Source organism: Tenrec ecaudatus, chromosome 1, assembly GCF_050624435.1.
Source record: "Tenrec ecaudatus isolate mTenEca1 chromosome 1, mTenEca1.hap1, whole genome shotgun sequence".
In the NCBI taxonomy this organism is placed as follows: domain Eukaryota; kingdom Metazoa; phylum Chordata; class Mammalia; order Afrosoricida; family Tenrecidae; genus Tenrec; species Tenrec ecaudatus.
Genome location: NC_134530.1, coordinates 145,636,871 through 145,781,049, shown reverse-complemented (window position 1 = coordinate 145,781,049; position 144,179 = coordinate 145,636,871). Strand labels below are relative to the sequence as shown.

At 43.2% G+C, this 144,179-nt stretch overlaps 3 protein-coding genes and 2 pseudogenes across 6 annotated transcripts; 4 read left to right on the top strand and 1 right to left on the bottom strand.

Moving 5' to 3' along the window:
• Nucleotides 1-9,430: 9,430 nt before the first annotated feature.
• On the top strand, nucleotides 9,431-11,184 carry LOC142436986 (serine/threonine-protein kinase VRK3 pseudogene; annotated as a pseudogene).
• Nucleotides 11,185-28,874: 17,690 nt separating this feature from the next.
• DENND2D (DENN domain containing 2D) lies at nucleotides 28,875-46,912 on the top strand. Of its 2 annotated transcripts, none has more exons than XM_075540304.1 (12): nucleotides 28,875-28,977; nucleotides 33,635-33,810; nucleotides 34,654-34,766; nucleotides 35,710-35,779; nucleotides 36,409-36,486; nucleotides 37,708-37,848; nucleotides 38,936-39,084; nucleotides 41,894-42,071; nucleotides 45,353-45,394; nucleotides 45,730-45,814; nucleotides 46,146-46,385; nucleotides 46,836-46,912. In XM_075540304.1, exons 1-12 carry the CDS (start codon nucleotides 28,920-28,922, stop codon nucleotides 46,910-46,912), a joined length of 1,407 nt encoding a protein of 468 aa, XP_075396419.1. In that variant the 5' UTR covers nucleotides 28,875-28,919. The 2 variants fall into 2 exon arrangements, with proteins under 2 accessions (XP_075396419.1, XP_075396418.1); XM_075540303.1 differs by lacking the exon at nucleotides 28,875-28,977 and adding an exon at nucleotides 32,957-33,041.
• Nucleotides 46,913-57,349: 10,437 nt separating this feature from the next.
• CEPT1 (choline/ethanolamine phosphotransferase 1) lies at nucleotides 57,350-106,648 on the bottom strand. Of its 3 annotated transcripts, none has more exons than XM_075559293.1 (9): nucleotides 106,550-106,648; nucleotides 99,341-99,748; nucleotides 87,460-87,607; nucleotides 85,959-86,100; nucleotides 73,037-73,121; nucleotides 60,218-60,349; nucleotides 59,324-59,482; nucleotides 58,699-58,824; nucleotides 57,350-58,236 (listed from the first exon to the last, which is right to left on the bottom strand). In XM_075559293.1, exons 2-9 carry the CDS (start codon nucleotides 99,674-99,676, stop codon nucleotides 58,117-58,119), a joined length of 1,248 nt encoding a protein of 415 aa, XP_075415408.1. In that variant the 5' UTR covers nucleotides 99,677-99,748; nucleotides 106,550-106,648; the 3' UTR covers nucleotides 57,350-58,116. The 3 variants fall into 3 exon arrangements, with proteins under 3 accessions (XP_075415408.1, XP_075415403.1, XP_075415414.1); XM_075559288.1 differs by lacking the exon at nucleotides 106,550-106,648 and adding an exon at nucleotides 106,168-106,314; XM_075559299.1 differs by lacking the exon at nucleotides 106,550-106,648 and adding an exon at nucleotides 104,483-104,546.
• Nucleotides 90,245-90,767, top strand: LOC142436983 (adenosine 5'-monophosphoramidase HINT1 pseudogene; annotated as a pseudogene).
• On the top strand, nucleotides 106,299-140,489 carry DRAM2 (DNA damage regulated autophagy modulator 2). The gene is made up of 9 exons (XM_075559311.1): nucleotides 106,299-106,421; nucleotides 108,468-108,527; nucleotides 116,311-116,470; nucleotides 123,763-123,830; nucleotides 125,836-125,975; nucleotides 132,992-133,169; nucleotides 135,242-135,324; nucleotides 138,697-138,789; nucleotides 139,285-140,489. Exons 3-9 carry the CDS (start codon nucleotides 116,340-116,342, stop codon nucleotides 139,390-139,392), a joined length of 801 nt encoding a protein of 266 aa, XP_075415426.1. The 5' UTR covers nucleotides 106,299-106,421; nucleotides 108,468-108,527; nucleotides 116,311-116,339; the 3' UTR covers nucleotides 139,393-140,489.
• The last annotated feature ends 3,690 nt before the right edge of the window (nucleotides 140,490-144,179 follow it).

Sequence of the window (144,179 nt, the reverse complement as noted above, 5' to 3'; positions counted from 1 at the left end):
AAAACAAAACAAAAAGAATAATTTCGGGAAGACACGAGAAACTAGATGAAAGACCAAAAAAGTAATGCACAGCCAAGACGCTGGTTTAAACTTATAGACCCTAGAACTATTTTTAAAAATCTGTTCTTTAAAGACATCCAGTGGGATTTGTGTTATGGAAGCACTAAGAAACCAAGAGAGGCAACTACCTGAGGCTCCAATAATTCCAAGAGGGCAAACTCCCTGAGGGTACTGAGCTTGCTGTGCCTCTACCCTGTGGTAGTCATTTTATAGCCGGGTGTTAATTTGAGATCTATTATTACATAGACATGCAAGCATCTCTGTGAATGTTTCTATGTACATAAACACATCTATGTGCCTCCATACAGGACACATGAAACAAAACAATATTCTCTGCAGAAGCCAAAGGGGAAGAAAGGGAGAACAGATCCTGAGACCCAGGTAGGGGCGTGGGTGTGAGGATGGTGCCAATCCTGCCTCCAGCCTCTCTACCAACCACCTGTCGCTCTTCTTTTTAGAGTCCTGCCCACGGAGACCCAGGCCCTTTCTTCACACGTCCTTCTCCTGCATGTCCTGGTCTCTTAGTAGACAGTGCTTCTGTGTAACAAAATTGTTCGGCACTGTTCGTGCCTGAGCTGGGCAGAGTTGGGAAGGAAGAAAGGCACGGGGGCTGTACCTCCTTGGACTTCGTTATCACAGTGTGCGTGGCAGCGTGAGTAGAGACTGATCTCTGGCACGAGCCCCATGCTGAGTGCTCACTACTCTCTCTGCACGTGAAGCAGAACATCAGCAACAAAACCAGGAATAAATAAATAAATAAGTGAAGATTTAGCTCTCAGCTAGATCTCTTTTTTCATAGATGAAATTGTGCTTCCCCACATGTATGTGTTGGAATCTCAACTTCCATACCTGTAATCTCATTTGAGAATCATTTTTCCTTGCTGTTGTTGTGAAAGGACTCTTTCGGTGTCATGTGTACCTTCACCTAATCCCTTCTGGGTTATACAGAAAACACCCCAGACACAGACACCAGCGAGCACACATAGGGACAGACGCTATGTGAGAATTATCACGGAACCAAGGAACGTAGGGCCTCCAGGAGCTGAGACAAGGTTCTTTCCCCCAAATGGACAGAGATCCTTTTGTAGAATCAGTTCACTGAATTCCATCTTCTAGACTCCTGAACTCCCGAAATAAATTACTGTTTGTTCAAGCCACCCACTTGCATTGCGATTGCCGTGGCACTAGGAAATTAATACAGTTTCCTCAGACTGGCCAGAGGGGTTAAAAAGCCGTCTCCAGGATTCTGACTCTGTGCTTCTTGACCAGCAGGCTTTAAGTTCTCCAGGTGCTAATTTCTCCACATGTAAATGCTTCTCTGACTGACCTTTGGACTTGAAGTTCTACAATTTTACTCTCCGCCAGTAAATGACCGAGAAGGATGATTAACAAGATGGATCAGATGCAGTGATACCAAGATGATGCAGAAGATCAGCAGGCAGCAAACAGAGTTCATTGCAATTGAGGTAAGAAGAGAATTCCCATTTGAAACAGTTGATTCGAATTCTGGCATGAAGATGAAAATTAATTGATTAAAATTCTTGTAGGTGTTATCTTGGTTAAAGTGCTATTAAAAGGTACTGCTTCCAAAATCAAAACAGTAATAGAGGATTCACTAGATGGCAAAAAATAATGTGGGACTGAGTTGCCTTCTTACTGTAAGAGGATCCAACTTATTCATGTACAGCTCATCTAGAATGATCCTGGAATGGATGTGCTAGACTGTGCTTCCCTCGTGAGCCACAGACCAAACCTCAGTTCTGAAATTTCTGTTATTGAAGTCACAGGACTGAATAATTTTGGATGAGAAAAAATGTGCAGCTCTGAAAAACAGCACACATACACACAGAGACGTAATGTAGACATGAATACAGGATTAGAATTTGGGGGGGAAATGTGTTCATTAGCTGACTTGGCTATGCTTTGTCTGCTCAGTACATTTAGAAGCTTAGCTAACAGGTTTGATTAGTAAGCTTTGTTTATAGGCTTACAGAGATTTTACTCGTTAACTTTATAGATCTTCCCTATAAATCAGGTGCTTTAAATTTCTAACTGAAGGTAAAAAAATACCTGCCAATCTTTGATGAACTGCAAAGCCCTGCACGACCTGTGCCCTCCTCTTCTCCCCCGGCAGCGATGAGTCATGGAGTCATGTGCTCAGCCCTTTCTTCCAGAAAGACCTCTCATTTTCAACATTAAGGTATTATTGTCTCCATGACATGCGGGGAGTTGTCGCTATCTCTGAGAACGTACACTGTTGGGACACTACCATAATGAATCTCCGCCCGTGGAGGAAGAGTAGAGAGAAAATCCACTTCTAGGAATTGCTCAGCTTAGAACAAAGTGGGAAACACACAGATTGCGTTGATATTTGGGGAGCAGCACGCATCCTCCACCAGGAGCCCTGGTGACACAGCATTAAGCGCTCATCTGATAATAGAAAGGCCAGCCACTCTTGGGGTTTCTGAGACTGTGACTGTTTACGAGAGTAGGAAGCCCAGTCTTTCTCCCTGGGAACAACTGGTGGTTTCAAACCACTGACCATGAGGATTGCAGCCCATCATATAAGCACTACACCAACATGGCTCCTTTTAGGATTCCAGTCTGCTCTAAACCTCAGAGGGCAGTTCTACTCTGTTCTACGGGGTTGCTACAAGTTGGCATCAATTCAATGATAAGGTTTCTGGCTTGGGTACAGATCACCCTGACAATAAACCAAACCCACAGTCACCAACTTGTGACTCAGAGCGGGTTTCCAAAACTATAATCTTTAAGGGAGAAGACAGCCTTGTCTTCCTCAACCACAGAGCATCGCTATGCAGGCATCATGAAAAACTGTGCGCAGTAGAAGGTTTCTCAGTTCTGTGGAAGATGCCACAGCAAGTGCAGGTGGACTCATGTGGAGGGATCTAGAGATAAGGCTCCCACCTGAGTATGAATTAGTAATAAGATACCAGCCTGAGAACTCCCTGGGCGACACAAACAGGTTGCACTCAACTACTGACCTAAAACGTGATGGCTTTAGCCCGTACACAGCCCTGTGGAAGAAAAGGCAGTGAACTGTTTTCACCAAGTTTACAGACAATAAATGCCAATGGGGCACTTCTACCCTAAAAGGAGTGGGATCGTCACAAGTCAGAATCCACTCACTGGCAAGGGGTTTTGTTTGGTTGTCACCAGCCTAAGGCACGAGAACAATACCAATTAATAGCAAGTTAGCAGTAATAGCAAGGTATTCTTTCCAGTTAGCTGGTGTCTAACTTTGGGAACGTTTCTTAATATCTCTACACCTGTTCTTCAACTATTAAGCAATATCTAGTGGTAGTAATATCTAGTTCAAAGGATTACTGCTGATGCTGATCTGAATTAGTTCTTGTAGAACACTTAGCATAATATCTGACACAGAGAAAATGCTCAATAAACAAAAGCTGTTCCTATTAAATGGATGACCATGGAGACTAGGAACTCCCTCAGTACAATTAAGGTGTGAAGACAATCGTTAAGTTCCATGAAGACATACTGACAGCTTCTCAAGCTGGTGCTGTAGAGCTTGTCTTGGGGATTCATTCTTTCATGCATGAATTCATTTGTTCAACAGCTATTTATTAAGCAGATTCTTGCCAAGGAAATTGGCATTCCTATTGGTTGGCCAAGACATCTCTTGGTGGCACACATAGTAAAAAGCACTCAGTTATAAACTAGGAGGTTGGTAGTTCAAATCTACCTACAGCACCTTGGAAGACAAGACTGATGAGCTGCTTCTGAATGACCACCACCATTGAAAACCCTATGAAACCTATGCCGATCAAAATGGACTCAACAGCAAGTGGTTGATTGGTTGGTCAGAACCCTAAGTAATGCTGAGAAGACATTTAAAAATTTTTATTTAAAAAATTTTGCTTATTGTCATTTTCTTATGAGTGTAGCCTATATATTTTTCAAGATTAGGTATGGTTTTTACATTTAATTTTATATCCTAGTCCTGCCTCCTGGAAATTGGACTTCCTTCCTCAGGCTGGAATGCATATTTCTTCGTGTTCTTAGACACTCCTGTGCTTATCTGAATCCCAGTGCCTCCATATTTACAGTGAGCCCTGCAAAAACTGGAACCTGCACACGCAGAAACTTTTCAGAAAAGGGAAACAAAAATATTTTTCTCTAACAGCATGGTATATACCCTACTGAAGGTAGAAAACTTGGAAGACTGGATAAATAAGGCAATCCCATCAAACTGCAGTCCCCATGGGTTTCACTATGATATTTTCCCCAAAGATGCAAACTCTGAGAGGACAGACCTGCCTCATTCATCTTTAAGGAATAAGGCCAATCTTCTGTCCAGAAACTCTTAATGACTTCCCATTCCAAGAGTTTTACCCACATTTACTCATTTGGTTCTGAAACCAACTTTATGAGATATATCCACCATGCTTACCCCATGCAACAAGAGGAAACTAGTCACAGAGAAGTGAGTAAACTTTTCCAGGGTAGAATAGCTGGTACCTTTGCACTGTGGTACTTGTGAGCGATTCTGAAAGTGGCACGGCTGCTGGAAGAACAAACAAATCTGTCTTGGGACAAGTACAGCCAGATGCTCCTTGGAAATGAGGACGGTGAGCCTTTGTCTCACGTACTTTGGACCTGTCACCAGGAGAGATCAGTGCCTGGGAAGGCACATCATACTTAATAAAGTAAAAGAGCATCAAAAAAGAGGAAGACCCTTGATGCCATGGACTGCCACAGTGACGAGATAGCAATTGGCATGGCAAGGATGGGCGTGGTGTTCTGCTGTTCTTCGGGGCACCATGAGTCAGAACTGACACCAGGGCGCCTAGCAACAACACACAGCTGGTACTTGGCACATGTGAGATAGTGACTCTGGCGTCTGAAGAAAAAGTACCAGGGAACTCCAGAGTAAAATTTAAAATGCTCGGTAACAGCCCCGGTGTGATTCCATCTCGTGTGGCTATCTTCAGTAGCAGTGGTGGTTTATCTCCAGTCTCCATTTCTCTCACGAAAGTACGTGTCATCACCTCATGGAAGATTTGATGGGAATGGACATGAGGCCCCTGAGCCCCAAAACGATCTTTTTGGTTGTGAACTAAAAGCTGGGAAAGATTACTATAGGGTGGATGATGATGCAATTGAGCACCTGTTATTTTAAGAACGGTCGATTTAGGCACAGTTGTTGAAGCAGAGGCAGTGAATTGTGAAGGCATCCAAATTAAAGGCCCTTTCAAAAAGTCTGTACGGGCAACAGCCCCCTTGGAGGCTCTGAATTCACACCCCCAGTGGCCGTGCTTGAAGTGTGGCTCTGGGGCTGTGCAGACGAGTGGGCAGAATTTACAGCGGTGGAGGAAGATTCAGGGTCTGATGATGAAGAGGATGTTAAACTTTTAAGTGCATCAGGAAATTGATCTGCGCCTACAAGTGATAACAAGTTTCCACAGGGGGAAAAAAAATCAAACTTGCTGCTGCTGAAGATGATGATGATTGTGACCACAAAGATTTTGAGGAGGATGAAACTGAAGAAAAACTGATGAAAGTGAGGAGTTCTATGTGGGAAACGCCAGCCCAAAGTGCACAAGAATCAAACCAGAATGAAAAAAAAACTCAAAACGATCAACCATCAATACCAAGATCCAAAGATCAAGAATTCCTTAAAAAGACAAACCTCTGAAAGGACCTAGCTCTGCAAAAGACATCAAAGCAAAAAATGTAAGCAAGGATAGAAAAGGCATACCGAACAGTCCTGGGCACTACTGGTAAATTAAGACCAAATATGGGGAAAGGAAAAGGAGACAGGAATGTAGTCCACCCTGAGTATCATCACACTGAGTACCAGACTGAAGTCTTCCATTATAATCCCTATCCCTTTTAGCCCATACCCCTGGCAGGCAGGCTGGAAGCAATCCCACTCTGATTTCCTAAAGCACTTTCCTGTGACTCAGTGCAGTGAACTCAGATCTCTTGTGTGTTTACCTTACCTTTCTGACATTATTTTATAACCTTTGTTTCTCCCTGGTTCAATAAATATTTGAATAAACAACAACAATAGATTTGATAATAGAGGTACATATGGTTACATATGTTATCTTGTAATAACAAGAATCTATGAGTACAAGCATGGATAAACATGCAGACTGAACAGATGCATGAGCGAGAATGGGGTTACACCCACAAATATCATGGGATATTTGCACATGGATATTTACCTTTGTTGCAAAAGTGTCCGTGAATGTGGTGGAACATACAGAGGACAGTTAGGAAAACTTCTTAGACACAGCCAAATATTGAAGGAGTGAGTCCCTGGGCCTGGGAGCTCAAGACTATAGTCTCAGGAGTCACCAAGGGCAGTTGGCACGAGCTAGTCCACAAAGACAATGTTCTACATCCTACTTTGGGGAGTAATAACTGGGGCCTTAAAGCGTGCAATCTGATAACAAAGGTGCAACTATTTGTCTGGAGGAAACAAGAGTGATGAAAATTGAAGACACCAATTAGTCTTAAGGACCAATGGACCATGCAAACATCAGTCTCCATGATCCTGAAACCAGAAGACCTAGGTGGTGCCTGGCTGAAGAGGCCAGGCTTCCTGGTCCAATAGAGACTGGTGGAACCTCCCAACAACAGCCTTCATTCACCTTTCAGCTCTGGAACTAAACACAGTTTTCAGCCAAATAATAGGTCTACAAGAGAAACAATAAATATGTGAGGTATGCACACATTAGGATAATCAACCACTTAAGAACAAAAGGACCGCATTTACTCAAAGTTCAGGATGGTTAGGGAAGAAGGAGCGTTAGAAACAGGAAACAGAGGAGGAAGTGAAATCAGTGACATGACATGGAGGGGAGGGCAAAGAATGAGCTGAAACAAAAGTGTATGAATTGTTGAATGTAAAATGTAAATGTAAAATGGATTAGATAACCCTTTATCTAATTCTTTTTTAAATGTTAATTTTATTTTATTTGTAAATTGTTTAGGTTGATGAAATCATTTTAAGACACCTTGCCCAGAATATACATTTAATGCATTAATAAGATGGACCATCAGTTTTCTGCCAGTTTGTCATACTGTGGTAGCTAGTATGTGGCTGTGATACTGGAAGCTATGTGCCTGGTGCGTCACATGCCAGCAGGGCCACCCAAAATGACCAGGTTTTAGTAGAGCTTCCAGACTAAGAAGAGACTACAAAGTCAGGATCAGCTGTCCTACCAACTTCATATGGAAGGGGGAGAAAAACCCAGAATTAGCAGAGAATTCAAGAGAAGGACACAGTGGGAGGGCTTGCTTTGCCTAACTTTAGCACCTACTATACAGCCACAGTGGTCAAAACTGCGTGGTACTGGCATAATGACAGATATTCAGACTCATGGAAAAGAACTGAAAACCCAGATATGAAATCATCAGCATACAGACAACTGATCTTTGATAAGTGCCCCCAAAATATCAAACGGGAAGTGGATGCTCACTTCAACAAATGGTGCTGGAAAAAAAAATCTACCAACAGAAAAATAAAGCAAGACCCTTACCTCACTCCGTGCACAAGAATAAACTTAAGGTGGATCACAGACCTTGAACTAACCCCCAAAATTAGTAGAACCATTAAAGAGGGAATTGGGTCCAACCTAAGAACTTTGGCACAGGGAATATATCGGCTATCGGCAATAGGAAAGGACACAAATAGAGAAAAAGCCTAAATTGACAAGTGGAATATAATTAAGATAAAACACCTGTGTACACCAAAAGAATTTGCCAAGAGAGTCACAGACTGGGAAAACATCTTTAGCAATAACATCAGATAAAGACCATATTACTAAAATCTACAATACTCTTCTAGCCTACAACAAGAAAAAATAAATAACCCATTGAGGAGGTGAGCAAAAGACCTGAACAGAAGTTTCACAAGAGCAAAAATCCAAATGGCCTACAAACAGAAAATGTTCCCGACCATTAGCCATAAGGGAAATGCTAATTAAAACAACTATGAGACACCACTTAACATCCTCAAAGATAGCCCAATCCAAAAAATCAGAAAGCAACAAGTGTTGGAGGGCTTATGGTGAGATAGGAATTTTCAATCACCACTGGTGATCCTGTAGATATGTGTAGCCATTAAGGACATTGATATGGTGATATCTAAGACAAATGGAAATTGAGCTACCATATGACCCAGCAATCCTCCTACTGGGCATATACCCAGAAGACGTAAGAAAAACAGACCATGGCCACACATCTGTGCTCCAATGTTCATCGCAGCACAGTTCACAATTGCAAAGAATTGGAAACAGCCTAAATGTCCATCCACCCATGAATACTGCCACGAAGCAGCAAACTAACAGAGAGGTCTGTGGGGCCAGCTCCAATCCCAGCTACGTTGACCCCTCCCCAGAAGAATGCACTACAGAGGACAGCACTGAAGATACGGCCCGGAGAGAGGGGTGGGTCTGCCCAGACCACGCAGGTGCAAACAGAGAGAGAGAGAGAGAGAGAGAGAGAGAGAGAGAGAGAGAGAGAGAGAGAGAGAGAGAGAGAACCGAATCCTGGCCCACCAAACCTCGAGTACAACATTCCTGCTCAGCGCAGCAGTGTACAGAGAGGACCATGGGCTGGCCCCACCATGAGATATGATGCACCCTCACTGACCCACAGTGCTATGGGGGACAGTACCAGAGACACAGTGTGGGGATTGTGCCCAGTTTGAACCCCCCAACACCAGAGCAAAACAGGAAGGAAGCACAACAGGGCAGCAAGGGGGATCAAAGCAAATAAGTACGGGAGATATCCCGAAAATAGTCTTTGGAATTGGTGGGGAAGATGTGGCACTTCACCAGATCTGATAGGAAGACATTCAGAAGGGTCAGCAGACAGACCTGCAACTTTTTATGGGCTTTTTTTTTCTTTTTTCATGTCTATCCATATAAGACAGGCAGGATAACCAATCCCATGGAGAAAACAGGGCATGGAAGAGGAGGAGATGGGAGAAAGGGAGGCAGGAGCCACTAAACCCAGGGACAAGGGAACAATAAGAGATCTAAAATTGATGGTGAGGAGGGTGTAGAATGCCTGATGGGGTTTGATCAAGTGCAATATAGACGAAAGAAAGTGCTGAGAATCAAAAGTACTGAGGTCGAACATAATAGGGGGACAGGAAGAAAATAAAAAGAAATAGAGGAAAGAATTAGGAGACAAAAGACCTTTATAGAGATATAAATATAGACATGCACATATGTAAATATATTAATATATAATGAGAGGGGAGTCAGTGAGCCAGCAGCGCCTGCGCGGGCGTCGTCCGGCTTCAGGGCCCAGGATGCGCGCGCAGTGCTCCTCGCCCGGGCGGAAGTTCCCGCGGGGCAACTGAGCGGGGCGGCGGGCTGCCAACCTCTGGACGCCTGACCCTGACCGCGTCCGCAGGGCGCCGTGGAGGTGGACTGTCCAGCCCAGTGACTCTAAGGGCCAGTTACCCCACAAAGCATGATCACCTTCTGTCCCGAGTGTGGCCAAAATATTGAGTCAACGTTCAAATTCTGCCCCTACTGCCGGAAATGCTTGCCTACCGAGGAGCAAGGGAGGTCCCCGACCACTGTCAGACCACCGCTGCCATCCTGCCGAGGCGCCAGGAAAGACCCGAGCTCCAGCCCTGAAAGCCCTTGCAAGAAAGTGAAATGGTCCAGCACTGTCACCTCTCCCCCGTCATCCCTCTGCTCTGACAGTGACAGCTCCGGGTCTAAGGAGCTACTGAGGAAATCTCAGCGGCCCAGAGGCTCCAAGTCCCTTTCGGCCTCGCTCTCTGGACTGGGTGTCTCTCATAGACAGGAACCAGGGCCCTGGAACAAACTTCCGACCCCCCAAACCAGCCCGCAGGCAACCCGGCAAAGCCCCCAGAACCTGAAGCGGAGCCGGGTAACCGCCTCTCTGGAGGCCCTGCCCCTGGGTACCGTGCTGACGGACAAGAACAGACAGCACTGGAAACTGAGCTGCCTGCAGACCAGGGACGACCAGGGCATTCTCTACGAAGCTGAGCTCCTCTCCGACGCCTCAAGGTCTCAGAAGCAAAGCTATTCTCTCAAACTAGATGCCAAGGACGGACGTCTGTTCAACGAACAGAGCTTTTTCCAGCGAGCCGCCAAGCCTCAGCAAGTCAACAAGTGGAAGAAGCTGTATTGCACCCCGCTCCTGGCCATCCCCACCTGCTTCGGTTTCGGCGTGCATGCAGACAAGTACAGGTTCATGGTGTTCCCCAAGCTGGGGAGGAGCCTCCAGTCGACTCTGGACTGCCACCCGAAGCGCATCATTCCCGAGAGGTCGGTGTTCCAGCTGGCCTGTCGCCTGCTGGACGCGCTGCAGTACCTCCATGAAAATGAGTACGTGCACGGGAACGTGACCGCTGACAATATCTTCGTGAATCCAGAAGACACGAGCCAAGTGACCCTGGCGGGCTACGGCTTCACCTTCCGCTACTGCCCAGAGGGCCGGCACGTGGCCTATGTCGAAGGCAGCAGGACCCCCCATGACGGGGACCTGGAGTTCATCAGCATGGATCTGCACAGAGGATGCGGACCTTCCCGCCGGAGTGACCTGCAGACCTTGGGCTACTGCCTGCTCAAGTGGCTGTACGGGTGCTTGCCGTGGACAAACTGCCTCCCCAACACCGACAGCATCATGATGCTGAAGGAGAAGTTCCTAGGCAACCCCAAGTCCCTCGTGGAGGAGTGCACCAGGTGGAGCAGGCCTTCAGAGACCCTCCAGGAATATCTGAGAGTAGTGATGGCCCTCCAGTATGACGAGAAGCCACCCTACGCCACCCTGAAGAACAATCTGGAAGCTCTGCTGCAGGACCTGTGGGTGTCGGCTTACGACCCTGTGAACCTACACATGGTGCCCTAGGGGGTGTCCAGCTGGGAAGTGACCGAACTTTCCAGAAGCCGCAGTTTGACATGGCCAAGAGGAGGAGAAGAAATGTGATTCACGGCCTGCTGTTTCATCACAGACCAGCTTCTACAGAGAATCCTTCAATGTGCAGACCTGCCGCTCCCCAGCCAGGGGCTTGGCAGCACCAGTTAGCATCAGGGAACCCCTAGAGACCCCCAGCGCCCCACCCCGAAGCTGTGACTTTCCCCCTTCTGGCTGTCCCGTCCCCCACCGTCCAGCAAGCTGTTGGGGACATGGACGGAGGAGACTCCTGACCCGTGGTGGGGGCGAGGCCGGCCCCTCAGCAGGGCCCTGCCGATCATTTCCGTCGCTGCGCTTTGGGAATAAATGCTTTGATTTGAGCGGAAAAAAAAATGAGAGGGATATAAGTCTATGTAAATATATTTAAATGTTAAGTATTAAGGTAACAGACAGACATTGGGTCTCTACTCAAGCACTCCCTCAATGCAAGAACAATGTTTTCTAACAATGTGGCATTCTGTGATGCTCACCATCCCAACACGATCAATGAAGTAAAAATGGGTGCATAAACAAATGTGGTTAAGAAAGCAGATGGTGCCGGCTATTAAAAGATATAGCATCTGGGATCTTAAAGGTTTGAAGTTAAACAAGCGGCCATCTAGCAGGGACACAATTCAGCATGGAAGAAGCACACCATCCTGTGTGGTCACAAGGTGTTGACAAGATCAGGTATCAAGCATTAGAAGACCCCAAACAAACAAATGTATCAATGCAAACAATGGAGGTCTGAGTGGAGACCCAAAACCCATCTGTAGACAATTAGATATTCCCTCACAAAAGGGTCACAAGGAAAGAATGAGACAGCCAGGGTGCAGCATAGCACCCAGGGAACACACAACATTCCTCTAGTTCAGTGGTTCTCAACCTTCCTAATACCGTGGCCCTTTAATACAGTTCCTCATATTGTGGTGATTCCCCCAACCATAAATTATTTTCGTTGCTACTTCAGAACTGTAATTTTGCCACTGTTATGAATCGGGTCACCTCTGTGAAAGGGTCATTTGAACCCCTAAAGGGGTCATGAACCACAGATTGAGAACCTCTGCTCTAGTTCTTTAATGCTTCCTCTTACTCGTCCCCCCCATCCCCAATCATGGTGCTTGTTCTACCTTACAAGTATGGCTAGACTGGAGCATGAACACTGGTACAGGTTAGAGCTCTCGACACATGGTGTCCAGGACACATAAACCCCTCAGGAACAGTAATGGAAATAGTAATACAATGAGGGTGGGGGAAGGTGGAGAAAGAGAGGAAAAAACAGGGAACTGAGTACACTGATTGACATATAACACCCCCTCCCCACTGGGGTACGAACAACAGAAACATGGGCAAAGGGAGACAGTGGACAGTGCTGGATATAATAATAATTTTTGGAAATAATAATTTATAATTTATCAGAGGTCCAAAGGGTGGGAAGATGGGGGAGGGAGGGAAAAAAGAGGAGCTAATACCAAGGGCTCAAATAGAAAGAAAATGTTTTGGAAATGATAATGGCAACATATGTACAAATGTCCTTGATACAATGGATGTATGGATTGTTGTAAGAACCCTCAATAAAATGATGTATTAATTGAAAAGAATACACAGTCGCTGTATAAAAAGAACTAGTTAGCATTCTAGCATTTCAGGAGGTAGTATATGAGCAAGAACCTATGGTGCTGAAGAAGTCCAAGCTGAAACATCAGCCGAAACCAAGGCTCCCGGAATTGATGGAATAGCAACTGAAATATTTCAACAAGCCGATGAAACCCTAGAAGCATTCACATATGTCAGGAAATTTGGAAGACAGCTACTTGGCCAACAGACTGAGCGAGATCCATATTTGTATCCAAAGAAAGGTGACCCAACAGACTTCTCATATTATAGAATAATATCATGAATACCACCTGCAAAGAAAAGTGTTTTGAAGATCACTCACTAATGCAGCAGTCCATTGACAGGGAGCTGCCAGAGCTTCAGGCTGGATTCAGAAGAGGACATGGAACAGGGATATCATTGCTGATTTCAAATGGATATTTTCTGAAAGTGGAGAATACCAGAGAGATGTTTGTTTGTGTTTTATTGACTATGTCAAGGTATTTGACTATACAGATCATAACAAAGCTCTGAAAAGAATGGGAAATTCAGAATATCTCATTGTGCTCATGAGGAACCTGTTCATGGTTCAAGAATTGTGTGAACAGACCAAGGGAGTATTGCATAGTTTAAAATCAGGAATGGTGCATGTAATGGTTGTATCCTCTCACCATACTTATTCAATCAGATCGAATATTTAGAGAAGTTGCATTATATGCAGAATAATGTCGATTCTGGATTAAAGAAAGGCTTATTAACAACCTGTTATATGCAGATGACATAACTTTGCTTGCTGAAAGTGAAGGGAGACATGGGACAGGGCAAGGTATGACAAAACAATAATTTATAAACTATCAAGGGTTCATGAGGGCGGGGGAAGCAGGGAGGGAAGGGGAAAAATGAGGAGCTGATGCCAGGGACTTAAGTGGAGAGCAAATGTTTTGAGAATGATGAGGGCAATGAATGTACAAGTGTGCTTTACACAATTGATGTATGTATGGATTGTGATAAGAGTTCTATGAGCCCCTAATAAAAGCATTAAAAAACCTTGTTAAACATAAATAAAAAACACACAAATTTTTTAAAAGAGTAAATTAGGTTCTTACAGGGGCTATAGTAATTTTTGCATGCAATTAAATGCATGATTCATTTTTAAAAAACAGATGGTTGTTGTTAGGTGCTGTTGATTGGCTGTGGCTCATAGCGACCCTGTGCACAGCAGAAGGAAGCAACATCTGGTCCTGCACCATTACTGTAACGACTGTGGCAATCCACCTCGCCAAGGGCCTTCCTCTCTGTGGCCGCCCCTGCACTTCACCAAGCATGAGGTCCTTCTCCAGGGGCTGGTCTCTCCTGACAACATGTCCAAAGTACGTGAGATGAAGTCTCACTAGTCTTGCCTCTAAGGACTATTCTAGTCGTATTTCTTCCCAGACAGATATTCCAGATTAGGTACAAAAGGAAACAGAAACTTGGAGAATGCCCACACTCTCTGAAGAGGACAGGTGCGGACTGGTTTACCAGCCTAGCAACTTCAAGGTGTCTAGAAGGAAGTTGAGACAATAATTTTCACCCAGAGTGACAGACAGAGCTTTCTTCTAGAGTGTTGTTTTTCAACCATCCCCTGTGCATTCCTGGAACGATCCAGAGGGACTGCAAAAACAGATATCTGCACTTTGTCCTGGATTACCAGCTATAGCACAAAAGTGCTCAATTGCCTGGGGGAAGATGAATAATGTTTTTCTGAAAAGGGGACATTTTTAATGAGTTTGGGAACCTATGTTGTAGACCAGGGATTGGCAAGCTGCAACTCTCGGGCGAGCCGTGTGCGACTCTTTCAGTAGGTATATGTGGCTCTAAGGGAAAACTGAAAAAAATTAAAGATATTATTCAGCTAATGATAATTTCATTTGTTTGTAAAAAATATAGTCATGACACTCAAACAATTTTTAAATTTTTGTGAGGTACAGGATTGGATCTTCTGTCTCAAAAGTTTGCCAACCCTTGTTGTAGATCACAGGTTCCCAAGCTCATTTCTAGACTGCTTATTTTAAAGAGGCCGCACCCTCAATTCAGACCAAGTTCCTAAAGTAAGAAAATACTGACTTGCTTGTTTTAGTCTCCCGTTTGTGGTATTTATCTTGTAGCAACACTAGCAAATAAAACCTGCATCATAAAACGCAGAATGTGATTACCGTTATCAGCTTCGAATTACCCAATATACCTTGGAGCAAGGACTGCTAACAGGGATGAAATGCGACATAAAATTAGAAACCAACGTGTTTACTCTGAGTAGATCCCAGTACAATTCCAAGTTTCAAGTAGCTCTGTTTCCTTAGAGGTGGAAACCTAAGGCAGCCCCTCTCGATCTCTTCACTCCCCAAAGCTTTGCTCTTCCCCTGCTGTGTGCCTGACACCGTACTAGGTCGTGAGATAGCTAAAAACTCTCAAATCTCTTCCATATGGTCAATTCTGACTGATAGTAACCCTGCGAGATAGGGAAGAACTAGCCCTGTTGGTTTCTAAGACTTTACAGGAATACAAAGCCTCATCTTTCTCCTGCAGAGCAGCTGGTGATTTTGAACTGCTGCCTTTGTGCTTAGCTGCCCAAGAAACCCAAGTTATGCTTCACAGGAATGACTGTGGGAGAGGAGAGTAGTCAAACAAATACTTTCTGAAATACATGTATGATTCCTGTTAAGTGAAATAAAAATGGGGTCATGTGGCTGACAAAATGGTTTTGGTGGTTATGTGGACAACACCTCTAAGACTTATATTTATTGAAATTTAACCTTGTTTTTCTGTAAATCAGAACATCATCATTGACCCATGAGATCATGGTAGTAGTCCAATACTAAATTGTATAAGCAGATCAGAAACTACGGTTCTTTTGCTTCTGAATCTTTTCAATAATAGCCCATCACTGCTGGTGCTTGGTAGAGGTACCTTTCCACTTTCAGTTGGGCACTACCAGATTTTTTAATCTTTTTTGACAAATAAACCTCATTCAATAGATTAATTTCATTATTGATTCATTCTCTTAACATTACAAACTGTGATGTGCTCATAAGAAAAGAAAGGAAAGGTGGGATTTGAGGTTATAACCGGAATATCTTGTTTCATTTGGTCGGAAGAGGGAGTTAAAAGAAGGCTTTTCTGAGAAAGGTGATTTAAACAAAAGATATGAAGAATGACCAGAAGTCAGTGGAATGAAGAGTAAAGTAAAATAGTCCAAGCATGTGCAAAAGTCATAATTGATAAAAATTGCCAAATTCTTTACACTGTAGGAGGCAGGAAAAAAAAGAAGATAGTAAGAAAGATAACGGCAGCAGATAGCTGCAGAGAGGTAAGTGACAGACATCTCTCACTGGAACTTCATCCAAGGAAGGCCGCTCATTGAACGCGGTTGTCCAAATACAGCAGGGATCCACTTCTCACAATTCAAATGCTAGTCAGTCAGTAGAATCCCAACAGAATTCCAAGATATACTTCAAACATTTATTCTCTTCTCTATAATGGGTTTTTTATATATAAATCATTTTATTGGGGGATCTTACAGCTCTTATACAATTCATACATCAATTGTATCAAGCACATTTGTACATATGTTGCCATAATTTTCAAAACATTTTCTTTCTACCTGAGCCTTTGGTATAAGCACCCCTTTTCCCCCTCCACCCTCCCCTTCCCAACTTCATGAACCCTTGAAAAATTATAAATTATTATTTTTTTATATCTTACACCATCCTCTGTCTCCCTTCACCCATGTTTCTGTTCACTCCCCTCAGGTGGGGCAAGGCCGGGGTGGGTTAAACGTTGATCATTGCAATCAATTCCCCCTCTCTCCGCCTTCTTCCTCCACCTTTACCCAACCCTTATTGTATCACTACTCCCATTACTGTTCCTGAAGGGTTTATTTGTTCTGGATTCCGTGTGTTGAGAGCTCTTATCTGTGCCAGTGTACATGTTCCAGTCTAGTAGGATTTGTAAGGTAGAACTGGGGTCATGATAGTGGGGTGGGGAGCTTTAAAGAACCAGAGGAATGGTGAGTATTTCATTGGTGCTGTACTGCACCTGGATGGGTCATCCCTTCCTTGTGACCCTGCTGTGAGGGGATGTCCAATTGTCTCCAGATGGGCTTTGGGTCTCCACTCCTACCCACCTTCATTCACATTGATATGATTGTTTGGTTTTGGTCTTCTGATGCCTGATACCTGATCCTGTCAACACCCTGTGCTTACACAGAGTGATGTGCTTCTTCCACGTGGACTTTGTTACTTCCCTACTAGATGGTCGCTTGTTTAACTTCAATCCTCAATACCCCAGACAATATATTTTCTGATAGCCAGGTACCATAAGCTTTCTTCACATTTACTTTTGCACTCATTTTGTCTTCAGCAATTGTGTCAGGAAGGTGAGCATCATGGAATGTCAGGGTACTGGAACAAAGTGTTCTTGCATTGAAGGAGGATTTGAGTAGAGGCCCAATGTCCACCTTAATGCCTAACCTATAAATATATGTACATAGACCTATATCCCTATCATTACATATTAATATATTTACATATATACATGCCTATATGTATACCTCTATAAATGTGTTTTACCTCCCAGTTCTTTCCTCTATTTCCTTTTACTGTCCCTGTCCCATTATCATGTTCATTTGGCTCTCGGTAATTCCTCTTGACTACATTGCACTTGATCAAACCCTACCAGGCATTCTATACTCTCCTTATCCTCAATTTTAGATCTCTTGTTGTTCCCTTGTCCCTGGGTTTGTTGGGTTTGTCCCACCCAAAGTAACACCAGAAAAAGGATCTCAGCCCCTGAAAACCCTAACATAATTAGTCCCCAAGCTTCATACTCAGCACCCCACCCCCGTCTCCTTCTTCCCTGCGTTGTTCTCCAGTGCCCTGCACCCACATGTACTCCCTTTCCCACTGTAGCACACATGTTCACACAGTAACACCACTAAAGGATAGGAATTCCCAAACACAAGGAAGTTTTACTTTATTCTTTATTCTCTTCGGGTTTCGTTCCCCCCCCCCTCAGATGTTATCTCTCACTTACATTTCTGGGGTCCTCTTCAAAAGCAACCCCACCTTCTTGAGAATATACTTGCCCCGAGGCCAAAACAGGCAGGCCTGTAGATTCTGGCACATCCACCAAAACAAGAGCACCCCCACCTTCCCCTCTGAGGGCACAGACACACCCACATTTGGACTGCCATAGCAACAGAACGTCCAAACCCACGCCCACATCACACCCAAGTCTTTTGTCTCTTTCCTCTCTTGTCCCGCCTTTCCCCGACACATCTATCCATGAACTCTTTCTATTTTCTCCCTATTTCCTTGTGAAGTATATTTCCACGAAATTTATTAACTCTGATTACCCCTCTTAAACACATTTTCCCATTATTTTTACAAATCTGTTGTTGTATCGAGACAGTCACTTACTCTTAGCATCATTACTTGTATTTTCTCTTCTGCCCCTCACTATGCCATTTCTCTCTTTTTCTCCTTTAACTACCTTATGTTTTCCAGCTCCTACTAAGCTTCTCTCGTGTCACTGGAAAGAGCCAACTACCTCTACAGGAGTTCATACACCACTATAACTACACCACGATGCTGAAGAAACAGATGCTAATCCCAGTAAACAAAAAAAAACAAAATTTAAGAAAAACGAACACAAACAACTGAAAATCACTAACCACAGTGGAGTACTATGAAGAGGAGGCCTTTTAACTTTCAGAAACAGGGCTCAAAAGAGTGATGCTGAGGTCCTTTCAAGAGATGCGGGCAACAGTCATGAAAACAAGAGAAGAAATTGAAAAACTAAAGTTATTAAACCAAAATAAATTCCAGAAGATAAACAATGGGATAGCAGAATTAGGTAACATAGTAAAAGACCCAAGGAATAGAATGGAAGAAAATAAAAATTGAATCTGTGAGCTCGAAAACAATCATTCTGACGATGACTGACAAAAGAAATAATCAACAACAACAACAAAAGTTGAAAGAATCAAAAGAAAGTTTGAGAATGATGTAGGACACTATCAAGAGAAACAATCAGCATCTCACTGGGATCCCAGAACAACAACAAACAGATACATATAAGGAGGAACAAAGGCACCAATAAAACCACACAAACACACACAAGGGTGGGGGGAAGGAAAAAACCAAACACAAATACAGCAAAATGTCAGCAATAAATATATATTAATCATGACACTGAATATCACTGGAGCAAATTCACCAATCAAAAAACAGGAGTAACAGATTGGATTAAAAAACACAGCTCCTGCTTTCTTTTCAATTGAGGTTTTTAATGTTTTACTTTGCTAAGGTTGTTAGTTTTGTTTTGTATTTTTCAATGTCTTTTCTGTCTAGGATAGTTAAAATAAATCTAGGATAGTTATAGCAAATCTAAAGAGACAGTAACTGGATTGATGGTTGCTGTGGGGTATGGTAGTAAGGAGGTTAGCGGGAACGGGGAGCTAATAACGGAACATACAGAAATGGAGAAAATGTTCTAAAATGGATTGTGGTGATGATTGTACAATTCCTCTTGAACAGACTGAACTATTCAGCTGTATGATATGTGAATTATATGCAAACAGAACTGGTGAAAAGGAAAACAAGACCCGTCTCTATGCTACCAACAAGAGACACACTATAGACATACAAGTGACTAAAACTCAATGGTGAAAAATCTACCAAGTCAATGGCCACCATAAAAAGGCAAAGGTAGCAATATTAATCTCTGATAAAATAGACTTCAAGAAAAATAACATAATGAGGGACAAGAATGGACACGACATAATGGTTAAAGGAACATACATCCAGAACATATCATCTTAGTAAATATATATGCACCCAAGTAAAGGCTCTAAAAATACATCAATTAAATACAGAGTTGAAAATTAATAGTAGATGACCACTTCAACACACCACTCTCAAAAAGGGCAGATAATCAGAAAAGAAATTCAATAAAGAAATGAGCTAAACAACACAATAAACCAGCTCAATCTCCTACACATATACAGAGCAGTCCACTCAACAACAATGCAGTATACATTCTTCTCCAGTGCACGCAGTACATACTTTAAATAGATCACAAGTTGGTCCCCCCGGGAAGCACCAACTATTTGAAAAATATTGACATCTTACAACCCCTGTTCTCTGATCATAATGCTATAAAATTGGAAATCAAGATCTATCTTGAAATCTAATGGTTGTGTTTCATTCTGCTGCCCATAACTATTGGAGAAGCTCAATTGAACATATCCCCAAAGAAAACCATCATGGGCATATACTCAATGGCACCTAACAACAACAGGCAAGTGATTTTAGACAAGATAAAAAATTATTAAATAGAAAAGGGACGTTCACTTCAACATGTGGTGCTGGAAAATTTAGATCTCCATCTGCCAAAGAATGAAGCAGGGCCCTTCCCTTGACCATGCACAAAAATTAACCCAAGATTAATTAGAGACCTAATTGTAAACCACAGAATTATAAGGGTCATCAATGAGAAAAACGGGACAAACTTAACAGCCCTATTGCAGAGTGTAAGAGACTACCCAGTAAAAGTGGAAGATAGAATAGATGACTGAGACCTCTTAATGCATATCAAACACACACACACTGCCATTGAGTCACTTCTGACTCATGGTGACTATATTAGTCTCTATAGACTAGAGAAACAAATTCATAGGCACTCAGATGTGTATGAGAAAGAGCTTTATATAAAGGAGCAGGTATATATTGAGAAAACATCCCAGCCCAGTCCAGATCAAGTCCATGAGTTTGATATTAGCCCATATGTCTGATAACAATCTATAAATTCCTTTTCAGGTTCACTCAACACGTGGAATGATGCTGAATATCATAGGCCAGTGGGTGGAAAGTCTTGTGGACCCAGTGGTAGTGGAAGCATCTCAGCTCTGGTGTGGGTCTCCACGTGACTTCTCCAGCTCCTCTGGCTCTATCAGCATAGCTCCAAGTGGCTTGTCATCAGGAAGATGAAGCAAAGAGAATGTGTGTCCCACCTTCAGGGAGGAAGATAAGAGTACCCAGAATCCTCAGGAAAAGGCCATACCTACACAGAGGACTCATTGTCTATGACCTGATTGACAGGTTAGACTCCACCCCTTCACAAGTTGATGGGAGATTAGGTAGCTGCTACCGTGACCCTGTAGGGAAGGGGAGTACTATGGTACTGTGTGTTTCCAAGGTTTTACTCTTTACAGGAGAAGAAGCCTCATTTTTCTCCCAATGCACATCAAATGAATTCATCAAAAGAGTAAAATGAGTACCCACAGATTGGAAAAATATCATTAGCAATGACACAAGGTACAAAGGACTAATTATTAACATCTATAGAATTCTGAAATATTTCAATAAGGGAAATAAAAACAAAGAATCCAATTTAAAGGTGGGCAAAGGACATGAATAGACAATTCACAAAGGTTGGAACTCAACTGACTAATGAACACATGAGATACTCACGATCACTAGCCATCCAGGTGATACAAATCAAACCAACAATGAGATATAGCACCTTACACCCACAATGGTAGCCCAAGTCAAGAGAGAGAGAGAACAATAAATTCTGTAGAGTGCTGAGGAATTATAATTCTTATACATTGCTGGTGGGCTTCTAAATATGTGCAACCGTTGTGGAAAACAAGAGGGTGCTACTTAAAACAACTGGTAATATAAATGCCAAATGACATAGAATAGTTTTGCTGGGCATATACCTCAAAGAAATGAGGGACAAAATATGAACAAATGCTCTCCCGTGTTCATTGCAGCACAGTTCACAATAGCAAAAACCTGGAAACAGTCCAAGTGGCCATCAGTAGAAAAATGGATAAAGAAATGAATCTGTTTAAAAGACACCCATGACACCATGAAGCACTCCATGACATCAAAGGACCTAGACACCATTATGAAGTTAGTGAATCACAAAAAGACAAATACTGTATAAGTCCATTACCATCAGGATAAAAAGCAGGCTTCTCACACCAGCCTGTGCGATCACGAGGTGCCGAAGGGATCAGTTATCAGGCATCAAAGAACAAAAAAAATCATATCATTGTGTGCTCACCTCCTCGATACGATTGCTAAAGACAAATGGGTGCATAAGCAAATGTGGTATAGAAAGCTGATGGTGCCTGAAGGGATCAAGGATCAGGTATCAAAGAACAAAACATCGAATCATTGTGAATAAGAAGGAGTGCAGATTGGGGACCCAAGATCCATCAGTAGGCAACTGGACATCCCCTTACAGAAGGGTCACGGGGAGGAGACAGCCAGTCAGGGTGCAGTGTAGCAACAATGTGACATACAACTTTCCTCTAGTTCCTAAATGCTTACTACCCCCCCCCACCCCACTATTGTGATCCCAATTCTACCTTACAAATCAGGCTAGACCAGAGGATGTACACTGGTACGGTTAGGAACTGGAAACACAGGGAATCCAAGACAGATGATCCCTTCAGGACCAGTGGTATGAGTGCCGATACCAGGAGGGTGGAGGGAGGGTGGGGTGGAAAGGGGGAACTGATTACAAGGATCTACATATAACCTCCTCCCTGGGGGATGGACAACAGAAAAGTGGGTGAAGGCAGACATCAGACAGTGTAAGATATGAAAAAATAATAACAGTTTATAAATTATCAAGGGTTCATGAGGAAGAGGGGAGTGGGGAGGGAGGGAGAAAAATCAGGAGCTGATACCAAGGGCTCAAGTAGGAAGCAAATGTTTTGAGAATGATGAGAGCAACAGATGTTCAAATGTGTTCTCCACAATTGATGTATGTATGGATTGTGATAAGAGTTGTATAATCCCCCAATAAAATGATTTTTTAAAAAGAGAGCTGTACAATCCCCAATAAAACGTGTGATAAGAGTTGTATGATCCCCCAATAAAATGATTTTTTTTTTAAAAAAAGAGTTGTACAATCCCTAATAAAATCCCCAGGCTTCTATTCTCAGGTCATGTAATCTAATCTGGTCTCCCAACCAAGGAGGTTTATGGGCCTGTGTAGTTCTCATAAACCACCTAACACCTCCTTTAAATGCACATCTTAAAACTACTTTGACTGAGGATACCTCACCTCGGCTGGAGTCAGTTTTTCAAGCCGAGGAGAGAGGAAGAAGGTGATTCAGTTGCTGCCATACAACTCTGTGTTAAGGTCACCCCCAAACAACAGACAAGAGTAATAAGCAAACCCTAATGGAAATTAGAGTCAAGATGGGGGAAGGGAGCCCGTATGACTCTGAGAAAGTGGTTTACATTACTGTTGGTTGGTAAACTGGAAGGAGCAATCTCCTGTGGGGTGGGGTGGGGAGGGGCGGGAATGCATAACAATACTTATATGGAACCCAGTGGGAGAATGGGGCCGGCGGGCCGGCAGGATGTCCCTAAAGGAGCACCTTTGACTAGTTTCTAATCAGCCCTTGGTGACTCATGCCATCTGCTATAGACTACTGGGACTTTAGACTGTCATTTCAAGGCATACAATATCCTTCACAGGCCACACTAGAAGAATTTGATGCGGAAATCCCACTAACTAAACTGGGCTGTACATCAAACTCACCTGTAGCAGGTTGAAAGACTCAACATACTCTTGAAATGAAGGCTGAAATGGCCTAATGTAAGAAGGGGCAGAAGCCTGCGAGCCCAAGGTTATGCAATTGGTGGTCAATGGACTTTGGTTCAGATCTCTTGCTTTGAGGACTACCATTTATTTACTATTTCAATGGCCCTCTTGCTTTCTTCAGACACATATTAATCTTGTAGGCATGGTTCTGCCTTAGTTAATGGATGTTATTGAGCGTTTTGCCCTGTCCTCAACACCCATTGCTTATGTAAATAGTGTTCAGTGACTTACGAGTTCCACCTGGACAAGTTCACATTTCAAGTATTGCTGCCTGAAGCTGACTCATACTTGTATAATTTCATTCCTCAGCGATGTTTTAAACTCTAACATTGGCTAAATTAATGACAATATCAATAGAATTACCTTATTATGGGGACCAGCCTCCACAACCACGTGGATCCGAAGGGGCAGTTGTGTAATTGAAGGGTGAATTAAAGAAACATCAGATAAGATGGGGCAGGCGGCAGGAGGGAGAGGACATTGTGGGGAATTACTTTTAGTCAGGAGAATGTGACTGGGATTCGCCTCCAACTCACGAATGTGATAGCCTCCCTCCACCAGAGTCTGCCTCCCAGGCTTTTAATTATGAGCATAGAGAATTTGTCTGCATACACCCTCTTCCTGGTTCTCAGTTTCTCACACCTTATTCCCCAGGGAATGATTTACAACGTTCTTTAACATAAAATGACAATGACGTCTCTGAAGACAATCAGAAACATATAAACCATAGATATACTCATGGATTTGGGGCTTACACTTAATTCTAGCCTGAATCTAAGAACAATTATTTCTTATGGCATGGTCCTACTGGGTGCTCACCCTCATGAAGAGATCACTGAAGATATGGGTGCTATAGGAAAATGTGGTGAAGAAATCAGATGGTGCCTGGCTAGCAGAAAGAACAGTGTCTGGGATCTTAAAGGCTGGTCTTAAAACAAAGTACCTAAGTGAAGCATCAACTAAGTTCACATGGAAGAAGCACACCAGCCTGTGTGATCCAAGGATTGTAAATAATAAAATCTAAATCCTAAAGAGGGAATGGTATCAGTGCTTAAATTGTGAACACCCAGTTGGCAGAAGACTATATGCATCACAGGGGAAGTCCAAAATCAATTTATAGGGTCCCCACCTGGATTAAGCCTCTAGTGACTTCCTTCTGCCATAGTCAAGGGATGTGGCTAGCCTTGCTGTCAGACAGAGCATTGTAAAATCGAGTATGGCAGATGCAGTTAAAGTTTAGTACCTTACTATTTGATCTTCCCTTGACTCATTTTCAATTTGCTCCAATTTTTAATATTTTCCACCTTCCATTTGATTTAGGATTTTCTAGATTCTAGTCATTGCTGTTGGTATTGTTTGATGCATGCTTGTGTTTTGTATATTTTCTGTACATACGATACAGGATAGGTAGATCTATAGAGACAATAACTGCATTGATAATTGCCTTGGGGCATGGCAGAGGAGTTTGGAGAGGAATGGGGAGCTGGTAGCACTGAGTACAATAAGAAAATGTTCTGAAATTGACTATGGTGATGATTGCACAAATCATCTTAATATTATTGAATGGATAAATTGTATGATATTTAAATTATGTGCCAATAAACCTATTTTTAAAAATAAATAAAAATGAATCACATATAAGGGGGATTTAATTGTATATGCAAACTGATTTGATTTGATGAGATGGGCTGAGCAATTACATAGACTATATTTTTGTATTATATTCTACAAACAAAAAGAAAAAAATATATATTATATATTATATATATAAATAAAAACAACCAAAATACTTTTTTTTTTAAGAGAGAAGATTCATGGCCTTAAACGGGCCCCCCGGATCCCTAGTCCGTCAGTTGTAACCATTGATCTGAGCGGTTATGAAAGGAGGAAAAGGAAGACTGAAACGGACTTGGATTTTGTAACGTACAAGTTTGTTTCAAACAAAAACAGAAAGAAAGGAAAAAGAAATTGGACGTTTTTGCCGGAGCTCTAGACACTGTCATTTTCCCAGTCATTCCTTCCTCCTCTTCCTTAAGGGTGAACCCATCCTCACGTCTCAGCACACTTTCATTTGTCTGTGTTTCATTTCATTGTGGGGAGAACCTTACTCACAGTATATACTTTTTGTGTGTCTGACTTCTTTTGCTCACAATTATGTTTATGCCACGTGACCATCTTATTGTGGGTGCTGTTGGTGGGCTAGCTGCCATCAAGCTGGTTCTGACAGTGACCCGATATATGACAGAAAAAAACACTGCCAGGTCCAGTTCCATCTTTAAAGCTGTTCTTCTATTTGAGCCCATTTTTGCAACCACTGTGCCAACCCATTTCCTTGAGCGTCTTCCTCTTTTTTGCTGACACGCTACTTTCCCCAGTATGATCAAGAACTTGACTTTCCTAAAGTACATGAAACAAAGTCCACCATCCTTGTTTCTCAGGAGCGTTCTGACATTACCTCTTCCAGGCCAGCTTTTCTTTGTTCTTCTAGCAGTCGATGGTACTTTCGTTGCCAACACCACAATTTGAACGCATCGGTTCATTTCTAGATCTCCTTATTCATTTTTCAGCTTTCACGTGTATATGAGGCTATAGAAAATACCAAGGCTTGGGTCAAGTACACCTTAGTTCTCAAAGTGACATCTTTACTCAATACTTTAAAGAAATATTTTACTGCAGTCTTGTTCAACACAATACACAACCTGATTTCCTTGACTGGAATCCTTGACAACTTCAACCTTCTCTCTGTTGATCACGATGTCATTGGTCCAGTTGTGAGGATTTTTGCTTCTTTACATTGACTTGTACTCCATACTGACGTTGCCATATTTGATCTTCATCAGCAAGAATGCCAAGGTCTACTCACTTTCAGCAAGCAAGGTTATGTCATCCGCATATTGTAGGTTGTTATTAAGCCTTCCTTCAGTCCTGATTCTACATTATTCATGTAGTTCAGCTTGCTGGATTATTTGCTCAGCATATAGATTTATTAATATGCTGAAATGATGCAACGTTGACACACAACTTTCTTCATTTTAAACAATGCAGTGCTTCATTTTTCTGTATGACTGCCTCTTGTTTCTGTATGTTTTGCATAGAACATAAAAGTCAACATTTTTCCAGTATTCTCTGCTTTCAGCGATGATCCGCCTGATGTTAGCAATGACATCCCTTATTCTGAAATGGGCTTGAATTTCAGGCAGCTCCCTGGGGAGAGAATCTGTTGATTCTGAATTACCTTCAGCAAAATTTTATTTGTGTGATGTCGATTTTTGTGTGTGTGGATAATTTTCGCATTCTATTAGGTCACCGTTCTTTAGAAAGAGTACAAAGCTGAATGTCTTGCAGTTGCTTGACCACATCACTGTCTTCAAATTGTTTGATCTAGATTAGAGTACTTCCAACCCTTCATCAGCTTGTTGAAAAACTTCATTTGGTATTCCATCTGTCCCTGGAGCCTGAATTTTGCTCATGACTTCAGTACAGCTGGGTTCTCGTCCTTTAGTACTTGATTAAAGTATTGAATCTTGATTATATCCCTTCCCTTCAAACAGTCGAATATTGAATAGTTTTCTTTGCTACAACCACTCAGTGTATTGTTTTCATTTTCTTATGGTGCTTTATGTGGCAGTCAATATTTTGTTCACAGAATCCTTCAACACTGAGAACGAGAGACTTGGACATTTTTTGTTGCTGATTTCTTTCCATTTGAGAAACGCTAAGCATGCTGTTTCTTTCTGACTTTCTAACTTCAGATCTTTGCACATACCATTCTCGAGATGTCCTTTGAAAGTTTCTGTTCAGCTCTTTTACTTCATCATTTCCCCCCCAGTGGCTTAAGCTACTCTACTTTGAAGAGCAAGTTTCAGTTTTATTGCAATGTAGCAATGGGTTATTCATTTGTACTGTTCTATAGAACCCTATTGTGAGAATATGTCACAGCTGTACTTGTCTTTTGGGTACACATTTCTTGATCTCTTTTTAAGGGAATGAAGTAGTCTGGTTGAGAATACTGTAATACAGATTGGGTCAAGAAAGGTACACCAATATTCTATTCACTCTCTTGAGCAACTGCAGTACTGGTCTCACAGAAATGTTTGCCGTGGGCCCAGCAACGAGAAGGTCCTTGGTGAGGAGGGGCGCTCTTCAATGCAGGAGCTCACAGAGAACAGGGAACAGAAACAGACTGTGTAATTAAATACAAAATTGCACAGGCCCAGAGTAGAGGTAGCTTTTTAAAACTTCTGCGCTAAAACTAGACAGTTTAATACTAGGGCTGGATTCTCCCACCTGTTCACCTAGAGTCCGGGAGTAGAGTCGCCTGGAGAACATACATGGGGAGAGAAAGGGTGCTGTAGATATGCAGGTGAGTCATTGACACCGATGCCAAGCATGCCTCTGCCAGCCTCCTCTTCTCCATTTAGCTTAGGCTAAAACCTTCCCGAGTGGGCGGACTCCACGTGGACTCCGACTCCCTCCACTCTTTGCCCCTTATATGCCCCGGGAGGGAAAGGAAGAGGAGTTCAAGAAGACCCCTCAAGAGCAGAGGGAGGGTAATTTACTAGATGCCAAATGTCATGGTAGTCAGCTGTCAACAGAAATGTGAAGTTCTTGCTTACGGAAAGTCAGTGGAGTTGAGAGGAGAGAGGAATTGAAAGGCAATACTGAGATGAAAAAAGCGGAGCGCTGCAATGATAATAAATACCAAGGACTCAAGAAGAAAGTAAGTGTTTAGAAAATGATGGTGGCAACATGCACACATATGTTTGATACAAGTGATGTATGGGTTATTTTAAGAGCTGTTAAGAGCCTTCAATAACATGACCTTAAAAATAATAATAATAGGTTGGGACAATAAAGATACAGATAAAGGCACAATAACAGTTTAGTAATCTATTGCACGATTCCTTATATTTTTGCCACTGAACAATCCCTGAAGAGTTTTCCATGTTCTAAGTTCCACGCCTCTGTGGGAAAGGCAGGGCACATATTGCCCCCATTTTGCTGATTTGCCCAAGAACATAGTTGGATGGAAGGTACCTTCAGGACCCGAGGCCATTTTCCATTTCCTCAGAGCCCACAGAACTCCTGTCCCTGGAGGAAATGGACTAGGGATAGGAGCGCCCGCAGAGACAGGTGCTTCCCTGGCCAGCCCTGGCCCGCCCCGCGCCCTCCCCCAGGTGGGAAAGCTTACAGGACCAGGGCCCCGGCAATGCTCCGACTCCAGAGAGAGATGAAGTTGTGTGTCATGAGAAACTCTTGTTTCCTCTGCCTTTAGTCCGGAATCACCCGGCAAGGTGCACCGGATTCCCCCCACCCCTGGCGCGCCCGGCTTTTGCCTCAGGAGCAGGGAGTGACTTTGGCCGTGACTCCGGGCGTTTAGGGAGCGCGGGGACCGAGAAGTCAAGTTTCCGGGGGCGCCGCCCCTCCCGGACGCGCGTCGGGCCCAGCGCCCGCGGTCACCCCGCGAGGGGCCCCGGGCAGAGCGCGCCTGCCCAGGTGCGCCGGGGGTTGGGCCGGAGCCCGGAAGGTGCGCCGCCCCGCCCCGGCCCGGTCCCCGCGACCTGCCCCCGCGTGAAAGCGAAAGTGTCGGGGCGCGGAGGTGGAAGACGGGGGCGGGGACGGCGCGGACCTGCGGCGGGGCGCCGGGCATTCGAGGGGCCATGGACGGGCTGGGCCGCCGCCTCCGAGCCAGCCTGAGAGTGAAGCGCGGCCGCAGGGGTTAGTGCCGGGCAGGGGCCAGCGCGGGAGCTGGGGGCCGGCGGGGGGCCAGGGGCTGTCGGATGGGGACCAGGGAAAGGGCGGCGCGCCGAGGGGTGTGCGATCGACCGCCAACCGTCCGCGGACCACTCGGGAGGGCTGGCGAGCGCGCAGGGCGAGCTCGAGGTCGAGGTCAAGCAAATGGTCATGGGGCGGGGAGAGGGAGGTTCGTGGGGTGGCTAGGGCGCTGGGGCTGAGCGGGAGGCTGCCAGTTCGAGGAAACCGTTGTGGGGCCCCCCCGGGGCCACGTGTCCTTCCAACCAGGAAGCTTGTGGTGCAACCGCAGGGTGCTGGGGAGAACCGCCCCATCAGGCCCCGCCAAAGCAGGACCTACAGTACCTGCCTCCCCACTCCTCCTGGTGTCATCCTCTGAGCAAGGCCACAAACACTGGTCTCCCCAACGACGTTGCCGCCCCCACCCCCGGGGCGGCGAGCAGGGCGAGTGGCCGGGCCGCAGCGCAGCTCCTTCTTTAATTTAGACTGTGATCTGCAGAAGTTACATGACCTTCTTCCCCACCCCCTACCCCCACCCCCACCCCCCAGAGGAATGGGAACCATTCTTCCTACCCAGTGTTGTGGGGATTAAATTAGAAGTCGTGATTCGCGTCTTTTCTTCTTAGTAGAACTGGACTTTGACAGGATGGCAATTAGGAATTCATCCATCCACCCATTGAGTAAACATTGGTTGCTGCTCACACTGTGGCTGAACGGCCTCAGCCTGCAGATACTCTGCCCAGAGACAGTTTGCCCAGAGGACTGTCTTTGGTGGTGGGGGTGGGATGGGGAGCAGATAAGAAAATGGACAGCCCACTTCTTCCAGCAACCACAAATCCAGAGCATCGGAGAGCCCCACTCCCAGCCTGAGAAACCAGCCTCTCTGCTCTGAACTCTGCAGTGACCTGACTCCTCTAATTTGTGTCCTGTTCTTGGGCCCTCTGTCAACCTTCTCCCTTCTCACCTCACCAGCCCTTGTTCATCCAAACGCATGCCTCATGCCACTTCCACCAAGGGGGACAGTCAGTAGCTTCCTGGGTTCTGGAATGCCCAAGTGGTTGGAGCTGAGTGCAGGCTAAGACTGGTGTTATCTGGTCTCAGAGCGCATTGGTCAGGTCTTTCATGGCCTCCCCTGCTCATCCCTCAGAAGTCTGTGTGGATGATGGGGTCTCCTCCCACCACCTCCCCCCAAGAACCCTTTCAGTAGCTCACACCCACTCCAGCCCCCAACACAGGGCTGAGGATGGTGCCTCGTGGGGCTTTCTGGAAGTGGAGGCACTGTGAGATGAACACCCAGTATTACCTGTCCTGTGGCCTGGCACCTGCCAGCCTAGGAGAGTTTGCCCTCTTCACCCCATCTTCCATAACATCCTCTGCCTTCCGGGGGACTCCTACACTTCCTCCTTTCCTTTTTGGCCTCAGGAGAGTTGTGTGGTAAAATAATGAGGTGTGTGTGTGTGTGTGTGTGTGTGTGTGTGTGTGTGTGTGTGTGTGTGTGTGTGACATATTGATGGGGACTTGGGGGAGGTGGTAATGAGTGCAGTCAAGCTGGGAGAGGAAAGGTTTGCTTTCCAGACCAAGGGCCCAGAAGGTCTCCTCCCCTGTTCTGGGGCTTGTGAAGTGGCTGTAGGAGGGGCAGCCTACTGGAGGAACAAGTGTAACCAGACTCCTGACTTACCTAGAAAGGGTGGCTCCCTCTTCAACTGGGAAAATAAGAAAAAAAAAACAACCAAAGAAACCTGAGGATAATCATCCCTTTCTAGGGCACCAAGGATTAAGGGGGTTGGCGTATATGAGACATGTGAGTTTGCGGGATACTAATTTTCTTGTGTGCCCTTCTCTCCTGCTGTAACCCCCTATAAAAAGAGGGGAGGATGCATTATTTTCCTGGGCTTCTTTGTCCTTCAAGTCTAGTGACTTTTTCTACCAGGGCTTTGTGAGTTTTGCTGCTCTCTTGATTCTCCTGGTAAAGGAAATGGACTGAAAGTGAAGTCCAAAGGATTTATGGAAAATATCTAGTTTCCTGAGGTTCAGGACTGATCAGTGAAAAGATTCTGAAAGAGCTTCACAAACAGCAGGGATCCTCCATCTTATGGTGTCCGGTGTGTGATGTATCCAGAAGGCAAGGTTGTGGGCATGACCCTATCCTGATTACGACTTTCACCAGATCCTGAATTACTCCCTGCCTCAGTTTCCCTACCCACCTCAGGAAAATGCTTGTTTTTCAGTCTGCACAGGTTGGGAGGGTGGCAAGGTGAGGTGGTAACTGAGTGTCTGGTTCACCATCCTCTCTCTCACAACAGCCTTTATGACAGCATTGTTTCCACTGATAGATTGGGGCATCCTCCCAGGAATCATGGAACGGACGCTGAGTCCTCACGTGCACTAGTCTCACAGAACCCCCATCTGGAGCTCTTTTTAGGAAGATGGCAACCGTCTCACCTGTCCCAGCACCTCCCTCTCTCCCAGCCATAAACCAAACCCACAGACATCCAGTCAGTTCTGACCCACGGTGAGCTCATGTGTTACAGAGTACAGCTCTGCTCCATAGGGCTTTTTCGTGGCTTGTAATCTTTGTGGAAGCCGATTGCCAGGATTTTCTTCCAGGGCGCTTCTGGGTGAGTTTGCACCCCGGAGCTCTTGTGTTACTAGACAAGTGGAAACAGCTCTGGTCACCAAGGACCTACCCTTTCTAGAGGACTGCTAATTCTTGGAGAGTCTGGCAGACACTGGGACCAAACCAATTTGCTCCTTTCTTCCTCTTTGGGGCAGCTTCCTCGCAAATGTCATTTCTCCCACTTGGCGCAGTCATCCCTTCAAGGGCTACTGTGAGAGTCCTAGTGCCGTCCTCTCCAGACACAGCTGAGGGCTGTTTCCCCACGGGCACCTCGAGTGCTGGATGCTATTGCTTCAGCAGGGGCAGAAAGGGCTGAGCTTAACCAACAGGAAAAGGACTGAGCCGGAGTGGGAAGTGGAAGATGGAAATCACCCATATGCTTTTTACAGCCACAGGGGAGCTGATGTAACAGTCCCCGTACTGGGACCAGGGAGAATCTCTTGAGTCAGAGCTTTCCAGTTGGGAAGAGGGACCCTTTGCTGGAGCTCTGGAACAGTTCACAGTGTGGCAGTTCCCTGCCTTAAGCCAGAGAAGTGTTGCAGCTTGGAGCGAGCCATCATTGCAGGATACCTGAAATATCAGTAACTCTATAGCTCAGCAGTGGACTTTGCTCTCAATTTCACATCCAGGACAAGAGGCTCTTAGATCTCTCTGATTTCTAGGACACCCTTCGCTAGCTAGAACAATTGATCCATTTAGATCATCATTGGACCAAGCCTATTTGTCTCCATCAGGGACAGGCAGCTGGCATCCTGCACAGAAGGTTTGGTCTTGTGCTCTGGCAGGAGGCCCTGGACATTGTAGAGAGCAGCAGGTGGCCTTGTCTGGGGAATGGGGGTTGTTGGCTGTGGCTGACCACCTTACAAAGTGAAAGGCCAAGCATTAAAGTTCTGGGGGATATACAGTCCTCACCCTGGGATGGGTTGGGCTCCACTGCTCACAGTCCGAAGCTATCAGGCCTTCTTCACTGTCCTGTGCTTGTAAATAAATCCACTGCACAAACCTGCAGCCCACAAGTCAAAGCCCCAAGCCCAGAAGCAGTTGGACCTGGGAGATGTTTGCTCATGACCTTTCTATCACCACACCCTGGGGCTCCTGGGAGGAGCTGAGGTTTGAGCTGCAGTGCCAGGATGCTGCCTCTGTCTTCCTGGGTCCTGTCACATCCTCCTTGCTCAGCCACTGGGTGCGCAGCATGGAAGCTGCTCTCCCCTCTTGGGGAGGCAGTTCTCAGCCCGGCATCGTGGTCGGGCTGTGGCCGGAGCCTGAAGCACCATCCCCTTACTCAGACTCTCTGTAGCCAGGCTGTGTTGGAGGAAAGGGGCACATTCCATGTCCCGCAGGCTGGAGAAGATGGAAGGACAAGTGGTAGGCCGGGCTGTCAGGCTCTTCCGCAACCGGCTCCGACTGCGAGCAGGTCTGGACTGGAAGCCCACTTCCTTTTTCCTAGGGTGACCTTCTTGGATGGGGTGTGGGGTGGTAGTGGTGGCTGCTTCTTCCTTGTAACGTTTCTTCTTCCTCTCGCTTTAACATCCTCACCTCCCCGTGTGACTGAGCTGGAAAGGGAGGTTTCCTTTGTTGGTTTCTCAGAGCCAGAAGTGCCCTTCTTTGGGGTTGATGTGGGCACAGGCACATGGTCTCTGGGTCTCTTGTGAGTTATTCAGCACGTGTCTACCCAGGACATGCTGTGTTTCAGGCACCGGGAGGAAGGTGGCGGGGAGTATCCATGTGGCCTCCCACTAGTGCTTTCTTGGCTTCCAAACAAGTGGTTTCCAGCCCCTTCTGGGCATCCTGTGGGTTTCAAGGCCCCAAGGCAGGTGTGGGAACTGCCCAGTTAGCCCTGATCCTGCTCTGCGACCTGAAGTGCTCTTGGCTTGCTGGGTGGCCAGGTTCTGGGTACCCCAGGACTAGCAAGGTGGCCGGAGGTGGTGGGTGTGCCTGGCTTCTCCAAGACTCCACAGCAAGCCTAGACCAATGTGATCCTCACTGGACCCGGTATCTCTGTTTTAGGATCTTCCCAGGACATTGCAGGAAACGCTGTGAAAGAAACAGAAAAGGCCCAGGAGCACACCCTGCCTAATTTTGCAGGAGGACAGCACTTTTTTGAATACCTCCTTGTGGTTTCTCTAAAAAAAAAGCATTCTGGGGATGATTATGAGCCTACTATCACCTACCAGTTCCCCAAGGTAAGGAGGCAGGGAAAGAGGCAGGGGTGGCCCCCTGAGTGGTGGTGGCGGGCTGCCGCCTCCCTCTCCCCTCCCTGCCAGGGCCGAGTCTGAAGGTGCCCTGGGCAGCTGCTGTTTCCTCCTTGGCCCAGTCCCTGCTTTGTAATCGCCCTCAGAATCTAGGTCTGACTTCTTGGTGAAGAACTGACCCAGGCATCCGGCAGGGCAGGGCCACAGCAGGGAAACCAGGCGACCGGTGCCTTGGTCTTTTTCTGAGACCTCCCAGGTCTTTCCGATCTCATCTGCAGTCACCCTTCTCTGGAGAGAAGCCCCAGACCTCCTGAAAGGCTCCCCTCCCTGGCCTGTGTGGGCAGGGCCGGGCCAGGCCGGTGGCTGGCACTCTGGCTGGCTCTGCTCCAAGCATCAGGCTCCTGCTTGTCTGATCTGCACTGGGTGAAGGGGCGGGGCCAAGGCATCCTTCTTCTTAACCCTGGCGGTTCAACAACGGAGCCGACTACCTCTCCCCTCTCTGATGTGGTCTCCCTCTCCGAATTGGGGCACTGGGGTACTGGGCCATAGCAGGGCCATTCTGTGTTCTGCGTTCACTTTTCTGACTCGATGGACCCTGGGGAAACTGCCTTTTAAGTGGAGCTGACCAGGGAGGGTTTCTCTAGGCATGGAATGGGGGTGGGGGGTGGCACACACTGGCCAGATCCAGAGTGAAATCCCTGCGCAGAGTGGCAGGTGAAGGAGCCCTTTTCCCCACCCCAAGGGGAGACACTTAGCGCCTCAGAGGAAACTTCCGGTCCTAGTCCTCGAGGCCCACCTCCCACAACCTGTTCGTGCTTTCTCTTTTCCGCACAGAGGGAGAACCTGCTGCGAGGCCAACAAGAAGAGGAGGAGAGGCTGCTCAGTGCCATCCCCTTGTTCTGCTTCCCTGATGGGAACCAGTGGGCCCCTCTCACTGAGTATCCCAGGTGATTGCACAGCCTCGGGACTGGGGAGGCTGGGCTGGGGACCCGCCTAGAGGCTGGGCTGGGGACCCGCCTAGAGCTGTCTGTGTGGCACCTTCAACCTTCGCTGGCCTCACACCCATTTCCCACCAGCGTCTCCTGGGGGAAGGGCCTGTGGTGGCTCCCCTGTAAACGTCTTCCCTGGGCTCTTTCAAGGCCAAGGCTATGCACCTTCTCTTTCCAGAGGAAGGCCAGAGCCTCGCACCTGTCCTAGGAGAGACTGCCACCAGGGCCTCACTCCTCATGTTGTTTGCATCTGAGCCAGGCTCTGCTGAAGGCCTTTGGCCTCAGAAGGCCAGGTAGCAGGGCCCGTACAACGTGTGCTCTGGACTTGGGCTGCCTGTGTTAGTATTTTGACCCAGCCACTTATGAGCTGCACGAGTTTCTTGGGTAAGAAACCCCTAGTCAGAGCTGCGGTCCCTGCATCTGTAGAAAACCACACCACTGCCATCGAGCTGGCCCGACTCACGGCCTCCCTCCTAGTTTCCGAGGCTGTAAATGTTTACAGGAGCAGACAGCCTCATCTTTCTCCCTCAGAGCACCGATGGGTTTGAACCGCTGACCAGGTGGTTAGCAACCCAATGCTTATCTCTCAGTGCCACCAGGTCTCCGTAAAGTGGGGGGGTGTCGTAACTCTGCCCCTTGGGTGGCTTTGAGAGTTAATGTGAGAGGGTGTGTTTAGCGTCTTGATGAGTCGGAATTGACTCGATGGCAGTGCATTTGCTGTTTTTGTTGTTGTTTGGTGTGTTTAGGGTCTGATCTCCCAATAAAGCACTCTAATAAATTGGTAGGTATCATTTCTACTGTCCTGATTCTGCAGCAGCCCCTGTCCCGGAAACTCCCCTACCTTCCTGCTTTGGAATCCAGTGAGCCGGATGCCAACCAAGCGTTGTCTGCTCTTTCCCAGGGAGACGTTTTCCTTCGTTCTGACCAATGTGGACGGGAGCAGGAAGATTGGCTACTGCAGGCGCCTCCTGGTCTGTGCAGCTCAGAATGGGCCCCTCCTGCTCAGCCGCACTGCTGGGCTGGCTCAAGCCACAGCCACCAGAGCTCAGGGTCTATGGCCGCAGGGGTTATAGAGAGAGCAAAAGTCCAGCACCCACTGCCTTGTTAGTGCCCACTCTGCACCCCTGCATGAGGGCACAGAGCCCCTTCCTGCCCCCTTGGGGGATCTGTGCAAGCCATGCCTGGCCTTTGATCTCCCAAGCTCTCAACAGAACCCCCTTATTTCTGCCCCTTCTGTCCAGGCAGACCGGCTTTGGCCCCTAGATCTACCAGAGCCTGGGTGGGGATTGGGAGGATTCCATTCAATTCTTGACTTTTAGAAGGATTCTTCATGTCATCTCCACAGCTTTCCTCCAAGCCATTTCCTTATCTAAAACAGCCTTCCCACCTAGCTTAAGTGACCCCTAAGGTGGTCCCAGCCCTGGGAGCAGAATGGCTGGCCTGTGAGCCCCCAACCCTACAAAGCCCACTTTGGTGATTGCTCTGTCCCCTGCCCCACCATTCACCACCACTCCCCCACCCATACTCCAGCCCCTGCCCATGTGCCCCAGAGGCCCCTGGGAAGCCACACCACTGAAGGCACCTTCCTGTGCCCCCGCAGCCCGCCGGCCGTGGCCCGCGCCTTCCCAGGGTGTACTGCATCCTCAGCTGCATCGGCTGCTTCGGCTTGTTCTCCAAGGTACAGTGGTCAGCATTCCAGGGGCCTGTTGGTCCTGCTCTGCCTCTGGGTTCCTCCTGGCTCCCTGTGTCCCTGAGCTCCTCCTTCCCCACAGCCACTTGGGGAAACTGAGGCTGAGTAATGTGGGCTTCATGGGTTTGGGGGGAAAGCTGGTACCGAGGGGAACGTCTCCCCTGCAGATAGGACCCCCACTCTAGTGAAGGAAGAAGGGGATGAGAGCAGCCCCACAGGAAGCCCCTCAGGCCACGCGTCTGGAGATCCGCGGGTCTTCTGTGCGGAGCTTCTTCTGTCAGTTGGGGATAAGTCACCCCACTCACCCTCCGACCTCCCGGGCTGGCGCCAGATTCAAGTGAGCGAGGATAGGAGCGGTCTCCTTATAACGTGCTGGGCACTAAATACATCTGAAGAGAATTGTTATTCAGTAGGGGTCCCCAGGAGAAGCCCTGATGGTGTGCGGTTAGGAGTTGGCCTGCCAACCACAAGATCAGCAGTTTGAAACCACCAGCCTCCCCAAGGGAGAAAGGCGAGGCTTTCTACTCCCCTAGTGACTTAGTCTGGGAGACTCGCCGGGGCAGCTCTACCCTGTCATGTGGGATCACTGTGAGTTGGAATCGACTCTATGGCAGTGAGTTTTGATTTGGTTTGGTTTTTGGGGGGTTGAGGCATCTTGAGACTGATTAATCTGGAGGCAGAAGTGTGGGTCCCCAGAACTTCTGCTGGAGTAAGGATCAGAGGGGGCATTCCTCCAAAAGGAGGGGAGGTGTCTTGTGGCCAAGACACACCCCTTGGGTATCCTGTGCTCTGCCCTCTTGGAGGAGGGGAAGGAAAACTCTGTCTTTCTAGGGCTGGAGACAGTCCCCGACCCTTAGGGTCTCCAATGGAAATTGGAAGACAGAGTGACATCCAAAAGGCTGACTTCTCGACCCCCCAACAAATGACCGACCCGTTTACCCCGGATGATTTCCCAGGGCAAGGGGGAAGAGGAGTTGGTTCAGAGGGTGGAAGGAGGGCATGGGACAAAATCAGGTCATGTGTGGGAGATACGCTTACCCTGAGACCTGCCGGGGAGGGGGAGAGAGCCAAATGGTGGAGGGGCATCCACAGCTGATGAGGCTTGCCTGGACCAGTGCAGGCTCCTCACAGATGCAGGGACAGGTGGGGTCTCAGGGGCCACACAGAGCACCCCTTTGAGCCATGCGTCCCTGCTCCTTTCCCTTGCAGATCCTGGATGAAGTGGAGAAGCGACATCAGATCTCTATGGCCGTCATCTACCCGTTTATGCAGGGCCTCCGGGAGGCCGCCTTCCCTGCTCCCGGGAAGACCGTCACCCTCAAGAGCTTCATCCCCGACTCAGGCACTGAGGTGGGCTGGGAAGAGGGCCAAAGAGGACAGGTTTCAGTGACACTTCTCCCCACAGTTCACCAGGGAATCAGAGGCAGGTAGGGCCTGAACTTGGTTAGAATTATCGGCAGGGCTCAAAACCAAACTCAAGCTTTTTGCTCCTCTCAAGCAGATGCCCACAACGACCTAGTTACTGTTCAAGCTCCCACACTTCTGTTTCTGAGAAAGCTATCCTGGACCTTAAGACCCTGGACCCTGGAGAAAGGCTCTGTCCCAGGCCTCAAAGTGCCACCCACTCTTTCTTCCACGCAGCCTTGGCCCCCGGTTTCTGCCCTACCCTCTCTAGTCTCCAGGAGGGCTGTTTCATCACTTCCCCCCCCACCCCTCAGTGTCCCCGCCCCAGCTGGCGATGTAGTTGTTTTAAGGCCACTCTGTGTAATGAGGGAAACAAGTAGCAGAGCACTGTTCTAACAATTCTAGCCCAGACGAGGTCAGTTTGTGGGCTCCTCCGAGCCTCGGTGTCCCCCTATGCAAGACAGAAGAGAGGATCAATGTTTTTACCCTCCCATTCATTGAAGAAATATGGACTGCCTTGCATGTGCCGAGCACGATACTATCTTCTGGGTTTCAAGCGGTGAACACATTGAGCCAGTCCATGACCTCACTGAAAGCCCAGTGGGAGGGGAAGTTAGTAAGGTCCAGGGAAGGGGGCAGACGGGTCCACAGACCTATCTACAAACTGTGCACGTAAGACTGGCCTCTGGGACCCACAGGAGAACGGAGAGGGCAGAGAACTCCCAGGGGAGGGCGGGCCTAGCCCACAGGGAGCTTGCGTCTAGGTGGAAGTCAATGTGGTTGAAGCATGGTGAGGGAGGTGGGCTGTGCTTGGTGGGACCACGGAGGCTGATAGGCCTTTGCGGCCATGCTAAGGATTGGTTCGGTGTTATTCTTAGAGCAGAAGGAAGTTGGCAACAGGTGATTGCAGCAGATGCACTCCCATAGCGGAGAGCGGCGGAGAGGCCAGTAGAAGCTATCGTACGGTACCGGGTTCTGGCAGCCGCACGCGAGCACCGTGTGCCAACCGTCTCCCGCTCTGCTTTCCCCACAGTTCATCTCCCTGACGCGGCCGCTGGACTCCCACCTAGAGCATGTGGATTTCAGCTCCCTGTTGCACTGCCTCCGTTTTGAGCAAATCCTGCAGATCTTCGCCTCCGCTGTGCTGGAGAGAAGGATCATCTTCCTGGCAGAAGATCTCAGGTGGGCCCAGCCGCTGAGTGGCTCCCTTGTACTGGTCAGTTCCCCTGTGCTCAAGAGCATAGACCAGAAGGTGCTCAGAGATCTGCCGCAGGACTCGTGTGTGCGTGCCCTCCTTCCAGTTCCTCGAGCTGCCCCACTCCGCCTCCCAACCAGGTTGCTGCCTTGACCCAAGCAAGGTTCCTGACTTAGCTCGCGAAGAGCATGGAATTTCCCTGGGACAGTCCAGGCGGGACCAGTTCAGGTGACAGAGCTCTGATCCTGCCTTTGAAAGGCTGTGGGAGGCAGGGAGGGTGGCGGACTGGACAGCAAGTGTCTAATGGTATGGAGGTTAAACCACCAACCCCATGACAGGCATCCTTCTTCTACCCACCAGTCTACTCACTCAATAAACATCTATTGCACGCCCGCCGGCTGCCAGGTGCCAGTCCTCAGGAAGGTAGATGCGAATGAGATGACCGGTGACTTTCAGGAAATCCAGAAGGATGCAGTGGTTAACAAGCAGAGATCTTAAAAGTCAACAGCTGGGGGTACAAATCCTGCCCCTCCACCTTTTAACTGTGAGGTTCTCCTTAGGTTGGTCTCTTAACTTCTTAAAGCCATGACCTCATCCATTATAAAAGCTATCACATGGAAATAACGATCGGGCTACGTTTGGCAGGTTGTGGTGGGGATGGAAGGAAACTAGTTGCTGTGGACTGGATTCTAACGCAGGGCAATCCAGGCGTGGCAGAGTAGAACTAGGCTGCATATGAAGTCTTCCCTGTCTGACTGGGGGGAAGTCAATCACGAGTCTTTCGTTCAAGATATCTCTAGGTCAACTAGAGTCACCAGGTTAGAGGTGTAACTGTTTACGCCACCCAAGGACTCTGAGAATTAAACGAGCACAATTCTGGGAGCCCAGGTGGTGTCGTGCAGACTCTGTGGGCTACTAACTGCAAGGTCAGCAGTTCAACACCACCAGCTGCTCCTTGGGAGATAGGGCTTTCTGCTCCCGTGAAGAGTGATTCTTGGAACTCACAGGGGCAGTCAATTCCACCCTGTCCTATAGGATCAGTATGAATCAGCCTCATCTCGATGGCAGTGAGTTTGTTGTTGTTGCCCATTTGCTTGTTTCAAGGGCCCATTGTTGCTGGGCACTCAGTGGATCAGAAGTGCTAGCTACTTAATCCACAATGAAAACCAAGCCCACCACCACAGAGTCGCCTCTGACTCAGAGACCCTATCAAAGGTGCCTGAGACTGCCAGTCTTGCTGGGAACAGCCTCATCTTTCTCCTGCTCAGCAGCTGGTGGGATTAAACCACTAAGTTTGTGGCTTGCAGTCCAGGGCTTGCCCAACAGCACTAGAAGGTCTGTTTTAACAGCCTGATAGTCTTTGTAACAGCATCACAGTTGAGTGGCTCCACGTGGATAATGGGGGCTGGGTACTGTCAGAACTTGGTATTGACCTCTGGGGCGCTTCAAGTGGGGAGCAGACAGGGAGAGACAGAATAGAGAAAAGCAAATCATGACACAGCAGAGGGTAGGTCTTCTGTCCACGTCTGTGGAAGGAGAGCGCACGATATTGGGTTCACAGTCCTGGTTCCACCTTTTAGGAAAGAAGGAGAACAAAAAGGGTGTTAGGGACCCAAACACCAGAGGTCAACGCCACGAGTTTTAGAGAAAAGGAAGCCTAGAACAGGTAGAGGGCCTGCGAGTTGAAGGCTTCAACAATCAGAGTGAGCCTAAGCTCACCCTTTTGCTTTGGAAATAGCTGACTCCTAGCCCTTTATAGAGATGGCCACTTCTATTGTGGCTGGGGCTGGAAATCTGCGCCTTCAGTGAACTGAAGGCGACCTTGGTTGTCAGGTGGCTTGCGTTCTGGCACAGGCCAACTGGAGTGATTTCCCAGGGGTTAACGTTCTTGGAGATACCCCTCACTCTCCACTTCCTTCCCACTGGGTGTTTGCAGATCCCTGAAGTGAGGGCAGGGAGGGAACTTCCAGTCAGGCGGGACCTTGGCTAGATTCTCAGAGACATAATCTTTTAAACTCAGGAAGTGCTAGCTCGATGGCAGGAATTGAAACAAGGCTTCCACATCAGCGTTTTTATTGGCTTTGGCTTGGGGACAATTTGGCAGAAGAAATGAAGAGCCTGGAAAGCTAATGTAGAACCGGAAAAACCCAGAGTGGGTTGGGTGTGGGTTGGAATGGGATGAGGTTGTGAAGTTGAACAGTGATTACATGGGGAATGCTTAGTTGGAGCCACTTCATGGGACTTTCCATGTAGGAATTGTTGGGCAGAGGTTCCTGGAACCTAGGAGTTTCCCAAGCTAACTCAGATGGCAACTGATACAGGTAGAGTGACCCGAGGGAGCCATGGGAGGGGAAGGCTGGAGATTGGGGAGTATAGACATGAGGAGGAAGAAGGGCTTGCTGTGCCTGTGATGCGCACACTTCCTTCACACTCTACTGTCATGGTTGGTTACACATGTCTCCTTCATTGTCCTCTGAGTTCCCGAGACCAGGGCAGTGTCTTCTTCCCGGTAGCCACAGCCTTCGTACGTGGTGAGCACATGACGAGTAGCGACTCGCAATGAAGACGTCCCTCCTTCCCGTCTCTCTTTAGAGCCTCTTTAGAGTCTGACCAGGAGAGTTGAGAAGACTAACTGGGAGAAGGGTCAAGTAGAGGCCGGCCCCTCCGTGGCCTCTCCTGGTTTCTTCCCCCCAACAATCACAGGTGCTGTGGGTGGGGGGCCTCTGTCGAGCTGTGGGGTGCCAGTGCTGGGCTCTGGGGGCACCTCTGACTCCTGGTTCTGTGCTCTGTCCCTAGCACTCTGTCCCAGTGCATCCATGCTGCCGCTGCACTGCTCTACCCCTTCAGCTGGGCACACACCTACATCCCTGTTGTTCCCGAGCGTCTGCTGGACACCGTCTGCTGCCCCACGCCCTTCATGGTGGGCGTGCAGATGCAGTTTCAGCAGGTGGTCATGGACAGCCCCATGGAAGAGGTATGATGCAGGGGCGGGGTGCCGGAATGGAAAAGGTGGGCAGGCGTGGCTTTGGATTCCAAGTCTGCTAGTCCCAGCCGTGGGATTCTGTGCGAGCTACGGAACCTCTCTGAGCCCGAGCCTCCTGGTACGTGAGATAGTTCTTACTGCTGCTCAGTTCATAGGGATTCGGAGGAGAAAATGGCCTCCATAAAGCAATTGGCCCAGCGCCAGGTAGATGGTTGGCACTTGTTGTTTGCTCCCCATTCCTGTGCTTTAGGAAGAGCCCGTGGCTTTCTGAGAGACCAGTAGCCTCCCCTAACCCCAGCACATCCAATGCGCCGAGCGGTCCCATCTCTCAGAATGGATCATCACAGCTGGCCTATACCACTCACACCTCACTGGAATTCCGAATTCCAGGGATGAAAGAGCGCTAATGACTGCCTCCTGTGAACTATGAGTCTTGGTTGATGTTTAATCTCGAAAGTACAGATTTTTGCAGCCAGAGCCATTGTGCTGATTAGCCCAGCTAGTTGCTCAGAGCTCCATTGACTAATAAAACCATGGTTCCCAATCCCCTTTGAGTCTATTATCTTCTTGGTTCTTGATTGTACGCTGTGCTCCAGATGTACCAAAGGGCTCGGTTGTTAAAAAAAAACAATCCAACTCGCCAGTAGCATAAATGTATCTGTGTTTGGCAAACAAGACTCAAAGGTCTGCACTGAGTTGTGGGGGAAGGGTCAGGAGAAACCATGGAAGGATAAAGCGAAATCGAACTCACAGCCACTGAGTGGGTCCTGGCTCTTCATTACGCCCTAGGCCCCAGTAGAACTCTGAATGTCATCTTTTGCCCCTGGAGTCTCTGGGGGCACCTGGTGGGGTAGAACTGCTGAGCATGCAGTCAGCAGTTCAGTGAATAAACCATCACACCACCAGTGTGTAGCAGGTTACTGTAGCCTATGCCAGAGGGGCCACTTCCATATGTCTACACTGGCTACAAACGGGTTTGCTGTGTACACAGAGTGCTTGCCCGTGTGGGATCTAGAAGGAGAAAGCATAAAGGAGCGTCCTCCTTTTTCTTAAGAGAAAACAGAGGCCCAGAGGACTGAACTGACCTATCAGAGCTGCACAAGAAACGCCAGAAGCCTCACACAGATGAATCTGAAGCACCTTTAATAAAAGGGAGGCCACCATTCCATTTCCCAGGAGTACTGCTGCGAAGTCCAGAAGCAGGCTGGTTCCCTTCCTTGTTCCCTTAGCTCTCCCACCTCCCTCAGAACTGCTGAGCACACACGCCCTTTGAACCAGCCGTAGTCTTGTGACCAAGTGGGACAGAGCAGTAGCCCTGTGTTTAGCAATGACTTCAAATGTCCCAACCCTAGATGTTATGAAACCTCCTGACGCTGCAGTTACACACAGCTCCTTGGAAGCTGTGGCTCTTTCCCCAGCTGTCGGCTGGAGAGACACTTGAAGGTCACCAGTACCGGACTCCGGCTCTCCCTCCTAGAGCACCCGCCCATTCTGTTCCTCACCAGCCGCTTTGTCAGTGGTCAGGGCATGGAAAGCAGGGAGGGACAGAAGGTGAGGGTGGAAGTTAGGGAGCCTCTGGGAGGGATCACTTCATAGATGGTAGTCTACCCCACTCAGGGAAAGCTGTCAGAATGGCCTCACTCAACCAACCCTTCAGAGGCCTTTTCCTGGAGGCCTCTGAGCCTATGTATCACACAAGCAGCCTCAAGCCCGGACACGTTCAGCCTTTCTTCCCTGAGAATGGATAATTACAGCACCCGCTGTCTTGAGGCATATTTTCCAGGCACTTTTCTTCCTTTGATTTAGAAGGGAATGCAGAGGGGTCACCCCAGCGTCAAGACCACGCCATCACAAGCTAAAACCCTTAGGAGGCTCAGCAATCATCTGCGTGACCAACACGGGCTTCGGCGTTTATGGTCAACTGGAGGGCCCGTGCCCGGCCAGGCTGAGAGCTGCTACTCAGCCCACATGAATGCTGCCCTGACGAGACATGAGGCAGTGTGGTCACGGCTTCTCAGAAATCCAAATGTTGTGTGAAATGTTCCCATTTAAATATTGGAAATTACTTCATTTATTTGAAAAATAGCATGTGGCTCAATGAAACAGGTGGAGTCAATTAGCAGGAAGCCTCATCTGGGCCATGATGGGGCTGGTAGTAGAACTCTCAAACGTATGCCATCGAGTTGATTCCGACTCAAAGTGACCCAAAGGGCAGAGGCGAACTGCCCCTGTGGGTTTCTGAGACTAATCTTTATGGGAATGGAAAGCCTGGTCTTTCTCCCAAGGAGCAGCTGGTGGTTTCAAACTGCTGACCTTGTGGTTTGCAGCTAACATGTGACTCAGTACCCCATCGTGAGTGATCCTGTAGACAGGCTAAAGCTGCCCGTGGGGTTTCCACGGCTGTAACCCTTTCTGGGAGTGGGAAGCCTCGCCTTTCTCCCACAGAGGCTGGCGGTTTCAAACTGTAGACTTCGCAGTTAGCAGCCCAAGGCATAACCGCTGTTACTACCAGGGCTCAGGTTCTCCAAAATGCCAGCCCTGGGCTTGCCTCACCTGCAGCCCCTAGTCACATGGTCTCTCCACATCCTTTCCTTCCCTCCTTCCATTGACCCCGGGCCATTTCCTTTCCCAGCTTCCTGCTGGAAGGCCCACAGCTTGGAGGGGGGTTGGCTGTTGTTTTATTATTTTTTGTAAGAAGTCCTCTGGCCAACGATGATACATAAAGCACTAAAGGGTCCTTCTCCGTGCTAAAGCTGGGAGGAGAGGAATGCAGGTCTAAAGCCAAGACACTCTGGGCTTGAAACTGGTTCTACTATTTATTCGCCAATCTTCTTTAGATCTGTTTCCTCACCTACCAAATAGGGGTATTACCTGTCTCACAGGACTAGTGGAGGATTCATCAAGATAATACACGGAGAGCATTCAGCTGTGTGCCAGGTCCTGACTGCTACGTATTATAGAAATAATAATCATGATGGATGTTTCACTAAGGCTCCGAGGGGCTGTGATTTCCCCATATTGGACTCCCCCTTTAGCTTGGCATCTCCCCCAACACGCTCTTCCTAGTTGCTAGTTTCCGGAAGGAAACTGAGGTTTCCAAAGAGGGGAGGAGGAGGGCGAGTGGCAGAACGCAAATGGGAGTTGTTGAAGATGTCGATTTTGGCGTCACTTGAGTTGAAAGGTACAGCCCTAGGCAGACATGGAGATGGTAAGTCCTTCTGAGGTCTGTGATGAAAGGGCAAGAGTTGAAAGCTATTCTGTATTGGTTTCAGGTCCTGCTCGTCAATCTTTGTGAAGGAACCTTTTTACTGTCGGTAAGTGTCTGGGTTCGAGCCCATGCAGGCCCACCACCACTGCAGTCTCATCCATCTTCCACTCACTTTTAGACATGGCATGCTTTTATTGACCTAGCTCAGACTAGGACACAGACGCCTCTGCTGTATGGCAGCCACCGTGAGTGGATTTAGAACGAGGGATGAGAACCAAGTACACGGGGATCAAGGAGAGCCTCACACTAAGGTTTAGAGACAGCCTGAAACAGCTTCTCTTGACTGTGGCAGATGACCCAGGTGGCCGGAGGGTGGCTTCCTTTTCAGGCACCACCCCTTCGTTTGTCCTGCTTGACTCTCAGCTGTCTGTCCTCTTCTAGGTTGGCGATGAAAAAGATATTTTACCACCCAAACTTCAGGAGGACATCTTAGACGCTCTCGGTCAGGGGACCAAAGAGTTACAGAGTAAGTCTGAGACCGCTCTTACTTCAATCTTCTCCAGGGAGCTCCAGGGCAGATTCCCAACCATCCCCAGCTAGAATGAAAACAAACTTCTACAGCACAACCTCAGGCCAGCCAGGGGCCTAGAGCCTAAAAGTCAGAGAGGAAGATTTTTTTCCTTCTTAGGCACTAGGTAGCCTCCTATCTCGGTCAGTGAGTTCCCTAATTTATAATCCCCACCCACCTATTTCCCTATGCATTTTCAGCCTACGATGAAAGCAAACGTGGGAGGCAAGAGTTTGGATTAATGTCATCTTTCTTCTACCCTCTAATATGGCTTGTACGTCTCCTACAGCTTCAGAACAAATCAACGAACATGTTTCCGGCCCTTTTGTGCAGTTTTTTGTCAAGACTGTGGGCCACTATACTACCTATATCAAGCGGGAGGCAAATGGACATGGCCACTTCCAAGAACGGCCCTTCTGTAAGGCTCTGACCTCCAAGGCCAACCGCCGATTCGTGAAGAAGTTCGTGAAAACACAGCTCTTCTCCCTCTTCATCCAGGAAGCGGAGAAAAGCAAACACCCCCCTGCAGGTACATCGCTTAGCTCAAAGAAGGGCACCCCTCCAGGCCAGAGGGAGCCCTAGGAAGGAGAAGGGGCATGGGGGAAGGTGCAGTTCCCTCGAGGCCCACAGAGCAGTTATCACTGCATGAGTGCAGCTGAATGAACCAAAGAAAATGCCTCACGGGCTGACATTCTTGGTCTACATCATTTCATTCTAATCATTAATTCCAGTTAACTACTCATTGCTTGAGGACCCCCTTTAAGAAAGAAATCCAATACCTTGGTACTTCAGGGGCTTGTACCTGCATAGAGGACCCCTGGCAGGCAGGGATGGATAGATGGACACACATATATATACATATGTTTGTTGTTGTTTAGACAGTCTGTATCCAATGGGTGTGTGTGCAGTGGGTCTGTTTGACCGCATAGCTGAGCTCATCACAATTAGTTGACTCTGAAACCTGTATCTGAACCCACAGGCTATTTCCAGCGGAAAATACTTGAATATGAGGACCAGAAGAAACACAAGAAACTGAGGGAAAAAACTGTGAAATAAGAGCTGCGGTGAACAGCTGTGACTCGAACGGGGCCAGTTCTGGATGCAGGGCCGTGGCTGCACGGCAGGCCAGTGGCGCTCGCCGCCCCAGTGTCCAGTCTCCTTCCAGGTCCTGCTTCAAGCGGATGTTCAGGACCCTCGGAATTCACTTCCTCAGGACTTTGGGGGGCTCTGGCTCTCAGGCTTACAGCACAGGGTTCAAAACTGCATTTTTTGGGGGCAGAGATGACAAGAGTGGAGAAGCAGTACTACAGATGTTGTGAGGCTTGGTTAGAAGTTGCTGCAAATAAACTGCTCTCTTCCAGAACCACGAGTACAAAACCCTCAAGCAGAGAATGCAGCTTTGGCCCTTCCGTTCTGCTCAACATGAATAAATGTTGACATTTTTGTGGACACGCAGGAAGAAAAATAAAGATGAAAATCGTGCTGTTTCTGTGTGTATCTTTGACTTCTACCAAGAGAGAAGCAAGAGGAGGCAATAAGATGTGAGAGTAAACACTAGGAGGCGATCTGGTGTTGGTGGCCCTGAGACCTAGCCAGTGGGTCTGGACAGGTGGATTACAGGTCGTAATTGCTCCTGCAGATCCTATTGATGAGAGGAGCAACACTGGGGGCAGGGCAGAAGAACCTTGGCTCGAGTCAGGTGTGGTTTTTCTACAATCCTGGGAGACGCGCCTGCTAGCCTCTGTCCATGGGGAACTTGAGGGCAGGCCGAGCAGTAAGACAAGCCAGTGAACACTGCAGGCCTTCCATAAACGGGCCTGCCCATCACTCCATTTGGACCATCTTTTACCTCCAGTGTTAGATAGCTTACCTCCAACGGGTCCACATTAAAGATACCCAGTTTACTTCCTTAACTGAAGGAGACAGGATCTCTGCATTGAGTAAGGAGAACCATCACAACCTTAAGGATATAATGAGTTGAGTGGTCATTTACTCCATCCTCCCTCTAAGAGGGGGCTTCCAAAAGTTCATGGGAAAATAAACAGGTAATGGATTCTGTTTAAACACCACAGAAGAATGAGAGCTTCACTGGGAAGAATTTTTTCAAAAATTCTGCCTGCTTTATCCGGTATGTGCCCTGGTGGTGGCCTGGGTTAAGCATCTGGCAGCCAACAGCGAGGCCAGTGGCTGGAGGGCACCTGCTCAATGGGAGAAAGTGGAAGGTGTTAGTTCCCACACAGATTGTGTCTCAGAAACGCAAGCAGTCCTATGCCGTCTTATACTCAGAATCAACATGATGGGCCTGTGCTAACTGCACCCCTAAGAGGTTCTTGAACTTTATACAAAAGATGCAAAGGAGGCATTTCGTTCCAGACCACAGGATTAAAGTAAACACGGCAACAAAGTTCCTCAATTGGGTTATTTCCCAAAGCAGGCACAAATTCCCTGGCTCGTCTCCCAGTTTCACTTTCTGGTGGCTTGCACACGGCTGTGATGACCAACATTTCAAATACCAGCAGAGTCTCCTGTGGTGGGCAGGTTTGAGCGGCACACTGAAATCTTAGACACAGCCGTGACACACTGCTGGATCAAGTGCTGGAGCGTGAGCCCCTCAGACTGGAAGGCACTCACAATTACCACGGGAGGAGCTGTCTTGTCAAAGTAATGCCAACCTAAATGATGTGGATGGAGTGAGGCTTTGGTGACCGTCCTTCCCTAATATAGGGGAGGACTCAAAATGAGAAAAAACAGCCACAAATATCCATTAATAATCAGAATGCTGGATGTATGAAGTATGAAAGAAAATGGAATATCATCAGAAAGGAAATGGAACAAACATATAAAGCTTGGTATCCTAGGTATTAGTGAGCTGAGATGGACCAGTATTGGCCATCTTGAATCACACAACTTTATGATTTTTTATTCTGGGAATGATAAATTCATACTTGTAAAAAGAACAATTCACGGTCTACCTTGAAGTAAAATGCTCTCTGACAATACCTATACCTGCAAAAGTAACAGTTAATACAACAATTCAAAGTGATGCACCAACAATTACAGACAGTGATAAAATAAAGAATTCTATCAACTATTTCAACCTATCATTGATCAAGTATGCCATCTAGATGCATTCATAATTACTGATGACTGAAAACAAAGAAGAATCAGTAGTTGGAAAATAAGACTGGTGACAGAAATGAAGCTAGAGACTGCATGTTAGAATTGTGCAGTGCTAACTTCTTCGTTGCAAATACTTGTTCAGTATGGGGAAGGGTACCTATAGATGTAGACTTTACTAACTGATAAACTCAGAAGTCATATTGACTACTACTGTGGAAAGAGATGATGGAGAAACTCAATCTTATCAGCCAGAACAAGGCTAGCAGCCAACTGTGGAAGAGAGTTTCAATGGCTCATATGCAAGTTCAGGCTGAAGCTAAAGAAATTTAAGAAAAGTGCAGAAGAGACCATAAGTATATCTCACCTGAATTTAGAGAGCATCTTAAGAAGAGATTTGATGTGTCGAAAATTAATAACTGAAGACCAGATGAGTTATGCGATGAACATCGTATGTACAGAAAGCAAAAAAAGGTCATTAAAAATCAGGAAGTAAAGAAAAGTCCAAAGTGGGTGTGAGAAGAGACTGAAAATTGCTCGATTGTGGAGTAGCTAAACCACGGGAGAAAATGATGAAGTGAAAGAGCTGAACAGAAAATTGCAAAAGGAAGACACTAGAAAGAAATTTGCAAAGACCTGGGGTTAGAAAGCCCCAAGCAACGAGCATGGTCAACACTATCTCAGCCAGAAAGAACTGCAGGAAGACCCTCTGCCTTGAGGTGAGCTACTGAAGGACCCTAAGGGCACAGTTTGGATAATGCACACCGCAGCAAAAGAAGATGGAGCAATCAGTTACTGCGCCAAAAGAAGTGGCTGACAGCCACTTCATGACTGGTCAAGAAACCAGGGTATTGAAAAGGAGGAGGACTCACCCACCAGCACTCCGGCTGTCAGACCAGAAAATTAAGAGATAGACCTGGGAAGCAAGCTCAAGGAGAAAGCAACGGAACCCAGAGTCCCGGAGGGACTTGGGGAGTGGAGGAGGTGGGGGAAGGGAGTGGTGAGCAAACAACAGCAGAGACAGGGGAACAACTAGGAACTTAGTCAACAAGATCCTGGGGGTGTTGGAGCACAGCAATCTAACTGAGAGGAATTACTAAAAGGCAGAAGAAAGGCAAGCATGATGGTGGGGCAGGAGGAAGGTAAAAAGAAACATCTAGGAATCAAAGCTATGGATAGATGTATAAAAAGGTGTGTGTATATATATAAATAATAAAAACAGAGGTATTGGCATATGTACATATATTTGGCAATACATTGAGGTAGTGGACAGATTTTGGGCCCCTGCTTAAGCCCTGCCTCAATGCAAGAACACTTTGTTCTAATAACCTGGCATTCTGTGATGCTCACCTTCCCAGCATTATTGCTGAAGACAAAATGGGTACAGAAACAAATGTGAAGAAAGCTGATGATGCTGGCTTTCAAGAAATAAAGCGTCTGGGGTCTTAAAGGCTTGACGCCAAACAAGCGGCCATCTAGTTGAGAAACAACAAACCCACATGGAAGGAGCACACCAGCTTGTGTGATCATGAGGTGTCAACAGGATCATGTAACAGGCATCAGAAGACTCCAAACAAACAAATTGTTGAGAACAAGGGGCTACAGAGCAGAGACCCCAAACCCATCTGAATACAAAGGGACATCCCCTCACAGAAGTGTCACAAGGAAGGCCTGAGTCAACCGGGGTGCAGTAAAGCACGGCTGAAACACACAATATTCCTCTGGTTCCTTGAGGCTTCCTCACCCCCCACTCCAGTCCTGCCTTTCACCGTAGGCTAGACCGGAGCATGTACACCGGTACAGATAAAAAGCTCATGACACACAGAATAATCCAGGAACAGGAATGGAAGTAGCTACACCAGGACAGTAGGGAAGAGGGAGGAAGGGGGAACGGATCATGATTGACACATAACCCCTCCCCCCACCTGTGGGAGGAACAACAGAAACCGCAAGGGAAGGGAGATAGTGGTTGGTGTAAGATATGAAAATAATAATTTATAATTTATCAAGGGGTTATGAGGTGGAAGTGAGGGAAAAAAGAAGAGCTTATAGCAAAGGCACAAATAGAAAGTAAATGTTTAAAAAATAATGATGGCAACATATGTAGAGATATGCTTGATACAATTGGTATAGAGATTGTTATAAGAGCTGTAAGAGTCCCCAATAAAATGATCTTAAAAAAACAACAACCAGGTAGACATTTAAATAAACACACAAACAAACCCAAAACAAAACACTTATGGTGCCAGGAAAAAAAAGACTAACAAAATAGATATCATGGAACTGAGGGGGAAAGTCCGAGCCATACGAAAGGCATTACGGAACACAAAGCTACAGGAATTGACGAACACCAGTTGATGTGATGTTTCAAAAACGGATGAAGTACTGGAAGCACTCACTTGTCCAGGCCAGGAAATTGGAAGACACTACAAGGCCAACTGACTGAGAGATCCATATTTCTGCCCTTTCCAAAGAAAGGTGATCCAATAACATTTGAAGGTTACTGAACATCATTAATATCACATGCAAATCACATTTTGCTAGTAATTCAGAAATGATTGCAACAGCACACTGACAGGGAGCTGCAGAAATTCAAGTTGGATTCAAAAGAACAAGTGATCCCATTGCTGGTGTCAGATGAGATTACCGCAACGATGTTTACTCATGTTTTTATTGACTGTGCAAAGTATTCCACTATGTGAATCATAAGAAACTATAGGTAACATTGAGAAGAACAGGAATTCCAGAACATTTCTTATACCAAGAGGCAGTTGTTTGAACAGAACAAGGGAACACTGCATGGTTTAAAATCAGGAAAGATGTCCATCAGGGTTGTGTCCTCCCACCACATTAGTCAATTTATAAACTGCGCAAATAATCCAAGCAGTTGGACGATCTGAAGCAAAACACACCGTCAGAATTAGAGGCAGGCTCGTCAATCATCTGGAACATGCAGGGACCCAATCCTGCTTGCTCAAGGGGACTTGAAGCAGCCAGTGACGAAGATCAGATGACCGCAGCCTTCAGTATGGATCGCGACTCAGTGTAAAGCAGGCCCCAATCCTCCAGACTGGACCAACAGATAATATCACGATCAATGAAGAAAGGATTGCTGTTGTCAAGAATCTCCTTTTACTTAGATCCATAATCGATGCTCATGGAAGCATCGGTCAGGAAATCAGTGACATATTTCATCAGGCAAATCTGCTGCACACGATCCCTTTAAAATGTTACACAGCAGATGTTACTTTGAGGACTAAGGTGTGAATGGCCCAAGCCATGGTAAATGTAATTATTCCAAATGCATGTGAAAGCTGGACAATGAATAAAAACTGGGGAAGAATACGGAAAGAACCATGGATTACCAGAAGACCAAACAAAATCTGTCTTGGAAGAAGTACAGCCAAATACATTTTAGAAGCAAGAATGGCAAGACTTCACCTGATAACCTTGGGGTATGTAATCAGGAGAGGCAGTCCCTGGAAAAGGACATCATGCTCGGTCAAGTGCAAGGTACCAAAAAAGAGGGAGACCCTCAAGGAGATGAAATGACACAGCGGCTACAATAATGGGCTGAAACAAGACAAGAGTTGTGAGCATGGTGCTGGTGCGGGCAGTGTTTCACTCTTTAGACAGGATCATTTTGACTTTCAACTGACTTAGGAGCACCTACCAACAATGTGTTTGTTTACACTATCTATATACTGTAGTCAATAGACTACATAAAGTATGCAAACTAGCACTATGAAAAAACTTGACACTTTGTGAGAATTACCAAAACATGAGACACACAAAAATAACATGTGCCACACCCGGCCCACCAAGCCCTGAGGACAATATTCTGGCTCAGAGCAGCCAATGCACAGAGGATCACAGGGCCGGCCCCATCATGAGACACGACGACGTGTCCCTTGCTGGCTGACAGCGCTAAGGGGGACAGCACTGGGGACACATGGGATGGGAGATGTGCCCGATCCGACCCCACAGCACCGGGGTGAACATTCAGGGTGTGCAGCAGAGCAGCAAGGGGAGCAAAGCAAGGAAGTCCCCGAGGAATTCCAAAGGTGGACTGTGGAGCCAGGGCGTGACACCCCAGCGGCCTCGACTGGAAAACACTCATAAAGGTCAACGGACAGACCTGGAACTGTTTGAGGGCTTTTCAGCTTTTACTGTTGGTTTTTCTTATTTTGTTTTGTTGTATTAGCTGTTGATTTGTGGTCTTCTTTTTTTGTTTCGCTCTGCTTTGTTTTTGTGCGTATTATTGTCTATGCATGTCTATTTGGACAAGATAGGTGGGTTGAACAATCCAGAGAGAACAATGGGACCTACGGTTCTGGCGGGAACACGAGAGAGGGAGAGATGGGGGAAAGGAGGGGGGTGGTTCCAACAAACACAGGGATAAGGGAAGTATACGTGATCTAAAATTAATGGTGAGAAGGGCACAGGATGGTGGTGGTGGTGGTCATTGGGGGGGCTCGATCACGGGCAATGTAGCTGAGAGGAATTACCAAAACCCGAATAAAGGCCTAACATGATGGTGGGGCGGGAGGTAAATAAACAGAACTAACTGGGAGGCAAAGGACATTTATAGAGGTCTAAATACAGACATGTATATGTGCAAACACATTGATATATAACGATAGGGAAATAGATCTATGCACATATATTTATTTATAAAGTATTACGGCAACAGACGGACACTGGGCCTCCACTCAAGTACTCCTTCAACGCAAGAACAATCTGTTCTACTAACACGGCACTCTGTGATGTTCACCTTCCCTGACACGATCACTGAAGACCAAATGGGTACATAAGCAACTGTGGTGAAGAAGGCTGATGGTGCTTGGCTATTAAAAGACATAGCATCTAGAGTCTTAAAGGCTTGAATATAAATAGGTGGGCATCTAGCTGAGAAGCAACAAAACTCACATAGAAGGATATCAGCCTGTGTGATCATGAGGTGTCAATGGGATCAGGTATAGGCATCAAAGACCCAAAACAAAACAAACAAAAAACATATCAATGGGAATGAGTGGGAGGGCAGAGTGGAGACCCAAAGCCCATCAGTAGTCAATTGGAGATGTCCTTTCAGAACGGTCACAAGGAAGAGAAGAGCCAGGCAGGGTGCAGTATAGCATTGATGAAACAGACAACCACCTTCCTCTAGTTCTTTAATGCTCCCCCCTCAACCCCCACTACCATGACCCTATCTTACAAATCTGACTAGACCAGAACATGTACACTGGTACAGATAAAAGCTCCCACCACAAGGAATACAGAACAGATAAACCTCTCAAGATCAATAAGGGTAGCAGGGATACTAGGAGGGAAAGGAGTGGGGGGGAGTAAGAGGGAACCGACCATAAAGATCAACATATGGCCCTCATCCCACAGGGACAGATAGCAGAAAAGTGGGTAAAGTAAGACCGCAGCTAGACATGAAAAATGTGTAAGACATGAAAAAAAAATTATCAAGGGGGCATGGGAGAGGGAGAAAAATGAGGAGCTGATGCCAGGGGATCAAATAGAAGGAAAATGTTTTGAAAGAGGACAACATATGTATGGAGGTGTTTGACAAAATGGATATACGTATGGATTGTGATAAGAGCTATAAGAGCCCCCAATAAAATAAAATTTTTTAGCACATGCCATTAAAAAGAGGGCACTGACAACCAAGCCCACATGGAAGAAGCACACCAGCCTGTGTGATCACGAGGAATCAAAGGGATCAGGCATCTGGCATCAAGGAATAAAAATCATATCATTGTGAATGCGGGGGAGTGCAGATTGGAGACCCAAAGCCCATCTGTAGGCAACTGGACATCCCTTTGCAGAAGGATCCTGGGGAGGAGACGAGCCAGTCAGGATGCAGTACAGCACCGATGAAACATACAACTTTCCTCTACTTCTTTAATGCTTCCTCCCGCCCCACCCCCATCTTGATCCCAATTCTACCTTACAAATCCAGCTAGAGCAGAGCATGTACACTGGTACAGATAGGAACTGGAAACACAGGGAATCTAGGATGGATGAACCCTTCAGGACCAGGGGTGAGAGTGGCAATACCAGGAGGGTGGAGCGAAGGTGGGGTGGAAAGGAACTGATTACGAGGATCTATAAATAACCTCCTCTCTGAGGATTTGACAACAGAAAAGTGGGTGAAGGGAGATGTCGGACAGTGTAAGATATGACAAAATGATAATAATCTATAAATTATCAAGGGTTCGTGAGGGAGGGGGAGCAGGGAGGAAGGGGAAAATGAAGAGCTGATACCAAGGGCTCAAGTAGAAAGCAAATGTTTTGAGAATGATGATGGCAACAAATGTACAAATGTGCTTGACACAATGGATGGATGGATGGCTTGTGATAAGAGTTGTACAAGCCCCCAATAAAATGATTTTTTTAACAGGCTTTTCTGGTAAAAGATTGCCACAAACTTTCACTTTATAAAAAATGCAGTTATCTGTGAAGCACATAAAACAAAACACAATCAAATGAGGTTAAGTCTGTACAGTAACTCTTACAGATTCTTACAACCATTGCATTTTTAAGGCATTGTAAGTCAGTGGCTCCTAAACCTTACTGCATTGCGAAAGGTTTCTGAATTTACCTAAAATCCTTGGAAACTTGCGAAAATATTTTTGGAAGGCCTACCCTAAACCTACTGGACCTCTAGGGATAGAACCTGGATATCTGTATTAAAAAGTAGTAATTTAAAACATTAAATATTAAAAAAAGATAAAGTTCCAGCAAATTTGATAGGTTTTACGGGGCAACCAAAACCAATACAAATTAGGTCGATATACAGAACTTGTGAGAACACCAACTCTGCAGGACTGTGCTGCTGTCCTGGGTCTTGCAAGTTTCCTGATTTTGACAGGGTGCATCCTTATCACTTTCCTATCGTTGTCTATGAGTGAAAAATATGGAGTCTTCCTTCTTTGACAGGTTTCTGCCTTATACAGGTTTTGCCTCATTTATTGTGTATGAATGCCTAAGAACAGCTGGGCCCACTGCAGTTTACCACAAATGCACTCTAGATCTGTATGAAGAAAACACACACCAGTTATCTGAGTACATTTTAAATCCACTTTAAGCTGAAAGCGAGTCTAGGAGATTACACACGTTTTCATTAGCATTTGACATCTCAGTTTACATACAGGTTAGCCCATCAAAACCTAGCACAGTGCAGGAAGGTTCTTGGATCGGGATTCAAAACACCTCGATTCCAGAGGTTGTTCTGAAAAATGCTATTCTGTGACCTTCATTTGTTATTTAATTTCTTCTGCTCTCAATTTCTATGATAAGTTAATAGCAACTAATAAAGAAATACGACACTGTGATAAATAAGGTTTTGTATTCAACTTGGCTGGGTCAGGATTCTCAGTGGTTTGGCAGTTAAGATGCAGTAATGTCCCATGATGGGACCTGCTATGCACAGCAACTGATTCAAAGAATGTTTCCTTGGAGAAGTGTTGTTTCCAACATATGTGGACCATGGAAAAGCTTGCTTGGTTGTGCTGGGTCAGATCCTGCACTTGGCTCATCACCCAACCTCCAGTTCTTTACACTTGAGGTCCTGGCCTGCCTGCCGTCTTACCTGCTGATCTTGCTTTCAGTCACTGAAGCTATGCGAGTTAGGAGATGCCTCGAGTTTGGCATCTGCCCCATGGATTTGGAACATGTCCATCTCTGTATAACTGTGTAAGCCATTTCCTCAACATAAACCTATCTGTATATGCAGAGATATAAGCTTCGCTGCTTTGTTTTGTTTTTCCGTAAAGATCCCAACCTAAGACAGCAAGTGATGCAAATGTGCTAACAAACTATCTGCTTTAGCATTTATGCATGCACTTCTCTATCCTAGATGCTAGAAGCTGCTAAGGAGCCAAGGTGCTGAGAGCCCCTCTTCCTGTTAAAGTCTAACAAAACTGCACCGTCACTGGGAGTTCTGACACGAATGGGTTTACTGGAGCCATCAAAAGGACAAGCAAGTTCAGTCTGGCTGCTAGACAAAGCAGTTCAATTATTGTTTCGCCACAATTAGGAGACCAGAAGATTCTTCGTTTTCATTACAGCTTACACATTTCCTGCAGCCTTCTTCATCCCACCCAGCAACTCAACTACTTACATATAATGAAAACATCTCATTCACAGTTACTGGGAGACACATACTTTCCGTTCACACTGTAGCGTAGCTACTGAGAACTCAGAAAAGGAGAGTACCAAGAGACCTTGGGGAGGCCCAGGTAGCTATAATTTGGGGAAGGGCTGGAGATTCCTAAATGACTGATAACTGCAAGGGGGGGAAATGGATTGAGAGGAACAACATAGTTCTTTAAAGATTATATAAAATAGACCACAGGCTAATACAGCTGATCGAATTTTCTTATTTATTAAAGAACAGAAATAAAATATGCTTTTAAAAAAATGGCATTGAAACAAGTTTATCTTTCCACTGAATAAAACTGAGGGGGGGGGGAAAGCTGGCTTTCAGATCATATATTTATTTAAAAAAATAAAATGGATTGACAAAGTTACATTATTCTGCATGCTGACAGGATTTCCCCAGCCCACGAGAGAGATTACTTCTAGAGCAATTAAAAGGTGACTGCCTCAACAATGCAACCATAGGAAACCTTTCAAGGCCAATTCAACAGCCTTGTCACTCAGTTCCACTTCAGGAGCTAGTGGGATTTATCTGTGCCACAAGCTGAGTTCACTAGTAAAAGAAAGCCTGAGAAGACATTAGACATGAAAGTCAATAAATGATGATTTGTTAAAATTATAAAGTAACCATCTTTTGGCCTGCAAATATTCTACATTAGAAATCTCCATCATTGGGGATCTGCTCCCAATGACAATTTTATTTAGAATCCAGGATGATCACAAACACATGGCCTTTTCCTGCATGCTTTCTTGAGCCACACCCTGTATGACCACATAAACAAGTTACAGAACGGGACTGGAACGTCCCATTCTCACTCAGGATCATTAAGGAGTGTTACCAATAACAAAGAATAAAAGTTATACAACATTGATTACTATAAATTACATTTGTTCTTATTTGCCCCATTCTCCTCAATATGTTGAGATTTGCTCCTTCAGAAAACACGAGTTTCCTATACAACCCCTCTGTATCATTAGTGATGATTAGAATAAGCTGTGGGGACCTTGATTCTGAAGACGTGTATGTGAAGGTGAGACGCAATTTGATTGCAGACACTGACACAATAGCGTATCAAATCAAAGAACGAGAAGACCTGGAAAAAAAGAGATGGTTAGAGTCCTAGGCCTTGCTGAGGCCCTCCCCGAACTTGATGAAGGTAAAGAAGAATGGTCTCTAACTTTCCTCCTCTCCCCAGGTGCATCTTAAATTTTAAGCAATTAGCAACTAAGTTCCCTCACTGATCCTTCCATTACACTAAAGGCCAACAATGACAGATACACTGCTCAAACAGGCCATTACATTAAGAAAGTAGCTACAAATAATAAATAAATGAATGAATGTGGCCATGCGCCAATAAAACTTTATTTATAAAAATACAGGCCATTGGCCCAAACGGTATGCTTTGCCATCTTCTGCTTTGCAGCCCCAAATTTAGAATGTCTGAGCTTCCATACAGGCAGTACAGGCATTCCAAATCCTTCCTGATCTATCACTCACTCATGGCTGACCTACTGAAACGAGAAGATCAGTACTTACAGACCAGCGCAACGCTTACCAGAGCAATCCACAGGACGATATATTCATCGATGAAACTGTTAAAATACTGATCCAAAAACAAAAGTGCTGGACCTATGAAAGCTGTGTCATGCAAGTGCATTTCGCTTTTTGTCATATGTGCAACCTATGGACAAAACAGAATCACTGATGCAGACTTTCCATGTGACATGACTAAGCGACGTAGAAAATCAGTATTGTGCCCAAATATCAAGTTTCAAGAATTAGTTAGAAATACCTAAATTGCCCACACTGAAAAACCGCCAACAACAGGAAGTCTATGTGTGAATGATGCCCATAAAAAGGGAAATATACCATGCTAACCAAGCCTTCAAAAACATTTTTCATGAGAGCCTTTAATATGAGTGTCCAGATTGAGACAGAAGCAGATAACTAAACAACAAAATTAAATGGCAGATATTAGGGAGAAAAATTACAGATGTTGACGGAGCTTCTGATAACCTTAAGTTGTAGCTTCCCAGAGGAGCAGAAATTGCTCCCACCTTGAGAGATTCTGAGTGTAGGAAACCAAGCTCTAGGACTATTTAAGATGTACAGAATGAAAACCATGGCCCAAACACCCAAACCAGATAAGAGTTAAAAACAAAGCAAACTTAGATGCTTACCACAAGCTTATTAGTGATTTTAGCAGATACAAAACCAAATGTCAGTATATAAAGACAAGGATGCTTTTCAAAAAGCTGAACTGCTGATTTCTTGTATATCATTGCAGCTAATGAGATCACTGATCCAATATGGAGAAAAGGAGAAAGGACACTTGTTCCCTGTGCAATGAAAAGAGGAAAACAATTAATAGTATCCATTCATCAGCTACATGGAGCTGCTGGGAAACAGCTCCACTCACTATAAAGAACTATATGGTACCTAACAGCCGGCGGCTCCAATAAATGAGCACCAAGTGACAAGTAGCAGCAGGAAATGGCTACGCACAAACAGGATTTCACCTAAGAGACAGGCTTGTTTATATACCAGGTCATATTTCTTTCGTGTGTAAGTATGCCTATAAGTACATATGCATATACACCCACTTCTCGAAAGATCAATTTCTTATGCAATGGAGGATGTCCACATTAGATCATACAATGGAGGCTGACAGCACATAACTGCCCAATGCCATCACTACATAATGCTCAATTACATAACAGCATGACTGGCTGCCACGCCAGAGAAGCATGGCCCAGTCAAGTCGATATATCACCTTAATCACAACAGTGTCCCTTGTGCCCCACAGATGGCATTCTTGTCTGCCAGATGTACATTGTTAGTACACAAAATAGACTAATCATTGTCATAAAGGTGAAATGTTGCATAAAGACAGCCAATAAGTGAGAAGTAGGTGTATAAACAGATAAATGTATGAATGGGCAAATAAAACTACAAGATAAGCAGAAACTCGGAATTAAATGATTTTATGGATTTCGAGTCAATTCAAACAAAACAAAGGCAACACAAAACCAAGTCTTAGTCTAAACAATCCTGAGGACTTAGGATATACTTACTGCTATCGTTGATCCATTTTTGCCAACACCACCTGTGAAGATTACACGGAAGTAATTTGTACAGGAAAATATGGTCCCTGCTACAGTACAAAGTGCAGGAAAAATTTTCACTGGAATATTCAGCACTGGAATCTTTAATGGTAGAGAGAAAGAATGATTAAGACATATTCAAACTAAAATAAAATAGGACACTCAAATATTTGATACACATTCCCAAATACTCTCCAATGCTTCTAGCTGAGTGAATTCTTAGGTAATTTCCTTTTCTGTTCCATTCCATTATGAGCCTATATAAAAATTAATCTTACTTCTCTTGATACCAACCTTAAAAAATGAACTGTGAAATTGACTGTGGTGATGTGTTAAGTATATGCCAATAAATGATTTACAAACCCCCAATTGGTCCAATTTTAACAAATCGTGTCATAAGCTAATAGGAGTCACTTCATGTACCCCCAGGTTTGGCCATAATGAACCAGAGGCTGTTTTCTGATCTTCTGCAAAAAAGAAATGTACCTTGCCTTTTATGTTGTCGATGAAAAAGAAATCCTACTTCTAAATGTGTAGTTTCTTACTAATCGCTGTGGGAAATTAGAGAGCATAAAATATTTGCAATTAGATTAGAAAATCTGCAGATTAGCGTACAAAAGAGAACAGTCCGGCAAAGCAAAGGGCGGCTGAGAAGGCCCTCATCGCCCGGGAAACCACATCAAGCACACACAGATCAGCATAGTTCCACAACTGGGGATCTAAAACATCACCATCTGCTTCCAGAAGTAAACATTATATTCCTTCCGATATTGTACGGAAATACAGATCCATTACTTAAAACACAGGCAAGTGGATCAAGATCAGGCTCTTGGTCTTGAAAACTCAATATCCATAATTTAAAAGGAAAAGCTCTAATACTGAATTTTAAAAATAATTTAAAATTTGTTTCCTTTTTTTTGTGGGAAACAGAGAATGGGAAGAGAGTGTATACAAATGGATCCTTTATTCTCATATATTAAGAAGCCTGGCAGGCTGGGTTTCTGGGAAGCCTTGATCCTTGTGAGTTGTAGATCCCAAACACATTTTTATAATCAATATTGTTCCCCCTACATCCTCCCATAATGGTGCTGCCTTAAAGTTACCTCTTACAAGACCATGGCTGATTGTTATCTAGCTGGCAGCTTTATGTATAAGGAGCAGATGTGTGCTGCTATTCTTGCTCTCTAGGCTCTGGAGACAGTCACTCCTTTTCCCGCCCCCAGCACTGGTAGGTTACTCCTCCGGTGTCCCCAGGGACCTTTGAGGTTAGGACACAACCCACTTTGTTATGTGGGTGGTCACCTATCATCAGGGGGGCTTGCGTGCCTCTAGAGCAGGTGTCCTCAAACTGCGGCCTGCAGGCGACATTTATCCGGCCTGCCGGGTGTTTCTGCCCAGATTGTTTTTTTTACTTCAAAATAAGATATGTGCAGTGTGCTTAAGAATTTGTTCATATTTAAAAAAAATATATAGTCCAGCCCTCCAACGGGTCTGAGGGACAGTGAACCGGCCCCCTGTTTAAAACATTTGAGGACCCCTGCCCTAGAGTATGTAAGCCTCTGTTGGAAATATTTTCTCTACACTGACCGAACTCCTGAAGTCATGGCTGCAAAGGTGAGCCTTTGCATGCTTTCTCTTGTCTGACGTCCCTTTTAGTTACCCCCCAATTACAGTCAACCCTCGCACACATTTTGTTGTTGGGGCTGGTACCCCACCCTTTTTGCACCTCTTTTTAGGCTTTCTGAAGCCTCAAATATCCCATATGATAGTTAAAAAAAGCAACACTAAATGACCTAATTTAATAATAGAAACAATGCTAGTAACAAGACAGCAAATATCCACAATGTAGGCTATGAATTCTTCAAGTAAAAATATTTTAATTAGAACCGTTTACACCTTTTATGACTGTAATCTGCCTACACATTCAAATTCAAATAGGAAATGTGACACTTCCCCCCTTTCTTGTGCACACATGCAATTTGAGTGGGGGGGGGTGTTGGCAAACAATAATCTTAAAGTGTATTGTTTCTTTAAAATTCTCAAGATCTTAAGTTTGTTTATGAAACTCTATGACCTCTTATGAAACTGCAGCTCTTAAAAAAACAAAACAAAAACAGCTCTGAAATTAACTGTTCAAATTTCATATTGAACTATAATTTTTCTGGTCCCCCACTCCTCCTGCACTGTAATTTTCTAAAACAAAGCAGTTCAACTTAAAAAACAAGCCTAGAATTTCACAGAATAGCCTAAATGGTCTTCCTCCTTGCTTAATGAGCTCTAATGCTTATACCCGAAATACACAACTTGTTTTCAATAGAGGAGAAAAATCAACACCATGGTTGCTTTGAACTCTTAGATTTGTTTCTGCTCTAGTTCAGGAAACCATTGACAATCTAAATCTGATGCACCTGGCTGAAATGCAATACACTGGCCAGCTTCCTGGTCTCACTTTGCCCTCCCCGCTTTCTTCTGTTCCTCCATAGACAAAGGATCTCTCTGGTCAAGGAGGAAATACTATGGTCCCCCAGGTTCCAAAGGCAGCATTGAATCCAGCCTGGACATCCCTGTATGAGAGCAGGGTACTGAGCGATCACCTGGGCACAGCCATCTCTGCAACTCTGAACTGAATGAGCATCAATGCGGTTAAATTGCTTTAGGCTCATGGAAACTGTTGTCTTTGAAAGAAAGAACAGAGAACACTAAACAAAGCTTGACAATCAGTGCATGACTAACCACAAGCAACCTGACAAGTTCCTAGACCTATGAGCAGAGTATCGGGCTAGTCTAAGGTTCTCATCGCTTCTGTTATACACAACCAAATAAAAGCTCCCAAGAGCAGGGTTTTGTTTGATTTTTGTATGTACTGTAGAGCCCCAGATATTGCAGGCGCTCAATGGACATTTATTGAAACAACATTAAGCTCTTCTCCCCTTTTCTTACTTTCTATGGAGAAGTATTGTGTTGGTAGAGTAAAAAATGTGCCTTGCTTCCCCAGTAACACTGAAAAAGGAATTTGGCTACAATGAGGCAAAGTGAAGGGAGAGCTAGTGCTAGAAGAACCCCAAACCTCACCAGGTGATCCCGTAGAAACTGGTGCCCGCTGAAACTACAAATAAGAAAAGCAGTAGACGCGTTATTTCCATCCCCTCAAAACCAAGGGAGGTGACCACAATCTAGCTTTCCCACTTTTGCTCTTTTTGGCATTATTCCACGGGACTCATCCGCTGTGTTCAGTGTATCCGCTCAATACAAATAGCCAGAATGCTACACTGAAAGCACCTTTATCTCTGGCCGACCCAGTTTCCACGGCCTTCCAGACCTAGGAAGAATAAGAGCTCTCTTCAGTCACTGAGACTGCCCCATAAGGCAGCGGAAAAAACCCTCCGCGTTCATGTCATAAAAGCATGTGTCCAAATATATCAACTTAAATTAATTAATTTTTAAATAGTTTGAAATAGAAAAACAGTATCTTAAATTCTCAACACTTTTGTTTTAATGCTTTGGGTTAATGCAGACAATTAAGCTGCCGCACTAGCATTTCTGGGGGCATAAAATTTTTCTATGTGCATTGTAAAGTATTATTTGAGATTGGAAACTTTCTCTCAAAAGATGCAAGAATGCCCTTTGGTAAATAATTTTAATATACTGTCAATAAATTCCAGTAACAAAGCAAATGTTAACACGGTGGCCAGTCTCCACCAAGAGCTTAAGGAAGAGAAACACGTTTGGATTACTGAATGTACAGTGCTTGTTAAGGGCTCAAACACAAACAACTGTGAGGATGGCACAGGACCAGGCAGCGTTTCCTTCTGTTGTGTACCGGGTTGTTAGGGATTGGAACTGACTCGCCGGCATCTAACAAACAGCAATTCTTTAAGGCAGTTCATAAAAGGACATCTTTGAAGAATGGAGTCATAAAATTCCATTCATCAAGTTCTACCTAATGATTCTTAAAATTTCCTCACATTTGTTGCCCAGGCTGGAATTTGATCGTTTCATCTACGTCTTACCAACTACTAGCTGTAAAAGCCCCACTTGCCTGTCGCTCTGGTCTGACATGGCGCATGTTGCTTTGAGGTTAGAAGCTCTCTCACTGGGGTTTCAAGTGCCAGCAGGATCACCCAAAGTGAAAAATGTCAGTGGCGCTTCCAGACCACGAAGAGACCACGAGGAAGGCGATGGACGTCCACTTCTAAGGAATGAGCCACTGAAAACACTACGGGCAGCACAGACCCTCGTCAGTTACTGAGAACCTACCGGGCAGAACGCCGTCAGATGGCGCGGGCAGATGAGCCCCTCATGGCAGAGACACTCAAAATATAACTGAGAAACAGCTGGCTTCTCAGACCATGATGGAGTAAGCCTTGGGGAAGAATGCTTTCTGGAATTCCATCTGCTTTGGGGGCATGGCTCAAAATGAGAAGAAACAGCGGCAAACATGAATTAATATTTGGAACTTGGAATGTATGAATTATGAACCAAAGAAAATTAAGAGTTGAAAAAAATGAAATGGAGGCATGAAGATTGATATTCATGGCATTCGTAAGCTGACATAGACTAGAACTGGCCATTCTGAATCAGAAAGTCATATGCCTTGCTCTGCTAGGAATAGCTCAATAAAAACCAATGAATGGAATTGCATTCATCGACAGAAAGGACATTTTACAGTCTACCCTGAAGCAGAATGCTGTCTGTGATGGGATAATACCTATCCCAATATAAGGAAATCCAATGAATACAACTATTGTTCAAATTTATGCACCAACCACCCACCAAAGCTAGTGATGCAGAAATTGAAAAATTCTACTAATGTCTTCAATCTGAAATGGCTCCAACATAAAATCAAGATAAGGTGATAATTAATGATGATGAAACACCACATTTGAAAACAAAGAGGATGGTACAGTAGATGGAAAATATGGTCTTGATGACAGAAACCAAACTGGAGATCGCATGATGGAATTTTGAAAAACTAACTACGTACTTGTTCATAGCAAAAACTTGTTTAACAACACAAAAGGTGATACACAGAGGGAATTAATTCCCCAGATGGAATACACAGGAATCAAACTGACTTCATCTGTGGGAAGGCACAATGGCAAAGCTCAATATCAGCAAGTAAAATTTTGCTGAAGATCATCCAACAGTGGTTGCAGCACTACATAGAATGGGATGCCAGAGCTTCGGGCAATTCAAAAGAGGACATGGAACAAGGGATATCACTGCTGATGTCAGATGGCTCTTGGCTCAAAGCAGAGATACCAGAAAGATGTTTACTTGTGTTTGACTATGCGAAAGCATTCAACTGCACGACTCATAACAACTAACAAGCTGTGGATAACCTTGAGAAGAATGGGAAATGCAGAACACTTCATTGTCATGCAGGACTTATACAAGCACCAAGAAAGAGTTATGCACACAGAACAAGGGAATACTGCAGGGTTTGGGTTTAAAACTAGGAAAGACGTGCATCAGTGTGGTATCTTCTCATCATAAGCATTCCCTCTGTATGCTGAACAAATAATCAGAGAAACTAGACCAGATGAAGAATGCAGCATCACAACCTACAATACGCAGAGGACTCAACCTTGCTTGCTGAATGGGAGGAGGGCTGGAAGCATTTGCTGATGAAGATCGAGGAACATGGTCAGTCTTCAGTATGGATTACAACTCAATGTAAAGAAAGCAAAAATCCTCACAACTGACCAACGACTTAACATCACGCTTAACAGAGAAAATGTTGAAGTTGTTAAAGATTTTTTCTTGCTTGGATCCACAATCAAAGCTCATGGAAGCAGCAGTCAAGAGATTTAAAGGACACATAGCATTGTGTAAATCTGCTGTCGAAACCTTTTTAAAAGGTTGAAAAGCAAGAATGTTGTTTCCTTGAGGATTGAGGTGTCCCTGACATAGCCATGTTATTTATCACAACAAATGCAATGTGAAGTTGGACACTGAATAAGGAAACCGAAGAACTGATACATTTGAACTATGGTGCTGGCAAAGAATATTGAAAGTACCTTGGACTGCCAAAGAACAGACAGATCTGGCTCGGAAGAGGTAGAGCCAGAAAGTTCCTGGAAGGAAAGGATGACGAGACTACCTCTCATGTACGTGGGACATGTTAGTAGAAAAGTCAGTTCCAAAAAGGAGAAGAGCCAGTTCCCTGGAGAAGGCATCATGTCTGGTAGAGCAGAGGGGCAGTGACAGAGGAAGGCCCTCGAGAAGATGACTGGCACAGTGGCTGCAACAAGGGGCTCAGGCAGAAGATCTGGGAGGACGGCGCAGGACCTAGCACGGTTTTGATCTGTTCTACACAGGGTCACTATGAGCTGGAACCAACACCTAACAATAAGATGGAAATGACCAGCGAATATCCACCGGTGGATTACAGGCAGGGCTTTTCTCAAGCGATGACATTCTATCTTCCTGATGAAGGATAACACAGAATATAGCTCAGACATTCCAAAAGATAGCACTCTTGGGCAACTCATACAAAATGCTAGTAGGTTTTGTTTCTTGCAATGTATAAATACTGCACTAATTTTTATATATGACTATATCTTCCCTTAACAAGAAGGAACAGAAAAGATAAATCCACTGCAACCTTTAGTAAAGCAATTTCATTGCCAGTTACTACCAAAAAAATCTGTGTACACTTTATCTGCATAACTTCATTCACAATATTCCATGGTTTTCCTTATTTAAAAGGGCAATTAGATATAAAATTGAGATTCTGAATTGTTTCAGATAATCAAACCAGAAATCCCATAAAAAATTGGTACACTGAAACTTCATAGGCAATTTCATGTACTGTATGTTAAGAAATAACAAAATAATTTTTATAGGGGGAAAATTTTCCCCCTTAAATTGTCAGTATAAGACACAGGTCAGGGACTTCTGGGAAGATGGCACCAACACAGGGTGGCCCACGTGAAGCACTCACTGTGTGATAGCCGGATGTGCAGGGGAGGAGGTCCAGCTGGGGGACTGGGCCTTTGGTCAGTTCTCCCAGGGAGAGCGCAGCTATGCTCGTCATGAACGCGGCCCCTTTGCACAGCGCTTGCCTGCATATTCACTCTTTTACCCCAATGGTTTTATTGGCACATAATTATTTACATATCACACAATAGAATAGTTCAATCGTTCAATCATATCAAGGGGACTTGTACAATCACTATCACATCTATCTTACAGCTTTCCGCCCACCGCCCCCCCCTCCATGGTTAAATCACCTTTAAAATGAGCTGTGTAATCATGATCAGTTCTAGTGTTCCCTCCCCTTGCCTCTATTATTTACTCCCGAATTCCCCTCTCTCCCTATCACACTCCACCCCCCAGCATTCCCTATAACACCCTGTATCAGTTATTGTCATGATACATCCACCCCTCCTGTGCTTCACAGTTGGGAAACCCAACAGAAAACTACAAAAAAACAAATCACTCTAAGATGGTAAGGATTAGATCATATTAATATAAAGACAAAAATACCAATAATGTATTAGAGTGAGAAGGCCCCATCAACATTCAAAAAGCCTGGGAAGATATTCCCTGTCATGGAAGAACTAAATATTTGCACACAGTACAAATTCAGGCTGTGTCGATAGGGAGGTCAATGGGCCAAGTATCGATTTTGATCCCCTATAATCCAGATTAGAGTGGTCTGTCTCTGGCTGATAGCAAAGCTCTTTGGGACTCTTGCCTTTGGCCAGAGCTCTTTTTAATTTTACACCTGCCTACACCTTGCCTCCTCCCTTGTTGGTAGGGCGGCAACTCCCAGTCTCTATCCCCGCCCCCCAGCCCCAGTTCAGCTGCTCACCAGCATGGGAGGTAACCCCAGGACAGTCTACTGATGAGGGGTATCCCATGGATACCCAAGTGGACTCCTGGAGGCCCTGGACACTGGAACCAGTAGAGCTCCCATTGGGGATAGTCCCTAGCTGAGACCTAGCTCCTTCCCCTGGTGGCAGAGGCTTGACTGTGCTCTGCAGATAAATAGCCCCAGCAATCTGGAGAGGGATCCAGCCCAGTGGGAAAGAGACTCTGGGCTCCAGGAAGTTGTTAGACTGGTTCTTGTTTCCTTCTGAGTAAAGAAATACAAACTCCTTACCCTGCCAGAGGAACAGAACCTGGTATTTCCAGGTTTCTCAGCAACTTTCCCAATGCAGACTAGGTATCCTGCGGAACTGAGGCCCAAGGTCATTAACCGTATCGCCCTCTGATCAGAAACCCCTCTTCCCAGGGGAATCCGATATAAACGCCCATCTCCACTCTAGGCCCACACATAAGGAGTGGATATCTCTGAATGTGCAGGAATCCATTGTTACAAGCACAATAATGGAAGGATCGCACTCTTTCTACATAACATACGCGATCGACTGATAAGGGACTCTGCTAGATTCAATATACCCCCCCCCCCAACCCAACCATCATAACCTCTGGAACCTGTTTCCCCCATCTCAGTCACACACACTCTCCTTTAACTTAACAAGCAAAATCACATCTCCTAAACCCACATCTTCAACTCATTAAAAATTACTATACTTAACGGGAAGGCTTCCTACGATTAATACCACCCTTAAAACCTACTCCTGAGTACCTATACCTAATCCTCTTACTCATCCAACAAACACCCTATCTTAATCTAGTCACGTTTTATAGCATCTATCTGATACTCTCCTAAAGAACCAGGCCCCTGCCATATTTCCAGAAGCCTATGTACCACCTTCAGATCAACCAAAATGTGGTGCAAACAGCCAAAACCAGCAGCTACCATAAAAAGACTAGCAAAACAAAAGTCAATTACTAAAGGTGACCCAAACCCAACAGTTTACACAGAAGCAGCAGTCCTTGAATTGTCAGAGAAAGAATATATGAAAATGCCGTTTAAGGCCATACAAGAAATTAGGGGATCAATCCTGAAAACCAATGAAAAAATAGAGATCCAAGAATCCTTATACTGAAGGGAAATCCAGGAGGTAAAGAATAATGGAGTAGAAATAAAGAAAAGGGTAAATGATCTCACCAATAGAATAGAAACACATGGAAAACCAAATCAGTAATCTCAAAGATAACCAACCAGAATTCAGTAAATGAGAGAAAGAATCAAACAAAAAAGCAAAATAATCTGAAGGAAGCCTAAAGATGACGTGGGATTCTATGAAGCAAAAAAACAAACAAACAAACAAAAAACCAAAAAATCAAATTATTGGGATGCCTGAACAGGAGGAAATAAAGCAGCCTACAGTAAAACTTTTCCACTGAATTAGGGAACCTGACAAGGATGTCCCTTATCCCCACTTGTATTCAACATTGTCCTGGAAGTCCTAGCCAGCACCTAAGAGAACAGCAAGATATCAAGGGTGTAAAATTGGGTAAAGAAGTGACAATATCCCCGATTCGCAGAAGATATGATGTTATATATTGAGAATCCTTAGGGGTCCACAACAGGATTGCTGGAAACAATAGCGTTTAGTAGAGTAGCAGGATACAAGATTAACAAACAGAAAGCAATTGGATTCCTATATACAAGTGCTGGGAATACAGAAAAAGATTTCAAGGAATCAGTACCTTTCACAATAATCACGCAGAAAGCGGAAATACCTAGGAATAAATCTAACACTAACTAATCAAAAAGGATCTACGCAAATGGAAGCACATTCCGTGTTTGTGGATCTGAAGACTCAATATTGTGAAAACCTCAATACTACCTAAAGCAATACAAATTCAATGCTGTCCTGATCCAAATTCCAGCATCATTCTTCAAAGAAATGGAAAACTGATGACCAAGCTCACATGGAAAGGGAAGAAGCCAGATAGGCTTCTCAAGAAGAACAAAGTAGGTGACCTTACACTTATTAACCTTAAAGTCTACAATACAGCTACAGGGGTCAAAACAGCCTGGTACTGACATGCTCAGACCACAAGATCAGGAAAGAAAGCCCAGAAATAAAATCATCTGCATACAGACAACTGACTCTTGACAAAAGACCCAAAGCATTAAATGGGAGGCAGATGCCCTCTTCAATAAATGGTGTTGGAAAAGCTGGATATCCACTTGCAGAAGAATGAAACAAGAGCCATATCTCACTCCATGCCCCCAAACAAACTCAAGGTGGCACAAAGATCTAAATGTAAAGCCCCAAACTATCAGGATCATAGGTGATATGATGATACCTGAAACAGATGACAATATGATTTAGCAATACCAGTACTGGGCATATACCCTAAAGAAGTAAGACTAGATCACAGACAGACATTTACGCCCCCATGTTCACTGCAGCAAAATTCACAATAGCCAGAAGCTAGAAACAGCCTAAATTCCCATCAATAGAAGAGTAGATAAAAAAAAAACTCTGGCATATATACACAATGGAATATTACACAACCCTAAGAAATACTGATGAAATCGTAAAACACCTAGACTTGGAGGGATATGGAAGATGTGTTAGTCAGGCATAAAAAGCCCACTCCCATGAGTCCACTGCTGTAGGAACAAGCAGCAGAACGGGTACAAGGCTCAACCAGACAGTCTGGGAAGGAGGCAGACCAGTGCCAACGAGCCACACACCATCCACTCCAGAAAGTATAGTGGAAGTCACTTGGCAGGAGAGAGCCTCATGACACCTGTGATCAAATTTTTTTGGGGGGTGGGGTGGGGGTGGAGAATGCTGTCTGCTGAGTGGTTGCCACATGGACCTAGGGTGAGGTTCAAGGAGAGGGAGGCAGCCCTGTCAGAGGGATGAGGCTTACTGATGGGAAGAGCAGTGCAGGAGAGGGGAGAGGGAATGGTCATGTTTGGGGCAACGTAGGTGTATATCTGTTAGTGGGAAGGGAGGGACGGCTAACCTCCAGGTGGGGGGAGGGGTGACTGAGGATGTATTTGGGGACATGAGGTGGGGGAGTGTCTTTAGTGGTGTGCAGCGGATAGACAACATTGAACTAGGGCACCTGGGGGTATCCTGGAACCCAGGCCAGGTGCCATGGAAGCCTGGGACACTGACTCCTGGATAGTCACGGTACACAGCATGCTCCAGAGGCTGTTTCGGTGAGACCCCATGCAAAAACTTCACGGGGTGAACTGGACCCTACCTCAGACACACTTGGAACCTGAGGACCAAGTTGGAAAATGCGTGGTGTCTGAGGAAGCAGAAGACAGCTGTGCCAAGAATGCTGTGCTACAAGGTCTGGCTACATCAACGCCCTACATGCTGTACTAAGATATGCATTATTCTGGCAATCCTATGACAGACATTCTGTTTTATTTTGCTTATGTTTGTTCATATTAGGGTGTATCTCAGTGGTGTGTTGCCATTGGGGGTGAATTGTGTTATTTGTTTTTTGGTAAATGAATCCAGGGATGTTGAGCCTATAGGGAAAGCAAATGGAACAAGGATTTCGGGGGAGGGGGGAGAGACAGAGTGGTAGGGGTGATAAAAAGGAGATGATGTCAAGGAAGGAGAGTATGTTTGGAGAGTGATTATGGTAGCAATTGTAAAATTCTGTTGGACATGACTGAACTATGGAATGATATATGTATTAACTCCCAAGTTACAGCAAATTAAAAGGCAAAAGAAAAAAAGACAGATCTAGGAATGAGTTTGGGGCTCACGTTAAAATCCTAGCTCCAACTTGAGAACAATTAGTTCTTACATCATGGCCTTGCTTGATACTCACCCTCAGGAAGACAGAAGATAATATAGCAATATAGTATAACAAATTATAGTATAGGTGCTGTGTCAAATGTGAAGAATTTAGATGGTGCCTGGCTATCAGATAAAATAGCGTCTGGGGGCTTGGAGGCTTTTCTCCTAACAAACAGCCATCGAAGTAGAACGTCACCTAGGTCCACATGGAAGAACTACACTATCATCAGTCATGGAAGGACTGGAATATAATTCAAAGTAGGAGGAGGGATCAGGATCAGAGCCTAGACTGTGAGCATTTGGTGTGCAGAAGGGGATGGAAGACAGTGGGAGCCCACGATTCATTTGTGGAACTAGTTGGGAAATAAACCTCTGGAGAGCCCTCCCTATCTAAAATTGAGGGACAGGAGGAAAGTGATCAGCAAACAGTACTCAGAAGAGTGGAGTGAGTAGAGATCAAAGGCATAAATCGAACTTGAACAGTTAAAATTTATTAGCAGATTCCCCCTTTTCTGTATTTTTGGGGTATACTGTGTATGGTTTCTGTCTGTTTTTTGTACACTCTAATAGAGCTCTTGAGGTAGGTAGACCTCTTGAAGCTGTGTTACATGGCTTTTCCATGTTTCGGTATATGAAACCCAGAACTGATGAACCTACAGGGGCAGCAAGTAGAATAAAGGGGTGGTTAGTGAGGGGTACAGTGGTGGTAGTAGGGTAAAAGGGAGATGATGTTAAGGTGTCCACGTAGAAAAGCAATGTTTGGAAACAGATTATAGTAGCAATTGCACACATCTACTTGATGTAATTGAAATATGGAAGTCAATCCTGTCTTTGGCTTGTCCACGTTTACACCATGATCTCCTGTTTCTTTACCTATAAAATAGGAAGGCAGTAACAACTTAAGATTCTCACCTGACTTCAAAAGCAAAAGCCCTGGAACAGATCTACTGTATCACAGAACACCAAATGGTACAATGTATCATACCTTCACCCTAGGGAAGTTTGCATCCTACTGGTTCCAGAACTGTTCATTCCAGGAAAGAGTACAATAAATACATATTATCCTTTAACTGGATTATATTATTTTAGAAAATACAAGCAACATCAGCATGCATTACATGGGATACACAATGTGAACAGTTACCATAGATTGCCAAAAAGGTGGTCCTCCAATCACTGCCAGCAAATGCATGATTATTATGAAGATTTGCACTTCAGTCACATCAATTCTGATTAGGTACAAAAAGCCAAAGAAAGCAGAATTACTCAAAACAAATTCAAGTTAATTACTTGCAAGCTTAGCAGCATTCCTCTATCATGCACAATAGGTAAAAACTCTCAAATATGGAAGAAAGGGGAAAGGAGACATCAAAAATTTGTTATGAGCAAAATCAAATAAAATCCAGAGGCTTTTAATTTAATTTGATGAATTTCACAGAGCAATAAAAACCCCTCCTTTACAAAAAAAATTTGACTAAATGGAAGCTGGGCCTTAAACTATATCTTAACCTTTCCCACCAAACACAAAGGGGCTGGGGATGAATTTCAGATGTCAAGCAGAGGATGACTGCACTGCCGGATAACATGAAACCTTTGTCGTATCAGATGGGAAGAATGGTACGCAGTATTTATCACTGAGGCCTTGCAAAACTGACCGCTGTTAGGTATCTTCACTTAACACTTGCCATGGCATATGTGTGGAAAATTCACCTAGATTCTTAATCAAATGATTACTCTCACTAAGTCAGCTACCTAAGAGTTCTAAAAAGAATATTCCGAGAGAAGTCAAGAATGACATTTTAGGGTTGCTGAAAAATATTTTACAGTCAAGAAGAGATACGCCTGATGCAAAAACAGGGCAGGAGAAATTAGAAGCCCGAAAGTCTGAAGAAAAATAAAAAAGGAAAGAAAGAAAGAATATTGGCAAAAGATTGAGGAGCAAAGCATAAACTGGTATTCCGTTCTGCAGACTAGCATTTCATATAACCTTGTGCTTATCATTCTCAGACTATGGGACCCAGATACCTGACTTTTAGAATTGTATCCACCCTACAGCTATGCTTGCACAAAATGATATTTGTACAAGGCTCTTCATGATAATATCATGTATAATAAAGTTTTTTAAAAGAGTTTTTAAAAATCTCTCAATGGTGAGGTGGTTACATAAATTTAGTATTTCCGTAAAAATGAAATAAATGTTACAGCTTTTAAAAAAGTGGGGCAGCTTCTTATATAATGATATGAAAAAATAGCCAAAATATATTAAGTGAAAAAGAAAAGCTGCATAATGATACATATTTTTTGTATCTAAGGGGAAAAACAGTATTGGTTTTATTTTTGCCAGTAACAAATTTCTGGAAGGATACATTATAAACTACGGAAAGCAGTCACCTTTGGGGAGGACAGTGTGGGAACTGGGAATCTGGGAGATACGGTTAGGAAGAAGACTTTTCACTGTATGCCTCTTTCAGAATGCTAGCTTCTAAAATAACGTAAAACTGGCCTAAGAAGGTACATCTTTTAAACCAGTAACTAGTCTAAGAAAACCACATCAATCATTGCAAAGGGGTTCATTCCTAAAGCAGGATGGAACCCCCATTTCCAAAATTGATACCTATAGACAACCTATGTGAACTTCAGATAGTAATCTCCCATGCCCACAATAACTGGATTGGAACCAGTCTCTCACTACTAAAAAAAACCTGGGCTGTGTTCTCCTGTTTTTTAAGCAGAAGCTTGTTACACTGAAAACATGTAGTGTGGTGCCCTTCTCTTGATATACACATTTAATGGAGAAAGAAAAATGGACTGAGTTAGGCTGAAAGAATCTGTAGTGCTGACCTGGTGAGTGGTGTTGCCAATAAAAGGGATTAGACTCAGGAGCAGATTCAGGAGACTAAGCAGGTGTCAAAGATGATCGACTCTGTCTTGGGTGGAGGAGGGTAGACATCTTATATTTTGCTGGATATATGAAGTAGCCTTTTGGAAGGGGAAGGGCCAGAAGTATAGAATTACTAAATAAAAATAGAGGGAACCTCATGCAGTTAATCTCTGTACCTTGGGCAAATGTAAAAGAGAATAGGAAACATGAAAAATCTTTATGAAGCTCCACACTGGGTTTCCTAGAAAAGTTTTATGGAATATCCTGTTTGGCAATTTTGGAAGACAAAATTTTCTAACCAATCTGATATTGTCATGATATTTATATCAACAATGCTTTAATGCTAGGAGAGAGGGCCAGGGTAAAAAACTTACTTACCAGTTGGTAGTTAGCTAGGATTATATTATCTTGTTTTCTTAACTGACTTAGCACTCCAGAATGAGTCCCCTCCTGCTCTCACCAAACTGAACCATGAGATCTGCCTATGACCACTCCTGGAAGTATGGTTCTAAATCTTCAATCGCAATGACCAGGAGTGTGGGTGTGCGGCCATTTCCAGGCATGGAAATGAACAATGAGTGACAAGTTAAAAGACTGTGTTAAAAGGGAGCTAAGTTACATGATGGTTCATTTATACCCCTTTCCACTAATAGGTCTCTTACTATGGGCCGAATTGATTCCAAAGTAAAAAACTGGCTCATTTTAATCTATTTTGGTCATTCAAGAAACAGTTATGTAGAAAGGTGAAAATTATAAAAGAATGTATTATTTATGTAATCACTACATTTTATACATAAGATTATGGAGAATAATGGATGGTAGTCTAAAGTATTGGGACTAAACAAAACATCCACCATCATCACATACATAAAAACGCCCTTCAAGACACATGGATTGAAGAGTGACTTAGATCTATCTACATGTCCGTGAAAAAAAATAAATCTCTTATTTATACAATAGATGACTTCAACCTAGCAGTTCTAGGAGGGGCAATCCACACTAAACATTTGTTGTTGCTGTTTTGGGGTGGGGGGTGTAACCATGAAGGTAAGTGAATAACTTGACTGGTATTACTTTAAAATAATTTTGCATATCTATTTATTTCATGTTGTCAAACGAAGGGAAAAAAGATTCCCTCAATTGTTGTTGGTAACAATAATGTGTACTCTAGTCAAAACACACTTAAGTTACTACAACAAACCAATGCACTTCTTGCTGGTTGTCACAGGTGTGTGCGAGGTGGGGGGAGCTGGACGGAAACGAGCAAACTGCTACTATTCCCATTTTTCTGACTGGAGGGGGAGGTACCAATGCAGCAGTCCAGAGTCAAAATAACCTTCAACATCCACAATATATTTCTTGGGTCAATTATTCCTTAGACTGGCCAAGTGATGACAACACAGAGTGCACAAAGTATCTTAAGTAAACATGAGCAATTTTAACTTCTAATCAGGGGAACAGAGACTATCTCCAGGGGGAGTTGGGGCTCTCAAGGAGCCTTTACCATCACAGAAAGGCAGCATAGGAAATTCCCCTGATCACAGTAATTACTGCGTCAGAAGAACAAAATGGCCTTTAAAAGTGATAAAGTGGGGCAACTACTCTCAACTCTGTGCTGCGCAATTGTCACGCAGCTTTCTATCCTGCAAGTTTCACTTTCATTTCTGGGTGCAGACATACACCTGAGACATGTATTTGGTCTGAATCGCACAAGACTCAGTATTAACTGAGGTATACAAAGAGATTTAGCTGATTTTCTGTGAAAGTTGATAAATATGTTCATCAATTTTCCCCAGGAATCTTTGCAACTCTCCCCTCAACAACAAAAAGACAAACTAATCTATTTCTTTTCTGTCGACATGTGACACATCCATCAGAGACGAACTTCTAAACATACGTTTACATCTGTAACTAACTTCTAAACATACGTTTCTTATTAAACAAGTAATAAATATAATTGGATTACACTTTAGGCTGACTATTAGTTTGGCTAAGGACGTATCTGGTAACCATTCACACCCGCTGCTCTGGCAGTCTGCCTCTGTGGAGATCAACGACTTGGTAGCACAGGGAGGCAGTTCTGCTCTGGTCTATATGGTGAATAGGGGTTGGAACCACTCCAACCACAGGGCTGTGTTTAGCATTAGTTGGCTAACAAAATATGCACTAGGGATATATTCATAATACAACCTACTAGAGTACCATCATAGGACATTACTTTTTGTTTCAGTTAGCCTAATTTACACATTTGCTCCCCGTGTGGAATTTTTATATCTTTCTATACTGCTCATTTGTATGTGGCTGGCAATATGGAACATTCTGTCTGGAGGGCTATGCCTAAACTTTGAGGGTTTTTAAGATATGGAGGATGATTGCTTGTGCATCATTAATGCTACTCTTCCTGTTTTATCTGATAATCACGGTCAACATTTACATCTTGTGATTCGAGTAAGGGAAGCTAGTTGGAAAAGTGCACCATCCCCTCCAAAATGTGCATTCCAGTGTAACAGTGTGTACGCTCTATGCACGTTGGTCACAAGTTGGAAGGCATTAGGCTTGTTGGGCTGCCAGACTCCCTGCCGTGCCAACTGTCACAATCCACTTCTTCCATCTTGGAGTTGGTGAATTTGTCTCTGTTGTTCCAGAGCACAAACTTTGATTAGGAGTGACAATAATGTCAAAGAAATTCTGATTTCTACATTCAACTTGTGAGCTGTTTAAAAATTCATATATATATATATATATTTAAAAAGTCATCTATGCAATGACTTTACCAAGAAAATAAGAGGTGGGGCCAGATGTTGGTGAGCGGAAAGATTAGTCTACAAAGTCAACTTACTGCCTTCCAATATTGTACTTTTCTATCATTGGTAAGGGTCAAACTGAGCAGGCCAAGTTTAGATTCATGTTTACTGTTAAATAACATTAGCCATAGAGCGGACCAATGAGTTTTTTTAATTCAGGTGCTATATATAAACAGACAAGTATAAGCATCTATTTGAGGTAAGCTAAATTACTAAAAACAGTATTACCTACCAAATGATCTTAGAGTTACCTGAGCATATTACAAAGAAAAAGTTCAGCAAGTGACTGAGTAAGGGAAAAATATAGCCAAAGGCTAGAATAGAAAAAGTCTCCTCATAGAAAAGAAATTAAAATTTAAGCCTCAAATAAAAAGGACAGCCTACCCTCATAGCCTCCAGAGAAAGCAAAAAAAGCAGTTAGGAGTCTCTCACTTAACTTAGTGAAATGCACGAGACAGGGGCTATGGACCTAGTCATTTTCTCCAACTAGCATAACAAACTCTAGAAGAAATCTGGAAACTGTTGGAAGTTCCCAGATTTAACAAGGGTCCTAAAATTCATATAATGATAACTGACACTAGATGCCAGGCACTGTAATGATCAAAGTCCATTAATAACTCTTCTAACCTTTACAACTACCCTGAGAGGTGAAATGAATGCCCTCATTTTACAGATGAAGACATTTAATCAGAAAAGTTGGTCACTTTTCCTAAGGTCTAGAAGTAATTAGTAGATAAGAGGAGTGCCACGTACATGCTTTCTTCGACTCTTGTACTAGTTAGTCTCCCAAGCAACTGGGGGAAATACTTGGCGCAAGGCTCTGACTTGTTATCACCAAGACGGCCGCATGTCTCAAGCTGGTGCTTGCAATAGTCTAACCCGGGAGTGCGTACTCTACTGCCGACCACACTATTAAAGCAAAGTCAGACAATTTCAAATCCGGGAATCTTAATGAAGCCTTCTTTTGTTACAACTATCTATCAGGTTTCCATATGTTCTTCCAACTGCTTGACCTGCAGAAGAACTGAATCAAAGTCTAATGTTCTAATAAATAAACCATTTCACATTATAGTGTGGAAGATGGTGGACTATGCAAATGGGCTGCTCATTTCCTACACATGATCTTAGCCAAAAGGCCGAGAAGCGATAGGGCTGCTCATTTCCTAATAAATCATTGCTACCTTTTAAAAGTCAGTCAAAATTCTAATTCAGAGATAAAAAGACCTATTATACTTAATACTATCTTAAGGAGATATGTATTAACAGGAAAATAAATGAAAAAGGAGGATGTTTAAGAAATGTTTGCAGAGGCATGAAAGCTAGGATTCTTAGTTCTGAAAGCACAGCATAGAGGGAAACAATACACAAAGAAAACAGAAATGAGAACCGCGTCTAGCATTATTTTTAAAATTCAAATCATTAAAAATCCAAGTAGAAAAACTAGTACTAGATTGCTTATAGAATATGCTAAAGAAGACACTAAGCAGATTCTTTGCTACATTAAAGGAGTCCTCATAACTCACTTGTGTAAAGAAAACTCTGCTTGCTTTATCTGTTTTCCAGATATAAATACCAAAAACATTCTATTTAATGGGGGAAAGGTATTTCTTTATATATATTATATATTTAATAAATATATTTGAACATATATTAAAATATATAATATATATTATAGAGTTAGAAAGGATGCTAGATACATAGATATATGGGATAGAATTTTTAGCATTACCATCATCAGAAATATTACTTTCCAAAAATTTGTTCAATAGGGTGGATTTTTATTGCCCTATTTTAAGTTACAAAAGAATTGTTTTCTAATAGCCTGTTTGTCTGTGAAATACCACCAGGAAGACTGCTACTTTTCATTTTTAATGACTCTGTGCATGACAAAGGTGCTGTCTGTATTGAGTTCACACCATCGTTCATTGGCAGCATGATTCACCATCTAACAGTTACCGTGAAGTTCCAGAACCAAGGCCCCAGGGTTCCTGTGAGAAGCTGGCATATTATAATTAGGATCTGGGACTCTGTAACATCGACTCTATGCATAGGAAAACAAACATTTCAAAATAACTTTACTCAGAACTTTCACTAAAGAGCCCTACTAAAACAAGGGGCAAAAACAGATTACAAGGTAGCATTCTCCTTAAAAAGGCACCTAAAGATTCAATGACAATTTATACAATACTAGTGGTATCCTTACACACACACACACACACACACACACACAATTTTGTACTCCAAATAGAAATGTTTAAAACTTGAAACTGTAACACATCAAACAAACGACTTGTAAACGAAGTTAGAAACATTAGCACCAAAGATGTGATGCCAATTCTCAGTCACCTAGGAGTGGTAAGTACTACTTGGTAAACACTGCCTTTGATGGAGGTTCCTGAAATGTATGAACCTACTCAGACTTCCCATTAGAGAGGAATGCTCCTTGGTAGGCCAATGTACAGCCATCTATGTGTTTGGAAAATCATTAATTATATAGCTCCCCGTTCATTGCCCCGTACTTCACCACACTCTTATTTCTGCTGAGTAAAATTAGTGCATAAATGTTTTTGGTATATGATTGGAGCAAAAGTTAAACTGGCCACCTCTGTCTTGCTTCCTAAAAACTCTAGCTTGGAATAGTTTCCTTCTTCCTTTCTCTCCCCTAATCCCACACCAGCACCGTAACTAGCAGCACTGTAACTCTCCATTGGGCTGGGTTAGCTTATTAGTGGGAAAGTGTGTTCAACATGCAGTACAATCACGAGAGCAGTATGACTTGGAAAAGTGAAAGCAAGGGTGACAGTATAGATTACACTTCGAATAAAAACATTCATACAAACTGAGAGCAGAGGAAGGAGACACAGGACCTTTGAGGAGCAATGGGAAGAAGCAAGTTGGCAGCTAATGAAACTGGTGATTCACACTCAGCAGTGGCTGCATGGGAGAAAAGACCTATGCTCTGCTCCAACAGAGTTCTCAGCTTAGAAAAATCTCCCGGGGCAGTCCTCTCAGGGCACTGAGTCACAGTCGACGCTGCAGCGCTTAACAACAACAAAAACTGTACTTGGTGATCTGATGGCCTAAATTTCTATCTAGGTTTTACATTCATTATCAGTAATTGAGAGTTAGTTGTTTTAGAGATACTAACAATGAGATAAAATTAAATGGGCAGAGGTAATGTCCAAAAGAATGAATCACTTGAGAAAAATAATACACAAAAGTAACTGAAATGAAAATTTCTGACATTTAATAACTCATGTGATAAACCTTAGCCATGTAACAATATGCAAATCATATGCAAGATTCGTGAGAAGTTTCCAAAGACAAAGTGGGTGTTAAGAAATTAATGGAATTAAAAGGTAATGGAATTTCTCCACAAACCTTTGGAAGCTCTCTCATATATTAACAGAGGTCTTGCAATAAGTGTTTCCAGAATAGAAGTCACTACTTCGGATTAAAAGAGGTCCTCGTAGACCAGTGGCTTACGCCCTCTTAGCTGCTAACTGAAACATAGTCTGATCAGTCAATTCAGGCTCAAACCCACCAGCCGTTCCACAGGAGAAAGACGAAGCAGTCTGCTTACATCTAGATTTATAGCCTCGGAAATCCTACTGGCCAGTAAGACTCTGCCCTCTAGGGCTGCTCTGAGTTGAAAGGACTCCATAGTAATGGGTTTGGATTAGGAGATGAACTAAGTATATAACCTAATGAACTAAACACACAGAATACATAGCCTATTAACTATTTAGTTACCGAAAAGAAAACATGGAAAGGTATTACAGAAGTTACATAGAAAAATACATTTTCAGTTTTCATGAATATAAATGTAAAATCTTAAAAGGGTGAATTAAAAAATGAATAGCAGCAAAAATCAATACTCTCCCTGCTGTCATTTTAAGCAATAATACAAAGAGTTAACATCTGTAAAAATCAACAGAATCACAGGCTTCATCGGAGGGACCTCAGACATGATCTAATCCCAAACTCTAACTTTAGGAATTGAGGCCCAGGAAAGTGGTGGGCTTTGTCCAAGCCACGCAATCAAGGCAATGTAGTGATAACTCTTGAACAAGATACAGTGGCTTAAAGTTACCACTTTTTTCCCTAAGAAGAGAACATAGAGTACTGCCACACACCCCAGAAGGATCATTTTAAAAAGTCTACCTGTCACAAACAATTTCAAGACCTATGTTTTACATAAATAACTCTTTAAAAAGATTGTTTCGGGTTCTATGTATTTAATTCCTAAAAATAGATTATATACATACACCTAGTTGCATCTTTAAAAATACCTAGAAATTGAGGGTGTACAGGTATTAGGAGAAAAATGTCAACTCTTTCATTAAATGTAATCCATTAACATTTTAAAGAATGTTTTACAAATGCTTACAAATGAGCTTCAGCCTGTATTATAAAACCCAGTCTTTTTGTGAAATTCCAGCTTCTAACCCATTTCCCTCTCCAGTCTCTCTTTCTCAAGCCGACAAAAATGCGGAAGGGCTACCATCGACCTAACATGGTGCTAGGAGTTGGGCTCACCTCCGTCAGACCTCGCATGGCCATCCAGGAGCACTTGCTAGTTAAGGAGGTGCTCTGCTTGGATGTGACAGGGACTAGAATTCTCTGTGCCGGGCAGCTTTTGGCTGGGATGCGAGTAACATGCTGAAAGACAGAGCTCATCACTGCAGAGAAGGGCTTATACAAAAAATGCTTCCTCTCTCACAAAACTAGACTTCTACTTTCAATAGAAATATTTAATTATTAAAGTTACTGTGCCTGTTTTTGTTCAAGATACCAAACTCTTGTTGGGGAGACACTCTATATTTTGAAGTTATTGAAAGAAGTAAGAGTGGTCCGCTAGAATGGTTGCCTTCCATGTGGGAGACTTGGGTTTGATTTTCAGCCAATGAACCTCATGTGCAGCAGCACTTGCCTGTCAGTGGAGTCCTGCATGTTGCTCTGCTGTTGAACAAATTGGGCAATAAATACTCTGTAGGGTCACAACAGCAGGCCACATTCCGTTTGACCCGGAGTTACTGTGAGTCAGGGCGGTGGACTCGATAGCAGATAACAAGAGTACAACAATTTGATTTCCTTAATAAATTTTTAAAAACTCATGTGTAAGTATATTAAAATAAAAGAATCAAGTAAAAATGTTTTAAAATAAGATTCGTATGTATCTAACATTGTTTTCACTTTTCTCCACTAAGAAAAAAGCAACTGATTTTTAAAAAATCTTAGTAAAACTACCTTCGAAAGTTGAACTAGTTCTTTCTTAGTTAAGCAAAATAAGATTGAACTTTGTCTCTGACACATACAAACGTTATTTCAATATTTACAATACTATATATTTGCCTATTCTATTTGTTATTGAAGAACAATTTAAGACTTCTTCGAAGAAGGAAGCACTCCAGACTCTATGGAAGACTGTCTCTACCCGTGTGACCCGTGAACACCTTTGGTCCCAGCACCTTCAGCAATCTTATAATGTAAAGAATACGCTTTCTCAGATTATCTGCAAGTCTCATCTCTTCTGGATTTCTTCTATATGTAAAATGTAAAAGCCGGAGTCTTCTGAACCTATATTCTCTCCTCTAACCTGAACTGTCTCTACTTATTCCCCATTTATAACAGGGGTTCTACTCGCGCACTATACAGAAACTACTCTGGGTGGCCTTCTCCAGCCAAATTCATTATTCACGTTTCTGTCCTCATTTAAGTTTTGGCAGTATTTAGAACAGTTTCTTGAAATCCCTTCCTTTCTTGGCTTTAACTCTGCTATGCCTCCTACTCTACTTGCTAATTTCAATTATTTTTATGGGCTTCTTTCTAGGCTTACTCTCTATTATTTATTCGCTTTCACCCCATTTGGATGCCTAAAACCCCTCATCATATTCTAACAAGGACTACTCTCCTTCAAACAGGTTTCTTTTCCTACAGTGTCTTTCTCCATCTTCTATCCCACCCCCCAAGCTGGAAACCTGGGAGCCATCCGAGTCTCCACGTCCTCCTTCTGATGAATTCTTTCTCTTCTCTCTTTCCACCCTCTTCCTCTCTGTCCGGTCCTCTGCAGTAGCACTGCCACTCCTGAGCTGAGGCTACACTACTCATTTTCATTGCAATGACTCTTTCTCTTGTCTCCCTATTTATGACACAGCCCAATTCCTCCACTATGTTGCCAAATTAACTTTTCTAAAAGGATTTTTTGTCATTCCCTTTCTTTAGAACCTACATAAATTCCCCAAAGATCAGGATAGAAGTCCAATTTTCTTGGCAGAGCACACTAAATCTGGATCTTTTCCAATCTTTTCTCCTGCCACTTCCCCACAGGCATCTTAGGATGTAACCATATGGGGCTGCTTCTAGTCCTCTGCACACAACACTCATCAATAAAAACACATCAGGAGGAAAATTTGAAGAGAGGAAGTAGAAAGCCCTGATATCAAATAACTCCTAAAAATACTGTCTATTTACTCTACCCCTGCTTCTATGGCTTCATTCTTTCATTTTCCTTCCCTCCCACCAGGATGGCAAGGCCACTTTATTTCAATGGGAAAAATATGGATTAGTGCTTGAAGATGAATAAGCTTTTAAAATAAGTGCTTGTAATTTAACAAGTAAGATGATAATGAAATACAACTATGTGAAATGCAGATGTCACAAATTCTATATCTGAAAACAATAACATCACTAAAAGTTAATATTGACTCAGGGCAAGCCAAGTGATGTTACAAGTTTATCCTTTAAGTCTATGAAACTTTTTGGTTTCCCGAGTATAGAGAAAGAATATAAAAACAGGAAATATTGAAGAAAAGCATCTGTACAGTTACTTTTTTGTGGCATCACATATCTTCAATTATTTTATTAACACTGATAATGCTATAAGCTACTGATACATGCACAAGCACAGGGTTTTCAAACACTCATGACCACTACTGAATCGAGTAAGAAAATAGGAGATGTGCCTTTAACATATTCTTTAAACTCTAATACCTTGAAAGTATTTTAAGACATGCCTTTTAAACAGTTAACAAAGTATTAATGATCTTCGATTCTACTTCAGTATGTTTTGTCAAAGTCAGATGAACTTGAATAACTGTTGAATTTCTATGTATCCACTGCTGACCCTAAAGGACAAAACAGAACTGCTCCACAGAGTTTACGACAGTGGTTCTTGACCTTCCTAATGCTGTAACACAATACAGTTCCTCATGTGGTAGTGACCCTCCAACCATCAAATTGTTCTCGTTGCTACTTTATAACTGTAATTTTGCTGTTATGAATTGGGCGACCCCCAAAGGGGTCTCGACCCACAGGTTGAGAACTGCTGGTTTGCGAGGCTGTAGATCTCGATGGAAGCAGATTGCCTCATCTTTCTCTGAGAGTGGCTGGTGGGTGCTAATGGCTGACCTGTGAGCAGTCTAATGGTTAAGCCACTACATCACCATGACTGCTTTAAATTCACCAGAACTCTAAAATTAAAACTCTATTAATGATCCATCTTCACTCACGACTAGGTTAAAACGTCCCCCTGCCATCTGCCAGTGTCGCATTTTGACACTTCATGTAACAGTGTTTCCTCAAATCCTTTCTCTGAATACTATGCCATTAAAAAGAATAACAATAACTTGAGTGTTGTAAAAAAGGTGTGATACCGAATTAAATACCTGGTACAATACCATCCGTACTCGAGGGTTGACTAATAAGTATTTATGAGAAAGTACTGATCACCAGGTTGAAATAATTTGTAGCAGAGTTTGTATGTAATTTTCCCAAATCTCAGGTATTTCATTGGCGATAATAGTCTACAGCATTTTCTCATGTCAGCTGAGCTACAAAGAGCTTGTATATGAGGGAACTTCCAAAAATTCATGGGAAAATGGGATGAAAAGATAATGAAACCTCTCTATGAACTTTTAAGTCTCCGTGTGTATCTATATATTTAGATATAAACATGGTGAAAAGAAAAAAGCCTAGCATGATGTCTAAAGGTGAGGGTTGCACTTAGAAACTATCTCATCTTTCCTGAAAGTACATTTTTATATGTCAAAATAACATTTGGAGCTAGAGTGAAGTGTAGCAGGAAAAAAAGAAGCAAATTTATTGTGGGGCAGACAGACAGAGATGAGTAAGGAGGAACTACTGCTTTTCCGGCTGTTTTGAAAATACTGCCTGGGAATTTCTGATATTTCTGATATTTTTTAAAATGCAGTGGCTCAAAGACATATGACAAACATTATTAGTTAACAGTTTTAATATGAGCCTAATATTGTATGTGTAAAAGCACTTTAGTCATTCGCTTAGGCCCTAATACTCAGTCCTATACACAACATTCATCACAGTGGGACTGGAAAATTAAAACACCAGTACGTGCTACTTACATTCCAAATCGCAATGTTCCTGATACATATGTTTGCCAGTGTGCACAATAGAACATGAATGTCCCAGCAAAACAACAAAAAAACATCCAATCTGGGTTTGTCCCCAGTTGCACCGCAATGCAGGTTCCAAGAACCACAAAAACTGCAGAAAAAAAAAAGATCACAATGAAACAGAACAATCTGCACAGCAAATATAAGTGAACTACAAACGGTTTTAGATGAGGCAAAGAAGTATACTGTTGAGTGTACAATCTGTTCCCAGCTATGTATAACAACAGGAAAGTAGAAACAATCTTAATATCATCTCTTTCCATCATTTTATTCTCTTCTTTCATTAAACCACTTGTTGGAATCAAAGTTCTTTAAAGCAACTAAGATACTCTACAACGTTTCAGAGTATTTTCCTAACTTAGTGATAGGGCAGTAAGCGTGAAAAGGCAGAGCCACTGAGGAAAGGAAAACAAAGGCATGGATAATCCCACTTGCTTCTAATGGAGAGTTGTTGTTTCTTATTTAGCAGCTGGTGTGAGATGCACACTACCGTGCACTGTGACTGCCCTTGAACATAAAACACAGGTTACTTGCCAGTCTACATTCACCTAGCTATAAATTACAGCAGCTCTTAAAACACGTGGCCAGCTTGGACTCAGTGGAGGTTTTGCGGTCTCCTTGACTTGTGTCCGAGCTTAGTTGCTCCTCTTCTACTAAGCTAGCTGCTGTCTGGATACTGAGGCAGTGGTTTTAAAAAGCACCACCTACACCTGCAAATCTGGATCCAAGGTAAACCAATCAAAGGGTTTTGCTTCATTCTAAATCTTTTAAATGGTATACCAAATTATAAGAAAAACAATTGAAGAACTAAATCAAGGGAAGCTCCTGTCAGGAAAATTAGTGATAAATTTTCATTTAATTTCTAAATCTTTCTCCTATAAAATATACCAAACTATTATATTTTAAATGTGCCAAATACTGCAAGTAAACAGGTTGCCAAACTATAGTCAACTCACCTACTGTCAGCACTTTAGTGTAGCGCTTAAATGTTTAAATTTCAGTCTTTTTTAGTCAAGCACATAACGTATCAGTTATCTATTCAATGTCTTTACAGCATAATTTCAAAGGCATAAAACATAGTCACTTAACTGTAAAGACCACAAATTACTTAACTAGGCTTCTACTATTGTACTGTCACATACTTCACAATGACAATTACACCCTAAGGCTCTGAAAACAAACAGATGACTAAACAATATTTAGCATTAAAAATAACATAGAAATAAAAAAACTTAATTCCTAAATTGCTTAATACTGCCAATAATAAAAAATAGTAATAAAAATAGTAATAATAAAAAATCATTTTCATGGTCTTTTGGAAATAACAGAATTCAATACAAAATAAATTATCTCAATAACTATTATGACACCACAAACCTTTTATAAGCACTACAGAGCATATTGCTTTCATTACTGTTGAAAACTGGTTAATATTAAAAACCCACAGTACCTGTTGACAGTGAATCACAACCATGATCAAAAAGTTCTCCCAAAGGAGAGCTACTATTGGTTCTTCTGGCTTGTTTTCCATCGATGGCGTCCAAAGACTGGTAAATGAAAAGGCCACACGCACAAGCAATGTATGCCCACAGAGGTGCCTGTGAAGGAGAAGAAGGGAAGAGGGGGAACTGAGATGTTCGCTATGGTTTAGGTAACGTATTTTCACCCACAGGATTTTCTCTTCATTCTTCTGAATTACAGATTTAGAGATTTAGACAGGAAGCCTTGCTGTCGAGATTAGAGATTTAGACAGGAAGTTTTGCAAGACAAGATCCAAGAGCTACAGCACAAAGACCTTTTTGAAACATCGAGAATTCTAAGAGAAGTAGCTACTCGGCCTGTGGACAGTTACTCAAGCATGTGCTGACCAAGTCCTTCTCCAAGACATTACGAAGCCCCAGGAGAGATGAGTCTAAGGCACGTCTACAAGACGCCTCCAAACAGTTAGATCTAAGAGTCAATTAAGGCCTTATCTAGTACAAGATTTCCCAAATTGCATCTTTTGGGATATTTTCAAGTATTATATAAGGGGGAAATTCATTCCAAACTTAAGGGAGAAACAATCGGCTAAACAATGCTAGACAGGATTTCTCTACTGCCGACTTCTCCCAGGACTTTAATAGTGCTAATGCATATTGTGACAAAGAGTGGGTCATGAAGTGCTGCCATTTCCCAAAGCTACGGAAGCATGAGATATTCTATTATTAAAATCTTGCTGAATTTGTGGTTAAAGTCTACACAGTAAGTTAGGTTCCCATTTTAAAATTCCCCCCAAACTGTCCAGCAATGTTACACGAAGTACAATGTGTCAATGCTTTACCTGTGTTGGTTTGCTCCCTTTCTAGGACTCTGGTTTCCCTAACATCTTCACTTTGGATTAATTACTGACCTTTTGGTCGCACAGGGAAGATTTTTAAAATACAACACCAATGTGTTATTTCACTAAAGGGTCGAGCTTTAAATAGTGTCCCAGAAAAACCTTCTGTTTTCTATTGTTCCAGTTTGTCTGGCTTCTTGTTTATTTTTTTTGATTTTTTTATATCATTTTATTGGGAGCTCTTAAAGAGGTTGTAACAATTTGTAATTCAATTAGCTCATGCATAATTATACAATTGCTGTTCAGTTTCAAAACATTTTCTTTTTTTATGTGAGTTTTTTGTTGTAGTTTTTAAACCAATTTTTTTCTATATATTTTAAACATTGCATGAAAATCTACAGGGGAGGAATGATGAAAAGTAAAACTGATCATAACTCAAATTCAGTTTTCTTAGAATACATAGTGTGATAACAAACATATTGAGTATTTGGATATAGTTATTTGTTTTTTTAAATTTAATAAATCTTTTTATTGGGGCTCATACAACTCTTATCACAATCCATACATACATCAATTGAGTAAAGCACCCTTATACATTCGTTGCCCTCGTCATTCTCAAAATTCGCCTTCCACTTGGGTTCCTGGAATCAGCTTGTTTTCCTTTTTTTTCCCTCTCCCTCCCTCCCTGCTCCCCCTTTCCCTCTGAACCCCTAATAGTTTATAAATAATTATTTTATCCTATCGTATACTGCTTTTTAAGTAGGAATCTGATATGTACTCCACATTGTTCTTCCATCTGTTCAGGGACATCTACAAAAAGTCCTCACATATCAGCTTGGTTAGGCTCCACAGATCAGAGTACTATGCAAAAATCCTCATGCAAAATAGAGGACCACATCATAACTGCCAAATTTCATCATTACATAAACCACCCAATTACAGCACTACATACCTACCTAGTCACTGAGAATCACGGCCTAGTGACGTTGATACTAACTTTAACCAACATAGCCAGCATTACTCTTCTCTCGCATCTCATTACTGCCAAACATGTGATTAATACATAGTTGTTGTTTACTATGGTTGGAAATACAAAATGTCAAATAACAAGATACTCTGTGAGAAGTGCTATTGGAAACCCAGTCAGAACGGTGAGTGGTACAAGACATCCACCATTTAGTTTTGGTCTCACCATAGATGAAGCCATGGTTTATGTAGATTCATCTCTTCTCTGAGCTTTTTTAGCTGCCTTCTTACTGTTTTGTTCCTGGTGAGTAGAGACCTGTAGTTGTCTCAGATGGCTGCTCATAAGCTTGTAAGACTTTAAAAGTCTACTCGCGTCAATGATTTTTGAGAACCATATTCTGCCAATTGACTACACTGTCCCATAAGACCAAGGACAGGCCTTATTTCTAAACCTCTCTTCAAGGTTCCACAGGAAGAACACTCTGGGAAGTGATATTCTCATACACACAGTCCTTACAATATTACCTTTCACACATGGACAGCTGTTCAAGGAACAGCTTCTCTTGCCTAGGCTAGAATTGAACTACTGGCATGGCCTATAAATGTTGTACATTAAAAAAGGAGAGCTTCAAGTGAAGCAAGTTAAGCCCAAAGAACAAGTACAACATGAGTCCACTGAGGTGAGCTTAAAAACAAATAAACTAACTACAACAGCAACAAAGTGGGACATAGGGGAAAAGCTACTATACATACATCCTTGGGGTGAGGTCCAGCAACTACAGCATGGGCCAAACTCAATCCAGGGATACATATGGCAGTCCACTAAGTGAAACTAAGTGAGACAGAGAGACACAGACAGACAGACAGACAGACACACAGAAAGAAAGAAAGAGAGAGAGAGAGGAATAGAACTATGTACTCATATCTATAAGAGTTAAGGTTGCCCCGCCTCCTCCCTCCCCAGCCGCGCCCGGAGGTCGAGATGGCCGAGGAGATTGCCAAGGCTCAGGTGGCCCGGCCTGGCGGCGACACAATCTTCGGGAAGATCATCCGTAAAGAAATCCCAGCCAAGATCATTTTTGAGGACGACCGGTGCCTTGCTTTTCATGACATTTCCCCACAAGCACCAACACATTTTCTGGTGATACCGAAGAAGTACATTTCCCAGATTTCTGTCGCAGAAGATGATGATGAGTCTCCTTGGACATTTAATGATTGTTGGCAAGAAATGTGCAGCTGACCTGGGCCTGAACAAGGGATATCGAATGGTGGTGAATGAAGGTTCGGATGGGGGACAGTCTGTCTATCACGTCCATCTGCATGTTCTCGGTGGTCGGCAGATGAGTTGGCCTCCAGGTTAAGCATGCTTTCAGGGAAACGTATCCCTTCTCTAGGCAATGATCAGGTCAGCAAGTTAAAATGTATTCAACAGTACCCTTAAATTTGCCTGTGTATGGAGAGATTAAGGGAATACTGGGGGGTACCCCATATGTAATAAAAGACATTATTGAATGGTAAAAAAAAAAAAAGTTAAGGTTGCAGTTGGACATTGGGCCTCAACTCAAGTACTCCCTTAACACAAAAACACATTGTTCTAACAATCCAGCATTCTGTGATGCTCACCTTCCTGACAGGATCTGATGATGCCTGGCTATCAAAAGATACAGCGTCTGGAGTCTTAAAGGCTTGAAGATAAACAAGCAGACATCTAGCTCAGAAGCAACAAAGCCCACATGGAAGAAGTACACCAGCCTGTGTGATCATGAGGTGTCGATGGGATCAGGTATTAGGCATCTAAGACCCAGAATAAAACCATACCCAAGCACAGGGAAGAGATGAGCCAGTCAGGGGGCAGTACGGCACAGATGAAACACACAACTTTCCTCTAGCTCTTTGGTGCTTCCTCACCCCGCTATCATGACCTCAATTCTACCTTAAAAATCGGATTAGTCCAGAATATGCACACTGCTACAGGTAAGAGCCTGCAACACAGGGAACCCAGGATAGATAAACCCCTCAGGGCCAACAAGGAGATACCAGGAGGATTAGGGAAGGGTGGGGGGAAGAAAGGGGGAATGGATCACAAGGATCAACCTAGAATCCCCTCCAGGAGGATGAATAATGGAAAAGTGGGTGAGGGGCAATGGAGGATATAAGATATAGAAAAAATAATCTACAACTTCTCAAGGGTTCATGAGGGAGGGCAGGTGGGGGATGGAAGCGGAAGAAATGGGGAGCGGCTATCAGGGCTCAAGTGGGAAGAGAATGCTTTGAAAATGATGATGGCAACAAATGTGCTTGATACACTGGAGCAATGTATGTATGGATTTTGATGAGATGTAAGAGCCCCCAATAAAAGTATTTTTTTTTAAAAACGGGAGCTTCTATTTGGCTTATTTTGAAGATTTAAAAGTGATTTATATTACTACTCATAGATTTCTGACACCCATGCCTTGAAGAAAATTTTACTGTTAACAAGGCATATTAACAGATGCTACTTATCAAGGAAAACTGCAGAGTTGCAAATTAAACTACTCAGGGCTGGAAATATTTAGTATATTCTGTAAAGGTTCCTTTAATCAGAAAGTACTTCCCTGATAGAGATATATTTAGTTCTGTTCTCAAACATTTTCTTAGAGTCCTATAATTTAGAACATGTAGGCTATTAAAAAATAATCAAGCCCAATGCCACTGTGTTAATTCCGACTCAAAGAAATCCTCTATATAGCTGGATAAATCCTGGGTTCCTTCCGAGGCTGTAAGCCTTTGTATGCATAGGAGTGGCTGGGAGCAGTCCCACAACTGACTCACAGGGTCATTAGGGCTCCTTGAGGCTATTAAAAAAATCACACTGCATAGTCCTGTAAACCAGAGTTCCTGGGGGGGGGGGCATAGTTAAAAGGCTCACATAGTAAAAGGCATCTACCCAAAGGTACTGTGGAAGGCCTGGTGATCTACTTCTGTATCAGTCTCCAGAGCAAAGTTCTCCTCTGACTCAATATGGGGTTGCCATGAGTAAGAAGTGATGCAATGGTATTGGAAGACTGGAAACCCAGAGTTGCAAATCCTCCCAGTGCTAGATGGGGTTGTGTAACCATACTTTACACATTGGACTGGATAATTAATCCTAGATGATTAAGAACCTTATCTTCTGTACTTTTGCTCTTTGACTTCCCCTTAAAAGAATCCATATTGTCCTACACAGTAGACATTAGGTGTGGCTTTAGTTATTAAGATGTAATAAAAATAAAAATTCCTGTCTTCAGTTACAGTAACCATGCATCAGGAGCTTGGCGATGTGGTACGGCTACCACACTCATCCCATAAGCCAAGAACAGAGAACACTGCTAGCTCCACAGAGTTGTATTGAACAGCACTGCTCTAGGGAATTAAAGAAGCTAGAGACTTGAAGTAGCAGCACACACAGACATATACAGGAACCCGAGTAGCAATACTTTTGACTTCAAAAACAAACTCACTGCCACTGAGTGAATTCTGACTCATGGTGACCCCATAGGGCAGGACAGAATGACCTCTGTGAGTTTCTAAGACTTTAACTCCTTCTGAGACTAGATGAACCCTACTGAAAGGGCACTTCAAAGGACATGTGATAAAGGATCCCAGAACATATTTATGTAATCATACTAGTTTTCTGGTGGATATAAAGCAAGACAGGTAAGGAAATAAAGGAAAACCAGAAACAAATCCATACAAACACCACATCAACTATATTTGTAGAGCAAATAAATACAGGCATTCAACAATGAGGGAAAATAAAGGACCTGAAAGAAGACAAAAACATGTTTTATCTGTAGCTGCAATCCTCAGTAGTCAGCCACTTCAATATCGGTGAATTGGAGAAAATGGAAAGGATGACAGGTGGTTTTTTTACTGACTGCTGCTGAGTCACTTCAGAGTCACAGAAACCACAGGATAGAAGGCAACACTGCCCCATCCTGCGCCATCCTCATAATTATTGCTATCTTCGAAGCCCATGGTTGTGGCCACTGTCAATTCATCTCATGAGGGTCTTCTTCTGTGTTGACCCTCTACTGTAGGGCGTTTTCCTCCAAGGCCTGATATCTCCTGATTACAAGTCCAATGTAAGTGAGCACGTGGATGGAAGTCTTGCCGTCATTGCTTCTAAGGGGCATACTAGCTGTACTTCAAGAAAAATGTGTTTGTTCTTGTAGACATCCATGATAGGTTCAATATCCTTCAACAATATGCTTCCTCAAAGGTATCGATTCTTCTTTGGTGCCCCTTATTCACTGTCCAGCTTTCATATGCGTAACGACTGTAATGACCATGGATTCTGTCAGATGCACCTTCATCTTCAAAGTGGCATCTTTGCTTTCTAACTTTTTAAAGACTCCTTTTGCAGATTTGCCCAATACAGTGTGATATTTGATTTTCCTGATAAAGAACAGAATTATTTCATAGTTTAAGAAGCTAAAAGTCTGAATTTAGTGCTGACTCTAGTGGGGAGGCTCTCCATGTTGGCTCTGAAGGCCCTCCTCTCAACATCTATGGATCTATCCATTCCTGGAGCCTTGTTTTTGCCACGTCCTCCAGTGCAGCCTGGACTTCTTCAGTACCATTGGTTCTGGATCATATGCTGCATGCTGAAATGGTTGACTGTGGCCAGTTCTTTCAATAGGGTTCCATCTTCTTTTGATGTTTTCTATATCATTCAACATTGACCATAGACTCCTTCATACTGCAACTCAAAGACTGAATGTTTTCTTCAGTTCTTTAACTTAAGAAATGCCAAGCCCATTCTTCCCTTTTTGTTTCCTAATTTCAGGTCTTTGTACCAATTACCTTGCATCTTGACTGCATGCTTCAGAAGTGAAAAACATCTAATTTCTTCATTTCTGGTATTAGCCGTGTTTGCATGTTAATTGTAACAGTCAAACTAGTCTTCCTTGTATGGATATCATATAATCACTGACAGTAGTAGACTTCAGGATAGATCCTGAGATATTCTTTTGGGATATAAATGCGATGCCATTCCTCTTCATTTGTCATTCTTGGCAAGGTAGATTAGGTGTTGGCCAAATGATATCCAGTTCAAAATGGCCAATACCAGTTCACTTCAGCACACTAATTAATGCCTAGGATACTGATTTTTGAGTTCCATTTTATTTTCGACAATTTCCAATTTTTCAAGTGGGAGAAAGATGAAGCTATCTGCCCCTATAAATATTTACAGCCTCAGAAACTCTACATAGGGTTGCTAGGCGTCACAACAGACTATTTCATTTGTCTAGATTCATGGTTGGTAGATTCCCGTCTGTTTGTCAATAGACACTTTGAGCTGTTTCTTCCTATTTTCAGTCATGCAACATTAGCAGATGATGGTCCTGAAAGTTTTACTTCAGCCATATCCTTAAACCTAATTCTGTTTTTAGGGGGCAGCTCTTCCCTAATCATTTTAGAATGCCTTCCAACTGTAGGGACTCATCTTCCAGTGTGACGTCAGACAATACTCTGCTGCTAATCGTAAGATTTTCACTGGCCAATTTTCTCAGAAGTAGATTACCGGGTGCTTTTTTCTACCATCAGCTCTGCTGAAAATGATCATCCATGGGTAAACCCTATATATTTGAAACACTGGTGGCATAGCTTCCAGCATCCACAACAAGCAAGCAATCCACCACAGCATGACAAACAGAGATGCGTGGGCACGACAGTCAAGTGGTAACATCCAGACAGGGTTGGATGGTGGTAACTTCATCTCAAAGGACAAATCATCTGAAAATACTATTTTCATTATTATTATTATTACTTCAGAGATGAACAGAACAGATCATGTTGCTATGAGTATCCCATATGGCTCACAGTTATGTCTGACAACTTTAGTTGAGGGTGACTTTTCTAGACAGTTTTGTACCAACCAACTGATTAATATAGGTCCAACAAGTATCTAATTCTCTTTCATCTATCTAATTACCTTTGTTCATTTTTTGAAAAGGACAATTTTAAATCAGAGTTAACAAACATTAATACACTCATTCTGATCTAAGGGCTATAGTTTTGTTTTCATTTTAAGTCATGGATATAGATAGTATTAGGAGGTCCTGGATGGGATAAACTGAGAAAAGTTGGTAGCTTGAATCCACCCAGAAGGATCTCTGGAGAAAGGCTTGACAATCTACTTTCAGAAGGTTGCAGCCTTAAAAACCCTTTAGGACATAACCTGTAGTGTGTACAGCCAGTATGGAAATCGATTTGGTGATTTCTCAAACAGATGGAAATTGAGTTACCATACGACCCAGCAATCCCTCTACTGGGCATAAGTAACAAACCAAGACCAGACATCTGTGCTCCAATGTTCATTGCGGTACAGTTCACAATCGCAAGGAGTTGGAAACAACCCAAATTCCCATCAACAGACGAATGGATTAAAAAACTGTGGTACATACATAAAATGGAGTACTATGCATTGCTAAAAAGGAGTGCTGAACGCATGAAGCATATCGCCGCATGGGAAGAACTGGAGGAAATTATGCTAACTGAAGTAAGCCAAGCACAAAAGGACAAGTATAACATGAGTCCGCTATAAAAGAATAGAAAGGTAAGTGCAAAAGAGCCACAGGGAAAAAGCTACTGTATACAAACACTCCGGGGGTGAGGTCCAGGTAGTAATGGCAGGAGCCAGACCAAATCCAGGGGTACATATGGTAGCCAACTAAAACGGGGGTGGAAGGAGGATAGGAGAAAGAAAAAAAAAACATCTGATGGGGGAACAGGGCACTGACCCAACCAAGGGAAAGGTATTGTTTGTGTCTCCACAAGGAAAGAGGGACCAGATATAAAGCCAGTGCCAGACGAATGCATTGTGCTGGCAAGGAGTGGGGAGCCAGTGGAGGGGCCTGAGGGCTCAGCCCCCATATCAGCTACGTGAACAACTGCCCCTAACCCCATAAGAATTTACTTGAGGACGGCACTGAAGCTGCAGCTAGGGGAGAGGGGCATGTTTGGTCAGAGCAAATGAAGAGGGAGGAAGAGAGAGTGGAGCACATCCTAGCCCATCAGGCCTGGAGGACGATATCCCCCCTCTGAATAGCCAATGGACAGAGTGGACAATATGGCTGATCCACTATGAGACATGCTGTCCCTTGATGGCTCAGGGCCCTAAGGGGAACAACACTGGAGACTCATGGTCAGGACTGGCCCAGACTAACCCTGTAACACCGAGGCAAACCACTAAAAGCCTACGGCACAGCAACCATGGGAGCAGAGCAGGGAGCCCCCGAGGGAGTACAAAGGACAGACTCTGGGGCCAAAGCATGGTACCACATGGGACCTGACTGAAGGACACGCCTAGAGATCAAAAATCAGACCTTGATCTATTTACAGGTTTTTCTTTCTTTTTAAAATATATTTCTTTTAATTATTCTTCTCTGGGTCATTGGTTTCCTTTCTTTTTGTCATCAATGTGTTCTCACTCATCGCCTTATCTTGCTATGACTTGATTTGATTTTTGGTGCATATTATCGCTACAGATTTATCTAGATAAGATAGACTGGATGAATAGTCTGGAGGAGAAAACAACGGGACCGATGGTTCCGGGGTACACGGGAGAGGGGAAGGAGGGCGTACGGAGGTGGTGCTGACCAACCCAGGGACAGGAGCGCAATAAGTGATCCAAAATCAGTAGCAAGGAGGGTGTGAGAGGCCTGGTAGGGATTCAGCAAGGGCAAGGTAACCAAGAGAAATTACTGAAACCCAAATGAAGGCTGAGGATGATAGTGGGACAGGAGGAAAGTAAAAGGAAATAGAGGAAAGAACTAGGTGACAAAATGCATTTATAGAGGTCTAAAGACTGGAATGTACATATGTAAACATATTTATATAAAAGTGTGGGGAAATAAATCTAAGTGCACATATTTATAGGTTTAGTATTAAGGCAGCAGATGGACATTGGGTCTCCATTCAAGCACTTACTCAATGCAGGAACACATTGTTCTATTAAATTGGCATTCCAGGATGCACACCTTTCCAACACGACTGCTAAAGAAAAATGTGTGCGTAAGAAAATGTGATGAAGAAAGTTGACAGTGCCCGGCTATCAAAAGATACAGCGTCTGGGGTCTTAAAGGCTTGAAGATAAACAGGCAGCCATCTAGCTGAGAAGCATCAAAGCCCACATGGAAGAAGCACCCCAGCCTGTCTGACCACGAAATGTAGAAGGGACCAGATATCAGACATCAAAGAACTAAAAATCATATCAGTGGGTGCCCACCTTCCTCATTCGATCAATGAAGACAAACATATGCATAAGCAAATGTGGTGAAGAAAGCTGATGGTGCCCGGCTATCAAAAGATATAGCGTCTGGGGTCTTGAAGGCTCAAAGATAAACAAGTGGCCATCTAGTTCAGAAGCAACAAAGCCCACATGGAAGAAACACACCAGCCTGTGTGACTATGAGCTGTCGAAGGGATCAGGTATCAAGCACCAAGGGGAAAAATATATCATTGTAAATGAGGACGAGTGCAGAGTGGAGACTCAAAGTTCATTGGTAGCCAACCAGACACCCCCTCACTGAAGGGTTGTGGGGAAGAGATGAGCCAGTTAGGGTGTAGGGTAGCAACGATGGAACATATAACTTTCCTCAAGTTCTTAAATGCTTCCTCTCCCCCACTATCATGATCCCAATTCTACCCTACAAATCTGGCTAGACCACAGGATGTGCATGGGTACCGATGGCAGCTGGAAACACAGGGAACCCAGGACAGATGACTCCTTCAGGACCAGTGGTGAGAGTGGCGATGCCTGGAGGGTGGAGAGAATGTGGGGTAGAAATGGGGAACTGATTACAAGAATGTACGTATAGCCTCCTCCCTGGGGGATGGACAGCAGAGAAGAAGGCGGTGGGGAGACATCGGACAATCTAATATATGACATAATTATAATATATGAATGATGAAGGGTTCATGAGGTAGGGGGAGTGGGGGGGAGGGAGGGGAGAAATGAGCAGCAGATATTAAGGGCTCAAGTAGAAGGCAAATGTTTTGAGAATGATGATGGCAACAAATGTACATATGTTCTTGACACAATGGATGTATGTATGGATTATAATAAGAATTGTATGAGCCCCCAATAAAATGATTAAAAAACACCCTTAGCATCAATTAAATAAATTCTGACAGGCCTCAAAAGAGAAAAACAAACAAACAAACAAACAAACAACCCTACAGGACACATTTTACTCTGAAACACAAGACTGGTTTATATATGGTAACAGCAGTTGAAAGGCTTAGGTTTGCAAAGACTTATGGAAAGAGTCTTAATAAGAAATAGTATGGTTTTTTCTAAATGCTAGCCAAAGCAGAACATGGAAGAGGAAAGGCAGAAAGGTGCTTCACAAAGTTTGTGGAAAAATGGAATTAAAAGATAATAGAATTTCCTATGAGCTTTTTATAACCCCCTCTATCACACTGACTTTTTCTTATACTTCCTTTGCCTTGCAATAATAGAGATGTAGCTAAGGGACATCAGTCTATTTCTGTAAGGAATTTATAGTTTGACTCGGTCCTAAAGGGTGACTATGAGTCTGCATCAACTCAATGGCAGTCAGTTTGGTTTTGATAGGTTTACAAGCCGTGCATGTTACAGCAAGAGGAGTATTCAACAATTCTCACTGGAATTAAGAAAATGACACTTCTGAGTAAACTCATTTATAGCCATCTGAAATACCAAAATCTCTCATTTTAAACTTTGCTAAAACTTCATTCAGCCATTTAAAAACTGTCACAACCTTTTTTATTGAAGAATTCAGATGATCTGATTTTAAAAGCAAGTTCTGATTTTAAAAGCAATAGTTAATCCCTTTACACATTCTTTGCCTCATTCTTTTCTCCTGGTTTCGAATAAGGGGTAAGTAAGCAACAGTAATAGACATGCTGGACCAGCAACAGGTGGGACAGGGGTTTCAAAACAGATATCACAGTACTATCTCTTTAGTTAAAATGAGCCATAATCTTAATTAAATTGCCTTGGTATTTAGCAAACATTGAGCTGTACTATCATGAAACTTACCTGTTCTGTAGCTGTGGGGCAGTAGTAGACTAATAAAACTGTTGTACAGATATTTATAGACAGTCCAATGATGGTGATGAGATTTGGGGCAATCCAGGAGGGAACTCGGCCAACTAGCCATTCCCAGTACCCTTGCATTAGGGGTTCAAGCAGGGACCGTCCAGCACTCTGATACCTGTGCTCTTCTAGCCGCTTTAGTTGGTGTCTTGACAGCGGTGGTGTAGGTAACTGAAACAATTTATTTAATACACATCCTGTAGAACTCGTATGCCCCAAGCCCACAGGGCACTCCACGTGGGCATCCCATCGTTTCCTTGTTGACCGATGCCCACTCATTGATCTTGATTTTCTTTTATCTGGAGACAGTAATTTACATTAAGTTTATACCTTCTTGTGGCTGTTCTTTACCTGTTAAAAAAAAAAAAAAGAACACCAAGCTAATAGACTTATAAATGTCAAGTAGGTATAAATAAATCAGGGACTTTGGTGCAAGCCCAGAGTCATACAACCTGTTTTAAGTGGTATTCCAGGCGAGGGCAAAAAAAGTTAACTTTAAGAGGGCAGTATATATGTATAACACAATATATTAGCATATCTATGCTACAACATATGCATATGATGAACTGAGGACATCGTATGGAAAAAAATTAATCCCTATAGCACTTTCACTTTAGAAAACATTAAATGATAACACATAAACTACTCTATCAAGCAGCAACATGAAAATGAGAATATTTTCCAGGTTAACAGGGTATCTGTCTCTGTTACTCAGAAAGAGAGTAGTGAGAGCACTCACAAGCAAACATGGGTGTCACATTGTTTGACATGGTGGCGGAGAACGTAGAATAGGGTAGTAAAACTGGAAACACGGAAGAGGGTGCAATCTGTAATGTGTATAGAGAGGGAAGAACTACCAGAAAGGCTTAGCGGTTATCTAATGAAGGGTGGAAAACAAACAGACTCACTGCCATCAAGCCAATTCTGACTCACAGCGACCCTGGCGGACAGAGCAGAAGTGCCCCCTGTGGGGTTTCTAAGACTGTAAGTCTTTATGGGAGCAGACACACTCATCTTTCCCCTACAGGGGTGAAGGAGAAAATAAACTGAGTCAACAGGTAGAAACTATTGAGGGGTTAACTGTCAAAAGAGAAAGTTGGAGCAATAGCAGTTTGTTATTTTGGCTGTGAAGTGAAGTCAGAGGTGTCTGGGATGAGGGCAAGAAGGGAAGACATGCATGGCCTTTTAAGCAGAGTTTTAAACAAAAGCCAAAGACCGCGTGCAAGCCAGGGGCTGCTCTAGCAAACACTGCTCGCTATATGGACTGCACACACCGGCCTGGGGAGACGAAGAGCACCACCTCTGCAACCACACTGTGTGGGGGGCAACAAACCCCACTTCACATGCCAGCTGCACCCTAACAAGCCTCAGTTGTCTTTCCCTCACTTCAGAGCGCAACTGGCAATGTAAGCAGTCTCTTGCTTATCCCCAGCCACCTCGGGATAAGTCAGCAGGTACCAGCAACAGTCTTGGGAGTCCACACATTCTCTACTCTTTGGGTTCCAATAATTTGCTTAAATGACTCACAGAGCTCAATGGGAAACACTATAATGGTGACAATAGCTTTAATACAGTAACAACAAAAAGGTGCAAAAGCAGCAGCACATAAGGTGAGCTCTGGGAGAGGTACCAGAGTACAACTTCAATGTTCCCAGAGGGGAACGCATTCCCCTCTCCTGTGCACCAGAAAGGCCCATCAGAGCCTCTGGGCTTTTATTGGCCTCATACCAGTCACCAGAGTGGATTATATCATGCTTTGTGAATCCTAGGCGGCAGTGGCCCCCAGGTACCCTGTCTCGCTCTGGTCAGCCATCGCTCATTAGACTCGAGTGTTGGAAGTGCGGGAATAAAGCAAGGCCCAGAAGGCTTTCTGCAAGACCATTTCTTACCTCTCAATGGAGTCTGGATAAGACATGAAAATTCCCCGTCATCCATTTAGACGGTAAAGATTAGAAAGTACACGAGTTCTTGAAGAGATTAGACACAAGAAAAAGAATAAATAACCTTGTGGGAAATCCAGCTAGTCAAAGGACGAAGGAGAGAAGCAGTAAGAGGATTAAAAAAGAGTAATTTTAGTAGAATGAAAAGGGCGTTGAATCAAGAGATGTGTACACAGACCTGCTGATCACAAGCGATGCTCGAAGTAATGTAAAATGTCCAGAAAGGATGCACTCGCTATGAGACTACAGAATGTGACCCAGGTCCAGGGCATTGCAGCAAAAGACCCGGTACCACTGTGCTAGGGTTTAAAAGACGTCTGCCCTCATCTTCATCAATGTGAAATTTCAAAACTTCAAAATCACTAACAGTTTAAAGTGGCATCCAAATCCTTTGTCAGATTGGGTATTTCAATACCTGGCTCAAGAAAACAGTCATTCTAGTCAAGCCAAACTTACATAAGTAATTAAAAATCTCAACAACCGAAACAAAAAACTAACGCAAAACCAGTGCTATCGTTTAAGTAACCTGAAGCGCTCTGAAACAGAAGATATTAAAATAATTTTCATGCCAAGAAGGCAAATCACACTCATTTCTTACTGTTTCAGAGAACTGCCTCCACACAATCAACTATTTAAAAAAAGCTGGCGATTAAAGGTGCTTTTGAAACGATATTCGTTGTTAACTGCTATCAAACGAACCCCAGCTCCCGAGGACCCCATGATCAGCACAGACTCCTGCGCAATGCTGTGCGATCCCAGGACCACTGCAGATGGGTGGGCGGCTGGCTGATGTTGGGATTAGACCACTAGAGAGCGTCCTTCTGCGTCCATCTTCTCGTGGAAGAGACACCGAGAGTGGTCCAACATTACGGTAACATCCAGGTCTCTCGTAAGGCTGCGCATGAGAAACTGGGACTTGAACCCAGCGCTTCACATTGAAAATGAGAACTCTACCACAGAACTACCACAGCCATCTATCTACACTGACCTATCATTCAACATGTGCCAAGCTTCTCAGTTTAGATCAGATGGCAGACCAGGAGTCACCGAAACACGTTGACAGTAGCCAAATGGGAGAATGTATTTGCTCATTTGGTGAGCTATAATCAGCTCTTATGAGATGCCAATGGAAATAAAATATTCATTCCAGTCAATTTGTATCATATTACTGCAGTGTTTCATTCTACTGCTAAAAAAAAGTGATATATTGTGGGTGCTGGCCTGTTTTTGGCACTAAGCAACAACACAGAACTGATACTAATGGTTTTAAGGTTGAGCATTTGGCAGGACTGTTTGATAAACTGACACTTTCCTTCTGAGTTTTTTCCTCACGCTGACCTAGATATTTTCCTTCTCCCCTTAGCCATCTATCTCTCTCAGAAAAATCTACATTTTGACAAGCCTTTCTAGGTCTAGTCATCATATATTAGTGCCAAACAAGTTTCTGAAGGTTTCCTTTGCCAACATTTCAATTTAGCAACATTGTCTCAAACTATTAGTAACAAAGTCACAAAGTGAAATTCAGATCTATGTCCTTCCTGATGCCAGCCTGAGAGATGGCTGTCACTACCAAAGATCCATCACCAAGTTCCCTCTGCACACCTAAGCCCTAGAGGCTACTGCTCGGAAACCCATTTCAGGACGATGAAGACAAGGGGCTTCTGAAATTCAGCGAGGGCAAAGCAAGTACATCTGCAGGCAGCAGGGCAGTTAGGGACTGTGAGGAAACTGGAGCTTCACGGGTGAAGAGCAACAGGAGTGAGAAGTGTGAACTGGAGAGGTGCAAATGCCACAGATTACCATATAGACTCGTGTATAAGTCGAATTTTCCAACACATTTTAAATGCAGTTTTTGTAGTAAAATTAGGCGCCTCGGCCGATAGTTGGATCGGCTTATACTCAAATATATACAGTATCTTATCAGATTGAGGAGAAAATGTCCTTTGCTTGCCACATTACAAAAAGTGGGAAAAATTTTTTAAAAGAAATTAAAATTACTGCTAGTTAGCTTAGGAATCTAGCCATCAGTGATTAACATAATTTTTATGGGGAATTTCAATCCAAGTTCCAAAGGCATTCAACCAATATCAGAGTGCAGTGAACAATACAGGCATGTTTCCTGCTCCCATGTTCAGTGGGGAAAAGTAAACACAGGTAAACAAATGAATCATTTGGCAGACCGTCAGCAGTAAACCAGATGGAAAGTAAAAGCAAGGATGAAAACGCAGGCACTATAGAGGTGTTTGAGAAGATTTGAGATTTTACACGGTTATAATGGAAAGCCACCAATGAGCCTGTAAAGAAACCTATAATTTTTGTAGCAGAACCTATTACTAATTAAAGATGTTTCATGAATCATAATAGCAAATGAGTTAACTGTAAAAAATCCATCTATAACTCAGCTTACAGTAATTTGTTCACATTATTGTAACGCTCCCACTTCTAATCAGTACATGCTTCCTCTCTGGGCTCTTTTCTCATCACACTGTGAACTGTTTTGATTTATACCTTTGTGGGAGGTGGAGCAGGCGGGGACTCCATAAGGAACTCCATAAAGTCAGAGGCATGGCTATCTTCTCAACATTCTATTTTCCATAATCTCATGATCATATTCTGACTTACTAGGTAATCAATACGTATGTGCTGAGCAATGAACAAATATGATCCATTGCCAAGAACAACCAGTGTTCAAGATCCCGAGGAAACAAGACATTAAAATATGCCATCCACACTCTCAAAAAGCTCAAAAAAGGGAAGGCAGGCAGTACTGTAAACAGCTAAATTATAACCCGCTGTGAATAAACTTGTGGGAGGTCCAGGGACATATGATATGACAAAGACCTGCCTTTGTACAGGCAGGAATATTTATGTAGAAATGTCAACAAAAAGTCAAAAATAGAATCAAGCAACTAAGGTCCAGAAATATAACCAAAGACATTTAACAAACACCTGTATTAAAATTGCGTGCAATGTATAGGCATTAGAGCACAGCTGAACTTACATAAGCTGAGGACCATGGCCTGCTGCCTACATTATTTCTGCGTCGATTTCAGGAGTGGGGAAAGTCTGACAAGTATCAGCAGAACTCAAGGTAAATATAGTTACTGAGTATTTAAGCCGCAGTGTGAAATTCCGGAATTCTCACCTCTCTACCCGACTTCTGTGGATGCCAAGTTTTGAGCCGCACAGATTATGCAGTATGTTTACAGACCTTCCCAACCTCTGTGGCACCACCAGAGAAAAATATTAAGGGGGTTATTAGGGTGGTAAATGATGAGCAAGTAAAAAGAAAAGAAAAACTCTTAAGATCATAGGATTAAGTTCAGCCTTCCTTAACAAGTAATGGACACAGTGAGTTTACAAAAGCAGGTCGTTTCAGCCAACTTCAAATGCAAAACAAAACACAATTCAGATGTATTGTGTTGCTGAAGTGAAATCTTGCATTCCATTTTTTAAAAAAATGAAACTACAGGGAAGGGTGTGTGTGTGGCATTTCATTGGATATTTTCCTAGTCCCTCAAAAAGACCAATTTATCATTACCTATGAAACAAAGAAAGTGATTTTGCACTAGTACTTGAAGTTACTGGGGGGGGGGGGTAAACAAAGTTTGTAGTACTTCACAAGTTGAATAAAAGTATAATGCAAATTTTGCATAATAGATTTGGGCTAAGACAGGAAGGAGAATGAATATATGAAACAGTAATCTATTAATTAGACAACAAATAAAAAGCCTCTGTTGAAAGAACGGACAGGTTAATACTAGATGCTGACGTAATTGATTTATTTCTTGAAAAACATGACTTTCAGTGGTTTCAACAAGTTTTTTTCCTTCTCAGTGCAGACAAAGTTAAAGTATAAGGCCAAATGCTTCAGAACGTCAATCTCGGATTTTATGTATACACCAATGGTTGTAAATGAGCAACATTCAAAGCGCTTTTAGCACAATCTAAAACTGTTTTGCAAGTAACGAATTCATTATACACTTAGCACATCCCTACTAGTGTGAGGGTAGAAACCGAAACTATATTCTTTGTCCACATACGAGACATTAATATCTGCTGAAAACGCAAAATACATTGACCAATATAGTAGCGGGCATTTATTGACGAACAAGAGAAACCAAGAAGAATTACACGTCCAATACCAAGGATGCAAAAGTGGTAAAATGACACAGAAACGCCAAGCACCGAACTGCAGAAAATTAGTTCAACGTGCTTCCTAAACGCAACAGCCTGTGTTCCTGGGAACCCGGGCGAAGTGGCCACTCTTATGCCCTCCTTCCAAGAAATAAGTCATGGCTGGCAATCTCAGAGCTCGTCAATATAGACTGAAATTTCTAGAAAAGTTGCTGACCAAGAAGTGTAGCCCAGGCACGAAATACTGGCACCACCCTCCCCGAAAGGCAGGCAACCCCGGCACAGGCTGCACCACGGGTTGTGGGCTTGGCAGCACCGGGCGGGAAGAGGGTGTGGACCTGAGAGGCAAGGTCGGTTCCGTGAGCGCAGCGGCCCCAGCCCTTGGGCCCGCCTGGCCCCACCTGGCCCGCCGAGGCTGGCCCCCGCCCGGCACCCCATTCCCGCACTACAAGGCCCGGCCCCTCGGCCCCTCCATTTCTCTACCGGAGGCCCGAGGGGGCCCTCGCCTTTCCTACCACCCGCCCGCGGCCAGCCGACGCGAGGAAAAGGACGGCGTCCGTTTCGCGAGAGCGCACAGCGAGGCATTACTACCCGCAGCACCTAGCGCTCTCCCCACCCTTCCTAGGAGTTGTGGCCCCGGCAGCGTCCTTCACCCCCTCGCGATTTTCTCAAGACGACGCCCGGCAGCCTTACCCTGACCCCCAAAAGCACACCCCTAGAATAAGAGCCTCCGCCTCCAGCCGACCGGTGCCTCTGATCCGCGGCAGCTCGCTCACGACACTTTCGCGGTTGCCGTAAAGCGAGACCGGGTCGGAACGCGGCGCGGCGCGGGCGCGCGCCCGCGGGCCGCTCCGGCCGCTCGGGAGCGCGCCCAGGGCCCCGCCCCTTCTCTCTCCTCCCGCAGGCTGGCAGTCCGCTGCCCGCGCTGGGTGGGCCAACGGGGCAAGGTAAGTGCGGGAAGCGAAAGGGGGCTGAAGGGACGGGCCGGAGGATGGACTCCTCTGTGTCCGGGAAGGAGGGCCGCCCGGATCCGTCTGCCCGCGGTGGCGGTCGCCCTGGTCGCGTGCGGGCTCACTCTGCTTCCAGAAGCTCCCGAACGAGGCAGCGGAGCAGGGCAGGGTGGTGGCCGAATCCCGGGCTGAGCGCTGGGGTCCCGGAAAGGGCTGCGTCCCCCTTCCCGAATCCATCCCTCTTTCCCAGCACTCAATTTCCAAGGCGGGCCACGCTCCACCCCTCCCTTCTTATCTCCGCCCCAGGCTAAGCGGAGCGGGATCCTTACTCCGCGGTGTCCCTGCTCCGGAAAAAGGCAAAGGTCTAAAGAATGCCCAGCATTGCCTTATTCAAAGCGGTTACTAACCTTTAACCCACTGCCCTGAACCTTTGCCCCAGGACTGCAAACACTGTGTGATACGTGTTCTTCTTGTCCCTCCCGGACTCCTTCCCTGGGGCGGGGATGGGGTGAAATTCCGATCAGTGGTGACCTTGTGTTTACCAGGAGCCGAGTTTACAAAGCGCAATTCTATCGCCAGAGGGGGACTCAATTCAGAAAGGTGATTTGCTGCAAATCCTGTTCGCTCACCACCGTGCTTCACATTCGGATACATTTGGAAAGCACAAGAAACACACCCAGAAATATTGTTTTTCCCCAATTCTCTCAAAATTTAATTTTCAAATGCAGCTCTGTAATGTGTACTTTCCCCTTTACGCTCCAGTTTAAAAACGAAAGTGTTGCATAATCTTCTAGATCGTTAGAATTTAACCGTAACAAGAATATCCCATTTGTCAAGCAGCCAAGTCACGTTTTGGAAACATCACCGTTCGCTTTGCTATGTTCCAGGGGTAATTCTGTGTACCTCTAGAATAAGTGCGGGGAACTGTTTTTCTGCCAACGGCCATTTAGATATTTATAACACCTTGTGGGCCATGCTGGTCAAACAGTTAATTAAGTCACCCCTGTGACGGTTAGCTAGGATCGAAGATTTTGCTGGCCTCCTACAGCCAGCCGCAGACAGTCCGCACCCCTGCTGGAAGAGAAGCCTAGGGCTTTCTCTCTCTTCACTTGTAATATTCAAGATCTACTCGTTACTTCTCAGCAGTCACACTGAAAGGAGCCGACAGAAGGAATTAATCTTATTACCAGTGGGATTTCAACATTTGTGTAATTTAAAAATTGTAAGTGCACGTTTGACTCATAGAACTTCACTGTGTGGAGGTCATTCCTGCATATTTTCAGACGTTTTGAAAGGTTTCTTGAAATCCCAACTATTAAAATTCTGATTTTGCTTGCTTAGCAGTTCCCCAGCCAAACTTTTTAAGTGACTGAAAACTACAAAATCAGAAGAATGATTTCATGTGTAGAATCCAGTATTGTCATTCCTTACACCTGTGACTGACCACCTGTGGTTTTATCGGAATGATAAATCGAGTAACATTTATTACATGCTTCCCTGTTTCTTTCTAAAGAGTAACCCATTGGGAAGCCCATTTTATAGATTAGAAGAAGTTTTGCAACTAGCCTGAAATCAGACAAGTAGGAAGTGGTAGAGCTAGACTTTGCATTTAGCTAATTGTGATTTCACAGATTCATTGGATCACAGAGACTAGCCATTTAATGTTTTGGTTCATTTAACTAATAAACTATTTCCCTCTCCTATTGCCTCTTCTCTCTGCTGTAGAGCAAACCTAGTGTTTTGTTCCACTTATCCTTTTTGAGGCCAATGAAAGGTGTTGGGTATAAGAAAGGACAGGGAATTTGACTTTAGAGTTAAAATATCGTTCAATTCTAAATAGTACAATCTCAATTAAAAAAATTTTTTTAGTACAATCTCAATTTTTTTAGTGCAAGTATCAACTCTAAAGAAAAATAACCCCATGGACATGCTATAGCATATTGCTCTGCCCATGAACAATATTGGTGCTTGAACTTGTGCATAGGTTTAAAATCATGTGGATTGAAGCAGCAACCTCTTATTCTCTTCATGTCTGGTTTCCAGGACTTAAAGGGTGCGGGTTTGGAGAGAGCGGAAGATTGACATTTTGAAAACACAAGACAGGTAATTCACCTTTCACATCCGAAAGGGCAAACAGATATACTGATTGATCACCTCTAATATATCTTACATGTATCTTACATTTAGTACTTAAGTCAACTTCTATGAAATTGCGATTTTAAAGCCATTTGTCAAGGGCATTAGATTAGAAGACCTGTGGCATAATGGGCTTGCACGTGGAGCTGCTACGTGCAGGGGTGGCTCTTTAAGCCACCAGCAGCTCCCAGGGAGAAAGAGGAGGCTTTCTGCTCTAGTAAAGAGTTACACCCTCAGAAACTCATCGGGGCCATTCTACTCTGCCCTAGAGGAGCGCTTTGAGTCTCGGTCACCTTGATGGCCAGAGTTGGGCTGTTATTAGCCATTATTTGGTATGTCTGTGCAATCCCCACAATAACGATCCAGCTCACTCCAGTAGAATATTTTCACAGTGATGGAATTATCCCATGTCTTCACTATCCTGTATTGCATAGCTTCCCAAACTTCTTTGGCCTGCTGCTCCCTTGTCTGAAAGAAAACGACTCAGTGCCCCTCTGGAAATGAGACCCTTTTGTATGTGCTAAAGCCCGTTATCTAGGATAGAGTGCAGGCATCTGCTTCTTCAGCCCCTCTGGATTGTTCCAGTGCCCCTATGGGTGGCATTGCCCACTTTGTATCACTGTAGCCCTCGATAGGCACAGGTGGCCCCTGTGTACTTGAAATGTGGTTAGTGCAACTGAGTACTTGCATTTTTAAGTTTTATTTGATTTTAATAAATTTTAACTTAAGTAGCAACCGTATTGTGCAGTGTAGCCTATGCTACTAATAATATTAAGAACCGACTCAAAGAAGTTAGGAAACTTGCCCAAAGTCACTCCTTTCTAAGAGTTATGAGCAGGGAAATGTTTCTTTGGCAACATATATGGGATGAATCGGGGGGAAGAAGGAAAGCAGTTAGGTCAAAAGAACTGAACGTTTGAATGGAGTGGCTACAGTGAGAACTGCAAGGGGCTGGTTTCAGGTGACTTACAGGAGTGGAATGACTGTCCCTTAGTGACATCATGTGAAGGCTTTGCAGAGAGCACCTGAGGGTACTCCAGATGAGCTGGAATTGCAGTAATGCTGCTAATTGAAACAGGACAATCATGAACTTTTGGAGAGATTGGGATTTGAAATTTTGGCTGATCTTTCAAAAAACATTGAGCATTGCTTTGAGCAAGATGCTCTGCTAGGCTTTGTGGAGAAATGGCTCTGACCCACTTAAGAAACCCTTCTAGGTTTTTAAACAGTATGAGGTATGATAAGCTATGGTTGAAAGAATACAATAAAAAATACTGCCATTGAGCTGATTCTGACTCATAATAGTCTTATAGAACAGAGAAAAACTCCTTCAACTCTGAGATTTTAAATTTTTATGGGAGCACACAGCCTCATCCTTCTCTCACAGAATAACTGTATGCAAGATGAAGCCTGACCATCCCGACTTTGAAGGAGCTTTCTGGCAGTACTTTTCTCAAGACAGATTTGTTTGTTCTTCTGACAGTTCAATATTCTTAACCAACAGCATCCCGCTTGCCTTAATCATTGTCTAACTTTCACAGGCAAACGAGGGAATGAAAATACAAAGGCTCATAGTAAAAATACAAACAAAGCAAATCATTGCCATCGTGTGATTTATGACTCACAGCAACTCTCTAGAACAGAGTGGGGCAGTCTGTGGAAGAGGAGCTCCGTGAAGATGAAGACCCTCAACAAGATGAAGTGACGCAGGAGTGACAAGTAGCAGGGATTGCCGAGACAGTGCAGGAGCGGGCAGTGTCGGGCTCCTCTGTGAGTGGAGTCACTCTAAGTCGGAACTGTCTTGGTGGCACTGAACAACAGTCAAGTGGAGAATGGCAAGTGAGAAAATGTCGATAGAATGTTAGGACGAAAAAGAGAAAACATGCAAAAAGAAATGATAATTCAGGAAGGAAATTACCCAAGTCTAAAATGCTGAATTTTTAAAAGTCATTTTACTGGGGGCTTGTACAACTCTTATCAACAATCCATATATACATCTATTGTCTCAAGCACATTTGTGCATTTGTTGCCCTCATCATTCGCAAAACATTTTCTTTCTACTTGAGTCCTTGGTATTAGCTCCTCATTTTTCCCCTCCCTCCCCACCCCATCACACCCTCCCTCATGAACCCTTGATAGTTTATAAATTATTATTATTTTGTCATGTCTTGCACTATCCGATGTTTCCCTATACCCACCTTTCTATTGTCCGTTGCAGGGAGGGGTTATATGTAGATCCTTGTAATCAGTTTCCCCTTTCTATCACACCTTCCCTCCACCCTCCCAGTATCACCACTCTCACCACTAGTCCTGAAGGGTCCATCTGTCCTGGATTCCCTGAGTTTGCAGTACCTATGTGTGCCAGTGTACATCCACTGGTCTAGCCGGATTTGTAAGGTAGAATTGGAATCATGCTAGTGAGGGGAGGAAGCATTTAAAAAATAGAGGAAAGTTCTTTGTTTCATCATTGCTACACTGCATGCTCACTGACTCGACCCTTCTGTAAGGGGATGTCCAGTTGCCTACACATGGACTTTGGGTCCCCACTCCATGCTCCCCTCATTTACAATGATACGATTTTGTGTTCTGATGATGCCTTATACCTGATCCCTTTGACACCTTGTGATCACACAAACTGGCATGCTTCTTCCATGTGGGCTTTGTTGCTTCTGAGCTAGATGGCCGCTTGTTTACCTTCAAGTCTGTAAGACCCCAGGTGCTATATCTTTTGATAGCCAGGCACCATCAACTTTCGTCACCACATTTGCTTATGCACCCATTTTGTCTTCAGCGATCATATCCGGACAGTGAGTATCATGGAATGCCAGTTTAATAGAATAAAGTGTTCTTGTGTTGAGGGAGTACTTGAGTGGAGGCCCAAGTCCATCTGCTACCTTTATACTAGACCTATAAATATATGCACATAAATCTATTTTACCAACCTCATATAAATATGTTTATATATGTACATGCCTATATTTAGACCTCTGTAAATGCCCTTTGCCTCCTAGTTCTTTACTTTCTTCTTGACCCACTTTTACTTTCCTCTTAATTTCCTTTTACTTTCCTCTTGTCCCACTATCATGCTCAGCCTTTATTTGGATTTTAGTAATTCCTCTCAGTTACATTGCCATACCAGGCCTCCTACACCCTCCTCACCACTGATTTTGGATCACTTGTTGTTCCCTTGTCCCTGGGTTTGTTAACACCACTTCCTTTTCCCCTCCCTCCCCCTCTCCCATGTTCCCCCTGGAACCACCAGCCTGGTCATTTTCTCCTCCAGATTGTTTATCCTGCCTATCTTACCTAGGTAGACCTGCAGAGAGAATAATATGCACAAAAGCAAGACAGAGCAAAACAAAGCAACAAAATAAAACACAACAACAACAACAAAAAACAATGTCAGAAAAAAAGAAAAGCCTGTAAATAGTTCAAAGTTTGTTTGTTGACCTTTAGGGGGGTTTTCTGTTAGAGTCTGATGGGGTGCCACGCCCTGGCCCCAAAGTCTATTTTTGGTATTCCCTCGGGACTTCCTTGTTCTGCTCCCCTTGCTGTTCTGTTGCACGGCCTTAGTGTTTTGTGTCAGTGTGATAGGGTCAGATCGGGTGCGATTCACACTCTGTATCTCCAGAGGGCTGTCATGTCTCATGCTGGGGCTGTACATATGATCCTCTCTTTGAATTGGCTGTTCTGTGTGGGGATATTGTCCTCACTCAAGGCTTGGTGGGCCAGGATGTGCGCCACTCTCTCTTCCTCCCCCTTCATTTACTCCCATGTGCCCTGATTAGACATGTCCCTCTTCCTGAGCTGTAGCTTCTGTACTGTCCTCTGAAGTAAATCTTCTGAGAGCAGGGGCAGCTGTCCACCTAATTGGGATTGGGGCCGGCCCCTCAGACCTCTATAATGGTTCCCTGCTTCATGCCAGTATGTTGCATTCACGTCTTGGAGCACCGGGTTGAAGTCTGGTCCCTCTTTCCTTGTGGAGATATAAACAATACCCTCCCCTTGGATGGGTTAGTGCCCTGTTCCCCCACTATCTATGTCTCTTTCTTTCTTTCTTTCTTTCTTTCTCTCTTTCTCTCTTCCCCCCACCACCTCCTTTTTAGTTGGCTACCATATGTATCCCTGGATTTGATCTGGCCCCTGCCATGCTACCTGGACCTCACCCCAGGAATGTTTGTATACAGTAGTTTTTTATCTATGCCCCTTTTGCATTTTTTTAAGTTTACCGTAGCAGACTCATGTTGTACTTGTCCTTGTGTGCTTGCTTACTTAGCATAAATTCCTCCAGTTCTTCTCATGCGGGGATGTGCTTCATGTGCTCATCACTGCTTTTTAGCAGTGCGTAGTACTCCATTATATGTGTGTACCACAGTTTTTAATGCATTTGTCTGTTGATGGGAATTTGGGTTGTTTCCAACTCCCTGCAACTGTGCACTGTGCCATGAAGAACATGGAGCACAGATGTCTGATCGTGGTTTGTTTCTTGCCTCTTCTGGGTATATGCCCAGTAGGGGGCTGGCTGTGTCATATGGTAGCTCAATTTCCATCTTTTTTAGATATCACCAAATTGATTTCCATAGTGACTGTACATACCTACAGGTCCACCAGCAGTGGACGAGAGTTCCTATCTCACCACAGCCCCTACGACACTTGATGCTTTCTGATTTTTTGAATTGAGTATTAGGTGTTATCTCATAGTTGTCTTAATTTGCTTTTCTCTTATGGTTAATGATAAGGAATGTTTATTGGCCATTCGGATTTCTGCTTTTATGAAACTTCTGTTCATGTCTTTTGCCCACCTCCTCAGTGGGCAATTAGTTTTTTTCTTTTTGGAAACTAGCAGAGTACTGATGTGTCATTGTCTGATGTGCCATTGCTACAGATGTTTTCCCAGTCGGTGGGCTCTCTTAATACTCTCTTTGTGAATTCTTTCAATGTACACAGGTGATTTATCTTCAGTAGATCCCACTCGTCAATTTGTGACTCATCTGTACTTGTGTCCTTCCCTATTTCTGATAGACTATGTGTAATCTGCTGATTTTACAGATAAAATAAAAAAACTTATTTAACATCATGTGAATGTACAGATTTAGTAATAAGTCAGATGACAAGTCCAAGCCAGAAGTGACTGAGATTTCAGTGTTTCGAAGTTCAGGCTGTGATGAGGAAGCTGGGTGCGGTGGAGAGTTATGGTGGTCAGAGCTGTGTAGTTTTACAATTTTCATGGGAAATACTTAATTTTAGGTCATTAAGCAATGGGAAGATGCTGCTTTAAATATGAAATATTTTCATATGCCTAGACACAGTTTTTATAATTCCAGAATAAATTATTTTAAAAGTTATATACATAAGGGTATTGTAATACTTTAGGAGAATCCTGATCAGAAGTGGAGGAATGCAGAGCAGATTTTAAAATTCTCTGAGAGTCTATTGTTTTAGGAGCCATGGAGGGTGGCAGAAACCCCGAAAGGCTTGCCCTAAGCTCATCTTTAAAATATAAACCACAAGGCCCCTGTAGTCTTTCTAACACTAAACAGTCATTTGACTTAAGTAGTAAAGAATGTCTGCCTTGAGTATTATCCTCTCTATTAAAAAATCATTTTATTGGGGGCTCAGACAGCTCATCACAATCCATCTATCCATTGTGTCAAGCATATCTGTACACTTGTTGCCATCATCATATTCAAAATATTTTCTTTCTTCTTGAGCCCTTGGTATTGGCTTCTCATTTTCCCCCTCCCTCATGAACCCTTGATAATTTATAATTTTTTCCCCATGTCTTACACTGACCGATGCCTCCCTTCACCCACGTTTCTGTTGTCCACCCCCCTGGGAAGGTGTTATATGTAGATCATTGTGATCAGAGTATTATCTTCTTTTAGGAGCTATCTATATGGGGTCAAATTGACAACCTTAACTTGGAAGATTAGATAGTGTGTTAGTCTGGGGGGTTGACTAGAGAAACAAATGCATAGACGCACATATGTGTATAAGAAGGAGCTTTATATATAAGAGCAGTTGAACATTGAGAAAACATCCCAGCCCAGTCCAGGTCAAGTCCGTAAGTCTAATATTAGCATACATGCCCCATACCAAGCTATAAAGTCCTCTTCACACTCACGAAACACATGCAATGACACCGAACACAGGAAGATCACAGGCCAGTGGATGGGAAGTTTGTGGATCCAGTGGCATTGTAAGCATCTCAGCTCTGGCAGGGGTCTCCACGTGGCTTGTATGGCTCCATTAACCTCTCTCCATGTGTCTTCTCCACAGCGATCTCACAGGGTGTGAGCCAAAAGAGAGAGAGTCTCCCACCTCCAAGGAGGAAATATGGGAGTTCCCCAGAATCCTCGGGAGAAGGCCATGCCCACACAGAGGGACTCTTTATTAGGGTACCTTAAAAAAGTGGAGAGGGGGGGGGAAAGTTAAGGTATGAGGGCTTATATCAGAACTCAAGTAGACATCTTCCCAAATCACTGACGCTTTGCAAAAAGTTTTTAGAAATGCTGCTCCACATAAAATGACAGTTTTAAAATAGAACAAGTATTTGAAGGAAGTTCAGGAAGACCTCAAAGATGAGCCAAGACAGGAAATACTGTCAACCTTGAGTAATGACGAAACTGTTGCTAAATAAAGTTCAGCAGCTGATGGAAGAAGACTGGAGTTACCATTGATACAGTAGCAACTGAAATTGGGGTGTTCAGTATTCAGTGCACATCTCAGCCTCCTCATACTCTCAGTTGGATGCCTACTAAAAGCGTTACTCAAAAGATCAGCTAGCTCAAAGTGTCAGTCTATGCATCGGTCTTGTACAAAAGATTGAAGTTAAGACTGAATCGCAACTGGAAACAAATCTTAATTTTCTAGTACAACCCAAAGAACACGAAGTGTAGTCGAAAGTGGATTCCGTGGGTGATCTGCTAGACCAGGTACCTTCGAGCCAGAGAGCTAGCTCAGAAGGCCATGGTGACTGCTGTTTGGAGCCCCATGTTTGGGTAGTCTTGATAGACTTTCCTCAGCGAACACTAGATGAGCATGGGAGCTTTTTATAAAGGAAGTTTCAGAAAATTGAACACCGCACTGTCGAGAAAAAGTCCAGAAAAGCGGTGCTGAGGAAATGCATTTACCACAAGAACACCCGCTCCTTTGAGGATATCAAAGGCTGTGAACATTTCTTGTAGAAACCTTACCCCATCTATCCTACATCCCAGATCTTGCTTTTTCCAACTTCGTTCTATTCCCAGAGATCAAAGAGCATTTGACACTGCTGTGTGGAAGGAAAGTGATGTGTGTGGGCAGGGAACCATTGAAGGACTGTTCTTTGAAGAGTCATGTGGCCGTTTGGGTAATTTAGAAGCATCACTCTTGTTTCAGAGTGGAGTCTGGATTGCTTATGTTCAGGACTAAAGGGGGACCATTTAGGAGATTCTTAAAATTATCTGGCCAGGAGTTGATAGGGGTTGAGCTAGGTGAGTGGCAGTGAAGATAGATGGGATGAAGAGAAAACAGTGTGAGCAGTGTTTGGTGCTTGGGTAAATGACTGTGTTGTGGGAAGATGAGGGAGAAGGAAGGCTTCTGGTCATGGGAAGTGCGTAGATCCTGACTCTCTTTACTAAGGAATGGGAGGAAAGCAGAGTTGGGGATGGTGTGGGAGTGATGTGAGCAACAGAATTGTTCGTCGTGTTACCGTGGGAAAGGGCGGCTCCAGTGGATCACGGGAATGCCTGTGCATGGTCTTTTGCAGGTCTTTCTGCTTCGGAAGGCCTGGCTGAGATGTGGTGGTTTCAGCAAGGCCTTAGTTTCCTGCCTTCGGCCACCGTCCTTTGGACCGCTGCTGCTTTCGCCTTTTCGTACATTACTGCTGTAACGCTCCATCACGTGGACCCCGCCTTGCCTTATATCAGGTGGGTGAAATGTATTCTTATTGGGAGATCCTTATTGTGTGTCTCATTCTAAATCTAACATAGATCCCCGTATTTAATGTCAGTGTTTGAAAACTGAGATTTTACATGGACATTCTAAAAATAAACAGAATTTTGAAAGGAGCTTATAAACTGTGCACTTTCTAGAATATAGCATAGATTTGAAAACTTATTTGGGCTATAGCCCCATTTTACCTAATTAAAAAAAATTACTCAGTACCCCCTAACAATTAAAAACATGTTCTCTAGTGAGGATAAAGTATAGGTAGCTAGCTGCTTTTGTTGCCCCACTGGATCACTCCAGCACCACCCCCAGGGGGCAGTATCACCCACCTTGGGAAACACTGCAATAGAACAATAGCGCACTGGTGGTGCAGTGGTTAAACATTGGGCTGTGATCCACAGGGTAGGCAGTTCAAAACCACCAGTAGCTTTGCAGGGCAAAGACTGGGCTTTCTACTCCTGTAAAAAGTTAGTCTCAGAATCAGCATTGACTCAATGACAGTGAGTGAGTAATAAAGTATATAATAGAAAAATATGGAGGCAGAGGATTCAGTTAAGGAATTGTGACACCTTAGTGGTTGATCCTCCAAGTAAATATTTGAAGTTTTCTTAGAAGCTAGAGTTGATATTATTTTTCCCTGAAAATTAAAAAATTTGCAAACACACTCAAAATATTAAGAGATACTGGTAATGATAAACATTTATTGCTCTATTTACTACATGCCAAATAATACTCATGCATTCTGCATGCCTTCAGTAATTAGACTGTACAACTATTTGAGGTCAGAACTGTTATCTCCATTTGAATAAGGAGGAAATGAAGTCCAGGGAGGTCAGTTACTCAAGAGCAAACAACTTGTAAAAATGTTTAAGCCAAGTTTCCAAATGATCATTTCCTGTACAGTCGATACCCACTCCTGGTGAACCCCTGTGGGTCACAGCAAAACTGGGCGGCCGGGGTTTTAGGGGCTTCGATTTCAGTAGCCACGATAAGTTGATTGTAGAGACTGTCTTCTTGTTATATCTTGTCTGGCCTAGATCGTTCTTCTACATCAGGCATTCAAAGTTTATCAGTAACATATTTAAAATTTCAAAACTAATGATGTGAGTATGGCTGCTGGATATGTGCTGTCCATAACTCCCTTTCTCTTCAGTTAAAAAAGCCAAGGAAACAAGAAAGTGCACATTTTAGCAGGATATTTATAAAAGCAAAAGTGAAAGTCCTTACCCACCCCATCCAGTCCTTGCTGCCCAGAAATGAGTCATGGTTCGGTCAGTTTCCTTCCCAGAATTTGGTTTGGTTTGTCATCTCATATTTTACCCAGACTCTTTCTCTCTCCCCAACCTTTCCCTTTCCTTTCTCTCCCTCTTCCTCTTCACCTATAACTTTTTTGGGGGATCTTTAGTTTCCATTTCAAAAGGTAATATAATATTGATAGATGGTTTTTTTCCCCCCGTTACAAACTGCTGTGATAAAGATACCGTGACATAGTTGACACACTTTTAACCTCTATATGAAGTAAGTTCCTAGAAATAGGATTGTTGGGTAGGTAATGAAACATTTTTTTGTGGGGGGGCACTGCCAATTATCCCATTGAACTGGGTGCATCCATTTCAAGTCTCACAGAGATTATGAAAAAGCCCCGATCATTATGAATGGCTTCAGCCATTACTAATGTTTTAACTTATTTGTTTGTTTGTTTTATTAATCATTTTGTTGGATGTTCTTCCAGATCTTATAACAATCCATAATTCAACGGTATCAAGCACACTTGTACATATGTTGCCATCATCATTTCCAAAACATTTTCGTTCTACTTGAGCCCTTGGTATCAGCTCCTCTTTTTTGCCCCTCCCTAGCCCCCCCACCCCCTTGTGAATTCCTTGATCAATTATGTATTGTTATTTTGTATCTTACACTGTCTGTTATCTTCCTTCACCCACTTTTCTATTATTCATCATCTTGGGTTGGGGATGTTATATAGCCAACCTTGTGATTGGTGCCCCATTTCTCCCTCTTCCCCCACACCATCCTCCCTGTACCCTCATGGTGTCCCTACTCCCAGTATTCCTGAGGGGTTGATCTGTCCTGGATTCCGTGTGTCGAGAGCTCTGATCTGTACCAGTGTACGTGCTCTGGTCTAGCTGGATGTGTAAGGTAGCACTGTGTAAGGAAGCATTAAAGAACTAGAGGAATGTAATGTGTATTGTCGGTGCTATACTACAAAAGTTCAAAGAATTACCTGGAAAGAGGAGGTTCAGAAAATATAGTCTTTATACTACAATTATTAATTATGATTAAGCAATACCAGTGTTCTAAATGATTTTCAATGTTATAAATGATTTCACCTAGGCAATGGTTAAGTTCCAAAAAAGAGACAGTACTCAGTTGCTTTTAAAAAATATTTTATCGATAAGATAAAAATCATAATTTATAAATTATTAAGGGTTCATGAGGGAGCGGGGAGCAGGGAGAGAGGGGAAGGGAAAAAAGGAAAATGAGCTGATTCCAGGAGCCCAAGCAGAAGGCGAATTTTGAGAATGATGAGGGCAATGGATGTATAAGGATGCTTTACTCAACTGATGTATGTATGGATTGTGATAAGAATTGTGTGAGCCCCAATAAAATGACTTAAAAAATATCTTATTGTGTTTATAAAAAGTGAAAGTCCACACAGCAAATTCATATCTCATTCAACAGTTCACTTACAAATTGTTCTGTGATGTTTGCAATCTGCCGCCACCCCCCCCCACACACACACATACACACACACAATGTCCCTAGTATGTCGGCCCTCACTGTCTCCACCTTGCCTGCTCCCTTTGTATCCATCCTGTTTTTTTATTTCCCCCTGTCTTCTCATCTTTGCTTTGGGGTAAGTGTTGACAGTAAATCTAGTCTCCTGTGGGTGATTCTTCAAAGGAGCACATTCGTCACCGATTTTACTGTTTATTTTATAGGTCAGTCTGTAATTTGACTGAAAGGTGAGATGACACCCAGGAATGGCTTCAAATCCGCTGAAAGGCTATCCTGTGGCAACAGTCTCAGGGAATCTTCCAGTTTTTATCAGTCCAGTAAATCTGATCTTTTTTATTAATTTGAATTTCTTCTACATTTTTTCCCCATTCCAATGGGAATGTCCTGTTGTGTCCCTGGTCAGAACCAGCAGTACAGATGAGCACCATCTAGTGTCTAGGTTGTGGCTTACCAGATGTTCTTTGTCTCGATGTTTTGTCGCTGCTGCTGTTATTCTTTTAAGGAGAAGAGAGTAAGGTTTGTATCATTTGAAGTCTCCCATACCTGCTCACCCTAAACCCCACTGAGGGGGAACTTAAGGATCAAATTGGAAGGGGCCTTTTGTGTTTTCCTTGCTGTCATCAACTCTGTATTCAACAGTTTAAACCACTAACCTCCTGAATTCTATTCCAATTTGTTTTCCCTTTAATGGATCTCATCCTCCCTTTTACCCAAATTGTTATCTGTCAACTTTGAGTCTGTTCCTTCATTTTCTCACTTTTTGCCTCCCTCCCTGGGGAACCTCCAAATTCAATTCCCTTTGGTGTGCAAGTCTTGGTCTTGTGTTTAATACTGATAATGGTCTCGTGCAAGACTTACCCTTTTGTGATTTGCTAAGTTCACTCAGCATATTGTTCTCCAGGCCCATCGTGTCATGAGTTGGTTCTTAATCCCATCATTAATTTGTAGTGATGCACAGCATGCCATTATGTGCTTGTACCAGTTTCTTTATCCAGTCTACTACTGATGCGCATTGGAACTGTTTCCTTCCTCTCGCTTTTGTGAGCAGTGCTGCGGTGAACAGAGGCGTGCGTGTGTCTATTCATGTTATGGCTCCTACTTCTTCAGGGTATATTCCAGTGGACATATTGCTGGCTCAGGTAGAATTTCTGCTCCTAGTTGTTTGAGGTAGTGCCATATTGCTTTCCCACAATGGCGATCCATATTTACAGACCCACCCGTCATGTATGAGAGTTCCAATCTCATTAGTTGTTTTTTGATTTTTTGAATTGGGCTATCATTGTTTGCGTAAGGCAGTGGTTCTCAACCTGGGGGTCGTGACCCGTTGGGAGTTCCAACAACCCTTTCGCAGGGTTGCCTGAATCATAGCAGTAGCAAAATGACAGTGATGAGGTAGCAATGAAAATGATTTTATGGTTGGGGATCACCACAACATGAGGAGCTGTAGTAAAGGGTCGTGGCATTAGGAAGGCTGAGAACCACTGGTGTAAGGTGATATCTAATAATTTTATTAATTTAGATTTCCTGGGTGACTAATGACCATGAGCACTTCTTTATGTGTTTGTTAGCTATTTGGATGTCACTCTTGGTGAAATGACCATTCATGTCCGATACTCAATTGGATTGTTTATTTTCTTATTGAGGTATTTCAACTTTCTGTAGGTATTATAAATTAGTTCCTTGTCTGCTCTGTTGTTGCTAAAGATTTTTCCTAGTCTGTGGTTTCTCTTTTTACTCTTTGGTTGAAGTCATTTGATGCACACGTCTTATTGTAAGTAGGTGCCAGTCATCTGTTTTGCTTTCCTTCGTTACGTTTGTGCACGCCTGCAGCAGGGCCCTTAAGTTGTACCTGTTTTCTCATCGAAGATCTTTATAACTCTCAAGTTAAAGTACATTGAGGTATTTGATCTGCCTTGACTTCATTTTTTAACATAGACCGAGGTATGAATCCGGTTTAATTCTTCTGAAGATGCAGATTCATTTGGCTAGCTCCATTTGTTAAAGAGATTACGTCTGTCCTGTTGACCGTGTTTTGCCCCATGATCAAAGATTAGTTGTCAGTATGTAGAAGCGGCAACTTCACCTTTCTCCCAACAGAGCTGCTAGTAAGTTTGAACTACTGACCTTGCAATAGCAGCCCAATGCCTAGGTCACACCACCACCAGGGCTCCTTTATAAATGTACGCATATGTGCATACAATATGCTTCGTTTGTTGTTTTTATAGCTTCTTCATTTTTTAACTTTCTGAAAAACAATCTTCAAGCACACCTAATAGTAAACTTATAAAGGATAATAAACCAAAACTATATATTAAGGTCTGAGTATTACCATTTATATTTGCTTCTATACTGGTATAGCACAATTTTGGAACACTTTGGGAAGATTTTTAAAACCTTAAGATGCTCAAAATTTAATGTCCTGATTCTAGGAATAATTTGGTAAGTAATCACTATTTGCAACTCTGCTAAAGAAATAAGGGCCCCGTCTATTCTTTAGTAACGCTCAAGAAAATATACATATTTAAGATTCATGAAGGTTCCTCAGTATTTTTTCCTCTTTTTAGACCGTGATTGTTTCCTGTTTAGAGAGCTGATAATAATTTGCTTAAAATGAGTTGGGGTCTTTGTTTCAGAATTTCAGCTCTCTGTTGGTATTGCATGTGATTTTCTGATAGCACCCCAGACACTACCTTTTCTTCCCAATCCTGTGTCTTTTTATTTTTCTGCTAATGAGGTTAGTATTATTACCCAGCAGTCTTTCTCCTAACAATCTAATATCTTTAAACTCCATGAAAGTAATTTTTATTTTTATTAAACTCATTTCCTTTATCTGGAAGATCATGAACTTGAGTGAGGTAATCTCCAGGGCTCTTTGGAAGTGGCTTGACCCTGTCCTATACAAAAGGTTTCATTGTTAATGTTCAAGAGACAGGACCATATATAAATTTCACTTCAAAGGCAATTTCACTACAAGTGGGCACCCCAGCAAGGTATGTGACTATTAACTGGGATGTGAACATTTACTCATATTTAGTATATGGAATGGTATTATAATAAAGACATGCTGTTGTGTTGTAAAGTTAGATGCTCAGACATTTTTCCTGATGGTACATGACCGAAACGGTGTGGTGCTGAAGAAATCACGGGTGTTTGTTTCATTGCTGTTCAGTTTATGCCTTTCTGTTTCATGGACAAAAGAAGGGACACCCTGAACCAACCATCTAGAAATGTGTTTTTGCATATTGGCGGGGGTAATTCAAAGTAGGAACATCATTTAGAGTACAACTATTAAAATTATGGATTTTTTTCTGATTATAAGAATAATTTTTAAAAAATAAAAATTTTTCTTTAAAAATAATTCATATGTCTTATTGCCAGTTTGGAAGGCAGAAGAAAAAGGAAACGCCTCTTCTCCCGCTCCTTGAAGAAAAAGAGTAACAAAATCATTTATATCTGAAAGATAGGTTATTCTCCCATACCAATATATTATTTTTGTGTTTGGTTTTCCATTTCCATTAAATAGATTTTTTACAATTATTTGGATTTAGAATTTATTTTATTATGGGGGGGGGCAATCCCCAAACATCTGGAATTTTAGAGTGGAAAGACCAGTCCTTAAAATTTGTGTCTGATAATTCCCTCTTTTCTAAAATGCCTAACCCATATAGTCATCAAATCTGATAGGTTCTTTAGCAGATCTGGCTCTCCATTTTTTTGTTTGTTTCTGTTACATTGCATTCCTTGAGATCCTCGTTATTTCTTTTCTGTCATGGAGTAAGCTGAGGGAAGGGAAAGCAGCTGGCATTTAATGGCAGGCTCTCAGGTGCTCGTGACTATGTTAAAGACGGTTTGTTGTTGCCACATTTCATCTCCGCAGTTTGGTGGCCTGATTAGCTGGGATATAATGAACACCTTATTTAGCAGCCTTAGGGAGAAAAAGCAAAAGCATTGTGCTCAGAGTCTTCCAGTTAACAGACTAACGTTGAATCTGAGCCTGCATATTCCATCTCATCCTCAAAGATGAGTGAGCACATGGACACCAGGGGGCGTCAAGAAGGTATTAGAAAAATGGAATTTTTCCATGAAAATTTTGAAGCCTCCTTTTGTATTGTGGTAAGTGGTTTGAATGGAAGTATGGACAGAATGCTGTAGGGATCGCTAATCGGTCGTTGAATAAAAGTAAATCTCAGGCAGTCGATAGCAGGTATAAAAGGTAGCGTTGTGGAATGTTTTAGTGAAACATAGTAAGTCAGTAACATCTTAACAAGCCAAGTATAGCTGTATTGTTTGATCCGTGGACTTTGCTTTCTATTGTATAAAAAAGAAATCATCTTGAGCGATGTTGAGAAGAAGATGAAGGAGACCAATCTTTGTCTTGTTTTCTTCGTGAAATGATCTAAGACTGATGAAAGAGAGTTTGAAGTTATCCCTTTACTTCTGATTCCTTAGAAGAAGTACGTATGTAAATCTTACATGAGAAATCTGTATTTCTTTTTCTCTTTTTTTCTTTCAGTGACACTGGCACACTAGCTCCAGAAAAATGCTTATTTGGGGCAATGTTAAATGTCACAGCAGTTTTATGTAAGTAATGATTGCGACTTTAAGGATTCAAAGTAATAGCTAAATTGTTGCTTTCCTTTTTAACGAGTTCCGGGCTATTCCTTTTACTTTCTAATTGTACTTCAGGAAATGCCATCATTAAATTATTGATCACAGATGCACTACTTTAAAAATAAAAAAAGCAATTTCTAGAAATCAAATGGTGGTAGTATGCCCTTTAAAAATGCCCAAAGGACTGCCAAGCTGTTAATCCAAACAGAAGATGTCAAGTGCAGGCATGTCTTGTTTCACTGTGCTGTGCTTAATTGCCCTTCACAGCTACTGTGTTCTTTGATCTTCAACTCCAATTCAACTTAAGCAAGCCTATTGGCATTATTTTTCTGTGTCACATTTTGATAATTCTCACAATACTTCAAACTTGTTTATAATGTTATTGCACACTTAGTAGAATAAAATATAATGAAAACATAACTTTATATGCACAGGGGAACCAAAAAATTGTGTGACTACCTTTATGGTGTTAGCTGTCTGATTGTAGTAGTGTGAAACCCAGCCCGCAGTGTCTCCAGGATATGCCTCTCTAAACAAATATTCCTCAAGGCCTTAAGTCAGCTTCTTATACAGCCAGTAGGGGAAAAGAGGTGTAGATGCGACTGACCACAACTAACTCGAACTACATTCTGTTAGGGTAAACAATTTAGAAGTTTGGCAATAGATGTTTAGATTTCTGAGTAATACGCTAGCTTCAAAGGCATGGAGTTCCTTTTAATTCCTGTGTAGTCTTTATCTTTTGAATTTTTCATTACTGCTTTATTAGAATGTTCATCCCGTTATGCACTGGGGTCCGAAGCAGATGTAAGCAAAATGGTTGCAGAACTTTTGTGTTAAAGTCAGCTGTCCATAAACATGACTGGGACACAGTAAAGCCCGTCTTGGTACTTTTTCTGCACTCAGGAGCTCTTGGGCAATATTTCCACATTGGAAAGTTCACTTTGGCCCGTACTTGACTTGTAAGAGAGTAAAATAAAAAAATAAAACCCACTGCCAATGAGTTGAGTCTGTCTCTGGGACAGAATCGAACTAGCCGTGTGGCTTTCCGAGCCAGCCTTCCTTTCTTCCATCGAGCATCCGATGGGTTTGAACCGCCGTCCTTGCAATTAGCAGCCCAACACTCAGGTGGGCTTCTCCCCCAGCCCCTGTGTAAATGAATACTGTTTCTGATAGAGCCAAGTTGTAGTAAATTTGAATAAGAATCATCGGAGAGGGTGATAAGTAATTTTTTGAGGTATATATAGTTTTTACCTATGACCTTTTTATCCCTATTCTATAACTACGTAATTAACTTTTTAGTTTGATGCTAATCATCGACACAGTGGTTCACAACCTTCTTAATGCCACGACTCTTTAGTACAGTTCCTCATGTGGTGGTCCCCCCCACCCCTGACCATAAAATTATTTTCGTTGCTACTTCATAACTGTAGTTTTGCTACTGTTATGAATCGGGTGACCCCTGTGAAAGGGTCATTCGACCTCCAAAGGGGTCGAGACCCACTGGTTGAAAACTGCTGATCTACAGGCATTCCTTGCAGATATTGTGGGTTTGGCTCCAGACCACCACAGTAAAAGCAAGTGGCGAGAGAAAGGAAGTCACACAGGTGGTTTAGTTTCCCAGTGCGTGTGAAGTTGTGTATGTGTATCTGCAAAGTTTAAGCAAACAGAGCACAAAAAGATATGCCCGGAAAATATTTTGCATTTTGCATAGCATATTTTACCAGAGATTTTAGAAAACAAAACTTATCTCTTGAATTTTATCTTGAATGTTAAAATGACTCATATTGCTTGCTTAGGCACGCAGTGATATCAATAGATACATGTGCACCCGTAAACGTTCTTTAAAACCCAACCCTATTTTTCCTTCTTCTCTGAGATTGATAGGAAAAGCCGAAACTTGTGACTTTTGTGAACCCTTTACTGGCAACTTTTTCCTGATTTGTTTGTTGTTTATTGTTGTTTTGGTCTCTTCCAGGTGCTGCTACCATTTATGTTCGTTATAAGCAAGTTCATGCTCTGAATCCTGACGAGAACCGCGTCATCAGATTGAACAAGGCTGGTCTTGTCCTGGGATTCCTGAGTTGCTTAGGACTTTGTGTTGTGGCAAACTTTCAGGTGTGTTTTAGCCCAGGCAGAGAGATTTTCCTGAAGTATATACATATAGTAAAGGAGCCCTGGTGGCACTTTCAGTTAAGCGCTAGACGGCTTCCTGCAGTGTTGGCCGTTCAAACCCACCAGCCACTCAGCTGAACGATGAGGCTCTCTGTTCCCAGAACAGATTTACAGCCTCAGCAGCACTGGAGAGGGTCACTGTGAGTCATAATCGAATCAGTAGCAGTGAGTTGGTTTGGGGCTTGGGTGTAACTATGTTAAACATAGGAACTGGAAACAGTCTGTTCCCATGCTGCTGATGTTTCTTGCCTTTAATGAAATAGGATCCACAACCTTTAAATTACTAACCTCTTAAAAATAACATTCACTATTAGAAAAAAAAGTTCTCATTAATAATCTTCTAAACAATTAATCAATCTTCCTTGTTTGTAGACGCCAAAGGACAATTTTTATTCAATTCTTTATTACAACTTCATTGGGGATTACAGCAGCACCAAACTGGAAATATTGATAGAGATTTTAAGTGACATAATTTTAGATTTAACCATTTTTTCCTTTTTCTTAAATGTGCTTAACCAGTTATTCACACTCCCTTAGCCATTTGATGTACCTGCTTAGATCACCGCCATTTATTACCTGCATTCTTAAGTTCCCAGCCCCATATACTCATATGAGGGTGTAACGGTATAGCCTGAAACTCCTCTCCCTTTTGTCAAATCATTTTGACATTAAATTAGTAGTCAACCCCCAAGTTGGGTAAAATCGAGGGGAGCCATACCCTACCTCAGGTGGAGCGTTGTCAGAGAGAAAACGTAAGTATTTTCCACGAAGCGGAGCACGAGGCAAGTGCTCAGCCTATATCCTGGGGATGGAACCTGGGTGACTTGGAGAGAGAGACAGGCCGCTCGAGCTCCAGCTGACGTGTTTCTCTGCGTTCCCATGCTCCTCTCATGACAGTCTTTCAGACGCTTGCTGGTATTTGGTGCTTTTTGATTAATCTCTCAGGATCATTTATAGTTTCAGTGTAGACATTAATGACCTCTCTAGACATCTGGTAGCATTCAACATACAAATATATCCAGACTGATAATATACTCACTACAGAACACATATGAGAGGCTTCCAAAAATCCACAGAAAAGTGGAATTAAAAGATCGTGGAATGGCACATAACCACACCACCCTCCCCCCACCCAAGGGGAAGAACAATAAACCAGAGGGGAAGGGAGACAGTGATCGGTGTAAAGATTTGAAAATAATTAACAATCAACAATCTATCAAGGGGCCTTGAGGCTTGAAGGGAGAGGAGGGAGGGAAAAAGGAGCTGATCTCAAGGGCTCAATGGAAAGTAAATGTCTAGAAAAGAACAATGGAACATATGTATGAATATGTCGGATACAATTGTATCGATTGTAACAAGAATTGTAAGAGCCCCCAATAAAATGATTTTTTAAAAATTTAAAAGAAAATTTTTTAAAAAGAAAAGATCATGGAACTTTTAAAGCTACTTCATGTATCTGCTCCTCTCTAAAGGATATTTTCATTGGGCCCTCATTTGTCACAGCTTGCTTAGTAATTGTTCACACTAGTTTTCTCTGTAAATTACTCCACACCAGGCCCCTTACCATTGAGTTAATTCTGATTCCTGATGACCCTGTGTAGGTTTTAGAGCCTCCATAGGTTTTGTAATCTTTATGGAAGCAGTTTCCATTTTCTCCAAAAAATAAAGTCCACGTAGATATTAATTAGGGTAAAGCTGGTAGCTGTAACGAAGTTCCAAGTGTCATTTGCGTAACACCGGTGTTTCTAGCATCAGTCTGTCGGTGCTTCGGGGGGCTGATGGTGTTCTTCCCGCATGATTTAAGGTCCAGGTTCTTTCCATCCTTCTACTCTCAGAAAGAGTTACACTCTCGGAAACTCCCCGGGGCAGTTCTACCCTGTCCTGTAGGGTTGCTATGAGTTGGCATCTATTCAATGGCGGTGAGTTCTGTTTCGGTTTGCCTAATCAGTTTCTAAATTAAAAAATAGGTTCTTAAATCCTGTAGTCCTTTCATCCAGTTTACATTATCATCATTTTTTGTGGTACAAATGACCCCCAAAGTGACTCACATTTTTCATACTACCAAAGCCAAGCAAAACCAAAAGCCACTGTTGGTTCAGTTCCAACGCAGACCTTCCTGCACAGAGTAGAACTCTTGCATGGGGACTCCGAGGCGGGAAGCTGTACAGAAACAGAGGGCACGTGCCTCCTTAGGAGTGCCTGATGGGTTTGAACTGCCCGCCTGTCAATCAGCAGCTGAGCACTTAAACCACTGCGCTACCAAGCTGCTCTTTCCATACTACCATTAATAACTAACTGTTCATTGTTTACATATCCCAGGAAATTTCCATCCTTATAAAAGTTCTTGGTAGCACTTACCCAGGTTGCCTTCTACTTTTATGTCACTCAGCTCCTATTGATAATCATTTCTCCCCTTGCTTGTTTTATTGTCAGCTTTCATTCTCATTCACCAGGAGCCCCATTGCCTATATTTTGAATTATATTTCCTTTTCTTTATTAATTGCATCTGTCAGTAAAGTTTTGGAACATCCGCTTCAGCTAAAGCAGACCCTGGAGCATTACCCAAATCGTTCTTGTCTTCTTCTTGCACCCTCTCCTGTAGAGTCAAACTTCTGTTGATTCATACAGAATGAATCGTGAACAAACCCGGGCTATAAATATGCAGTTGTTTTAAAGCTGGACTTGGAAGAGAGGCTACCACTGTTTTATATAGAGTAAGACTTCACTGATTTTACCTCTTGAATACTTCTTGATTGTATCTGCTTCGCTCTGTTTTCTTGCCCACTTCACTCTTCACTGTCTCAAACAGTTGAGTTTTCATACTTTCACCTCTGTATTACCGCCAGAACCTCCTGTGTTTCCTCTGCAATCCTTCATGACCTCCATCTAGTCATTTCTTCCCATTTCAGCCAAAGCGATTGTTGTGGAAATGCCTACGCATCTCGTGTCCTGCACCCCTGTTTCTACAGGTCCTACAGGTTCTACATGTCCAGCGTTACAGGAGAAGGTGCAGTCAAGAGAGAAAAAATTATCTGATGAATGACCAAGCTGTTTCATTAGCTCAGTGGTTGTGGATGAGCTGGCTGTTTTGCCTCTTTCTACACCATTTCTCTTCCTGTGACTCTGTTTCACATACACAGCCATTTGGTGTTTATTTCTTTCTTAAATGTGATAAGTAAGTTTAACTCCCATTTCATATGCTGTCTCTTTTTGGATATGCCACAACCCATAATGGGGGAAGAAATACTTTTTGTATCTAATGATACTAGTAAAACTGGATACCCATATGCATAAAAATCAGTCAAGATCCACATCTCACCCCATGTATAAAAACAAGCTCAAAATGGATCAAAGACCTAAAAATGTTTAAGCTAAAACTATGAAGTTCCTAGAAAATAACGTAGGATCAAAACTAGGTAACCGCATTTTGGGCATCAGTACTCAAACTAGACTAAAAATGCATGAACAGCAAAAGGTAAAGTAAGTAACTGGACCCTCCTGAACATTAAGCACTTACACTTACTTAACAATTTGACCAAGAGAGCGGAAAGGAAACCTATTGTTAGGTGCCTTCAAGTCGGCTCTGACCCATAGCAATCCTTTGCGCAGCGAGGAAAGCCCTGCCTGGCTCTGTGTCATACTCGTCATCGATGCTGTGCTTGACTCATGTGTTGGGGGCCTCCTTTTTTGCTCACCTTCTACTTCACCAAGCACAGAACTGGTCCCTCTGGGTAACCTCCAGAGTATGTGGGACAAAGTTCCACCATCCGCAGCAATAGTGTTTAAAAATTAGCATTAATTATAAAAGAAAACCAGCCCCAGTGACATAGGAGGTTATACATTTAACCACTGGCCACTCCACGGAAGGAAAATGAAGCGTTCTACTCCCATAAAGCATCGCAGTGTCAGAAATCCACAGGAACATTTCTGCCCAACCCTGTAGGGTCACTGTGAGTCAGATTCAACTTGGTGGCAGTGAGTTTTAAGTTTCAATCATGAAAGGAGGGAACCAAGCCCTAGCCTCGGTCTTGTTATCTTAGTCGTTGAGAATCCTTTAAGGGAGATTTAGTACCTTTTCAAGTAAGTGAAAGACAGTGAGTGACCTAACAACAGAAACCGTTGTAGAAGTTTTAGATAACTTGTCACTTATCCGCAGAGGCTGTTTTTAATACTCAAAAGCAAAATATAAATGAATATGGTAAGAGCAAAGTACATGTGAAAACATTTTCATTTATGGCCAACCCTTATTGTATAATTTATTAAATATCAAATTCGAACCAGAAGGGGCAATGTTTTAATTTTTTTTTAATTTTAACAATTTATTAGGGGCTCATACAATTCTTATCACAGTTCATACATATACATACATCAGTTGTATAAAGCACATCTGTACAGTCTTTGCCCTAATCATTTTTTCTCTTTTCTTTTTTTACATTTTATTAGGGACTCATACAACTCTTATCACCATCCATACATATACATACATCAATTGTATAAAGCACATCCATACATTCCCTGCCCCAATCATTCTCAAGGCATTTGCTCTCCACTTAAGCCCATTGCATCAGGTCCTCTTTTTTTTTCCCCTCCCTCCCCTTTCCCCCCTCCCTCATGTGCCCTTGGTAATTTATACCTCGTTATTTTGTCATATCTTGCCCTATCCGGAGTCTCCCTTCCCCCCTTCTCTGCCGTCCTCTCCCAGGGAGGAGGTCACATGTGGATCCTTGTAATCAGTTCCCCCTTTCCAACCCACTCACCCTCCACTCTCCCAGCATTGTCTCTCACACCCTTGGTCCTGAAGGTATCATCCACCCTGGATTCCCTGTACCTCCAGCCCTCCTATGTACCAGTGTACAGCCTCTGCCCTATCCAGCCCTGCAAGGTAGAATTTGGATCATGGTAGTTGGGGGGAGGAAGCATCCAGGATCTGGGGGAAAGCTGTGTTCTTCATAGGTACTACCTCGCACCCTAATTAACCCATCTCCTCTCCTAAACGCCTCTATGAGGGGATCTCCATTGGCCAACACTTGGGCCTTGGGTCTCCACTCTGCACTTCCCCCTTCATTTAATATGGTATATACATATACACATATATACACATACATACACACACTTATATCGTTGTTGTTTTGTTTTTTTTTTTGCATGATGCCTTATACCTGGTCCCTTGGCACCTCGTGATCGCACTGGCCGGTGTGCTTCTTCCATGTGGGCTTTTTTGCTTCTGAGCTAGATGGCCGCTTGTTCACCTTCAAGCCTTTAAGACCCCAGACACTATCTCTTTTGATAGCCGGGCACCATCAGCTTTCTTCACCACATTTACTTATGCACGCATTTGTCTTCAGCGATCCTATCATGGAGGTGTGCAGTCAATGATATGATTTTTTGTTCTTTGATGCCTGGTAACTGATCCCTTTGGGACCACTCGATCACACAGTTTTCTTGCATATAGTTTACATAGCATACAATTCAATAGTTCAGTCATGTCGAGGAGAATTATATAAGCATTACTACATCAATTGTAGAGCATCCCCCCTGATTTAACCATAGCTAAATCACCTTTAAAATCAGTTGCACAATCCCAATCCATTCTAGTGCTCCCTTCCTCCTCCTGTTTTAATTTCTTCAGGCCTTCAGTGCTGTACATTTGTATTATAACTCCCTACCCCAGCATTCTCAACCATGCCGATCCTCTGACCCTGAGTTATTTACTCTCTATAGCTTTTAGCACCATCTAGCATACTATGTAATTTAATTTTACATCATTTTGTAGTTCTCACTAGAAGGAATTTTAAGCGGGCCAAGTTTTTGTCAGTTTTGTTCACTGATGTGTCCAAGGACATAGAATGGTTTCTGGTACAATATAAACCAAACCAAATCCATTGCCATCTAGTGGATGTCTACTTTTTTATTTTAATCTGCTTGTTTATCTTATTTTTTAAAAACACTTTATTAAGGGCTCATACAACTCTCATCACAATCCGTACATATACATACATCAGTTGTATAAAGCACATCCGTACATTCTTTGCCCTAATCATTTTCAAAGCACTTGCTCTCCACTTAAGCCCTTTGCTTCAGGTCCTCTTTTTTTTTCTCCCTCCCTTCCCGCTCCCCTCTCCCTCATGAGCCCTTGATAATTTATAGATTATTATTTTGTCATATCTTGCCCTATCCGGCGTGTCCCTTTACCCCCTTCTCTGTTGTCTGTCCCCCAGGTAGGAGGTCACATGTAGATCCTTGTAATCGGTTCCCCCTTTTCAACACATTTGCCCTCTACCCTCCCAGTATCGCCCCTCACACCTCTGGTCCTGAAGGTATCATCCACCCTGGATTCCCTGTGCCTCCAGCTCCTTTATGCACCAGTGTACAACCTCTGCTCTTTCCAGTCTTGCAAGGTAGAATTCGGATCATAGTAGTTGGTGGGGAGGAAGCATCCAGGATCTGAAGGAAAGCTATATTCTTCATCAGTACTATATCGCACCCTGACTGACTCATCTCCTCCCCTAGACCCCTCTGTGAGGGGATCTCCAGTGGATGTCTACTTTTATAGAGATACTGTTGTAGGGCTGAAAATCTTTATGCCAGTCGACAACTCCCATTTTGTTCCTGAAGAGTAGCAGGTGGGTTTGAACTGCTGACCTTGCAGTTTATAGTACAACACTTGCCTGGCAGCGCCAGCGCCACTAGAGCTCCTTGATCACAGTAAAGCCAAATGATTTCCTATGCTACGATCGGAAACATGATAGCACCTACCAGTGTATTCCTCGAATTAGGTAGTATGTGTATTGGGCACCTATTATGTGTTGGTAGACTTACCGTTAGTGTCCTGAGAGGAAATTATTTCAGGGAGTGAATAGCAGAGAGTGTCGCATCGCAGAGACTCTCTACTTGTGCTTCTCGGGGCTGTGATGCTAATGTGTTCTGAGTTTTACTTATCTATTCTTTTTATCTTTCAGAAAACAACCCTTTTCGTTGTACATGTCAGTGGAGCCATACTCACCTTTGGGCTGGGCTCCTTGTATATGTTTGTCCAGACTATCCTTTCCTACCAAATGCAGCCGAGGATTCATGGCAAACAAGTGTTCTGGATCAGACTACTGCTGGTTGCCTGGTGTGTCTTCAGCGCATGTAGCAGTATCCTTTGCTATAAAAAGTGGCGCTGCACGTGGCGGGAATGGAAAACAAACTAAAGTAAGCATTCTTGCAGTTAGTCACGAAAGGACAAGTAGTGTTTGAGATCACGAGTCTGAAAAATTCTACAAAGCTCTTCACACTTAAAGAAATGTTCCTGATGGTTAGTGGAAGGGGAAAGGGGAGTAAAATGCGGGCTGAACTAGTGTGCACGTGTTACCTGCGGTGTAGGTGAAGGCAGTGTGCTGTAAGAAGAGAGTGAAAATGATGGAGGCAGGGGAAACGCTTGAGAGGCGTGCAGGTGTCGAAGGTAACGGGCAAATCCTGTGCTATACACAACTCCACGGTTGTGGATTCTCGGAGTAGGTCAGCGGTTCTCAAGCTGTGGGTCACGAACGACCCCTTTGGAGGGTTGAACGACCCTTTCACGGGGGTCGCCTGATTCAAAACAGTAGCAAAATGACAGTTATGAAGTAGCAACGAAAATGATTTTATGGTTGGGGGTTGCCACAGCATGAGGAACTGTATTAAAGGGTCGTTGAGAACCAATGGAGTAGATGCTTAGACATGGAAGACCCAAGAATTATTATATAAAAATATATATATTAGAGGGTATTTGTACATGTGTATTTACCATTCCTTCAAATGTACTCATGAACATGGTAGCCGATGTCCAGGAACAAAGTTAGGGAAACTTCTTTGACATCACCAAAAACCTTGAGGGAACGGGCTACTGTGTCAGGGAGGTCAACACCATGGTCTTGGAGGACAAGATTGGTTTACATAGTCCACAAAGATAATATTCTCCATCTTACTGCGGTAGGTAAGGACTGAGGCCTTAAGAACTCATGAGCAGATGTATCAAGTGTAACTATTTACCTCTCAGTTTGAAGGAAAGAAGAGCGACAGACCAATGGAAACACTTGGTCAGTGGCCTAACAGAGCATGTGAACATGGGATTCCATGACTCAGACCAAAAGAACTAGATGGTGCCAGGTTTCCCCTACCAGTTTCTCTGAAACTGATCACATTAGAAAGCCCTGGATAGGCTCCGCTTCCTTGTCACCTCTGTTGCCGAGGCCAAAATGACAACAAAATTCACCACCTTCTTCAAGAATGCCTGGGCAAAGGAGCCGGCTCTGGTCGTGTCCTTCACCGCCGTGGGCCTCGCTATAATTCTGCCCCCATTAAGCCCCAACAGCAAGTACTCCAGCATGATCAACAAGGCCACCCCCTACAGGCACCCAGTGCCCCTCCAAGTTAATGGGAACATGTCCAACATGCCAGCCACCTGCAGGGCTCCAGCCTAGAGTGGTGGATGGAACTGTGAACCCTGCTGGTGACAATAATGACTAGGCCGCCCAATAAAAACCTGGAAACCAGGGGGGTAAACCAAGTCCTGGGTAGAGAGGAGGATGGGGGGGGGATTCAGAATCATCAGAGAGCCCAGACTTACACATAGCTTTTAGTTACACCCTTCAGGTCTGGAAATGAACTCTGGTCCCATGATCAATTTTTGGCCAAACAGAGATCTATAAGTTTAGCAATCAGCCATTTGAGATCAAAAGGACAGTATTTACCCAAGAACAAAGTTCAGAAGAGTTACAAAAGGAGGAAGAGTGGGAACAAAAAATAAGGTAACTGAGATTCTTGGGTTCGTAATCCTAAATTAAATGATTTGTAACAGAATTCCAGTTGTGCATTAGCCTTTAGTAACTAACCCAGTAATTCAGTAATACTCAGCTTTGCATAGCAATGTTCTAGAAATATTTATGGAAATGAAGAATGACTTAATGCCCTGATGGAGAACAATTATCTGCCAGAGCTTATGATAGAATTTCTTATTTACTGAACAAGGAGGAGGGAGTTGACTGTAAGAATTATTTTGTAGTGATCTTCTGGGTATATTTTTAATTTCATAAACTACTTGTAATATGTATTTTAGAAAATTGATTTGGATCTTCATAATGTATGAGTAATCCTTACAGATCTTTCATGTTTTTTTTCTCTTTGAATCTAATTGAAATTTACAAATCTTCTCTGAGATTTTTTTTTTCCTTGACATTTCTTTATAGTGCTAACTTGCTCAGCACTTTTGTACAGTGGCAATTTTGGCCCTGATGTAGTACAGAAACTCCACTGGAACCCTGAAGACAAAGTAAGAACTTAGAGGTTATGTTAAAGATGAATATTTCTATGGGTTTTGATGTTTGTTAGTTTGTTTTTTTTAATTTCAACATTGAAGTTTTTTAGTAAAATTTCAGTCATGTATTGGGATGATTTCCTAGACGATAGTGCTTGCGTATGTTCTCTTGTTAACTATAATCAGTAGATATTTTCAAGGCATAAAACAGAATTGTGAGGACCAAGAATTTTCTCAGGACTGACATCCCTAAATGTAGATATGATATATAATATACCCAGTTGAGAAATTTCATTATCAGAATACTCATTTTCTGTGTTGAAAATATGTGTTCTATATTTTGTTAACCAGAAGTTTATTAACAAATTTGGGTTAGTAATGGAGAGAGTATCTTTGATCTGGGGAAAAAGGAGGAGAGACAGATAGTAAAATGAGTCCCTTTGTTTTCACTAATCAATGAATGACATTCATTTTTTTTTTTTACAAAAGGAAAAATATTTTATTTTTTAATTTACATTTTTATTGGGATATGCTTCACATATCATATCATATCATTTGTTCATTCAGTTATATGAGGAGGATTTGTGCAGTCATCACCAGGATCAATCTGAAAACATTTTCTCCTGTACTCCTTGTCTAGTTACCCATTTCCCCCAACCTCCCCTATCATGTCCCGAGGCAATTCTCCATCCAGTTACTGTCTCTATAGATCTACCTGTCCTGGGTTTCATACACACACAAAACTCATACGAAATGCAAAGAAACAAAAAACTCAACAAAAATGACTAGACAAAGCATAGACAAGACCTCATTCAGAAAGAAAGCGTAATATATTAAAAACTGGAACAACTTTTAGAAGGGTCAATAGGGCCATCAAGTGGTATTGCACTTTAACATAACTATGATTGCCAAAGTTGACCTTTGTCTGATGGAAGGCTGCTCACCTCCCTGGACGGTGATCAGAAGGGATTCATCAGGGGCTTCATTCAGATGGGGACCCTGCAAATAAGTTTGGGGCTTCTGCCAGCGAGCCTTCTGCGAACCAAGTGTTCACAATTTAAACTCTGATATCATTCCCTCTTTCGGATTTGGATTTTTGTTATGCATAATCCTTAGGTCACACAGGCTGATGTGCTTCTTCCACATGGGCGTGGTTGATGCCTTATTTGGATGGCTGCTTGTTGAAGACAAGCCTTTAAGACCCCAGGCACTATTCTTTCTGATTACTGGGCATTATCTGATTTCTTCACACTTTGTTCTAGTACCCATATCTTCAGTGACATCTTCATGAAAGCAAGCATTGAGCAGGACCATGTCATAAATGCTAATTGCCCGTAGATTTGGGGCTAGAATTAAGCATGAGCCCCAAATCAATTCATATATCAATGGTTTATGTTCTGATTGACTTTAGAGATAGTCATTACCATTTTATGATAGAGAACATTATAAATTATCCCCTTGGGGCGTAAAGTAATTCTGTTGATCTCACTCATACTCACTGCTTTCGAGTCAATGCTGACTCATAGCGACCCTATAGGACCAAGTAGAACTGCCCCTGTGGGTTTCTGAGACTAGAGTAGAAAGCCCATCTTTCTCCCATGGAGCAGCTGCTGGTTTCAAACTGCTGACCATATGGATTGCAGCCCCATGCATAACCATTGCACCACCAAGTCTCCTACCCTCTAAGCAAACGTGGCACATTTGACAAAACTGAGTCACATTGATACAATACTATTCACCCAGCCACAGACTTTATTTGGATTCCTCAGCATTTTTCATAATACCTTTTGCTCTGTTACAATAGAAAATCCAAGAAGCCAGTTGCATTTAGTCATCCATCATGTCTCTTTAATCTCCTCCAATCTATGATAGTGTCATTAATTTTGCCATTGGCAAAGAATTTAAAACTCTATTGAGAAGGGGACATTATGCCTGTATAGGCTGGTTTCTGACCACAATACATGAATTGTTTACTTATTCAGAATAAACTCTTCAGTGACTAGAAACGATTTACCCAAACAGCAAGGGTTGGTGATAGGGGGAATCAATGGCACTCACTCTCATAGGCCAAAGCATGTTTATCAGACTAATACATGTCATAAGGAGGCAAGGAAGGTTTTAAAATAGTAAATATATGACAGTCCTGGACCACCATTCATTGGATACCCTCAAAGCAATAGATTCCATCCAAAGTTCACCAACCAATTCCATAATCTTTGGATATCAGTCACTTGCTTATTGTCATACTAGGGTGTTTCAACCTTAAATCCGAGTGTGTTGGTTCTTTAAATCTTCTCCAGGTAAAATCTTCTTCAGGTAAAAGCCATATACTTAGTGGAGTTTCCCATTGAATCCTGCTGGTGTGGCCTGTGAAGGCTGCTGTGCTCCTGCAAGATCAAAGACTGTAGTCCCTGCAATCGATAGGACCTGACCCGGGTCACCAAAGGCTGGATAGAAACTAGGTCAAAGTGTCCAATTAGGAACACAGTATTGGGTGTGTTCCCCTCTACCTAAATAATGTTGAGCATTATTTTCTGTTGGGAGGCAGTCTATTTCAGATCATCTCTTAAGAAACAGCTCTAAGTAGGACATCTTTGTTAGGATAAATGATGGAATAAGGTAGTATATTCTTTTCATTTTAAATCCTTATTTATTTACTATTTTAAAAAGAGCAGTGGCTACATTTATCATGAGCCTCATTTACCTGTTACTGGCATCATATAACACTGGATCTGGGAAGGCAATACCTCCTTGATTAGAGAGTAGTATGTCTCCTGTCATTTACTCTAGATTAGGAGCATCAACCTGGTGGCCTGTCGGCCGCAGAGGTAATTTTTTGTGGTCCACAATACTCTGAAATAAAATGAAAATAGAAAAAAAAAGCACTTAGGGGAGATCGAGGCAATGCCATACACACAATTCCCTCATTAACCCGTAACTACTGAAGATGAGTAAAATCAAAGTTGCTAATTTCTCAAACTCATCTGGCCTACTACCCCTTCCTCCAGAAAACAAACAAACTCAGCACACCTTCCTCCCTGAGCAATTAAAAACGTGGCCACTGTAGCCTGTTCTCTAGGATAAAGTAGAGATGTCTGCTTTTGCAGCCCCCTGGACCCTTTCAGCGTCCCCCAGTGGGCAATACCATCCCCTTTGGGAAACACTGCTCTAGATGAAACCACAACATAGCTAATATCACTTGGGACTTTCTTGGCTTCCTTTCTTTTCTTGAGATATAATGAATAAATAACAAGGTTGACTTTTTGGAGACAGAGCAATGTATAAGAATTTTGAGTGTTTTTATTTGAGAGAAATTGAAGATAACTTGAATGAAATTTCACAGAACTTTTCCTTCCCTCTGCTCCCCCCTCTCCCCATCTCGCAAAGGGTTATGTGCTTCACTTGATCACTACTGCAGCAGAATGGTCCATGTCACTTTCCTTCTTTGGATTTTTCCTGACTTACATTCGTGATTTTCAGGTAAGAAAACACAGATTGATGCTGTCAAAGCTCTGTAAGGTGGAGCAAGAGAACATTCCTTAAGCCAACCCTTTCAAAAAGTAATTTTGTATAAAATGTGGCATCGTGAGCGGTGACTCCAGGTGTTATGTCTGGTTTTGAGAGAAGTCATGTGTTGCTGGCAAGTTCAGGCATGAAAACAGGCTTGTAAAACAGTTAGAAGAAATCCACATTTTTTTAAACCAACTCAGCTCTGTTTATAAAAGCTATTCTCAATTTTGTTATTTGCTGATTGCTACTGAAAACCAAAGGGGAAAGAGAAACTTTGTGAATCCAAAAAAACTTGTGTTCCAGATCCCTTGTTCCTAGAGAGGATACCTTTGACAATGGCTCTCTCACCAGTGTTTCCTTTAGAATTGACTCATATATCTAATTACGAGAGATGGCATGTAGAAAACAGTGAAGATGTGTTCTCAAGGAGCAAGTCTCTATATCTAATTTTCTTTTCTTTTCCAGAAAATTTCTTTGCGGGTGGAAGTCAGTTTACAAGGACTAACTCTCTACGACACTGCTCCTTGTTCAGCTAACAATGAGAGAACACATCTACTTTCCAGAGACTTATGATGAAATGGGAGAAACCTTCTGTGATGATTATGATTCTCAGGGATTGAGAAACATTCACAAATGCTACTCAGTCTGCTCTGCAATTTTCAACTAAGTAATCATGGCGTATGGCGATATTTATAAATACAAATAATCAGGAAACATGAAAATAAGTCATTTGATACCTTATTTTTAAGGATAGCTTCAAGAAGACGGTTTAAAGCATTTATTCCTGTGTGTGTTTTTTATCCAAGAAAATAAAACCAAAGGACCACTGCACTAGCTTTTCTACTTTATTCAACAGAAACAAGCAGAAACACACCACACAGTCTGCGGCGCTCCGCATTCCGCCCTCGGTAATCCTTCTAAAGCAGGTTTGCTCGCAGCATGCTCACAAGAGACATTGTCCAGGATGGCACGTAAGCAGTAACTCTAAAATTCCTTTTGAGTTGGGTTCGGAAGCAGTTATGTCATATTACCTATATTTCCTTAGCACCACAGTCTGGAACTGTGGATTTGAAAACTTCTTTAGTATAAAAATAGTGAATGTGGCATCTCTGAGTTCTTTTAACACCAAAAGTCCTAAAATCCATGCTTTACAGTTGGTTTTCTATTTTTGTTCTGGTATCCCTCCATAAAGAGGAGCAAGCCTAAAGTTATGGGAGCTTGTTCTTAGGATTTTTCCAAGAGATTCTAACTGCTGTGTGGTTTTTGGTAAGAGATTGTAATCACCAATAGAGGAGATACAGCTCATAGGTAAGAGGCTTCTTCCAATCCCAGTGTACTAGAAACAAGGTTTTGTATTCTTGAACAAGAGTGAGAAGTTTGTGAGTAACAGCAGATAGCTCAATGTCAAACAAAAACCAGCCCAACATACATCCCATTTTAAAATTGCTTCTTAAATTTTCATTTACTGCAAAGTGTAGTTTCTTGTAAAGGTAGACTTAAACAGGCCAATTATGAATCTAATTTTTTAAAAAGGGAATTAACCTCAAATCTCCCTTACAAATCGGATTAGACCAGAGCACAACCCAGGGAATCCAGGATTGATAAACCTCTCAGGGCCAACAAGGAGAGTAGAGATACCAGGAGGATTAGGGGAGGTTGTGGGGAGAAAGGGGGACTCGATCACAAGGATCAACTAGAACCTCCTCCCAGGGGGATGAATAACAGAAAAGTGGGGGGGGGGTGACAGAGGACGATGTAAGATATGGAAAAATAATCTGTAGCTTATCAAGGGTTCATGAGGGAGGGAAGGGAAGAAATGGGGAGCGGAAATCGGACTCAAGTGGGAAGAAAATGCTTTGAAAATGATGATGGTGGCATATGTGCAAATGTGCTTGACACACTGGAGGAATGTATGGATTGTGATCAGAGATGTAAGAGCCCCTAATAAAAGTATTAAAAAGTAATAAAATAATAATTTAAAAAATTTTAAGAAAGGAATTGATTTTTGTAGGCTTTAAATTATAAAGAACAAAATCTGCACTTGAGAAACATTTTCGGACACCTATCTGCCAACACGATTTTCTCTTCTGTTCTCTGGTCAGAAGTGGCTAGATAATTCCTATGCTGACCATTGTCTGCGCAAGCAGAGTTCTGTACAGATCCCCTAATCAGATTAAAAGAATGAAACGCTCATTTAGAAGGGTGCCTACTGCCATAATTGGCTTCAAAATAATTTTTCACAAATATTAACAGGGCTTATCTGTGTAGAAAAGCTGGATCCAGGCCCAAAAGAAACTGTGGTGAGCACAACTTTAAAGTGTAAGGGAATAATTTAAGGGAAATGTTTATTTGATGGAATCTAAGTTCTCAGTTTTGAATAAATTGCTAGGGATAGGCATTAGTAGTATTTCTGAGGACATTCTAGGCTGATAAAAGAGAAATATCATTCACCTACATGAAAGATATCCCTTTAAATAGTGGATTGAATACTTGTATCATTAAATTTCTTTAATTGAGAGGAAACCATAAAACATGATCATGCAGAATGATGAGGGCAGCAAATGTACAAATGTGCTTACCCAATTGATATGCATATGGATTGTGATAAGAGTTGTACGAGCCCCCAATAAAATGATTAAAACAAACATTATCATGCTTTTGAAAACCATGGGGCAGCCACACCAATGAAACAGCATGTAGTGATGACTTCTGTCTATCAAGATGTTAAAGAAGCTGTAAAAGACCACATTGTGTTAAGGAAATTAACTACTCCTCAGTCTTTAGAAACGGATTGCTGAGAGGGAAATATAATCAAGGTTCCTAGTATTATAAGTTACATGGGGGGAGGGAGGCACAGGGATGAACACAGACTTCTTTGTCCATTCCTAGAAATCAGTCTAACACCGCAAAGACTTTTATCCAACACAAAAACATGAGGGGCCTTCAGAAGAGTTTGTGGAAAAGGAGATCGAAAGATCATGGGATTTTTCTACAATCTTTGTTGTAGCCTCTTCGTGCTACTTGGATAGTGTTTTCACTCCTTTAGTTACCTTCTAACCTCAGGAAAAACCTCTCTCTCCTCTCCCGCGGAGCCGATGCTGATGCACAGCATCCCTACAGGACAGGGTAGAACTATCCTGTGAGTTTCCGGGACGCGTTCTTTACAGCAGTGAAATGCCTGGCCTTTCTTCCATGGAGCAGCTGATGATGTCTGAGTGCTGACCGTGCAGTTAGCAAACCAATGCGTAACCACCAGGCCTGACAATAGCCAAGAGAGGATAAGATGCCAGCAGAAGCCAGTTGCTATTTAGTCAATTGATGGCAGCCACGGGCATATCAGGGTACGTCACTGAGCTCCACTCTGCTGATTATTCACAAGTACCCAAAGATCAACAGGCCTTTCTTCCAACTCATCTCTCTGGATGGACTTAAACCTCCAACTTCTTGGTTAGCAGCTGAGGACATTGAACGTGGCACCACCCAGGGGCTCCACGGGATAAAATGCCCATTCTCTAATAAGTAACAGACTAAACTGGTGGAATACAATCATTCCTCCCTTCAGACTATATCTTGCTTCTAGCATCAGATGCCATAGCTCAGATAGATTGATCAGGCATTTCTAAATCAATTTTGTGTTAATGTTTGCCTTTTGGAATAAATTGTCAGATACTCACTGATAATGAAAATATCTTACTTCCTTTTTTCATCTTGGGTCCACAGGAAGAAACTCAATTTTTGTCCAACCTAGTAAGTTAGATATTGTAGATTCTTAGCATGACATTTCACGTTGTACGTCCTCACTAAATTCAAGTGAGAAAGAATCTCTTCAGTAGTAGCCAGTACAGACTTGGTACAAAATGAGAGTTGAATAGATTTTAGCTTATTAGTGTCTTTCTAAGTTTAAAAGTTGTGATACCTGTTTTCCCGAAAGTAAGAGACCCCCGAAAGTAAGACCGACTTACAGTTTTGCCTCTCACTGAAATACAAGGCATTCCCCTAAAAATAAGGCCCCCGGAAACAACCATAACTCTGGACACTGGACCATAGCGGCGGGCGCTGCTGCGCAGCTCACTGTTGGCGTCAGCGCAGCCGGAACAGACAGGAAGTGCGAACTCTCTTTTAATAAAACAATAAATGTGTAGCATATTCTTCTCCATGGAAAAATAAGACATCCACTGAAAATAAGACTTGGCGCATCTTTCGGAGCAAAAATTAATATGACACTGTCTTATTTTCGGGGAAACAGGGTAGGTAGGTTTATTGTGCCAACCTGGACAATGAACATGTGGGATTAATTGAGGGGAAGTTTAATTGAAGGGTAGAGAGATTAATGGCTCAGCAAGCCTCACCTTTTTTGTCTCTAGCTCTTTGATGATGAGACCAGTGTGCAGCTGCATTAGCTACTTCTCTGTCTCAACTTGTGAGTTACACTGCCTGTGGGAAACCCAACCCATGGACTGTGTTGCTGTAAGTTTAAGGTTCCTTCAAGACCTGCTTTACCACACTACTAGAGTATACATCATTTGAGCTGGGGATCGATGGACCCTGTCATCTGGCTGACTGTTGGTGACCTGCCTTGCTGTTTGCTGCCTTAGCCAGATAGCCTGAATTGCTCTACAGAGGACTCAGCTGTCTGTTTCCTTGATTTGAATCCAGCAGCCCTCGTGACTTGAAGGCCTGCCAGTGTATTAACTGTCTCATGGAAGTGAGTTGCACTGAGCCATTTTTACTGCTCTATAGACTTAATAGCTGTTTATTTGTTATGTTGGAGATTATATGTACATATACTGTTTCCTCAAAAATAAGACAGTGTCTTATATTAATTTTTGCTCCCAAAGATGCACTAGGTCTTATTTTCAGGGGATGTCTTATGTTTCCATAAAGAAGAATACGGTACACATTTATTGTTCAACAACAAAAAAAGAAATGTATTACCTGTGTATAGTACGGTAGTAGTTGTCATCACAAACCAGCATAACCAGACAAACTGGGAATCCTACAGTATCAAGAATTTCTTGTTACTACCATTATTTCCATGTAAAATAATCTATGGTACATTTACTCATTTATTCAATGATAGTCATGTCATCATCTTCTGGAACATCATCATAACAATCCAAACCCTGAATTTTCTGGTGACTTTCCTGTGACTCCATTTCTTTCAGAATCAGTGGACCAAATCTCTCATGTTTAGCAATATCACTGTCCTTAAACGAGGACCTCTTGTCAAGGAGGGCTGCTCGTACTGCATTTGCAATGCAACTGTCAGTGATTGTCTCCCTTGAATCCTTCACCCAAGTCACAACCTCTGCAGTTTAGGTTTTACAAAGTTTCCACGCTGATTTCTCTCCATTCTATTT

Excerpts from the sequence above, each read along its gene's own strand:
- DENND2D (XM_075540303.1), top strand. The coding sequence starts at position 32,957 with ATGTCCCGCAGGCTGGAGAAGATGGAAGGACAAGTGGTAGGCCGGGCT. Across the intron at positions 33,811-34,653 it reads TCACCTACCAGTTCCCCAAG|AGGGAGAACCTGCTGCGAGG; the intron begins GTAAGGAGGCAG and ends TTTTCCGCACAG. Across the intron at positions 37,849-38,935 it reads TCCCCGACTCAGGCACTGAG|TTCATCTCCCTGACGCGGCC; the intron begins GTGGGCTGGGAA and ends CTTTCCCCACAG.
- CEPT1 (XM_075559293.1), bottom strand. The coding sequence starts at position 99,676 with ATGAGTGGGCATCGGTCAACAAGGAAACGATGGGATGCCCACGTGGAG. Across the intron at positions 60,350-73,036 it reads CACCTTTTTGGCAATCTATG|ATTCCAGTGCTGAATATTCC; the intron begins GTAACTGTTCAC and ends CTACCATTAAAG. Across the intron at positions 58,825-59,323 it reads AAATCACTAATAAGCTTGTG|GTTGCACATATGACAAAAAG; the intron begins GTAAGCATCTAA and ends TTTTGTCCATAG.
- DRAM2 (XM_075559311.1), top strand. The coding sequence starts at position 116,340 with ATGTGGTGGTTTCAGCAAGGCCTTAGTTTCCTGCCTTCGGCCACCGTC. Across the intron at positions 133,170-135,241 it reads TGTCTTCAGCGCATGTAGCA|TGCTAACTTGCTCAGCACTT; the intron begins GTATCCTTTGCT and ends ATTTCTTTATAG. Across the intron at positions 138,790-139,284 it reads CTTACATTCGTGATTTTCAG|AAAATTTCTTTGCGGGTGGA; the intron begins GTAAGAAAACAC and ends TTTCTTTTCCAG.